The following is a 144,179-nucleotide window of genomic DNA, read 5'->3' as shown; positions in this document are numbered from 1 at the left end:
ATCTTCTTAAAAAATAGTTGAGCATCCAACCAAATTGAGGGGCAACCAATACAATCACCCACTTCAAAAGGCTAAAAGCAATGACTTTTTCTTATGATGCATAATTAAGTTGTGGAACTCCTTGCGACAGGAGGACATGGAGGTAATGACTAAACAGGCTCAAAGAAGAAATGTCTGGATATATAGTGGATAAGTCCCTAGAAGTATCCATGATTTACTCAAAAGTCTCTAACTGTCAGGGTATGCAACTGTATTGCAGGGAAAGCTCCTTACATACACACACATATGTGGCTTTTCGTTGAACATCTTACACCTCATTCTATGCCATTGTTTCAGAGATGCTTCCAGAGATAGTTGAAACTGTGGTTTGACCTCTTCTAGTCATCTTTTTTCTAACAATACAGGCTGTATGAAAATCTCAGTAATGTGCTACAGCAAAGATGCCAAACTTGGATTTTTTCCCTACATATTCAGGTCAAAATTCAGCTCATATACAAATCTGTGCAACTCAGTTGAAATCAATGAAGGTTGAATTATTTGCATAGACAGATAATACCCTGCATATTTTGCTTCAGGTTTTTTTGTTATTACTAGTAGATAGGTAGAGACAACTGGACCCACCGAAAACACTGGGAGCTTGCTAACCAGAAGGGACATCTTCTCCAGCACCTGTGTAATTCCAGGGATTCCAGTGGAATTCTTCCCAATTTTATAGGTGTAAGTGAGAGGATAATAAGGCTTGGGGAATTTATGTAATCTTCTGTAATCAGTGTGGCATCTGTAGCTGGCACCAAACCAAGAGCAGTTTTTAAACAGTTCTTTAAAGCTCCTCCATGTTTTAAAAATATTTTAAAATGCGATTTGCTCCTGCGCATACTAACCAGCAAAGCCATGTTAGAGACAAGTAATCTGTCTCATCAACTGTAGTTTTTTACCTTATTTTTAATAAAAAACCTCAACACAGATGGAGTCAGAAAGCAGCAACAAAAACGTTCTCTGAGATCAGTGTGATTTTCCCAAAGAAGACAGAGTGAGGTAGGAGAGAGAGACTAAACTCTGGAGTCCAAGCTTTTAGTTAAGGCAATAAAGGCAGAAGGATCAGTTACAAGAGTAAAGATCCCAGTCAGGCATGTTTTGACTGTACCCAGCACACTAGGCTCAGTAGTTCTGTGACTTCCATGCAATATTACAGTGATGGAAAACAACTAATGAAAATGAGAATGGAAAATACATACTGTTTCTGAGGAGCTATCTGTTGTTTAAGGTAATATTATTGATGATCATAACTTCTGTGAATTTCAATGAAAATATTTTCATATACATCAGCTGAGGAACTAAACTCTATAGTCTCATAAAGAATTAGCCTCTCATGGGTTGTTTAAGTATCTGCATCAAAGGGGGCAATTCTCCAAGTTTCTGTCTCTAAGCCATAGGCACTCAGTGCCTAGAGAGAGTTAAATTTTAGCTGGAAAAAACCTGTGCATGTCTAGATTGCTGTTTGTATCATGTTAAGAAGAATATTTCTGCTGTCAATGATAAGCAGAGATGGTAAACTAAGCTTCACAGTGGCCCATGAGCCATATCCTGCCTGCATCCTCTGTGGGGCAGAGTGCAGCACAGGAGAGGGTGATTTTAACTCTGTTAGTCAGGGCTGATGAAAGTTCACAAACTTACATTTCACCTTCACTCACAAAAGAAGGACTTACATTAAGATACTGAGTGATATGTTGGGTAGCTGAGGCATTGATATGCACTTATTTTTGCTACTTCTGATACCAAAATAGAAGACTGTGTCACAACTATTTTTCTGCCCGGTACAATTTTTTCCAGTCTGGTTCACTAGGAGATATGTGTCAGAGACAAAGAATTTTGAATAGGTTCTGGCCTTTGAATTTGATTTCCATAGGTAAAAGTCCGTTGTTTGTACATTTTCACAGGTGCTTCTAAAGATTAGGAAACTTAAATAACTAGAAAAGAGAAGACTCTTAGTTCTTCAACGAATTGTATCTCTTGGATAAACTACAGAAGTACAGGGAGAAGGAACTCAGGGCTTCTTCAACCTGTGCAATTATCCTAAGTACTAGCCTCAGCTGTCATGAGCTGTCACCTCACCTTCCTTCTCTCTATCCCAGCACATTTTCAATTCTTTTCCATAAAGTGGAACTCTCTCCACGGGGACATTGGCACTACTTCTTTTGTTGGGCTCATTGCCTTCCCTGGGTGCATGGAAATTTGAGCACGTGCAGCTGTCTCTTGTACAGAGCCCTCCTTATGGTCAGAAGGGAGGTGTAGCCTTTGGCAAGTTCTTTGCTGGGTGCTGAGAGGCCAGAATCCTGGATGACCCTGCAGCATATACAGCTTTGTGCACCTAAGCATAAAACTTGACTATTTGAACCCAAGAGAATAAGATTTAGAAAGTTTAGGAAGTGGAGTTTCCTCTGTAAGTCCCCCAACTAAGCAGAGAAAAAAGATTTCACTGGATTGCACTAGCTTACTGACAACAACATGTTGGATCTTGAACTCATTAGAGAGGTATCTGTTAGTTGTGATGCATCCCATAGGAACTAAAGGGGAAAACTAGAATCACTTCTGATCATTTTTTCATTGTCATGTTCCACATAATTTTGTTGAGAATTAAATGCCCTATCTCAGTCTTGGTGGGAACAAAGGAGAGGAAATGAAAAGCTTAAGCTTGCATAGCAATAATGCACATACATAGCACTAAGAAGATTTCCCTGAACTGGGGAAAGTTCATAATTTTAACACAGCAATCTACCTCTATGTGTATACTTCATTGAAAGAGATTACTAAATCATTGCCATTAAAGCCATCTCGAGTTTCTTCAATAGAACACAGTGGTCCAAATGATAGGCAGGAACATGCTATTTAGGAAGGTTCAAGTCATATCATGTTGGGATACTTGCTTCTATACCACTCACATCTAGTCTAAACTCCAATCTATTATAAAGGTTGTAACTGGGGTATGCTTGGACTTTAATCTTAGTTCTCAGTAGTTACTGATGTATTTTCCTGTGAGCATTACTGCTTGAAAATGTTCCTTTTGAGTTTTATTTTCCTAAATCAAAGGCCAAGGGAAGTAAGTCATGTTAGTGTCTCAACTCTCTTGAATTATCTGTGCAAGATCCTCAAATCGCTAACCTCAAGCCTGTTGTCTACCATAACTGTTGAATGATCGCACCATCTTCCTCACATCCAGACTTCCCCCAACACGCATAAGGCTTAAAATTCAAACACAGTGGAATGAAAATGTTATGGTTTCCCTTACTTTACAATTACTTTAGGTAACCCATATGGTATAAACTTTATTCAATAATCAATATAATAAATACTAAAGTATGACTTGGGCGTGATGATCTCTTAGGATCCTAGAATATAGAAGGAAACAGATTATGATCTGCTAAGTTATAAGAATTATTTTTGTATACACCTGGTATTTAGTATATACATTCAGTGTACCATGGTTCATCATTTTTGAATGGAGTAGCAAAAATTAATTCCACTGGGCCCAAAACAGCAGTGACAATTTTAGAGCACTATATTCTGTACCTGGTGTATACCAAAATGGTTATCAAACATGATACCAAAATATTTTTGTGGATGCTGTTATTTTGCTTCCATTATGGAGATGATTTCTTAAGTTTTTGTCTGTAAAACCAAGAACTTAATGGAATTCAGTCTAACAGGGATTTGAAAGTGTGGAACTGATTCAGTTAAGACATTTGGGGTGACCTGAATTCATTCAGGATGAATTAAAGACAAGTCACAGCTGTTCTATATCCCATTGCAAAACATCTGAAGTCAGCAACTTCTAGATCATCGAAGATTATGAGCTACCAAGTTTTAAATTGATCTTTGTATTAAACTGAACATGACCGATGTTGTATAATAGTCCTTGTTAGGGAAAAAAAATCATTGTGTACAGGCAATTCACTGATAATTACTGATAATAATCTTTAAAATAAGTCAGAAAAAAATACCAACACAGCATTAGAAATTTCAAATCCTAGTACATGGGACAAAGTATAGATTTTTGAGATCACTTGGTGCCACTGGTGCTATGTGAAGGTTTAAGGCACTTTGAGCACTACATGGTGGCTCACCTGGCAGTGAAACTTTTGTTTCTTGTTGAAATGATGTATACGTTCTCAAGAGATGAATCAAGAAAGCTGATGGACTCAAAAGCAAAAGCTTCTGAAAATCAATAAGAGGTTTACTGTTGACTTCAACAGGCTTTGGATCAGGCTTAGGTAGAGATCTTCAGTTACAGAAATGGTACGTGGTTGATCCCTCTGAGAGAGAAAGACACATAGTAAGGACACAAAATAATTATTCCTTAGACCCTGCAAGTAATCTAAATGGCTGTATTTAATGTCATTTGTACCAGGTCTCAACACAGGAGCACAAAATACAAAGCTAAATAATCTCCAGGATCAAGATCAATTATAGTACAATGAAGCCTATTTTATTTTACTATCATATCTGTTAATGTGCTAAGGATAACATGTTTTAGCCAGGAATGTTAAGAACTTTGAAATTAATTACACTTTAATATACATCCACTATAAGAAGTTTCCCTATGAAAGGAATGAAGCCTTTAATTAAATGGACTCACTTTTTTGCAAACCAAGATATATTTAAAATGTATAATGGCATGCTTTCCAGAATATGTACGCTATGGAGTAAATCTCTTGCAGCAAATGGATAAATATATTGTAAGCTTCCTTATTTAACATGCTGCTATATGTAAACCGAGGCATATAAAACTATACTATGTTTCCTTATATAGAGACGCATAATCAAGCAAGAGCAAATCTACCACCAACCACTTCATACTGTGTTATGCTCTGATAGTGAAGGAAAGCCAAGTTTTTTAGCCTGGGTCTAGCCTGACTCAGGCCGTAACTTGTGAGTCCTGCTATTCTAACCCTTTCTCTTGATCTGCTTTTCAGCATGTCTTAGAGTACACAGCTCAAAGCAGCAGGGGAGTTTCTTAGCAAAGGGCCACCCACTTGCATATTATTCCTTCCTTGCCTGTGACATGACACAAGAACAAAGTAGACATTAACCGCTACATTAAACCCAGAAGGAAAGTAATCAGTAACCTGTTATTCCCTTAATAAAGGGAAACACATGCAGTGTGAAATCCAGAAGACTAATCAATAGCCCCAGACAATGCAATGTGCCAAACAAATTGCAAATCAATTAGAATCCTTGTTTTCTTTGAAATGGTTCACTATACCTAAAGCAATTACTCGTTCATTAGACCTAATTTAACAGCATGACTGCCCTAGCAACAACTGGCAGCGTCTGGCTATCAAATGGAAGAATGGCAGCTTATTTCTGTCTGTCTGTGAGTCTAACGTCAATCAAAAAAAATTGAATTCCTTTATATAAGACACTTTTCATTAATAGATAAAATATTTTCTGTGAAGTAAGAATCAAGTATCCTATTTGATTTGATTGAGTTTGGGTTTATTAATTGAGTAAGGGAATAGATGTAGAATTTGTATGAAGAAATTCTGAAATTCTTCATATGTTTCAGTAGGTTTCATTACTAAGAAATACAAGAAGGAGGGGAAGTTTTAGATCTCCTTCAATAAATCCTTTGGGATTTGGAAAAAAAGTAAGTCCTATATATGTTTGCTTCAGCTGAATGTTTACCACAATTGCAATGACACAATAAGATTAGCATAGTCCGGCACAGGATGACACAGATTCATCAAATGGTCCATAATCCCTTTGATGGGCTCAGAGGGCATTCAGCATTTGATACAAACCCTCCCTATTGTCTTCCCTTGGCATTGGATCAGGCCCCTAATACCCTAACTACAGGTTTAAAGTGACGTTTTTATATTTTGTTTCCTGCTCTATCCAGTGATATGATAGCAGCATAGACATATGGGCCTTTTTAAAAACCTTTATGTTTTTGATATCTGTTCCTTTCCCTCCCTATGAATCTGAAACTCATGAAAACAATTTCTTCCTCTTTCTCTGTTGTGGTGCACAAAAATCTTGGAATGGGGTCAGTTGGCAGGAAAGCACCTCCAGGAGAGGGAACTAGATGTTTGCCATGCTTGTAGCATGGATATTTCTAGCCCTTAAAGTGAATAAAGGCAAATAGGAATGTTATATACCTTTAGCAGTTGGTATCGGGGCTGTTTTCAGGACCTAAAGAAAGGTCTTGAGTTAGCTGAGACTTTCTCCTTTTTACTATTATTGGGGCAAGGTGCTGCACTGTCAGGTACTCCAGGGTTAAGATAGTGCACTGGCAACCTGCCTGGGATTAAACCCACTACAATTTTAGCCTGTAAACTTTAACCACTGTGGAAGAAAAAAATGCTTACCTAGAGGGTGTTCTTAATGTTCACAATTTGAAACCCTTGTATTTTTTATTGACCTTTAAAGATATGACATTCTTCTATAAAAATCCTTGTAAACTCTTCCGTGCGTATATATAAATATACATAGCCTAAATATATATAGCCTATACACACATAGCCTAAATATACATGTATATATTTATAGCTTCAGTTGGAGTATATTTTTGTATTAATTGAAGTAATTTCTAATTTCCTGTGGATAAAAAAAACCCTTCAAAATTATTTTAGAAAGCCTTTAAACATTTTGGGGCTATATTTAGTGTCAAGTTGATTTAATTACTTTTAGAACAGCTGCTGTTACAGAGAGCTCTAGCTGTTAAAGCTGACCGTAAGTATTGATCTAAAGATATTCAACCTTATTGTTCAGTCTTGTCAGGCCTGCTAGACTTTATACTTCTGGGTCTTGCCATCCCTTTTGGTACTGTAATACTCTCCCCCACTGCAGAGAGGATTAGTGAGATGATATTTTAAGAGGATAATATTTTTCTGGAAGTTTGTCTCTTATTTTTGAGGCAATCAAGGGCTGCTCAGGAGATGGGAGTGTAAGAGGTTAAGTGCAATAATCTTAAAAGCATAATAAATAATTACAATTTGATGTTTTTCCATATATACTTAGTCTGCATCTGCATGTATATGCATATTGGACATTTTGCTGTAAATTCAGAGGTGGCTCATCATTTCTCACATCTTACATGAACCCAAAATAGTTGAGCTTTGTCTACTGGAGTTTAATCTGGTATTACAGACGCATGCAATGCTCAGGGTTGCAACTTGGCTAGCAAGCACAGATATTGAGGTCCTATCTTAATAGGCTTGGGACTACTGAATCCAAGTATTCCTGAATGTTCTGGGATTTTTGCAGGCCATACTTTTCCTTGAAGCACAGGCTAAGGAGCCATGAAAGGCACCATAAAATCAACAAAACATGTCATTAAAATGTTTCGGGATGTTTTAATATAGACCTTGCAGTTCACATATGCTATCCAGTACCGAGCAGATGATTTTTCGTAAGGTAAGAAATCTCAAATCACTTTATAACTCAAATGATCTCAGATTGAAGTTCATGGTGATCTCTTGCAATGGTTTTGCCGACATTTACAGTTCGCTAGGAATTATTTTTAGCACTTTTCCACACTTATATCCAGAGTGGAACTTTGTTAATAAGTGTGACTGAAAAATTGGTTAAAATAAAACATTTAGCTAGAAATCTGGAAACATTTAGCTAGAAATATTACCTTTTGACTGTTAGAGCACATGCCATGAAGCACCTTGAATTTAAGGAACATGAAATTAACTACAAATTACCTATTAACTTTTTTACTTAACATTTTCAATAAAGTAGGACAGTTGTTCATGCCCTCACTTTGATGGAAACCTTGAAAAATATGTTCATGTACATTTTTTTTCAAAACAAAAGTAGCCACTGAGCAATGGACCTGTTATTCGTATGCTTAGAGCCTATGTGACTTAAGACTGTACCAGCACTCTACTGTGCAGGTATGGCAACCTGAAACATATCTTAAACTGGGTATAGTTTCTTCTTGTTTTGCCAGCATTTGAAACACAAGAGAATCCAAAATTAGCCAAAGGACATCTTAATACTTGTAACTGAGATATAATCGTTATGTGGCTGTTGCGAAATAACTGACCTTGACTTATAGCAGATTGTGCCTTTTCATTTTGCAAGATCCCTTGCAGGTGATTAGATTTTAGCACTGATCCGATTCAGAATCATAGTCATCTGTAGGTAGCTCTATCACTTTCTTAATTTCACACAGCTCTTGAGGTAAAGCATCAGAATATCTGCAAACTGTCTCCATGCCATGGCATCAGTGAGGAACCTGTTTGTTGCCAGGTCTAGTCCTGAGTTCCTTTACCAGCCAGGCCAAAACATAGTTAGTGGGAAACTCCACACAAATGAAGTGTAGATCAGTGAAGCCCACAGTGTATTTGATCTTGTGATCATGCTTCTGTGTGCAGTGCCCTGACACCTAGTGGATTACATCTAGACCTTTCAAAAACCGCTGAGCAGATGACACTTTGGAGTCTCTGTATGATACATAACAGGGCAGAGGCACGTATTAAAAATGGTGATGAACATCCTGTACATGGAAAGCACCTCCACACAAGCATTAAGGGTCATTATTGCTGTTTCTTATTCTTTTAATAGCATGTTACAGCAATTTTACAAACTTGAGTAGAAACCAATACTTTTTACTTTGCAATTACATGAGTGTCATTTAGGGCTGTGACAGACAAGCTGAAATAACTGCAGTATTTTTAGAGTTGTTTCAAGCTGTCTGGGTTATTACGTATAACAAGGTTTACTACTGCAGTTCCCATGTCAAAGGTAGCTGACAGAATATGTATTTGTGCCTCAGTTCATCTTACCTTACTGCTCAGCATCTCAGCTTAGAACTACACACTGTTTCTAAAGACAAGATTCATTTCACTACACTTCAGCTGCCTAAAAGTGAGACACCTGACCTGCCAGTCATTTAGAGTCCTTTTGCAGCTATGGAAGAGAGACAGGGAATTCCAGAGACTGTAAAACAAATGAGCCCCACATTGTGCAAACTGTGCATTTACTATTTAGATTAGTAGCAGATAATGCTCATGATATTCAGACATTATCCATACATTTCCAATACGTAATGTCTAGTTAGACTCAAACATTTGATATTAGACTACAGCTTCCCTTGAAAAATAATACAACCCTGCTTGTGTGGGTGTGTGTGTTGTTTGTTGTTGCTGTTGTTGTTGTGGGGTTTTTTTGTATGAACGTAGCTGAGGAGGATATGACTGGAATATCATTTCCTCTTTCAAAATAAACATTTTCTCTAGAGGACTTCAGAGTAACTAAGGACATTACTTTCAAATAGCAAAGCATTTGTCATCTTTATCTGACTCTTACTTGTATAGTTAAAGACAATTCCTCAGTAGTCACAGCTAAGTATCGCTTTTCTCATTCATGGTTGGCAACGCACACATAGGTGGCAATTGGATTTCTTTGTTGTCTGTTTATTACCAGGGTGATAGAGCTAGAAGGGACCTCAAGATGTCCTCACACTGATCTTCCAGCCCCAAGGCAGAATCGACTGTATCTTAAAGTTGATTAGGGAAGGAAATGTAATCTGTGTTTTGTGTTCTGGTAATTAAGCATTTTACAAAGATGTGGCTGTGGCTAATCTGAAGAATGACTATGCATATACATATGTATGCCGTGATGAGGCATCTCTCAATGCAAGAAAGAACTGGTACTAATAGAGCTGCACATGTCCCAGTCAATGCATAGCTAACAGTTATATTGATAATGTATGAGTCAAAAGGGGATGGGATTCATCCTCTCATAGTGGCACTGGTTCAATAGTGAAAAAAACTTACTTCAGTGTCTCAATGAACATATGTAAAGAAGAATCCAGAGGGACAGAATAAAGAGCATTCAGAAAGAGACTTTAACACTTTCCATATAATTCCACTCTTTATAAAAGGCTGTTTTCAGGCTATTGAAAGGGCTTCTTCCAGGCTATTGACAGGGCAATGACAATCACCCTGTTGAATTAATTCCCTACACTGAAACGATTTATTATTTCCTAGTATGTAATTGGGGCTTGAATAGCAAAAAAGTTCATATTTTTTCAAAGCTTTTAGGGCATGATTCCTCTTATCTCTGTTGGAATCTTTATTATAGTCAGTATGATACTGAGGCCACTCTGTCATGTTTGAAAGGTCATAGAGATCAGGGGGATGACCAAGATCACCGGAGAAGGGCAAATACGGCATCCATCTCCAAAACAGGCTGAAGAGGCCATTTGGGAAAGTATGGGCCTTATTTTGGTCTCCAGGACAATCACAGAATGAGTCCTCCCTGAATGCATATATGGGTGTAGAAAGTTGATGGTCATTGGAGAGTCAGTAGTTAAAATCGTGCTTTTCCAAATTGCTTTCTATGACGAAATGACTGGCTCTGTAGATGAGGGAAGTGCAGCGGATGTAATTCATCTTGCCTTTAGCAAGGCTTTGGACAACTCCTCCGGTATTCTTGTATCTGAGGTGGAACGTTAGGGTCTAGACTGTTGGACAAATAGACAAATAACTGGTTGGGTGACCAGGGTCAGCAGGTAGTGATTATGAGTCATATTCTATCAGAAGGCTGGTAACAAATGGAGTATTACAGGACCTGTCCCATTAACCACTTTTATCAATTCTCTGAAGCAGATGGCAGAGTGCTCTCTCATCAGATGTGAGGAGACACCAAGCCAGCAGGACCACTTGATGCACTTGAGAGCAGGGCTGCCACCTGAAGGGACCAAGACGGGCTGGAAGAAGAAGCCAACGAGAATGTTATGAAATTTAACAAGGACAAACGCGAAGTCCTGCCCCTGGGAATAAAGATCTCCTTGAAGCAGTACAGGCCGGGGGCTGCCAGGCCGGGGAACAATATCTGCTCTCCAGAGATGCTGGAGAGCAGTGAACTGGTGGACAGAACTGCTTGGTGGGCAGTGAACTGAACACAGGCCCTGAATGTGTGCCCCTGGCAAGAACATCCAGGGCAATAGTCACAGGATCACAGCCAGTAGACTGAGGAGAGTGATTATCCCACTCTAATCAGCCCCAGAGGCCACGTCTAGATACTTCATCCAGTTTTGGGAGCACCAGTAACAAGAAAGGTAATGGTCAGCCAGAGGGAGTTCAGCAAAGTGCCACAGAGATGGTCAGTGGTTGGAGCACTTGCCCTGTAAGGAAAGACTGTAGGACTGGGGCTGGAAAAGAGACAGCTTTAGAGGGATCTAAGAGCAGCCCCCCCACCTTCCGTTACCTATAGGGTGGGCATTGCTTCTGTGGACTGACCTACCAGCCTTATCTCAAAAGCCTCTGGTATCAGCTTTGGGAAGGACAGTTGTCAGTCATGATGGTGGCACTGGAAGGGTCATTCAGCTCTGTATAGAGGAGGTGGAGTTTGGGTAGTGCTGCCACTCAATCAAAATAACATCCTGTAGCAAAAGCAATCAATTAAACAGATATAATTGGAAAAAAAAAGGTCAGAAAAAAGACAAAGTATTGATCAATGACTAGACTAAAACAGCATTTTAGAATAAAAAATATGTATTTGGAATTAACAAGCAATGAAGAAAATTTTAAACTAGTACACTGGGAAAAAGTACTTCCAGAAACATCAAGGTAAATTAACTTGTAGCAAATCCAGAGTACTCACCAATTTAGGGCATTGCAAACCCTCACTTTGAAAGACTTGCCATGCATTCTTAAGTCTTCAGTTTTATTTGTTTTTAATTTTCCCCTGTTCGCTGCAATCAATAGAAATTAAGCATACTTAGTAATCCACTGAAGCTCCCCAGCACTTTGAAGGATTGACACAACCACAAACTCTCTGAGAGATTTTGGGCATCTGGGCAAAGATTCTCAATTGATCATCTCTCAAAGGTGTGGTCTCTTGCCCAGGGCAAGAGTAATTTAAAAGCTCTGGAAGTTTATAATCCATAGTCTGAGGATACATGATATGGCCATCCACCGTAAAAAAATACTACACCTGTCCTAGTTACAGGGACCAATTTATCGCTATGTGGGTATGTAATTTCTGATGGACTGTTAATAATGGATCATTTGCAGCAATGCCCAGGGCACACCTGACACTGCAGGCTACAAGGTGGGTGTTAAAGAAACCCTGTGAGGCAGGGGAGTGTTTCATTGTCTTCACACCAATGACTCGCTGTGATAACTCCCCTCTGGGGAGGTATTAGCACCTTCACACCCAGCCTGAGGGGTAATCTTTGCTAATGGGCCCTACTGGACTGGCATAATAGGCAGCTGAAAGGAACGACCTAGACCATCAGAGACTCCAAACAAATCCCATGACTCACAGAATTAAATCACCCATTGTGAAATTCCCTGCCCTGGGGGATGTATTGGGCATTTCCACCTTAACCTGAACATGTATAATATTCAGGTTTGGGAACCACTCATTGGATCTAGAAGAGAACCAGAACTTCAACAGGACTGCATCTCTTGACAAGACTGCAATCCTTATTTCAGCAGAACTGCGACTGTCATTCGGGCCAACAGATTTCCTTTCCACCCAGGGGGGCCACATGGTGCTCAGCACAGGTTCTTGTCCCGGGGTGCCAGGTTATACACCTGTCTTTTGGGGTTAAAACCAGTTTTCTCTATATCATTGTATTTACTGTAATCTCTTTAGTAAATTGTAACTCTGACTTGTAATCTCTTGAGTTGGGTTCATTTCTCCCTCTGGTTTACTTTTAAACCAACATGACACTAGAAAAAAAGGTAAAATATTTACCTCAGACAAGAGCAAGATCATATTTTGTTCTGTGTTTGTGATGTTTCCAGAGTATCTGGGCCCTAAATACCTATTTGGTGTCTTCATTGTTATTGCAATAAAAATTATGACAATATAAGGACATTAACTCCAGATACTTGAATAAGAAGTGAACAATAACTTCAAAATAATTAAAACAATTCAAAGTAATGCAGATTACATCTGAGAATGACAGATAAAAATAATTGACAAGAGTCTACTCAAGTAAATAAAAATCAGTTTAGAACAGCCATTACATCTTATATGCTTACCAGTAAAGAATTTTACTATTTTCATAAAAATGTGTCTATACATAGGTGTATGAAAAAATGATCTGTATAACGAGGAACCTCAATGCAACTGAAAAGATTACAACAATTTTCTATTTCTAAGATTACACATTTGCATATACTCTTTTGTAATCTATGCATGCTTGTATTAACAAATTACTCATTTTCTTTATAATTTTTTTTAAAATAGATGTTCTGGCTTTTGAATGCACCTAACATTTTTGCAAAATGGTCCATAGAGAAATTCAGATAAGCAACTTCTCTGCCACTGTTTTTAAAAAAGTTGTTCTATAATTGAGCAAATTTATTATTAGTTTTTAACTTGGTTTTGTGAATTTTCATGTGCCAGTAACGTTACATGACCTAAAATCAGTGAAAAATTCATGGTGAATTAAGACAGCTGTCTTGTAGCCGGCTTTGGCTTTTGAGGATCTCTCTATTCATTAAAAGGCAGGAAAAGTTCAGCTTGAGCATTATAGTGAAAACTAAGAAGTAGGGAGGTTGTAACTTTTCAATGAAGATGGAAGCAATAAGGTTTTATGTATATGAACGACTTTTTGTTTCCCTCTTGAGGGAATTATTCAAATTGTCCCCTAGTTTCCAAAAAACCCACAGACTATTGTAATAGCAAACTTAGAGATCTTCTCACATTATAATTTTCCCATACCAGTCAATATTTATGACTGATAGCCTTTATGGCACCTATCACAATGCTTTAAATGGCTTTTTCTAGAAAGACACTCATTAAAAATGATTAAGGAGATTTTCTACATGTGATATATTTCCCTTTACCGCAGCACATGCTTCAGAGACCTGATTACTAGTAAAGCACAGATAAAAGCTATAACAGAATGGTGGTCAAACAAGTGGAGCCTATAAAGTATGCACTCCTCTTTTGTTTGCTGCTATACAAAAACTGAATAGACAAGCCCTTTTGCAAACTTGCAGAGGACCAACTTTTTCCCTACCCCCCACTCCTGGGAATAAGTCATTTTAATTATTGAAGTTTTTTTGTTTAATCTTCTACCAACAAGTAATATGAATATTTTATACAACACTGATGAATGCTTAACTAATACAGTTCTTCATACAAATGCAAACTTCCTTTTTACTGGCCTCTGGTGACTATGCTTCTAGTGCCAGAGTGGCATCATTCAGCTCCAGTTGCTATAGCATTTTCAAGAACCTCTCTGTTCTTGTCATAAATTATCTTTAAGTGAAAAAAGCTCCAAGGAGGTCTGCAGCAAACTGTATCATATAATGGATTTCTAAGCTGTGGTAGAAAACACTCATCCTACTTATATTCTTCTACCATCGATTGTTTAGTGACCCTTCTTTGGGATACAGATGAGCATAACCCTGAAAAATGTTTGTGTTGTCTTTCTCTTGTTGGCAGCCTGCAGCCTGCATGATCTAATAAATATTGGCAGGACCAAATGAAATAATATAGAAGAGCTTCTCTTCTTTAAAGTCCATAGACCAAGAGACTCTTGTCACTTGTTAATATCTCCATCAAACAGTGAAGTGTTAACATATGTGATACGACCATGCAATCAAGTAAGGACCGATTTGTTGACTAATTAAACCAACACAACAAGCTCTTTAGCACCTACAAGTGACAAGTTTAGAGCAGGCAAGTGGAAACTCTCAATTGAGTCCCCTTTTATGAGACTATCATGCCAAATTCAATTCTGACTGAGTAGTATTTGAATGTACTTGACTTCCACTATGTGCTGACATGCTTACAATAATTCATCATGTGTGACAATAGCCCAATATTAGAGATTTATGATATATACAAAACAGTTAGAAATGAAATGTAGCCCTAACATGTGTCTGCTTTACTTATCCACAGCCTATTGATATTATAATTAATGGTCAATTACTTAGGGATAGAGAATAGAAAATAGTCATTACCAGTTTCAGTCATCATCTGTTTTTGGCAAATTCTGGAAGTAAATGAAACCATTTTCATAGTGTTTGGCGGTGGCTGTAAAGTACACTGTTGCTCACTGTTGCAAGAAGGAATGGGTTTGCTATCTATTCTACAGTTGAACAGTTATTTTAGGATCATAGTATTTATTTTATTATTACCATAATGTAGGTAAGTTTTAAAAAGTGTATCTGGGAAGAGGAAAATATAGTGAACACTGCATGTGAATATTTTACAAATATTGCTAGCACTGGCCAATTTTACACAAAGACTCAAACTCAAAGCCAACCCCCAAAGCAATTTAAAAATGTAAATTCAAATGTAAATTCAAATGAAAATTGGAAAAGAAAGGCACGCAAGTGAGCACTTTCTGTCTATCTTTCACAGTTTTAGGTCCTGCCTTAATACTGACAAGATTACTATGAGTCTAATAGTCTAGTTTATGGGGGAGTTCAAGCTACTGGGAAAAAGGGATCTGAATCACTTTGAGGGCCACTGATTGTGCAAATGATTATGAATACCTTCCCTTTAAACTTTAATAGTTCCCCTGAAATCAATGGGACTATTGATACACTGTAAATTATGAATATATACATGTGTGTTGCAGTATCTGGACCCTTGTCTTTAACAAGCAGCAACCAAAAGCCCAGATCCTTTCAGGTTCTTGGAGTGCTCATTCCAAGGTTCAACCTACTTCTCACTAAACTTTCAAGCCTGAGGGAAAATTGGCGCTTTCCATGATTAGGAGACACTCAGATACCAAGGAAAGTATTTTCAGGGATCAACCATCTGGTAGTCATCTTCCTAACCTCCTAAGGAGACAAACATAAAGAAGAGACACTTTCCTGGCTCACCTGTTGAATCCAGTTGGTGGGCCAGAGAAAAAGTCTCCCTCATCTATAAGCCTTCTCTGGAGTACACTCAAAAATGAAGTACACTTAAGGGTCTGGTTTAGAGGAAACCCCATCTTCTCCAATACAAACTTTTTATAATCGCTCAAGCACAGAAATGAAGCCAGGAATATAAAAAAGGAACTCAGATCAAGCAAAAGTAACCTGACTAATGTCACCATTTTAAAGACATATTTAACCACTGACATGGTGTGGGGTGGACCTTTTAAACAGATGGTTGTAGCAACAAAAGAATGATATAGGCAGTATGGGTGTAGGCATGCCTTTGCCTTCACTTGAAAGAAAAAGGGAAGAATGAGAAATAATCCTGGGTTTATATCCAGCAAATTGCTCTAACTGTTAATTTCAGCACTGATATTTGCACAGTGCTTTGATATCATCAATTGGAAGAACTGCAAAATAATTTTTTTCTGCCTAAGAAGCTGGCAGTGACAAAAGCACTTCTTTCCAACCCCAAGGATAATAATTTTAGTGATCCCACTTATACATTACTGCTAAGCATCTATTACCAACTAAACTCCTAATATGAGTTTTTTTAATGTCTTTAGGAGTGTAAGGTTTGTCCCTAGATTTAAGTGTATTATTTCTCAGTATTCCCAATTTCCTTTAAAATTATATCCAAATAAATAACCCTAATTCATCAAACATATAAAAATAAATTCTCAGAATTTTATATAATAATGATCTGGAATCTAGTTAAGTATACTTTATTTCAGAAACACAATCATTCATAGTTCAAAGAGATTTGATTCAGGTCTTGTTGATATTAATGCAAACAGAGCAATAATAAAACATGGAATTCATACAATTTAACTCCAAGTTTAACATACAAATTAATTTAGATATTACCTAAAAGCCTAAAAGTATTAAATGAAAATGTAATTATTTTAGTAACCTTAAAGGAGACAAGATCTTATAGACTTGTGTTGATATCTGCATCTCCAGAGAAATCAATGCAATTTCTGCAAAAGAATTGTATCACATTGAGCTATTTCATATAATACTATTGAAATGAAAGAGGTTCACAAAGTGTTGATTAAATTTAAGTGGAAGAAACACAATGAGCAAAATTCATCACTGGTGTAATTCCGTTGTCTCCTGTAGTTCCACCATGAATGGATAGGGTTCATGACAGTCTGAGCTTTCTCTGCACTCTGGCAACTGAATTAGCTGAATTAAAATTTAAATTATAAAAATCCCAACAACCAAAAATCCAATCCCTGCCTCCATATTATACAAACTGAATTAAAGAAAAATACACTGAAAGAATGTTAACAATTTGCTAAGACAAGAATGTATAGAGAGAAACCTCTATCACTAACATACACTGAAGTCAATATTTATCTTATAGGTCACATCAAAAGTTTTTCAAATTAGTCTAAAGATACCACGTGTATGACAAAGCTATTGATATTATTGAGACAAACCTACCTTCTCTTTTTCTTTCTTTTTCTTGTATTTAGGGAAGAAGGGGACAGGGGTCCATGACAGCTTTTTAACAGAAGTCTTAAAACTCTCCTTAAAGATTATTTGTAAAAGAGAAGTCAACAGGAACTACAGATGGTCATTATTTCACAGGGCTAAGTATTTAATTTTTTTTCATGATTTATTATGTGTAAGATCCAGCAGTTGCAGTAGCAATTGAACAGATGCATCAGTAAAGAGTATCTAACTACACTCTATAGGATTTATGTTTACAGTTGCACATATGTTTAATAAGTGAAGCTATTTTGAAATGCAGCTAACATGAGAGCTTCTTGCACCCAGCCTATATTTATTATGAAAACGAATATGCATTCCCTCTCCCAGGTACCTCAGAGTTGTTCAAAGTTATATTTCTAAAGGGACTTACCCACTACTGAAATTAATCTAACTACATCTTTCTTTGTCATACAAAAGGCATAACCTATTTTATTGCACTTGCATACTAGCTCCATAAGCATGGTTTATGCATGGTTTAAGCAGGCACAAATAGCTGCATTCAGTTACTTATTCATTTAAACACTATTAATTGGGAGACAAGAAAAGCTTCCAAAAGGAGAGATAAGATACTAGGATTTCTTTTAAAGTGAAGTCAACAGATCTCTTAGTTTGTAAATAAATTATTGCATTTGAATGTAAAAGCCTCAGAGAAAAATAATTCTGTGAGTATCAGAACTAGGAAACTTGGTTCTGTGGTCTCTCTCTTGAGTTAGCCTTGATGTCTTATGGCTTGATGGCTGATGTTGTCCCACAGTCTTACTTGTAATGAGGACACTTATTTTGCACCCCCGCCCAGCTGCCTACTTTTATGTATCTCCTGCTCAGCTTGAATCTGAAATCGCTCTTTTAAGAATTCCAAACTTTCTGTATGATTTCATTGAAATTAGACTATATATTGAGGAATTACTAAGGGGAGTGGGGAGAAGCAGGAGGAGAGGCAGAGCAATTACACAAACCTTTTTCCCCTATAGAAAAAAAGTTAAAAATCCCCCATATTATTTGGTCTTCCATGACCTCAAAAAGCTCACTTCTTTCACTGTTAATCAATACAGTTTAGAAAGAACTAAACATTGGAGAAATTATTTAACCCATTTTCAGTATGCTTTACAAACCTATCCTGTGGAGTGGAAAAGTTGCAAGACTAGAGCTCATACAGGATGTCTTCTAGTTTTTGGTCTGGGATTTTTATGTCAAGACTTCTTGAATTCTCAGGATAATCCTGGGACATACAAGGAATGAAAAACTGTATCAATAGTATCATGGCTGAAAGGGTATACTGGGCTATAGTTTTGCAAGCGCAATGATCTTGCAAGCGCAATGATCTTTACTTTTAAGAGGCAGAATTGTAGAGTGTGATGAAATTTGAGTAAGCTCGTGTTAGATCTGGACCAGATTTTGTTTTTCTACTCCCAACTTGACTCAAAAATATTGCATAACCTGTTTTATTTAATGTCTGTATAAAAACAAAGAATATGTCAAATACTAGATTTTTCACACTATTTTAGATACATAGTGCCTTGTGGAATTTTCTTATTCCATTTACACCAGTTTTGTACTTGGACAGTGTATCAGTTTCAAGGAACTTATACCTAGTTTCTATTAATAAAGATCAATTTCTGACTGACTATGTTGGCAAATGGTACCAAGAGCACCCACAAGTCAATGGTAAAACTTAAGGCATCAGATCAAACTATTCATAGTTGCTGTTATCTATAACACACCAGTCTGAGGATGTAAACTTTTCACTGGCAGATTTATGATCATATTCGACAGCTCTGCCTTGGAGAGGGGCAAGACTCGCTAGAGGAGTGTTAGCTGTCTAACTTTAATGTGTCATCAACATCTCTGTCACAGCCCTAAATATCTTGGATATCTGCCTGCGTTCCCACCTTGCTCTCTGTCTTCCCTTCACATTTTTATTTTCTTTTATTATACTCCCACACAGCAGCACTGGACTTTGATCAATGTGAAGCAGCTTTAAAACTCAGCTTGCAGTTGTGTCAAGGAAAGGAAGAAGTAGGAGATATGGTAACTCAGAATGACACCATTGAATGGCTCCAGTAAATTAACCATCTCTTGATAAACCTGAATAGTGTTGCTATGAACTGATTGAAATAGGTCCATACATACATAGGCCGTTCCAGCAGTATAGTGAAACTTGGGCGTTCAGACCACGTGTTTGCTGTGCTCTTGGGTAGTCTTATGGACCATTAATGCCACTGGCACTACAGGGGAGTGCTGTAGTGTGAAGTCTTGTCTGCCTTGAAGTCAAAAGAAGAAACACGATTGACCTAAATTGTGACTATAGTCTCTCATTGGCTTAGCTCCACTCATGAAGATCATAATCCACCACAAGTCATGAGAGTCCTGTTGATTGGAATGGAGTTCATATAAGCTATGAATCTGGCCTAGTCACAGAATCACAGAATATACTGAGTTGGAAGGGATCCATCAGGATCACTGAGTCCAACTCTTAGCCTTGCACAGGACCATCCCCAAGAGTCACACCATGTGCCTGAGCGTGTTGTCCAAATGCTTCTTGAACTCAGGCTTGGTGCTGTGATCACTTCCCTGGGGAGCCTGTTCCAGTGCTCAGCCACCCTCTGGGTGAAGAGCCTTTTTCTAATATCTAACCTAAACCTCCTCTGACACAACTTCAGGCCATTCCTTCAGGTTCTGTCACTGGTCACCACAGAGAAGTGATCAATGTCTGTCCCTTCTCTTCCCCTTGTGAGGAAGTTGTAGACTGCAGTGAGGTCTCCCCTCAGTCTCCTCTTCTCTGGGATGAACAAACCGAATGACGTCAGCTGCTCCTAACATGGCTTTCCCTCCATACCCTTCACCGTCCTCATGGCCCTCCTTTGAACGCTCTCCAATAGCTTAATAGCTTTTTTATACTGTGATGCCCAAAACTGCACACAATATTCAAGGTGAGGCCACACCAGTGCAGAGCAGAGCAGGACAATCCCCTCCCTCAACCAGCTGGAGATGCTTTGCTTGATGCCCCCCCGGACACGGTTGGCCCTCCTGGCTGCCAGGGCACTGCTGACTCATTCAACTTGCCGTCGACCAGGACCCCCAGGTCCCTTTTCCGGTGCACTGCTTTCCAGCATCTCATTCCCCAGTCTGTACAAACATCTGGTGCAGAATCTGATGCTTTCCCTTGTTGAACTTCATATGGTTGGGGATTTCCCAGTCCTCTAATTTGTTGAGGTCTCTCTGCAGGGCCTCCCTGCCTTTGAGGGAGTCAACAGCTCCCCCCAGTTTTGTGTCATCTGCAAACTTGCTTAGTATCCCTTCCAGTCCTGCATCCAAGTAATTTATGCATACGTTGAAGAGCATAAGGCCTAAGAGCCCTGTGGAACCCCACTAGTGACAGGTCACCAGTCTGATGTTACCCCATTCACTATTACCGTCTGTGCTCGACCCGTGAGTCAATTGTCCACCCATCACATGACGTGTTTATCCATCTGTGTCCTGGACACTTTGTCCAGGATACAGCGAGAGACAGTAAAAGTTTTACTGAAATCCAAAAAGATTACATCAACTGGCTTCCCTTGATCAATTAGGTGGGTTGCCTCATCATATGAGGAAATCAGGTTTCATAAGCAGGACTTTCCTCCCATGAAGCCGTGCTGGCTGTGACCAATGTCTGTGTTGTCTTTCAGGTGTTTTTCAATACTTCCCAGAGTAATCTTCTCCATAACTTTACCGGGCATTGAAGTGAGACTGACAGGTCTGTAGTTTCTGTGGTCCTTCTTCTTCCCCTTCTTGAAAATTGGGACAATGAAGTCATGTCAGTAGGCTACCAGCAATGCTTTAAGCTCTGTGCAGAAGCTTTGAAGGAGTAGCACCAGGGAAGAAATGTTTTGCAGATACTAGAATTGGTCTTGATCTGCTTTAGTTCTTATCTATAAATGAAACTGTAGTTTTATTTATGTAAATAAAGCGACCAAAGTAACTGTGGCTTCGAAATACCATGTCTGTGACAATCTCAGCTCCTGAGGTGTTATTGCTCTGTTTGGGCTTATCACCTGCGCATAAAAGGAGGACAAAGATAGCATTTCAGACAGTGAACTTAAGATTTAGGGACATGATCTCTCTGCTTCATTATTACAGCAGCAGTAACCCTTGTCAGCAAGACTCAGGAATATCTGTGTGTGATTACACCTGAGAACAGATTACTAAGATTTGCCAAATACCTGCAGAGATGCTTCCTTAACTGAGCCTCAGCTCAATCTTGCATCTGAAGAATAAATAATGCTCATGTAAATAACAACAAGAATGATATTTTATGGGCCGCGGTTTTGTGCTTGTTTGTTTTGGTTGATTGAACCTTGAAACTGAATAACAGAATTCCAGCAACCAGGTATTTTTTTAGTAGAGCCAAGCTCTAGTTTAAAATTCTTCATCTCTGGAATCTTGAGCTGAAATAGCGTTTATGTCACAAGTGAAAATGAGTATAGTGACATGAACCTACTAGCGTGAGCTTCCATCTCTTCAGTAGGATTGTTGGTTTCTTTTTGAGTGAAGGCCAGGGACTTGAAAGTAGGGATATTCAAACCCAGGACTCAGGTGTATTAGAATAACCAGAGGATACTCAACAGTTTCCATTTCTAAAAATTATATTAGATTTTGTGAGACAAAGAAAACAATGTAGGACTCTAATCTACAAAACAATTAACATTCATACAAAAAACCACTTAAATATATGCTACTACTGAGTGAAGAAATCTAAGATATTAATGTGGACTTAATTGCTCCTATCCTTTTTAATGTATCCAGCACTATCTCCTCATTTTGTAAATGGAAAGTGAGACAGAGGCAGAGAGATCCACTTCTGCACACAACACTAAGCAACTATGGTAGTTTAAGACATTGCTTGTCCCATCTGTTCTCCTTTTTCTTTTGCCAGAGGTTGCTGCTACCATTGCAGGAAGAGAGAGATTGGAATTAAATGTGTGCTCATTCCCCAGCTGCTGCACTTCATATTCCAGTCTCAGTGCAAACTTCAACAGCCATGAAGTTAATAGACAAAGTTGGAAATTAGAATGGCTGAGGTACAGTTGCATATTCTTTCTGCCATTCCCGTGATAGGGTTAGTTACCTGCAGGAGAGGGGTGAGGCAAGGGAGCTACAATGCTGATGTGCTAAATTATCCCAGCAATATTAACCGACTTACTCTCCGAGCTTGACAATCTAACTCTACAAAGTGACAACTATGACTTCCTCAAAGCCCAAGATTAAAAGCTTCAAAATCCTTGTTTGTTCATGGAGGCTCCTGGGTTTATAAGTGCTGGGATGCCCAGTATGTCCATCTGGATAGTGGTAAACTATGCCATTATCCTAAGACTTATCGAGATCTAAAAAGTGATCCCCTATCTGTCATGCCTGGGTCTCATTCATGTATATCTAACAGAGAACACTTATTAGATTAAGGTCTGCAAACAGAGGCAGGAAAGAACATAGTACCTTTCATAATACAGAGGAGTAGGTAGAGGATTTTGATAAATTATGAGAGATTTTTATTCATGTTCTTTCCAAGATGAAGACTTGAAAAGTCCATCTCAAAGTACCAGAAAGCCGTAGTTTTGTTCTGGGCTTGGTGATCTCTCTCTGTCCTACAGAGCTGTGTTGGACAGCCACCAGATGAAAGCAGCACATAAAAAGACGGGATGCAATTCTTCAACTCAGTTGACAAGGCAACACGAATGGGGGAGGGAAGCAAGTAGCTGGTGTTTACTGCCTCTTCTGTTGGCCATTTATGTATTTTGTACTAGGAATTCACTGAAAATAAGTGCATTTTTTGAATAGAGTTCTGGGGAAGTTACAAGGGTGGACCTCAATAGGAAGTTTGCCAGCTCAGCTAATGTCCCAACCACTGGGTTGTGTTTTCTTTCTGGGCAAGATTTTTATACCAAAACTGCTCAGTAACCTCAGTATTTCCCCAGATCATGGCCAGCATCTTCCATTATAAAACTCTTAATTCCTAAAGTGTATCTGGAAAAAAAGAAGAAACCTAGCATGTTGTTTGTCTTTATTGAAGTTATTTGTCCATCTATAATATTAGGGATTAAATTCCCATTTGTTGAGAATCAGTCTGTCCTAAGAGAAAAAAAAAAGAAGTAGGATTTCTTACCATAAGGAGAAAATTATACAGCAAGCTGAAATGAAGGGGTGCAAGTTTGAGAGAGACAAGGGGAACCAACCAACACAGTTTGTTTCATTCAAGGAATTAATACCACGACTATTTTTGGTATTTTGAGACCCTGCCTAAACCCATGTGGGAAGACTGCTGTATGCCTATGCATATGCATATTCTATTTGGCAATACACTCAATACGGCACTTAGCCACCTACTAAATAATAGAACTTAAAAATGGAAAATCAAATGACAGAAAAAGCTATTTCCAGGTATTTAATCAAAGGGAGGATCAGAGTACAAAGCTCAAGACAGGCCCAGCACACAACTCTGGCTGAACTGTCGCTCTACAGCAGGCTTCAAACATCTGCATTACTTTGACTGAAATACCATGAATAATTTATAATAGAATGCAGAATTTAAGAAAAATATATTTTAAAAAAAATTAATACACCACAGTAATCACCTGGCTTCATGTTTACTAGTGAGGTGCTCTGGGGTAGAAAACATAATTGATTTTATGAACCTTTGGGGATGTTTCTTTTTAAAAATTAACATTTCAGCTTGATATTATTTTAGTATTTACCACTCGGTATTGTCTTAGATGTCATCTTGGCAAAGGGCTCCTAAACAACTGCCACTTTTAGCACTGCTGCCAAAAGGCCCCCTTTCACAATAAAGCATGCTGTGCTTTGGCAGGAAATCAATAAAGTGAAAATCTGTTCTCATCATCCATACATTTACCATCACAATCAACAATCAAAGGCAAGACCTGGGTTCTTTATCCACAGGCTCCAGCCTCCCAATTTTCTGCTATGAAAGGCAGCATAAATTAGAACCCTTGGTTCCTGTTAGCTGGGCTTAATGGGTATGATTTATGAACCATTAAATGAGGTTATGTAAATTGATCCTTAGCAGAATGCTAGCACACAGGTGACAGGTGCAGTACATTTGAATGATGAGTCCACAAGGGTTCTGTACAAATCAGATTCCAGTGACATTCAGTTTTAGGAAGGAGAAATATGTTGTCAACAAGGAAGTGATTTAAATAGTGCCCTGGGTTTGTCAGCAATTATGCTTTTCTTCTTAATTGCTGCAAACTATATAAATTCTAATAGGAAATAAATTACTGATTTACCAGTTAATGACAAGGGGGTATAGACAAGATTGGTTTAAACATTAAAAAAAATAAATTTCCTTGCGAGGCCATATTCAGTAATGATTTCATTTAGGGTATTAAAGTTAACAGATGCTTTAAAGTCACACTGTAAACTTTGACATGAGCTAAATTATATTGTTTTTATTGCTAAGCTAAGCTAAACTGGTTTTGTGCTGCAGCGATGAATGTTCTTAAAAGAATGAAATCATATATTTACATAGAATTAAGGATAAATTTTACTTGTTATTTTTGCTTGGGTTTTTTTTGTCTTAATTATCTCGTCAAAAATCAGATCCCATTAACTACATTTAAAGTATTTTGTCTTACCCTGACAAGATTTTTATATTAATGATGAAAATAATCAAGACTAATTATCTGATATTTGACTCATTTCCTTCTCATTGCTACCCAAAGTGACCATAAGAATTGACTGACTGCCTTACAATAAAGTTTTGAGAGGAAAAAATGGGCTTGCTGTTGTACTACATTTAAATCAGTGCTCAGGCTGCTTTGGTCTGGGTAGTTGTGCTCTTGGAGAACAACTTTTTGTGTGATTTTTAAGTTCCGCTTTTCCCTAGTCTGGTTAATAGCATATTCCAATTAGTGGCCTGGCACACCTCTGCTTAATGAGAGTTTGCATATTTGCAATGAAATGACATAGTGATAGGAAAGAAATAGCATGGATAAGTCTGTATGTAACTCAAGGCTTTGAGGCCAGTGGGTCTGGAGGAAAGATTGTGTAGGCAGGTACTCAAAACACATAAATTGTGCTAAAATATTCTCAGAGGCTTAGCCGTGTTATATTATTTTCATCCGTGAAAGAAAATATGCAAGATGAGAGTGAACCAATTAAAAACCAAAACATCGGTTCCGAGGGAAGCCTACTAAGATCTAAGACAAAGTGAGTAAACCCAAAATATTACTTCGTGTGCGTCTATTTTTGTCAGCATGTTCATTGGCTATTTCCTGCTTTTTTTTCAAAACTCAGTGAAGTTTGTTCAAGTAACAAACATCAGTTGCTAATTGAATTAGCCTCTCCTATTGTGTTTTACTTCAATGGAGATTCCCTTCAAGGTTCAGCTGCTTACTCATTGCATTATTCTACTCAGTGTTCCTATGTTGCTCGCTGCAATACTTCCCCTTTCACAGAAGCTGTCACTTTTATTTCTGTGAAGAGGATCATCAGAAGTGAGTCCAGAGTGCGTAGTGCTTTTGGGGGAGTGGAATGCAAATTAAAAGAATCACAAGGTTGCAAAATGGAAAAAGCATTATGCACTTTCAACTGTGAGGAGATGAAGTACTGGGTTTTATTCTAGGTATTAAGGAAGAATTCCATAGCCTTCCTATCAATAATATACAACAAATCTACATCTAAAGAATGCAAAAGACAAGCCCTCAAAAGCTGTGGAAAACCACAATTTACTTGTCTATATTAACCTCTTTCAGTATCTTCTGTGACTACACTGCAAAACTGCCTTCATCATGCAGGATCTGCTGGTGCTTTAGAAGGTCCTACTTCTATTTCACAGCTGCAGAAAGGACTGTGTATACAAAGACAAGCCAGTTCTTTTTAAAGGTATTAGCCTGATCTAATCAAAGTTATCCTCCCCCACCACACAGATTGCAGTAGGTTGTCATCTTTAAATCAGCACTGCAACCACAACCCTATAACTCCAATCACAAATAAAACTCTTGGATTTTTTCTCTCATGTGGCCGTGCCTCATTCAGTGTATGAGGCAGCTGATCTTCATGGAATGGGTTACTGCTGAGTTTTCCTCTCTGATCACCCTTCCTTCTGCATATGCCATTTTTTCTGACAGTTCCCTTGTTCACTGACAGGGACAAAGAGCAAATCCAGCAGAAAGAGTACAAGTTGTATAGTACTTTTGAGCTGTCCTCCAGCCTCCAGTCATTGTCTACTTTGATAATTCCGAAGTTGCATGTGATTTTTCTGTTTATTAAATTCTCATGTGTTTGTTTTGCATGTAGTTGTCTGGTGTTCTCTTGGAGCCACATAAACTCTAGCAAGACATTTCAGATGTCAGCTCCTCTCCTTTTGCTTGTTTTGAACCTGAACCTGTCTGCAGAAAATCAAGTCTTAGGAAGGAGCGTGATTAATGGTGAAGTCCTGGACTAGAATGAGGATTTTAGTTTCTGGCATCTTGGGTTTTACATTTTAATACAAAACAGTTTTTCCATATCGTACAAAGACAGTCCAACTATATGCTGAATATATCTATCAAGACATGAGTAAATGACTGAATATCAGAAATCCTGATATCTCCTTCTATGAAACGTCCTGTGGGGATTCCAACTATATTCACTCTGGGTTTCACTGACTGAAGTAGCATAGCTCCAATAACTGGCTATTGTAAGAAAGGGGGCAGCATCTCCATTTTCCTGCTGAAAATGGAAAGAAAATGGAGCCCTGAACTGTATTTTGTAGAGATCTCTAGTCAGTTTTGGGCAGGACGGAGCTCTTGATATTTCCTGGAGGCATGTTTTATACTGGAGTGGATCTCAAGGCAAAGATCACTGAGCTAGCCAATATTGGCCTGAACTAGTACATCCACACAAAGCAGGACTCCTTCATGTAGAGTCAGCAGGTCAGGTTTGAAAGTAGTCTGTTTGTGCTCGTACAACACGGTGATGCAGAGAAGGCAAAACCCATAATTTAATATTACCACAGAAACCAAATCCTGCAAACTCAGCCTAGAGGTTTTTGCATCACGATAGTGGAAAAAGCACATGATATAAGTCCATTTTAGATCTGTGCTGCTCCTTCCTTGAGTGGTGATATTATCCTTCCTGTATTCTAGGTGGCCAAGCAAAAGTCAGGGAAAGTGTATCCCATGGGTACAGCCTGATTGCCCAGAAAAGAGAATGTGGCAATGACTCTGCTTACTGAAGTTGCTTTTTGCACCAGATTTATGGGTTTATTTTGAATGTAACAATTTTAGGGAAAAGGGATTGATGCACACCCCTTCCTCATGCCCTTCTGCAAAGAGTTCTCCAGTATAAAGGCACTTTGAAATTCCACAACGCATATTTAGGCACTGCCATTAAAGCCCGAATTGATAGTGACAAGTAAATATGTGTATCCGATTTGCAGGAACAAGGACCTAATTTCATTGTATATTAACTTTTCAAGGCACTTCATTTTCACAGTCAAATTTCCAAGGGCTCTAAGATGTAGAGGTCAGAGCTTGGTATAACAGTGAAGCACAAACATGATATTTGAAAAAGTGACAAAATAAAAATAGCGTCCTTCTGTGAAAATCATGGCTTGTTATTTCTCAGCAACATACAGGAACTCCATGGCAGAATTTGGGATAAGAAGCAATTCATTAGGACAACATTTCATTGCCTTAGTCATCAAGGCTCTAAGTCCCTTCCTACAACTCCCTTTCTCATTGAGGGCATGTGTTCTCAGGTTCCAGCAATAATGAGATAGAGTTACTGAGGCATATCCTGAAGCATATAGTATGAATTTATCCTCAGAGTAGCCCTTATGTACAGGGAATTGAGATTAAAGTTTCTCATACTGGAAAAGCTTACCAAAGCATGGAATTAAAGAGTATATTACTATACTCTGAATAATAAAGGCATTCTTAATTCATGTAATCCTTAATTTGAGTGTTTGATTATATGACTTTTATACAACTCTTTATATGTAGATTTTTTTAATTTTTTTTTTTAATAATTTCCCAGGTTATAAAATCTTAGACTTTGGAAAAACAAGCTTTTCATGTTGTGTCATCACACAGCTCCACAGGGGTTCTTTAGCTGGACTGAAATATTTAGGGTCACAGAACCTTTTGCAGCTGATTGAAAGGTGGATGAAAAGATCATCTGAAGTTCTGGTCCCTCAGGGTCCCATCTCATGCAGACAGCTTCTTCCATTGCTCTTTCTCATGTCCCCAAAGTCTTGTCTTTTTGCTGTCCTCACTGTCTCATTTACACTGTTTGACCATGACTACTCCCATCCTTCCATCTCCAGTTTCTGTCCGGCTCCTAATTTCTTTCTGTCCTCCAGTTCCTCTCCCTTTACTCATCCTACTTCATTCTTCACATCATAACTGCTCTGCAACACTGTGCTCCATCCCTGGGGTTTCCTGCCCTCAGCTGAAGTGCCAACCATTGCAACAGACACCTCTCCCGGCCTCCACCGTCTCTGCCCCAGGTTTACTGCAGAGAATATCTAGATCAGTATATCTTATAAAGGCTCCAAAAGTCACAGAGCACTATCACTATGAGGTAGCAGATTACAGAAGTCCTAACGCCAGATGCTCAACTCCATCTTTCAAAGTATAGAAGATTACTGTCAAAGGGTTGGTGTTCTAGACCCTGGGCATTTCTGCTGGAGCCAGGACTCCAAGATCTCACCAGACAAGCCCCATTTCGTTGGTTAGAGACACTGCAGGAGGGTTCCTTCTCCAGAAGAAAGCTTGGAAAACTGACACAGTTTGTCAAAATTGCTAAATGAATGCATAAAAGAAAAAATAATCTCAACAAATTTAATTGCCTAAGATGCCTTCAGCTTTGTCTTCTGAACTATTTCATTTCCATGTACTCTGCCCCAGTCACATCATCATCTCCCATAGTGAGACCCACAGACTGCATTCCCACAAAGGATGAAAGACTGATGCAGAAACCAGGCTGCTATGAAACCATTCCAGTGGGAGCATTTCAGTGTGGTTATGGAAGAGCAGGAGATCAGGCCCATTGTCTCAAGTATCATTAACTGGCTTTTCTTGAGGAGTGATTGTAGTCTGGAGTGAGTATCCATTTAGCTTGTCACTGACTTTTGTCTCCCCATATCTCTTTCTTTTCTTATTCCAAATGACTTATGGAAGAATCTATTTGGAGACAAGAGGTTCAGATAGGAAGGGATAAAACTCTTCAAAAATCACTTTCTCAACTGTTTTCCGCCTTCTTGGCTTTTTCAATAGATTTTGTTCTCTTCTGCTCAATGAAGTAGTAGAGGATGAGGAATTATATTCATATTGGTTATTGGCATGTGTTTACCAACTGCTAGCATTCATTGAAAGAATTTCAGGCCCAATCCCATGACTTTTCTCATTGTTATCTCATGATAACAATCATGTTATCTAGACATATTCCTGTTACAAATGTTGTAGCAACATGATTCATGCAGGATAAATCCTTACATGAGAAAATGGTTGCAGACTTTAGAGTGATTTGCTGAACTTTCACTTTTCATCCCACTAAAAATCACTATAAGGTCATAAGAATTTCCTTTAGGTATTGATTTATTTATTTATGTTATCAAGTTTTCTCAGTTTCCTGATTTTTGTATCTAATGCCAAGTATTACATAAAGCAACACAATTATGCTACTTCGTTTCCTTATGAATAAAAGGGCTAAAAAGGCAAAGTTACTTTTTTCTCATATGCTAAGACTTCCTGGTAATTACTTCCTTGAATTGAGCTTACTCAATTATTATAAATAAACCCCCAGAACTCTCACAAAAGAAACAGCCAGAGCAACAACAACAAAACTTTGCCATGAAAAGTGATGTTTTTCAGATATTTTAGGTAGCCTGTTAGCACTATAGATTTGCACAATACACACAAGGTATTCCCAGCAGTGTGCATTGTACCAAAGTTGTGATTTCTATACTTGCATGCTTCACAATCAGTTGTTTTCCTTCTCTTTTGGAGACCACAGAAAGTGGATGATACACTCTGCTCTGGTTCTCTTTACTCCTTACCCCATGACTCAGCAAAAAATCCTTCAGAATTGCTCAAATTTTTCTTTTGACATGAAACACAAGTTGTGTCAGCTATTAATGCTGTGCATCCCACCCTCTTCTTCAGTAAAGACTACAGCAGAAGAAAACAATAGCTGCAATGGAGACTGCAAGCATGGCCTTCTGCTATTCATATCCTCCTTGACACAGTACCAAATAACAATCCTTCATTACTAGTGAAATTAGGATGAGTAGAAAGCAAAGGGCAAATTCAGGGGGAAGAACTGTCTTCATCTTCAGCACGGTGAGGAAGTCTTTGTTTCCTAGAAGAGGTTCAGTAACCGATTTGAAGTCACATTCCTTTCAACTTTTCTGCAAATACAGTGGAAGGGTTCAAGCTGAAATGCAGATTTCACTTCTATTTGGATTTTGTCTGACAAGTTCAGAAAAGACCAGAAAGTCAAACTTAGAATAATTTATTGTAAAGCCTGTGTTATGAGTTTAATTTTATAAAATAAAAATAGCGACCTCAAAAATCTGGAAGCACTTTTGATGAAAGAGCTTTTTCCTTCTGCACTTTTAGCCAGACTCTTTTTCTAATTTCTGCTCAGATTTAATACTGTATGTGCTTAATTTCTTTCTCCATCTAAGATTAGTTTTAGAGTAATTTCTCATCTGTATCTGGCTTGATACTTTCTACTTTGGCGAATTTTGTAGCAATTTAATTGCATTAATATTAGTAGAATAACTCCTGCCTAGTGCTTGTCTCAGTAAAGGTTCTGGCTTTATATTCCAGGACTTTTGTTAGTAACAACTCTTTGTGCTGTTTGCTTGAAACTCTAGCATGGATGATACTGAAGGAAAATTACGCTTTTACAGCCCTATATTAGAAAACAATGGCCTCTGTGAGTGGAATAAAGTTGCTCAGTAACTTCCACCTAGTGGCTTTCCAGAAAACTGCCACAGTAGTGAATTACTTGAGAAACTCAAATTTTTGTTTTTACATAACTTGGGGGTAATTCTGCCACCACAACCCATATTCAGTTTTCAGTGAACTCAAATACATTACCTACACACATAGAGTGCTTAGTATGTAGTTAGTTCACAGTAATTTTAGCATCACCATGTTTGTGGATTTATCATATCAACATCATTCTGCAAAACTTTGGACTAAAACTTCATATGATTTCTCATGGCAAACTGATTTTATTACAGGTTTTTTATTTCATATTGATAACATATTTATACACCAACTGTACTAATATCCCCATACCCACTTCAAAAAAAGCTCTGTCTATTATCTCTGTATTGAACTACCAGCTCATCAAAATTGTATACATAACCATTTGGGTAGTGTGGCTTAGCAGAATATAAATGACTCATAAATCTGGTAAGATATGAATCCACAGTTTAATTTAAAAAGGAATTATTCAAGAGTTTAGTAATATACATCTATCAGAGCTGAATAAGGAAAAACTCCTGGAAACGAAAACTCAATAAATTTTTTCTCATGCCATTGAAACAATAACTATTCTGAATCAGTGATTTTAATATTAATTTACATGAGCTGAGAATCTGCCATTAGACTACTCTGAACATTTTTCTTTCCCTCTGGAATACAAGTATTAAGAAATTATTTTTAAATTTAGGCAGACAGGTGAGTTTCTGTACTATGCAATTACTGTTATATAACATTCATGTTGAGTACCAAGGATAGGTGTATTGGTTGAAAAAGAACTCTGATGAATGGCATTGCCTGATAAATAATTTTAATTCAACTCAATAAATTTCTAGGTTTGGGCTAAATTCCAAAACATAATCCAAGCTTGTGATTTTGTAACAGTAAATTTTTCCAAACAAAATAATCAGTAGAAATAGTTAAAATAGCAAATGTATTTGCTAAAATCTAACTGAACAGAGAAGCTTATAATAAGTTGCAGTGAAATTAATATTATAATTCTTAAATGTCTAAACTGAGATAAATACAAAAACTAAACAAGTAGAGAAAAATCATAACAATTACAATTAATTTCAGATTTTTTCCTTTCCAGTAATCTAAATTAGACTTAAATTAGTATTTAGAGATATAAACAAGGGAAGTAACCATTTTCCTGCTGCTGTTTTGTCCTTTATATAGCTTTGTGCATTTTATATTGTCACATATCTTTTTGCAAAATTATTAGAAGGTGAATGTGGCATATTATTTGCATACATGTGGAAAATTACGCAAGATGTAGAAAAATGAGACTGCGCTTTCTAATTTAACAGCAGTTCTCTAAACTATTAATACTCATATTCGACCATAGTTGCCCTGACAAGTAAACGCAGAAATGTTAATCCCTTAATTTTATCAATATGGGCAATTATATTTGCAACATTATCTTTAGCTAACTGGTCACCCTTTACATATCTACTGTAAACCCTGATTACGTACACTGTACCTTGGGGTTTGCCAAAAGAAGAAAGAAGGAGCAGAGGCAGAGCAGTCAAATTCGGTTAAAATTTTTCAACTGCCATTTCAGAAGTCCTATTGTATTTTGTGCTCACAATTATTATCCTAGATAGAAAAGTTAAGTTTACATTTGTTTTTGTGTGAAATGGTTAAAAAAGGAGTTCAGAATCAACCAGCTGTGTGCACAGTTAACTTTGATTAACTAATCCAATCTGTTGCTTGGGAGTCAGGGGGACAGAAATATTTTAAACTAGTAAATAATGCTACATGAACATTATTTGGAATCAGGTGATTAGTATATTGCAATTTTCATTAGTATGGGACTTACCAATGGAATTTTTAGTAATTCTTTCTTGTATCATGATGTATAATATCTACCATTATCTGTCAAGCTGTGCACTATGTGAACTAATATGTATATATGTATATAAGTATATACGTATGTATGTATATAAGTATAACAGCATGATGTGATGAGAATAAGGCTTTCAGTGTATGATGGAAGATCCACAAAGCCAGGCACCTTCCTGAATCCTGACAGTGGCTTCTTTGAAGCTCAGTGACCTCTAAATGTAGTAGAAATTCTTCTTGCTTTAAAGGATTGTGAGATCCTATTACTCTCTTTCAAACCAGCAAGAAACAGGTGGTTGTCCCAGTAGATCCAGGAGTGATGGCAGAAGAGATGCAGGCCTCTAAATTGGTGTCCTTCTTGCCTTCTGGGTGTAAGCCTATGAAATAATATTTTCAAAATCTTCCTTTTTTGTTCTAATGTTGTGTAGTAGGTGTCGGGAAAAATTTGAGGATTGCACTGCATCACTTTTTTGTCAAAGTGTTCATTATAGCTCAGAAGTAGAATGTCAGTACTTATTTACTATAATGGTTATATATTTATTCAGGCTAGCGAGTTGCAATTAATCTTGTTTATGGAAGGTAAAATTAAACAATTAAGCAATCAAACATACTGTACAAATTAATCAGAAAACATTACAAGAAAAAAAAGGCATATGACTCCTTGACTTTGTTCCCAAGACTTATATTTCTATTTTGGAATAAGGGAAATCCGAACAACCAGAGCACATAAAAGTTTTTAGACAAATAATTTTATAATGGCGGGAGATTTTTAACATCATAAGACAGAATTAAATATCTTTTATTTATAAGCAATTTTCAGTACTGTGAACTGACAGATTACATATCACAATTCTGGAGGACTTCAGTGAAAATAAAACCTGCATCTTCCCACATCCTCCAAACTAGACAAATAAAACACTGTATAATCCACAAAAGCTCTATTAAAGCTGTTAAAAAACGCATCTGAAAACATCTGGCTATAAAGCAGGAAATGATGAAGGTTGAATACAAACAATATCAGCAGTGAGAGAAATACAGAACTGTGACAGAGTCTGACATCCAGGTGAGTCCTGCTGCAAAGCACTAATTCTTAGCCAAGTCCTTCATCTGGTCCAGGAAGACAGGCGATATATAAAGAGCCAGGAGGAGAATATTTTTAGATATTTCTGTGAGGGTTATTTGCACAATAGATATTGAAGGAAGATGATTTTTGCTCGTATGGGAAAAGTGCTGGAACTTAAAAGGTTCCTGTTGCTCTAAAAATGAATATATTTTGATAAGGGTTTGCATTTTATCAAGATCCAGATGCATCCATCACCTTTATTTTCTCTTTTCTGACAATAAAATACCAACATTTTTTGAGTTTGGGTAAAAAGAAATAATTTTATTACTAACTGCCTAAAAAGAATATTAAGAATTTTATTTCTTAAAAAAAAAAATCACTGCTACTTATATTTTTCAAAAAGGCTACATTCTGACAACAAGTAACCTGCAGAATAATTTCAAGTGAAAAAAGTTGATGTGAGAACTAAAAATGCTTTTTTCACTACTTTTCATATGATGTAAATAAATATCAACATCTCTGCCCACCCAAAGTCTGAACTTTGCTGGTCCAGTTTCTGAGTGTTTACTGGTGTAAAGGAGTATGAAAAGAAGGTGACCACCTCAAAGGAGGGGGGGGGGATGTGTGTGCATGGGTGGTGCATGAATGTGTGTGTGTACATGTGCATGTGCGTGTGTGTACATGTGCGTGTGTGTGTGTGCATGTGCACGTGTCTGGTGGGACTGATCCATGCATATAGGGGTGAATAGAAATGTTTTACAGTATATTTTAGAAAGGGGAGATGAAGATGTTTTCTAATTTATTACCAAAAATATTTAACAACCACTACAGCACTCCACTATGTTGCATCACCAGCCAGACTATAGGATGGATTTACAAATCCACAGGAGAAAGTATACCAATGGAGACAGATGGCCTTCAAGAACCATGTAATAGGAACATCAACTATAATGCCTGGTCTTTTCTTCAAAACCCAGTTTCTCATCTTGTCACCAGTCAGGTTGAAGGACTTTGTATTTACAACTTAAAGCTCTAAAATGATTTATTTTATCACAGCACAATATCATGACACTGGGATACGAAGGCTAGAAGATTTATTCACTTTGATGCAAGTAAGGAAAGCTTTTATTTTCAAATTTCTATCACTCGGTGCAGTGCATCAAACAATCAGTTTTAATCTTTAGGGTTAAGTGCACTCTTGTAATTTAGAATTAAATTATTTTTATTAAGCACTTTTGCTGAATATCTACAAGCTTTACAACTCTACTGATTAAGGATCTGACAGTGACTGGTAAAGCAGCCACCTCCATGAATTAGGGAAGCATTAGAGAATGCATTCTCTCTATGTTTTAGTGCCTAAGGATTATTTCAAAATAAGTGCCATTTCTGTAAAATGTAGCCATAAAACTGCAAGTGAACCAGTGTATGTGAAACCTACTTCTTGCATTGCACAGTGACATCTTTTAAGAGATTAAAGGCTTTTTTTTCTAGAATGAGGACAGACAAAATACCCCAGGAGTGAAACTTCAAGTACAGAGTTTCTGAAATATTCCCCTGTGACACTGAAACATCTAAATAAAAATCTAGCTGTGAATATCCAAGGTCTAATGGCTGGTGCGTCAGTGACAACCCAGATTTGCAGGAAGCCTGGCCCAATAGCTTGAGTCTGGGACCAAGGAATGCCCACTGCATTCTGATAGTAACCTCCTCTGCAAGCTTGCACAAGCTCCTTTATTTTCAGAGATGTTGTTCTCTCTGCACTCTCATTAACTTCAATGGGAACCAAGAATGTACAGCACCGTTGAAAAATCAAGCGGCTAAACTCACAGCTTCATTTTCCCCATCTATAAAATGAGGCTAAACCTTTCTTACCAGTCTCATAGAGCTGCTGTGAAGATTAATTAGATAATGACTGCAAAGCCTTTTGAACATGAAAAGTGCTAAGAATTGTTGTTACCAAATGATGGCAAAGATTGGGCTATTCTTCATTGCTGTCAAATAATAATAAAGAGACACGCTAGTCTAAGGAAAGGAGAGGTGGGAAATAAAGGGCAATAATGGCTGCTGTTGTTTGCGCATATGGTACTGAATAATCTTTGCAAGAAGAAGCCAATCTTGTGAAAAGCTATCTACTGTAATGGTGCTAGGGTTATTGACAGGTCTGGCTATAAGTGCAGGTTCCATTAGATACATCAGCCACAATGTATTCGCGGCAAATCTCACTGATGATTGCCCTCCTGCAGAGGGAGAGATAAGACAAACTATGATTGAAGTAAAAATGTAAACAGTTAAAAAAAGAAATAGAAGTCAACCACCGCTCTCCCACAGGGGCAAGGACCAAGAATTGTTGCACCTGTGAAGCAGTAATAACATCAAATGTTAATGTGATATATGATTGTAGCACAGATACTGCTTCAAGCTCTAGCTGAAGAATGTATGTTGTTTAGTATTTTTATATGTATATTAAGTGAAGTGCACTTTTCTAGTCTGGGGCAGTGCAGGGCACAATACTGGGAAACTGAAGGGGTTTCACATGAGTCAAGTTAACAAGAGCATTCTTCGGCAGCACAAGTTGTAGCTTGTGCTTTTTACAGGTCTCCAGCTAAAGCCTCTGAACTAGTACTGACCCTCTTAATCTCAGGGTTGTGTTATTAAGTAGATGTGCTATGTTTTTCTTTTTTTGTATTTTAAGATGATATTAGACCCATTACTGTAAAAACATACGATTAATTCATATCAATGCTTTATATAAATTCTTCTCTTTGGCAACTGGAAGGAAATGGTGTGTAATACCTCAGTGCTAAAAAAATACCTCCTATTTTCCCAATGATAGGGAATGTTTACAGTAAACACTGACATTAAATAATTTTCAGATCTGAAGAATGGCATAGTATGAACTCCAGAGTTTTAAAGCAATTGGCCAAAGAGGCATTCTAAGCTTGATTTGTATATGCACTTAAGAAATAATGCGGTTTGTGTGGCTGCCCCTCCAGCTGGCCAACAGTTTTCCTTTCCTTCCCCATGTTTTTCCCCACCCCCAAATAATTTGTACCCTTTGAGTTAGTTGCTGTCACATTCAGTAGAGGCACAGAAGTAGCAAAGAGAATTAATTTTCTCTATATTTAATTAAAAAAATACTGTCTGGGTAAAAGAGAAAGCCTATTCATGGCACAGAGGAGAATTCATTGTCTGTTACACTTAGGAGCAGCCAGCTTATTTAGTGATCACACATGTACTGGCCAGCCAGCCAGCCAGCCAGCCAGCATGTCTGTGCCAGATGTGCTGGCTTTTCCCCAGCTGGCAGGACAAAATACAGAGGTAGAGAACATGGAAAGAAGAATATAAAGAGCATGGAGTACATGGAGCTTTTTACAAGGACAACTGTATCAGAGATCAAAGACACAGGAAGGAGCACACAGCGGTGGTGTAGGATGTAGGGAGCTAGGTGATGTGATGGAGGATAGCTAGAAACAAGGAGGGGATGACATGGCAGAACTGTTGGAAAGGATTTAGAGGATGTGGAGAGAGCTGGGATGACCGCAGCGAGTGGTGGAAGATATAACTCCAAAGAAAATAAGGTTAAGTCTTTCTACTCCTCATGAAACAATCTTCTAAAAATACTGTAATGCTGTCAAAGTTTCAGTGGACTGGGAAACATCTAACACATTAGCATTTTTAAAAAACGCCTACACAACATTACCAAAGTAAGTAAAAATCCAGCAACCTTATTTCATTCCAGACAAAAATACTGAGATATAGAATAGAATGGGATCTAATCAGTAAATTTATAAAGACAGTAGCATAATCCATTTCAGTGAATGAGTTTTCATGGAAAATTAGTGATAGAACTGATTACATCTTTTGATGAAATGAAAAGGTTCTGTTGCTAAAGGAAGTTGCTCAATATAACTGAGCTATTTTACCTTGTAATCTGACCTTCTGCTTAAATGTGACACAACATAAAATCTGTGTAGCAAATTTTAACTCATGTGAAAAGGCTGATACAGCTAAAAAGTAATTGCACAGAGGGCATCATTATATAATGGGGTTCCACATAGATCTATTCTTAGTTCAGTGCTATTCAATATCCTTATCAATGAGATGGAAGAAAATAGAAACTTGTTGTTGGTAAAGGCTGCAGATGCCATATTCATATATAAGAAGTTAGTACGTGACCTGATTTTTAGAGGCACTAAACATATTTAGGCAATAAACAAGGAGGATTTGGCTTAGAAGCTAAACCCACAAAATATATGGCTATGGCAGTGTCAAGCTTTTAAACATACTTTGGGCTAAACTCATCTCAAAATGGGCTTTATAACAGAATGGTAAGAGAGAGATGCCCAAACTAGCTGGTACAGAATGACTCTGTTTTTCAAAGCTTACCCACCTATTTCTGAACTGTCAGATCAGAAGAAAACTGCTTTATCTTAAGACCCTTACACAGAATAAAGCACTTAATTGCTATTTCATACAGACAAGCTGTTTAGCAGTGAGAGTGCTCACTGTGCCACGTGAGTAACCAGGGCTGAACATCCCCCTTTCATGTCAGCGAGTTGACAGATGCACTTCTCAAGTTCTGGGAAGTTGTCTTCGCCTACAAGTTAATTTGGATGGAGGCACTTTCCAAACCTTCTGTTTAAGCTTGGGCATTACATAGAAGAGCTGGAAAAACACCACATATGCTCAGATAAGCATTAGATAATGTAACAGCTACTGCCTCTTCTGCCCTTATCAGTTGATGATGAGAAACAGATGATCACAGTCTTAAAATCATTGCACTTGTTTTTGAAAAAAAATCTGGTGCAAGAGCAAAAACATGAATAGAAGATGCTGGAAGGTTCTCTCTTTCTATGCATGTATAAATATAAAAAAATTAAAAGCATCAGGATTCTGTACCTTTGTGGTCTGCGTAGGAACCTGACCAGAGTATGCCACCAGCACTGTTGCTTTTCACATTAAGGTTCGTTTTCCATGGAGACCAACATAAAGCACAGGACAAAGAAGTCATGTCTCCACCTCAGAGACATTCCATACCTGGATCAGAAGATGAGAAGTATCCCCAGATCTTGCAGTTAAAACCTAGCCTCAGTGAACAGAAGTTCCTCCTCAACCTTCACTGCCTCTCACTGCTCTATCTTACATATATGTCCCCTTTTATTTTTTCTCTCTCAGGTAATGAATCCCAGACTTTTCTATCTCGCTTCATAAAACTTTCTCTAAGCCTAGAAGTAAAGTAAAGGTCTAGCATAGCCATTGTTGCAGACAACAGATATAAATGTACTGGAGGAAGAGAGTTAAAAAAAATCCTAGAGCATTTTTATTAATTCTGATAATTAAGTTGGTGATCATAGAAAAGGACAAGATCTCCTTTGTCCAAACTACAGGTAGCTAGGGACAAAGGCTTTGCAGACCTTCTTGAACCACAGATTTATTATAGTGACGCTAGGCAGCTTGCTCTCCAGACACACTCCTTTTTCACTCTACTGGAAGTACTAACAAGAGTGCCATATGTAGGTGTAGTTTCTATAAAGTAGACCATTAGCAGCAAAAAGTAAAGCAGAACTATCAATTCACTTAATGTTGAATACCTGTGAGCATTCAGATGCTGCCACTTCTGGGCACTGATGGCTACATTTGAGTATCTGCAGATGCTTATGACCTGCATTCCAGGTTGTGACTACCTGAATAGCTGGACACCAAAGAGCTGGATGAGCTCCTCTGAGAGGGGTTGCTGCAGTGCAGAACAGGGTCCTACTGTGCTCTTAAAGTGAGCAGGCCAAGTGCTGCATCTTATCTTGCCTCAAGGTGGCTTGTGTAGAAGTTTTGGGGTATCTAAAGTGATTTTGGCTGTTGTTTTCAGAACCATTTTACAGTCCCGTTGTACAGCAAGAGCAAAAAGACCCTGTCCATGTTCAGAATATATTCCTTTATTTATACTTGTCTTTATTTTTATTAACTTCTAAACCCAACTGTCTTAATGTCCTTCTGACAAAAGGCAGGAAATCTCAAAGTAACTGTTTAGTTAAAATGTGCCTTTGCATAGGAGCTGCTCTATGCTATGTCTGGGCTGCAGCACAGGGCGAGATACCAGAACTGGCCTTAAACGACTTAACTGCAGTCTAGCCATTCCAGCACAGCTGTCAGCTTGGATCAATTTTCCCTTCCAAAAAAATGCTGCCATCAGTCGGAATGCTTTATGGCTGAGCTATCTTGATGCCCCATTACATTTGCAGCAGGAATCTAGCCTATTTATATTTTCAGCAAACAGCAAGGAAAGAGTGCTCCTGAACTGGGAACTAGTGCGCACTGCATTCCTGTTGTACCTCTAAGAAGTCAGGTAGTTGTACCTCAGAAGAAGTCAGGTAGTCCTCTGAAAAATTTCCTCAGCTAGATGACTGGGGTGGATGCACTGTGGCAAACATCTAGTTTGGTGACCTGTACAGCTCCAACAAAAGTCAGATATTTTATTAAAAATTGTGGAGTTTGAAATAAAATTTAAATAATTTTACCTAACATGATTTTCTGCCAGTTTATCTATTTAAATACTTCTTCAGCCTGGAGTTCTCCCCAGCAAAGATAATTAGTAGCTATCAGCAGTACGAAAATGTTTTTCTCATTTTTCTCCTACAAAGAGAGCACCACTGTGAATCGTATTAACACTGTCTGATAGCAACAGATGACAGCCATAAAAAATTCAACAAGAAAATTAACAATTATGCTTAAAAAATCATCACTAAGGACCTGAACGTGCTAATTGATGTTTAGGATGAGTCATCCAATTAGTTCTTTGAAATAGGACTGGCTGCTGTTCTTACATTATTGAGATTGCTATGTTGTAGACCTGTGATAGTATCAAGCAGTCAATAAATGCAAATTAATGACCACTGACACACAGATGCAGAAACAATTAAATCTATGTTATCTTGCATCAGCATCCCAGGGAGTGTCCTTACCATCTACACCACCTGGTTACTATCCACCCCTCAGGGTGCACTTTGAGCTCATCAACAGACAGCAAGTGGGGAACCTCAGAACACTCAACCTTCAGAGTATTATAGATACCTGGATGGTCTAAAGAAGCTTAACTTCGCCCTGTCTTCACACTCTACCCCAGACATCCTGTGCCAATACACAAAACAACACAGCAAAGTTTAATCTTAATAGTGTCAAATGGCTGAGATAGAGACAGGCAACTTCTCATCCCAGTAGGAAGCCCATATGCTTCTTTTCAAATGGAAAATGGATGGAAGAGACTATTCACTTGAAAACGCTACATCAGTGCAGAGATCATTGCCTGTTCTGGCAAGGCAGTGTGCAGGTGAGCCAGGGAAAAAATGCTGAGACATGCTTCAAGAAAGGTTTAAAGATGGACAGTTTGTAATTACGTACAAGAAGAAGGTACAGTGTCACCCATTGACGAAAGAGGAAAACATCAAAGACTCTGAACACAGGCATACTCTCAAAATGGCTTCAAATGAAATTCAACCTATTCAGCCAGTGCAGGCTTCATTACAAACGGACCCACAGAAAGAGTCACCACACAGCTACAGTAGGGCATGCCAGGGACAGAGTGTAAGACCACTGCCAGCAAAGGGTAACTATCCAGCACTGGACAGCCACAGGCCAAGAGCCTCTCTGCCCCTGAAAAAAGAGGGAAGAAGGATGTTGAGTGGGGCCACGAGACCAAATTTAGGGGAGAAAGATGGGAGTAGACAGGAAACTAAGTAGAAATTGTTTTCTAGAGAGATTCTGGAAGCTGGCAGGTGTGGGGGGCAGGCAGTTCTCTATGTATTTTCTTTGTGCTCATGTGAAGTGAATGACTGTTGCTTTAAATCCTATTTGCTGTCTGTCTTCAAAAAAAGAATTGAGAAGAAATGTGTATAATTATACACAGAATATTAATCTTCTTCCTGGTGATCTACAACTCTAGCATATTCATCACACTGGAAATTATTAAAACTGCCGATTCATCAATGCATGTAATCCTTTGTTAATCGTATGTATATAAATGTCTCAACAATTTTCACATCAATTATTACTCATTTTTCATTGTTATGTGATTTTTCTTAAACAGTGAGTGTAATGCTGAACTTCTATGTTTTGATTGAGCTTGTTGGAGAAGTAAAGTGCAGTGACCTGGGCTACAGACGGAAGAAGCTAGAAAATCTAACATCTGATTTTAGCTCTGGTTCCAAATCCCCTCTGTAGCTTTAGATAATTTGCTCCAGTCATGCCTGTACTGGGGTCAATTTTACAGTCACCTTCAGTCCTGAACCCACAATTTTTTAGGAATTGTGAACATGTAAACATGATCATCGGCCGTCTACTGCAGTACTGCAAGCTCTGCCACACTTCAGCATATGAAGCTTGCTCTGACAATACTCATGCCTCTGACAATACTATGCCATGCCTTTCTACATTTCCTCAGAAATTCACATCAGAAGATACTTGTACACTCTCACCATGAATGTGTCCATTGTTTGCTTTTGACTCTTTCTGTACTTCCTTGCTTTCTTTACTATTTATAAATGGCAGCTCGCCTAGAAGAAAAAACAAGGCTGCTAAATGATTCACAGCACTGTCCCACAAGGATATTTGGGATAAATCTTACCTCTATGCTCACGAAATAAAAATGAATGCAAACAAATTTGGTTTACACCAAACAGCCCATAGATATATGATGCAAACAAGAAATAATGGCTCATGGGACTCAAAATATTTGAGAATAACTATCACTATAGACATACCCTTAGGGTGTATAATTGTGACAGTCTCAACACCACTCTTGTCAAACTCTTCAAAGCTGAAACTCAGTTCCAAAGGCCAGAGATACTACCAGTTAAAATTCTCACTACTTCAGTATTTCTCTCCATATGTGTTCGCAAACGCTCAGCAGCAGAACACCCGCCTCATGCACACTTTCTCTTGTTCACAGCGAGAAACTGGGTGCATCCCATCCATGCCTTTTGAGAATCCTGAAAGAGTAGCTGTGCTCAGAGCATGTGAAGTGTGTATCTTGGACACTGCTTTTGTGTGAAACTCAGTGTTAGATATTTATTTTATTTAAAATAAAGTCACATACTGACCTGCTTTTTGTACCATACTCTGGTGATCACAGTATTTCTCCCAGGTTCAGTTTTCTCCTCAGAATGAAAGAAAAAGCAAGGTCAAAACCAAAAGCAAGGTCAAAACCACAGCTCTCAACGGCTTCATTGTTAAGCTGAAATCTCTTCTTGGGACACAAATCCTACATTGGTTGTTGGAGCTGTTAAATAGCAGTCCTAAAATTTGCCTGGTTTTGTGAGGAAATAGATCATACAATCCCCAGTTCTCTCAATCTCCTTTTTCTTCAGAAATGACTTAAGCAGTTCATGCCAGAAAAGGATGTGGAGTTCTTCAGACCACATGGAGGGAAGTTTGTAAAGGGTTATTTATACAGCTGGAATTGTGAGAATCTGGAAATCAGTCTTTCTTTTATGTTAGTTTAGGCAGCTTCTTGCTCACCTGCTGTAAACATTCTGAGTTAATGAACTCCTCCCATATCTTGATCTTGAGTAGTTACAAACTTGTAATGCTCAGTAATATGGTATCCAAGATTCTTTATGAATTTAGCTATTAGGACAAAAGTTTCCATTCTGAATATGCAAATGTCTTCAGTGCCTCTGAAAATTAGATCATGTCTCTATCTAGTCAGTGCCTAATTTTACAGTTGATGCTCTGAAATGTTTGCCCAACCTCTGTATTTTCTGGTTTTTGTTTGTAAAAATGGAACATTAATACTTAATTGCTTCTCAAAACTTTATGGGAATTAATGCTTCTAAAGCATTTCAAGAATGAAAAGGACCACACAAACTGACAACTACTGTAATTAAGTATGAATTATTTAAAATGAAAAATTTGTATTGCAAATGAAGTGCTGGAGGAATGTATTGAACAAACCACCAAAAACTTCACAAAAATTACTAATCAAAACACAAGGCTTAAACAACTTGCAGTACCACCTCTTACCAAAGTGCTGAGCATCGACTGAGCTGTAGCAATTGACCATATATGCACATAGCCTTATTTTGATGAAAAGCAGTTTTCACATAACATATTTTACCTTGCACTTGGTTCAGACAGGAGGATGTATGTGGTCAGTCAGTTAGCACTGACTTAATGAGGAGCCCTCAAAAGTAGTTCCATAGCGACTGCTAGTGATTGACAGCAGTGATTAACTCTTGTCCTGTGTCCTCTTTTTGCAATAACCAGATTTTTCTCCCTTCCGATATTTCAAACGTGGGTTCTGTGGGGCAGTAACCACTGTTCTGTTATATGGACGTAGAACAGTTAGGCTTAAACTCCTGTGCGATGACCATTCAGGGCCTGTGTTAGCAAGCTATTGGCTTTTGCCCTGTGTACATAGAGAATACAGGCTGTGACATCTACAAGTGTACTAGAAGCATTTCTAATATCCACCTTTTTAAGCAGCATTGTTGTACATGTCCTACATCTAATTTTTCTCCTATTTATTTTGTATCTTAGTTTTGAAGCACTTAAAAAGAAATTAATATATATTAAATAGCAAGGATAGCTCTAACTTTCTGCTAATTTTCCTTTCAAATCTGTTCCATGAACACTGTCTTTCAGTTTAAAAGATAATGCATTAAACAAAATGATTTAGCTCTTTTGTATTATTGTTAATTTTCTTGTTGGATTTTTTATAGCTCTTCTGCTATTTATAAAACAATACCTCACTTTAAGGACATTTACTATAGGCAAATTAAATACCTCAAATGAGTATTTTCTAGATTAAGTGGTTTTGGGAAAGAAAAACAAATAATTCATCTATAATATGTTATAATAATACATTGACATTTAATAACAGCATACCACTAATAAACAGCTAACAATATTTAATATTTCTTTTTTAAAAAGGGAAAAAAAGCAGAGGTGTTATTATTTCAAGTTTTGCAGACATTTTACAAAGTTGTTCTATTCAGAAAAAGACCTGATGGCTGGAAAATAGCCAACATAATGTCATTATTGAAGATGGACTCCAGGAACACTTCAGGAAATTACAGACCATTTAGTTTTGATGCCTTTTGGGAGGAGGGAATCTTAAAAAGCATTTTTGGACATTAAATGGGTACCATTTAGAAAAGCACAGCTTGATGAAGGATAGACAATATTGCCTCAGGAATGAAAGGTCATGCTTCACTACCTTCTGAATTTCTTTCAGGTTACACATAATCAGGGAACAAATAGATAGCATATATTTGGTTTTCATTTTCAGAAAGTATTCAGGAATACTTTAAATCAAGGACTAATATAATGTACTATGATGCTGGTAAGGGAATAAAATAAATAATTTTTCAAAGAGGAAAACTTTATTATTCTGAAACAAACGGGAGTAGAGCAACACAGATATTATTGATAGGGTTTTGTACTTTCACTTTATGTATATTTAGTGACAACAGAAATAACAATATCAGGCTATCCAAACCCACATCGCTTAATTCCCAACAGAGTACTTAAGCATGTATATAAATCTAAGCAGATGCTGAAAAAGTATTGTTAATGTAAGTGGAATTACTCATGTGCTTCAATGATTTAGAGAGGTTCAGCCCCTTCTAACATAAGCTCACAGAATAGAGATTTTTTAAAAAAAATAATCATATGCAAAAATAAAATAATTTCTGCAACATATTCACCAGGAAAGTAATCTGATAATTACAGGACACAGTTTTTTATCCTTTATCCTCTCAACACTTCCAAAATACTGAGAATTCACTTACAAGTTCCTGATCTATCCAGCTTCATGATGCCCCTCTCTACAATTTGTTGTACGTCAGCTCAGAAAATTTTGTGTGCTTTAAAATATGAACACGTGGTATCATCAAGATTTTTCAAAAACAAATGAAAATTTTGAGCATCTCTGTGCTTGAACACCAGAAAAAGAAACCTTTGAAATATGTGCCCTACAGAAAGCAGGTGAGTACTTCCACCTCCGAAAATCAATCCCATTTTAAAGAAGTCCCAAAATTAACATGAAAAAACAGGAGACGCCCAAGACTGCAAGAAGTAACCCTTCTTGAAATTCTTAACTAAGACAAACTGTAGTTAAAGTATCTAAGATTAATTGTGCAACACAATTGATACAAATATATTTTATTATGTGAAATTATGGAATTTAGATAGGGATATATAGATATCAATGAAATTCATAGTACTATAATATCTGTTCAGCAAAGTTCATTATTGTGTCAATTTGCATTAAACATATCACTACCACAAGACCCAAGTACATAATATAATCCAGAATAGATTTAGTGAAAAAATTCTCTACTATTTCTTCTTCTAATCCTTTTCTGTTTCCTCTCCAATATCAGTAGCAGTTTGAGATTTCAATTTGAATGTCAAGCTTCGTGTTGAAAGCTTCATGACAGCAATTCTGGAAATATTACGACAAAACGAAGAATTAGCTTGCACAGCACCATTTTGCTTTTTATTTCTTCCAAGACCTATGCAGACATTTGTTTGAGGCCCAAATGCTATAGGTAATAGATTATAAGTGTGTTAACACCACATTACCCTTCAATCTCTTACTTTTTGTTTGAGTGTCAAATAAGAGAAATCCTAATCAGGATAAACATGGGGAAGACTGATGGGATTAAAAGAATGTCAATATGTAGGAACATTTTAAAGAATTACTCTTGATATAGCCTTAATCTGAGAATTCAAACATTCTCCAAATCATGAAAATAAAGCACAAGAAGAATACAAGATAGACCTCTGTCTCAAGAGATCTTAGACATCCAAAATTGTTCACTCAAGGTTCTGTATAAAGAAGGTCAGGACAAAACTTTTCAATTAATTAAAGCAAACAACATCATCTTATTTGGATTAAAGATACACACAGCCTGTACAGAAAGAGAATATCTTCTGTAAGATATTGGGGGTTTGCAGCCAGGTTTTGGTAGCAGAGGGGCTACTGGGGTGGATTTTGTGAGAAGCTGCTGGAAGCTTCCCCCATGTCCTGCAGAGCCAATTCCAGCCAGGTCCAGGACAGACATGCTGCTGGAGAAGGCTGAGCTAATCAGGACTGATAGTAACACCTCTGTGATAACATATTTAAGAAGGGAAAAAAAGTTATTGGGCAGATGAAAATGGCAGCCAGAGAAGAGCAGAGTGAGAACATGTGGACAACTCTGCAGACACCAAGGCTGGTGGAGAAGGAGGCGCAGGAGGTGCTCCAGGTGGCAGAGCTGAGGTTCCCCTGAAGCCCATGGTGCAGACCATGGTGAGGAGCTGTTCTCCTCCAGTCCATGGAGGTCCATGGGCGTGCAAGGATCCACCTGCAGCCCATTGAGAAGACTCACACCAGAGCAGGTGGATGCCCAAAGGAGGCTGTGACCCCACGGGAAGCCCATGCTGGAGCAAGGTCCTGGCAGGGACCAGCTGACCCATGGAGAGAGGAGCCCACACTGGAGCAGGTTTTCCTGCTAGGATTTGTGGCCTTGTCAGGGGGCCACACTGGAACAGGTTGTACCTGAAGGGACTGCACCGTGTGGAAAAGTGACCCACGTCGCAGCAGTTTGTGGAGATTTTTGTGGAGCAGTTTGTTGCCTGTGGGATGGACTCACGCTGGAGAAGTTCATGAAGGACTGTCTCTCTGGGAGGGACCCCATGGATAGCAGGGGAAGGACTCTGAGCAGCAGCCAAAACAATCTGTGATGGACTGAGTGTAACCGCCATTCCCTGTCTCCCTGTGCTGCTGGGGGGAGGAGGTAGAACTTGGGAAGGAGGGAGGGGTGGGGGAAAGTGTTTTTAAGATTTCTTTTACTTCTCATTATACTCCTCTGATTCAGTTAGTAATAAAGTTAATTAATATCCCCACTTCGAGTCTGTTTTGCCTATGACAGTAATTGGTGAGTGATGTCTCCCGGTCCTCATCTCAACTCACAAATCCCACATTATATTTTCTCTCCTCTGTCCAGCTACAGAAGGGAGTGATAGAGTGGCTTTAGTGGGTACCTGGTGTCCAGCCAGGGTCAGCCCACTACAATCAGTTGTCCTTATCAGCTCTGCTCTTTAGCAACAGAATACAGATTTTCAATGTGGAACCACGAGCTCTGCTTATCTTGCATTCAGTCACAAGCCTGTCAGTGGTTCTACAGTCCAAATCCATAACTAGGCTACTAATTCTGTGTAACATGTCCCAGGAGACAAAATAATAGCAAGATTCCCTTGACATTCTGCTGTACCTGTATCTCTTTAATCTTTTTCCAGCCTCTAATTGTGATTTTCTTGAAAGTGAGGATTCCATTGATGTCTTTCTATTAATAATGAACGGAAAAAGATGTTGGCATCAACTGTTTTCCTTCCCTGACAACTTTTTTATCCACTGTAATTCATTTAAAGTCAACACATGAGCATTAGGAACAATCCTAACTACAGCTATCACCTATGTGCAATGCAGACTGTAACTCAAATAATGTAATTCTGCTCCCTTACCAGACCAGCAGAATAAAGCCTAAACATGTTGAATACCTCCGAGAATATAAAGTTTAGCCTGCCCTGATGCATATATGACAATTATAACTGCAGCCTCATGTGATCTGCATGTACATGTATATAAGAGTATTGAATAAAAGGAGAGGGTTTTTTCCGTTGCTGGTGGCTCAACCTTTTTTAGAGGCAGTTTGTTTCATATCAAAGTTAAATTTAGAAATCTCATGTATATGGCATTAAAACTGTCTTTAACGTGAGGCAGTTTGTGTCTTACCTACTTAGCATTGATCAGATGGGTGTGCCTGGCAAGCCAGAGCTGATGAGCTCAAGCACTGTAAATTCATATGCTTTCTGCACACTACGTTCTGTCAGTAGAGAAGCTCAGAAAGCAAGTTAAGTAATGATTTTTCCAAGTTCTATAAGGTCTTTACTAAAGAAAGATGAAGTTTCATCCATGTCTCCATTTTGGACAAATCAATGTGTAATAAGACTCAGTGGTTTAAATTAAAGGTTACACAAATCTAAACTAGAGGACTCTTTTTTTTTCATTGTTATGATACTAATTGAAACATCATATTCAGCACTGTGGTAGATTTTTTATCTCTGTAAATGTCATAATCAAGACTAGCATGTTTTCTCAAACATACTCTAATTCCTGAAGGAATTAGTTCCAGGAAAATCTTAGATATATGTTATGTGGGAGGTCCAGTTAGAGATTCGAAATGGTTTCCACTGGCTTTATACTATACAAACAACCTAAGAACCTGTGACTGAATAGTTGTAGCTATACCACTCCTGTTTGGGGAACAACCATTATGGTCACAATGCTCTTTCAGTGGCAAAGCTCTTTTCAGCTCCAGGCTAAAGTATCCGCCCTTAGAAAGAGACTTGTAATTTGTCAGTTCTGGCTCTTTGTATGTCTTTAATAATTTCACATTTCTTTCTAGTTTTACTAAATCACTGTCATTGAATTCACAAAGAATTATCAATACTTTGGTAAATTAAATCATTTATTTATGATAGAACATACTGATCTGTCATGTATAAATCTACCACTAAGGTCTAGTAATTCAGTGACTAATGCATGGCTCACATGTATGTTTGTTCCAGTAATGAAACTGTAAAATAAGCATTCAGTAATATATCTTGCCCAGTATTATAGTTTGAAATAATAGTGATTGAAGCCCACACATGTGAAGAAGATTGACTATTACCTAAGACATAAATCAGGTGTCTTAGGTGTCTTTGATCACAAAGAAATCAGCCAAGTTTCAGTAGTTAAAAACTGGAAAATAAGGCAATTACAGCATTTTCTGGTTATACTATAAGAAAGAGTGCTCAAGCACATCACTGTATGTAGTTTAAGTATCTGTCTTCTTCCACTTTTTATTCCAAGACTGGCGCAATTTCACCTTGGAGACAGCTTTACTATAGGGTTTATGCATTAAATCAGCTTTTCCACTTTTCAAAAGCACAAATGTGTCAGGATCTGTCACCCTTTTATCTTTGTGAACAATGCTAGGCTAAACTGAATCTGATTCTTGGGCAAATGTAAAAACTGATGAGGATGCAAAGGATCCCAACCTTTGTAAACACTGGCATAATCTGCAGAGGGACAAAGAGAGTGAGAAAGAGAATGTGAGACACTGGTGAAAGAATTCACAGTGCTTAGGAGCCCCAATTATGGGCCAAGATCCCATTTGTATTGTTTAATAACAAAAGAAGGTTCTTGCCCCAAAGCACTTACAATAAATGTGTATTTGAAATTAATTTTCAAGGAATGCTAGGGTAATTGTGTGTGCACTGCGTTTAACATATAAGGCAACACACTTTTGCAAACAGCATGTATTACTGGAATAAAGCCAGCCAGAGTCTGTGTATTGTTAAATTCCATTCAGAAGATAAAAATTATTGTATGATATTGGGCAAAGACATAATCTCTTCATTAATAAATTCCAATTTTTAAATGTGTTTCTATATTAGCTATAGAATTTATGCACCTGACAGTATCTGAATGAGAAAAAGAAAAGATTTTGCATTCTATCACTGAATGACCTTGATAACCATAATAGAAATTAGAAAATATGTTCTATATTTGTTATGGAAAATGTATTCTCCAAAGTATTACAGTAATCATTTTTTAAGATCATAGTAATTTAACAGTTCCTCAGTTCTTCAAGTACTCTGGCCTTGGATGATTGCTTGAACCTTCACATAGACATTACCTGCAAAGTCTTTTAAAATATTTTTAATATTACAAACTCTTTACTTGCCTTGATATATGTTTAAAGATAATGTAGTTTAATGAAAGGCCAGATGAAGATATTTCATGGTCTTTCATGGCACAGCCAAGGTAAAATGAAACTGTGTCCACAGATATATTGTCAAATGTTTACTCCTCATTTTTATGAAAATCTTTTTATTTTCTCCTTCAACGAAAGCAAAGAAGTGAGCTCTCAAAGAAGATACATCTTTCACATTGGGCAACAAGAACCATTTTTTCACTCCCAGAGGCTTGGATCTAGGAATTAAATTCTCCACCATTAGACTGCATAACTCAGTTCTTCACAGTGCCAGTAATGGATGAACTTGTCCCTGTATAATGTACAGCACTGCTGACACCCTTGGGATCTTGCCATTCCCTTATGCAAAAATGATCTTCCTGATAGCTATACTGTTTGGTGAAATGCTCTGGGAATTTTCAGTTCTTGTTTCTCATGTGGTTTTTTTCCTCCCACTCCCCATCCCTTTCTGTAAGCTGATCTTGCGAAGTTACTCTAGAGAACAACATTCCTCCCCAAATCTCCCCAGTTTATTGAACCTACAGCATTGTAGTCAGTTCTAATGTTTCATGAAGACAGTGAAATAATGTTGCCTAGAAAACTATTCGAGAAGCACAAGGCCTTCTCAGACATAAGGCTTTGGCTCCATTTGTGGTCCCTGAAAGTGTCAGTCACAGTAGGCACCATGCTCAGAACTTCCTCTCTCGCATTCCTATCTTCCTTTGCTCCCTGACCTATTTCAAGGTCTTGGTCCTACGAGGTGCAAATCTCTTCTTTCCCAACCTGCTTCCTATGTAAGCCATCACCTGATTTCTTTCTTCCTCAGATTTCTTTCCCCCTTCAGTCAAAGGTTCCCAGTCTCCCACCTCTTGCATTTGTTTGCACATGGGGACTAGCAGCATTAGGCTGGAATAACTTGTAATCTGCATTGTCTACTGGTGTGTAACTGCAGTATCTACAGCAAAGTTCATCTATCTCCCTGTGGTACCATCACAGGATGGTGCATATATTGGATCACACCACTTCTCTCCTCAGGAGACCCAATTTGTGAAGCTCAGCTTTCAGAAAGGAGGTGTTGGATGCTTTTGAGCCCTATCAAGTGGAAGACAGTTCCACAGAGATCAGAATGACACAATCCTGCGCTCCCAAACTACAGAAATCAGTTATTCGCTCCTAGTTATTACAGGACTACATGACTTCCTTGTTGGCTTTAAAGATTCATCTTCCTCTCTCTACTGGAGTCTGTCAGTAAACCCAAGTGATCTCCCACCACTTTTCTTTGAGTATAGGTGATTATTTATATATGTTTATATTTATAGGTGACATATTCATATAAAGCCTATACTTTCCCAATGTTTTACATCATTAAGCCCATCCTTTGCAACCACAGCAGCAAATGCAGGAAGTACTTCTTTTTTCTGAGCATTCACAATGAATTCAGAGCAAGACTTCCTCTGACTTCTGCCTGCCAAAGTATTGTGTTTTGAGTACATTCTAAAATTTCCCAGAGGTACTTCCAAAGGTTATGCAAGGCTATGATTCAGAGAAATGGTGCTGAACACCTATGTGAGAAAGTGAGCTGTGCTCAGCTGCATACATTGGCTCAGCTCTTATGCAGACACCTGGCAGATACAGACCTTCAGCTGACATCTGTGCTGCTTGTACTGTGAAATCACATCTCTGTAATCCAAAAGCAAAAATGGAGGGGAAGAAGTAGCAGTAACCATGGAGAAAGGAGAGTGCAGTAAGTTTCATGTAAGCCCTAATATCAAGAAGTGTAGGACACAGAGTAGTGGATTTTGCTTGCCACCAAAACAATTTTCACAGTAGGTGACATACAAAATTATCCTAGACACATTCATTTTTTTATAATAATCGAGGAAAATTACACACACATAAAACTCTTGTCATATATAGGGCAGTAACAGTCATTACCACAGGAACTGTTAGATGCCTTCTTCCAAAGAATCCTTCGGAGACATCACAAGGGGAAGTTACTACGTTTTTGTAATCTGCAAAGGGTAATACATTTTGAGTGACACTACTGGTAGTTACTTTTTACAACAGCACCTCTACTTGCAGATAAACATTTTGAGTGACACTACTGGTAGTTACTTTTTACAGTAGGACCTCTACTTGCTGATAACTATCCCTTACCTTCTCCCCTAAAATGAAAAAAAATTAGAATGTCTACCAGCAAGAGGAGGTTTTATTCTTTAATACCTAGCTCTGTATCACATGGACAGGAGCACATCCCAAGATCAGAAATTTAAGACACGGGAAAACAATATTGCAGAAGCAATGTAGTACAGTGGTGGTCTCCTCATGCCTTTTGTGCTAAAAGAGAGACAACTAAAGGATGACTAGGTTGACAGTTCTTGCAGTTAACTTAACCTTTTGTTTACCTTCCCAGCCTTTCACAGAACTCCTAAGAGCTTTCCAAGTTGAGCTGGGCTGCTTTCATATTAAAAGGTTTCAGAAAGAGGCTATGTGGAATAAATGGGGTAAATTAGTAAATTCATTTATACAATGGCAATCATGCCTTCAGCTTTTGTAATTGGGCTTTTGTTATCAGGCCTTTTCATAGGTCTTTTCCTTAGAGGTAACCTGATGTGTGAGAGCTAAAGCAGTTCTCTCATAGACAGCCCTCTGCTCCCCAGATGCCAGGCACAGATTAGCCAAGAAATTATTTCTCCTTCATTTTTATTTCTGTACATCTATTTGGTTTCTGTAACTGTTTTTGACCAGGTTTAGAGGTTAATATGGATTATATATGTTTAGTATTGTATTTAGAAACTTCTTCTTGAACAATATGTGCATGTTAAACCAGAAATGCATGTATTCTTAATGTGAATATATTACTCTAATTTACTTACATTTATTTTTTACAAGTCACTTATTGCATCTAGACTTCAGACCAAAATCCGGCTCCTCCTACCTGTTAGTATATTCAGTATGTAATATGATAAGATTATACTTTATTCTGCAGTTCTACAAAACATTAAATAATACTTCATAATCTGTGATTGCCTTTTTCTTACAGAGTTGCTAAGGTAACATGCTGGAACTTGTGGTTCAGTTTTATTCAGCTGACTGGTTTTTACATTTTAAAAATAAAATATTTATAACATTAAGTTGTGTTTATTATTTATATAACCTCTGCAATTCTCCTTAGACTTCTGTGTAAAAGACAAAGGCAGCCTGGTGTTTAGGACTACCTTTTCTCAGGGGAGATGATGTGAGGGAAAGGTATATGGCACTAGACAGTAGTTCATTAAGTAGCTTGTTGCTCTTGCAGGAGACTCAGATGTTGGAAGATTTGATCATCTGTCACATTTTCTTTGTTTTGCTAGTACATGCTTGTCTCTCCTGCATCATTCACTGTTGAAGCCCTTCTCTGTGTTTGGAACAGGTACCTCCTATCCCCTTCAGGAGAAGCAGCAAGCCCCCCATGACCTGACCCCGCTATTCTGAACTGAAGCATCTCCTATCTTATTGCTTCTCAGGGTATATGGCAATCTTGGGAAACATCTCTGTTGCATGTTAGGCCAAGCACAACCAGCTGGGCAGGTTTTCCTGCCTCTGCTTTTCACCCTATCCATTGTGTCTGCAACTCCACTTCAATGTCATCACAATTCCTTGTATTCAAGGGCTTCTGTGCATGCTTCCCACTTAAGCATTTATTTTAATGATTCATCAATATTTTAAAACACAATCCTCTTGGAATCATAGAATTCCGTCTTTTATTTAGGAAGTCAGATGACCATCAAATGTCTATAGATTGTAGTTTCACCACATGCAGGCTATTCTGAAGATATAATCTTTAGAGAACCTCAGTTTCAAGGCTTAGGAAACACCTTTCTCATCAATCATTTCAGTAACTCAAACTTGCTGCTTCCATTGAATTGGAAAATAGTACGAATGCATGAAGTGCTTATCAAGTTTAATATTTTTATTCACCTAGTTTACTGCCTTCCCATATGCCCTTTACTTGCAGAGGACTTAAGACAGAAGTTAAAGGAAGTGCAGTTATTCTGCTGTTGTCTATTCAGCTTTCATTAAGTAAGTCGACGCATGGCTCACACTCATTCTCAAAACCAGCCCATCATCTAAAAGTATTTACATAAGACTCTTTGCATTATATACCAACCTCTGCAACACTAGTATTAACTACTGACATCTGCCAAGGCTGACTAGTAAGTGCTTTACAGTATCAATTCATCCTAAGCAAAAAGCATGTTTGAGTGCTGCAGTGCTCTTGTTAACGCCAATAAGAAGTATCAGAGCTCATATGACACCTAGCAGAAATTAGTACCCACATTCAAAGAAAAGCTTTTGTTATTTTTCAGAGTATTATGTGGACTTTATTGAGATGACTGCATCTGACACCTGCTGTAATATAAAATGCAGCTATAATTAGCCAACTGATGCTCTCCACAGTTTAGGTCGAATCCCTTCTGTGGGAATTATGCTTTAAAATATTCAGAACTCCAAGTGGCTCTCATTACATTTAATTTTTACTTAGAATTAGGTGGTCTAGAAAAAAAATTTAGGATTGTAATAGCCCCCCGCTGAATGCCACACAGCAACGTGAAAACCCATAGATTTTTTTCCAAATAAAAAATGAGAACAAGCAGACTACACTACAGCCTTCAATTGAAGTCTGGCTTTGCTTAATTGTACTTTTTGCACTCATCAGTCTCTCCTCTTCAGAGCAAGCTACAAAAATTGCCTGAATAGCCAAAGAAAAGTTTCCCACAGTCACTGGTCACAGAAAAACACCATTGTCCTTCCTCACAGTTTGATGGACAACATTTCTATAAATGGGTAGCCAGTCTGTCAATGGTACCCTTGCTGAAAAGGCAAAAGAAGAGAACAGATTCTGCCAATATCTGACAAAGCATGTTAACACATAATCAGGCATTCACTAGTCAGGCAGCTGCCCCTGGGACCTTCATAACACAGGTGCCTTTAAGCCATTTCCTATTCACAGATAAAGGAAACAAGCAGGAGATACCTGGGAAAGGAGCAGTCTATTGTGGCCTGTCAAATGTCCATCTTCTAGGCTGCCTGTATAAAGCCAGAAAGAACATAAAGGAAACTTCAGCCTGAACTGCTAAATTATAAAACAGCAAAATACTCTCCAACTCCATAACTCCAATCTTCACTTAAATAATAATTTAAAAGGTTAGTAAAGGAGAACCATGCCTTATAAGATGTACCTTGTTCCTTCTTTTTCCTGTATCAAACAGCAAAAGATCTGTCATGTCCCCAAGGCCAACAACTAGAATAAAGTCAGCAGTGGTGGTCTCTGGGCTATCACCTTCACCCACTGCAGCTTTGGTATGGTTTGTCTATGCCTAACCTGCTCTCTTCACCCAGCTGAGCTATTAAATTCATCCTTTAACTGAGGAAACTGAAATTTTTTTGATATTTAGTGTGAATAAAAGTGATTAAGCTGCAGGACAAAGACACTTTCCCTCTTTTTTTATCAAGTTTAACTTAGTGAGCCTAACAAACAAGTGTCATTTCATAGCCAGCGTTACCTAAAGGCCACTGAGTAGAGTGACTATTTTACCAGTGAACAGATTGTGTTAAGACAACAGTTAGCTATATGCAAAGGAAAACATTTCTTGTGCATAAAGATGCCTATTTCATACACTCACTCAAATGCCAAACACCATAGGCCCAAGCAGGAACTCAGTTTATATTTAAGTAATTTCATTTATTTTTCATGGTACTTTCAGTAGCACTGCCTGTGTGTTTAATATTAAACACATGAAAGGTCTTTACCAAATTCTATGGAAGTTCCTGATGGAAGCAACTCATGGAAGGAATATCTAGAAAATGGTTTCAGGAGATGCGTCACAATGACTGGAATTCCCCTGATGTTGTTCGGAGGCTCCTGCAGGTGTTGTGCTGTCTCTGAGAACATAAACTGCTGCAGTGCAGCACAAAATGCAGCAGAAGGCAGAATATTGCATGGTACAAACAAATAAGTGCACAAAGCTCTTCTGTACACTTCTTTCTGAAACAGTGTTGATGTCGTGACTTCTCCTTAAGCAAAAATTTCCTGAAGAGTTCTAGTTATGATTTCTCACAACTACCATTCTCTAAGTGGATCTACTCTTCCACACAGGCTATATATATACATGAAATTAAAACAGGAAATGTCTAAGCTCCTGGCATAAAGTTATTCAAATGGAATTCATAGCCATAATGAAAATAAAATGCAGCCAAGAATTAATAAGATTAAGGTAAAATGCAGTATTATAAAATATAAATAAAAAAAAGATTTATATCTCTTGCCATTTTTTCTTGATCAGTTTTTAGAGTTTTGTCTTTTAGCACTGCCCATACCTGTTCAGCTGAGCTGGAGTTACACTCCTCAACTTTTTAAAAGGACTGTTTTTTCTCTGCTGAATCAGTCTCAGGTCATTATCAAACTTACAACCTAGGCCCAGTCTTGCAAAGGCTTTTACACACAGGCTTAGCTTTATGCACATGAATAGTCCTTTAGAATTCATTAGAATGATTTGTGCACAAATAAGCAGGTGCATGACTAGCTTCACTGAAGGATTGGGACCCAAAATGTCAAAGACTCCATATTCCCTATTAACAAATGCCTCTTCTGCATTAGAAAAATACTGACAGTGTAAAGATGAGTGTAATCCTTTGTTCATTTACTATAATACAAACGAGATCATTCAAATAACTTTGTAGTTACTTTATATCCAAAAAGGGCATTATTTGTACATTACTTGTACAGATTCATAAGTTTAAGCTTAAAGGATTCAGCTACCTATCTTACTTTGCCATATGGATATATGAACTCCTTATGGCTATTTTGAGAGGCTCAACTCAACCACATAATACAGGTCCCTAATTTCAACTATCAGTCCATGAATCTCATATCTAAAGCAGATACAGATCTGGTTCCTCAAGTCAATATTGGGGGGAGCCTACTAGGACACAGAAGGACTGATCAGACCAATAATGACAGAAAAGGGTAGGAAAACGGTAATATTTCGAAAAAGACCTGGCTCACACCTATGTGAAAAGCTTGTACATAGCATAGTTGAAGAACCCTTTTTAAAATATTCCAAAGCAACTATTACTATTATTCATTTTAAAATAATAGTCAAGTTATACTAATAAAGATGCAAGCTACATCTTTTAAAATCAAGTACTCAGTAATCAAGGAATCCCGAAAGTTAAATTTTCTCTGAAATAAATATGCTATATTCCTGTTTCCCTGTTAAATATAGATTTTCAAGTGTCCTGTTAAACCTGAGTTAAATATATAATATGTGAGGCCCGTACATATTAATGCAATGGAAAGTTATTACATTTTAGACTGTCTTCAGGTGTGAGTGCTTAATTTCACATTGCGTGCATCAAATTATTGACAGTTTACAGACAGGGGAAACACTGTGAGCATGGACACCTACTCTGCAAGATACCTTCTACATTTTCATGTGATAGTCTCACAAAGAATGATAGGAAGGAGGTTTATATTCAAATCTTTCAAAGTGGCTATAGAAGTCTGGAATTTGTGAACACAGAATAATTATAATAACAGTTTGCTGACTTCTAAGAAGAGCTGTTGAGCTGGGACTTGCAGCAGGGGTCAGTTCTCGATCCCAAATTATATAACTGAACTGAAGACTTTTGTGCAGAGAGAATCAATCTTATTTGCATATGGCACCAAGAAAGGGGGGGCAGGCAGGTAGATAAAATTTAAATATGGTGTAAAATTACTAAACAAAGACATGAAAAATAAAGTATGGCAAAGCATGGAACAGTATTAGAAAATCTCAAGGGTAAAAGAATTCAGAAAGGAAGGGCCATGGGTCTATGTTCATGTCAGGATAAGGACACTAAACAGAATTTGGGCAACAGCAACATGGATGTTAGGAAGAAATAAATTATTGAAGTTTGTATGTATATATATATATATATATATATATATATATATATGATACTTATGGGTTCAGGGTTTTTTCCTTTAACATCATAGCTGTATTTCCCACAGGACATTTCATACAAATCCCATTCCAATCCCGTCTGAACAGGGCTTTCTAAATTTTGATAGAGTGAGAGAAACACCAAAATTCAGCAAAGACATTTGCTTTGAAAAAATGCAGCTCCTATTGGAGAATTAGATTTGCAAATCAGAGCCTTATCTGATGAAGTTAATAAGCACACGAGTACATTTTAAGGAAGCAGGTTGAGTTTTTTACAGCTGGCTAGTACCTAAAATTAGGCACCAGCTTAAGTATCGTGTTGAACCAGGATCCATAAATTCGGTGGGAGCAATACCTTTTCCTGGGTACCTGGGAAGCAACAGAAGTGCTCTTAATTCTGAAATTAATGCTTGGAAAAATAAATAAAAGCTTTTATTTTGGAGGGACCTGGTCATGTCCCATTTTAAACCAATGAGTAGGATACCACCAATTTTCTGTTTATAAACTGAGATAATTTAAAGCAGCATTGATAATCTGAATATTAAGGACAAATACATTTACAGCAGTTGGTGTCAAGCTGCACCACTTGCCTGGGGCTCTGGGCAGAATTCAGGGTATTGTCTTTAACTTTGAAGCTCCAAATTATTTCAGTTAAAGTTTTTTTTCCTGAAGCATTGCCTTTTTACCTTTCTCTGTGCTACAGCTGACGTAAGCAGAAGTACACAGCACAAGTTTTTCAATTCAGGAGAAAAATCTGCTTATACATTATGCAGCCTCCTCAGCTTAGCACTTCACTCTTGAGCACAACAAGCTTCAACCACTGATATATTCTGCAAAGCACCTGCCTTTATTTGAGTGTTAGGAACAATTAAAGTATGAGTTCAGAAATTATGGTAATGTAATATTCATCAGAAGAAATAGTGCTAGCAGTTATGACAGTGGTGACCAGCAAACAGAACTTGTGTCAATTTACTGAAGTTTTCTGTGATTTTAAAGTGTTTAAAGGCACCTAGAGTTGGAAAGAGGTGTATGTGCTTATCATTCTACAAACCAAATAAAAAGAAGTAATAGTCCAAAATCAAATCATTTCAATTCAACAACAATATTTGCTATTTCAGAACTTAATGGTTTCCTGCTTATATTTTTCACGGTGGTTTCAGTGGGAGAAGCTTTTATAGGCCTCACAGATCCATTTCAGGGATCAAAGCTGCAGAAGATTTAATGTTATCATGATAACTCTATCCTTGAATGTTGAAAGCAATTGCAGATTATTCCCTCCTTTGGTAGTCACATTATTAAAATAGCTGGACATTACTGCCAAGTTAGACATATTTAAATCTTCTGATTCCTTCTAAACAAGTATCTCTATCTCTGGCAATCCACTTCTTGCCAGTTTCCTATAAATTCATTCCAAATTGCCAGTGTCTTTCCAGCAATGAGAGCTTCCAATGTTTTATTGTTTCACCAGCTTTAGTAAGCATGCCATATAATTTCCTCTGTCTTTATAGGAGGCCTGGATTTACTGTGGCCAGCTTTACTGCCAGAAGCAATTGCAAGTGCATTCATTTTTACCATGCACTACATGCAGTGAGCATACAATCATCTTTTGGAACCATTCTGCTCTGGCCTGTCTCTTCCATTAGATATGAACATTTAACATATTCTGTCTTAGCTGTATTTCCACGTTTTTTCCCTATTCTCATTTTCTCACATGCTCTCATTTTCCTAATCTCTTATATTACTTTGGATTACTTCTGTTCATGTTTGCATAATGCATTGCATAATTTAACCTGTGACATTTCAGATGATACTGAATTTATCCAGTCAGCAGCCACAACGCAGATCAAGGTCTTCTGAGACAGTGAAAGTAGGAAGGAAATCTTTACCCATGGGAATTGTTACTCTTTCTCTAGGAGAAGGTATTTGTTATCAACAGGAAGAGCCTGAGATCTAGTTTTTGCTTGGTAAATAATAGGAGGACATCAACAACTCTACAGACTATTTCACGGTCTTTTGCTTACTCTTGTAATTATCACTGAATAAATAACCATGTATTGCCTCCATGGTCTCTTGGTATCGTCCACATTCACTCAATCTCCCTCGTATTTCTGAGTATATGGCAACATAACCTCCAGTATCTTTCTGACATTTATATGCTTATCTATGTATTTTTCACTTGAAATGTTTTGTACCCCAAAACAACTTCTTGTAGATGTAAAGATAATGCGCTCAAAAGCAAAGGAAAGATCTTAGGTCACTCAACTAAGAAAGCTACACATGCTCGCTGCTAAAGTAGGCACACACCTGCTTATCACTCCAGGAAAGCTGCATTTTCCAAAAGTGGAATTTATCAGGTAGCTGAGCATTCATCACTTGAAGTTAAAATTCGATTCAAATGCCTGGACTTGCTCCATCTTTGCAGGTCATGGGGAAATCAGCCAGGGCAAACTGTCTCCTCTGACACAGAAGCAACAAACAATGCCAGGTTGTTACATCTATGCTCCATATTCTGTTCTGTCCAGCAAATTACTTACACCTTTATTCATTGTTGTAGTGCTGGTGGGGGAAGGACAGTGTATTTTCCCTTTTTCTGAAAGCTTCATAATTTGATCCAAATGAGATGATTACATTTTGCGGAGTTGTTTCAGCTGCCTGTCCAGAGCCAAAACTGCAAGAGGTAGGGCAGGCTGAGGCAGTCACGGCTTGACCATGAGCTGGAGTTAACACTGTTGCACAGAAACGTGAAACAAAATTTCACAATTTATCTTAATTGACTAACATATTCTGTGTATGTTTTCAAGATGTTGTCATTTGACAAAAACAGTATCTTTGCAGGAATTAAGTAAATTGCTATATATTTCCGAGCTTCCAACTCATGAACACATTCTGCTGTAAGCATTTCTGAACCCAAAGAATGGTTCTCATCAACTGAATCCAGCTAAATGCCATCTAGCTCACCTTAGGGAAAATATTCTTGGTAACTGCAGCTCTCCATGAAATATATTTGTAATCATTAACACTGAAGTCCTCTTTGGAACTTATTTTCCTCTGGAATTGAGCAGGGTTGGATCTACTCAAGTCTTCTGAAATATTGTGCCAACTGCTGTTGCTGAATGCCTTCAGTTTAGTGGGATTTATTTTCATTAAATTTAGGTAAGTCTTATCTGGATACTTTATAGGGAAATGCCTTTAAAGTAACACCTAAAATAACTGCCAAAAAAAATTATCTGCCTTTCTAACATTTTTATTTAAGAATGTTTTAACACTCGTATATACAACAGCTCTTACCATTTTCCAATGGAATAAAAGATATTGGGGGTGGGGGGGTGTGTCAGAACAGGAATTAGTATGAAGGTTAAAGGAGCAAAATTAGGGTATCAAAAGAAGCATCAGGTAGAAAATCTTTGTCAGCACTACATTGTTTTAGGAAAGAATTAAGACCATCTTACAGGGAACGCAATTTTGCAATCCCCATAATCAGAGTACTCTGACAAACCTTGTAGCCTGATTTAAAAACAGCCCTGCTGTAACCAGAAGAGTCAGATCTTTGAAGAACAAAAAATAGCGAAGGTGTATCCAGAAAAACACAGCTGAAGCAAGGGCAGCAATCTGACGCACTTAAATAAACACTTGTTGTCCTCCTATGAGCGTGCCCGACAAGGGCCCGCGCTGACCGCTCCGGTGAGCCTGCTGCAGGGCAGGATGAAGCCCGGGGGCAAAGCGGGAGGTGCGGGACCAAGGTGCCCGGCACGGCCGGGCACGGCGCAGGCAGGACTCCAGCCCGCGCCCTGCGCCGCTCCGCCGGAGAGCCCTCCCGATTGGCTGCCGCGCCTGTCCATCAGCGCTCGGGGCGGGGCCAGCGGCAGGGTTCGTCATCGCGGCGCGACGGCGACCGAGCCCGGCCCGGCGTTATGGCGGCGGCGGCGCCCGGCCCGTTCCCGCCCGGCAGCAGCGCTCCGGACACGGACCTCGCGGCCTCCGAGGTAGCGAGCAGCGCTCTGCGCTGCCTGGCCGGGCTGGCGGGGCAGGTGAGTGCGGACCGGGCGGAGGGGGAGGCTCGAGGCGGGGCTGGCGCCGCGCCCAGCTCACCTCACCTCGTTTCGGGGGCCCGAGCTCTTGCTTGTGTCCGGCCTGCGGGGCCCTCCCGGGCTCCAGGAACAGACTGCGGCGCTGTAGAGGACACAAGTCTACAAACCAGGGAGCGGCCTCGCTCCTGGCTGTTGTTCGCGCCCGCCCGCAGGAGCGTGGCTGCCGCGGAGGCGGTGCCGGCGGCCACCCCCTCTCCTTCCGTCCCGGCCCGGGCAGCCTAAGGCGGAAGGGTACTGCTGCTGCTCTCTCACAGTCGGGGCCGTGCCTTTGCCTCGTAGTGACGGGACGTTTCGTGTCAATTAGTAGTTTGGCGGATGATCTCTGCCGTGGGATACTGCAGTCTACCTAATTGCTGTATCTTCACATTCAGCGATTCTGAATTGAAACGCTACTGAAAGCTTACTGTGTATAAGGGATCAGGAGGTTGAAGTTAGCCCTGCCTTGGTAATAACATACTGTGACACAAACAGTGCATTTCAGTGGGTCAGAATTTTTAAAGGAGCTTTGCTCTATGGTACTTAAGAACACCTACTTTAGGTTGAGTAATGGCTATGAATTATTTAACAGATGTTACAGTAGTGGTGGGAGGCCCTTATCAGGAGAAGGTTTTAGTAACAACTATTGCTATAAATAACTTACAGATTAATGTATTTTCCACTGTGGAAACATATATGTAGTTCTCTGAAGGCCGTAGAAGTACACTCTTGCTTCAAAAATTAGCACTCTAGAAGTCTGGGACCAGATGATGAGCTATATCTGCAGGAGCTAGTGTAACTTAATGTATGTTTATGTAACAGAACTACTCAGAAATGGACTCTTAGATACAGAGGCAGTTTGGTAGTAGCTGCTGGCTGACCTGAAATTAATTTTTAGAGTATTTCACCTCGTCTGTGTAGAACTCTGTATTATATTTGCTTCTCACCTCCAAATCTGCTAGTAATTGTCTCAGTTTTCAAACAAACAGCATCCCAAATTACGGGCTTGAAAATTCAGGCACTGAGTAGTAAGAGTCTCAGTTTTCCTATCTCTGAAGTGGTTAAAAACTACCCTAGCTTTTGAATAGGAGTGCAGTGCTAAACAACTTGATAATCATACACAGAGACATGAAAACTAGTTATGTAGTGAGGATGAAATGCCCCATAATTCTTCTTGGTGAAAATTCTAAATGTGATCAGTGAAGAACTAGTGAATGTCAGTTTATCTAAATGTAATACTGTTATTCATAGTGTTGTACTTACAACAATAATGTTAGTGAAAAGATGGAACTCTTGTATTTATGAAAACCACAAAGAAGACTAACGAGAAAGTTTCCTAAGCTCTTAACCGGGGTACTCATCACAAGTTTAATTGATTGTTTTCAAAACTACATTAAATGCTCTTACTTTCTCTCTTTTCTTCAGTAGCTTACTTGTTCTCCAAAATTTGCTGTACAGGTAGCATGTCACTGGAGAGAGCTTAGTGATTTTTAAAAATAACTGGGTGTGCATCCCCTCAGTAGAGTTCCAGTAGTTACAGTCTTCATTGGTGTTTGGAGTGTCTTATTTCCATGACAGCAGACCCATTTTACTGTCCATTGCACTGAACTATAAGGGGTTGGTTGCTCCATCTTAGGTGGGAAAGTCACTTTAATTGCTCAGTCAAGATCCTTTCCAGCTGTTAAGCTACACGCTTTCTGCCAGCACCTGAGTTAGATTTAACTGTGGTGTTTTACCCACTTACTGACTCTAGCAATCTGTCTTGCATTTTTAACTGAAAGTACGGAGTCCCCATTTTTCTTTTATAGAGATGAGTGAGCATGTGCCAGATTCTTAGCAGTCACAGTTTGTGGTCTGTCATAGTAGTTAAGGTTGGATTTATGCTAGCAGGTTGGATTGTAAACAGGAATATTTCTGGTGCAGTAATTTTTTTACTAGGGCAATCAATTGCAGCACAGTGACTGGGAGGACTTCTGAGAATAACAACTCATAAAACCAATATGGCTGATCCTGAAAAGTTCTTTAAAACTCTAGTGACAGTGTTTTTCGTAAAACAGATTTCAAAGAGCTGGAATGATTTACAGTCCTGTAAATGGCTGCAGAATAGGCTGTGGAGTTATAAACAGACAAAGGCCTTAAAGTTATCAAAACACTGAATTTATAAACCTGTTTGTCACAGTTCTAATAGGTATAAGGACGTGAAACACCGAGAACTTACGCTGTTGTACTGGAAACTTGTTTGAATGGAGGAGGGGTTTATTCTTTAATTGTACTTAAAAACAGTGTCTGTGAGTTGAAAATGTTACTGGCCTCTAAATTATTTGAAGTCAGAAGTTCTGAAGGTTTTGTTCATTGAACCACCTGGACAGTAGTGGCACACTGTGATATGAAGGCACACATCAGCTGATTCTTTTCGAAAAAGGGGGCCTATTAGGAAATTGCAGTAGGACTTCTGTTTTGTTTCATTACGACAACTTACAGCTGCACCTTTTTTACCCTGACAGTGGTCTGTAATAGAGCATATAGGGGATGTTACTGTAGAAACTCTGTGGAGAAATACATGTTTCAGATGATGACATACACACAATGGCTTAATTCTTAAAGTAAATTTTGTTTCTTCTAAATTCTAAATACATTCTTGATTTTGAAAGGTATTCAAAACTATTATTTCCTAAAACATTACTTTTTTTACATCCTATGTAGCTTAAGTACTAAACAGGAATAATAATTTGTGTGAAAATTGTCTAAAATACATTATATATCTAGTCAGACTGTTTTGCTTGCTATGTAATTTGGGAACTACTGCTGGATTTAAAAAGGCTGATCTTTGACTAAAGAAGGAAGGCTCAGGCTTATGGTTCTTTGCATACAAAATTGTGATAACTCATGTGGAACAACTTATCATCCACAGCTTTTCCTTCAGAATGATGGAGGCAGTCTTGTATTCATTTCCCATTGTTTCCTTGTACTCTGTACAGTGGATTCAGGAAACAAATGCATATGCATTCTGTGTTCTCATCCGTAATATTTGATGCTGTTAGAGGGTAGATGTCTTTAGACTATAAGTTCAAGGTCACTTTTGTCATCTTCCTGAGGTACCTTTTTCTATTTCACCCACAACCCCTTTTTTAATGGAAGGAGGAGTGAGGGATAGACATACAAATATGCATATAAATTGGGAATTCAGTGTGGCAAGCAGAGTACCTCTACGCCCTCTTGATTTTAAACAAGAATTTTATCTGTATTTAGAATTTGGGGATCACTTGCAGAATGTTTGTTTGAAGAAAAACCTGCTTGGCTTTAAGAAATGAAAGTGCTCATTACTTCAAGATCTTGAAGAGTTTTAGTATAACAAAAATGGTGAAGGTGGGTGTGAATGAATGTGTGTAGTTAATTAGTGATCACTGACAATTGGCTCTGTATTAGAAAGCGAAAGTTTATTTTTAGCTTATAGAAGACATGTAGTTCTTTTAAATAAAACTTCAGATTCACTATATGTGTTTATTGCTTTGGGAATTAAACATTGCAATTCCTTGGTAAAGAGAATAGACTGTGGCAATTGTTATTTTGATCCAAATGCATATACAGGAAAATAGTGTGGTTTGGAAATGGATTTGGTAGTGGTACTGTGTAGTCTAGAGTTTGTTTAACCTTGAGATTTTTTAAATATTTATTTTTATACACATATTTTTAATGCAAAGCTTCCTTTGGATTTGCAGCAAGTAAAAAATTCAAGAATGTGACATAGTGCCACATCAAGACATTGGTCATGCAGGCATAGATAGTCTTACAAATCTCTGAAGAAAATACATGAACATACAGGAGATTGCCATCCTGGATACATGTTTCTTCCTACTGGTGGTGCTAGCGTCTGTTAGAAGTAGGTACAAGTGATCAACATAAATGGTATGCTTTTGTACAATAATTAATTGAATAAAGCTAAGGACCAGATTAATACAATGACTATATGATGAGTTAGTAAGGAATTTTTAATTTTTGAATATGCTCTACAAATACCACGACAACTGCTTGGACTATAATTAATATCAAACCTTTCCAATGTCCTCATATAAAAAGGGTGTGGGTCTGTATGAGACTGAGCATAATTGTTGTCTTGTAGTAGTCTTGTATAGTTCTGTGATGTTGATACAGATAACATAATTTTTTATTGTGTTTGTTTTGCCCTGTTGAAGTTTAACCTCGGAGACGATATTGTGAAAGTTGTAATCGATTGGAGCAAGCTTCAGAGCACATCAGCACTTCAGCCAGCATTGCTCTTTAGTGCACTTCAGCAGCATATTTTATGTTTACAGGTAAATATTTCATGGGACGCATTTGACTTGACAAAAGTGATCAACAACTGAAAGTAGTTATATATCTAAACTGTAAAATTTTAGTAATTTTGATCTTACATTGTTCTGTTCAACAAAAAAGGAATGCAAAAGTATTAGATGCTCGGGATTCCACTATACTCCATAGGTACTCACGCTTACGGATTTTTCAGATTAGTGTTGAGAATAGCCACTGTAGGTGAGCAGGCTGAATAAATGCAGCCTCATTGATTTCTAGACTTGCATTATAAATGTGATACATTTCCATCTATGGTGGGTTATAATTAAGCAATAAGACACGGCAGGTGTGTGTCATGCTATGATAATGATTCCATGCGTTGGGTGAGTTTTGAGGCTCATAGAGTGCTTTCAGTGGTTCAAGAAGTGGCATTATCCCAGCATGACACATCCTGGAGTGTCTTACTGCAATTAAATATATTTTCAGTGTAGTTTTTTTTTTTTAAAAGAGTAATTTCTTTGACATTAATGTCTCATCTTGCCAAGTAGCCAGTCACCATTACTGTCATTTCTTTTAACTATTTGAAACTTTCCTACCCTGCGAAAAGTACATGTAATTTAGTTGCATGGCAGGGAGTGTTAGCGGTTTGTCACCTAGTAACTGAACAGTGTTTGACTTTGATAGTTCATATGTAAAAGATGGGGATTTGAATACTGGTATTTTACTTCAGCTAGTCAATGAATTACTTCAGGTGAGTAGTACTGAGAGGATGAGAAAGGAAGTTTCTGTATTTGCTTGTCTGTAGGTAAAAGAAAGGCCCTTTTTTTTCCAGACATCCACCAAATCTTTGGTGTGATGAACAGAAAGAGAAAATATGCAAGATAAAAGCAAGTAAAATTTACATCCAGCTGTCAAAACACTGCAAGTAGGAATTTGATTCCATGTAAGAAAACATGACTGGTAAAAATCATGTTGTCTTTAAAAAAGTAAAATAATTACTGGAGAGAAGATAAAACTATGGTATTCAGATTAGGTGAAACTGATAAAAATTAAAAAAGAGGCAGTGGCATATATATGTACTGAGGTTTTGTTATTACATCATGTGTAAGAGTTAGTGCAGTAGAATAAGCATTTTTGCCACTACAAATGTCAGTGCATTCTCTCATTTAATTTCATGACCTAAGTAGATAATCAACCGTGTCAAGCAAAGCATGTGTTCGGGATAATGCCTACATATTTCATGTCTGTGTTCTCTCATTCAGTTGGGCAACTGTGGTTTCAAGTGGAGAACCTAGTGCTGTGGTGATAAAGTAAAGGCTTTACAGTGTAAAAGCACTGGCTTTCATGTTAAGGAGGAAAAAATACTAAGCCTTACTGTTCTGAGTAAGCATTTGAATGACATGTTAATTAAGTGGCAATGATGCCAGCGATTGAAGCTTTGATTCAGCTAGTAACAGGGGAGTACAGACTGATTGTCACAGAAATTTGGGAGTTTTCCTCTACAAATCTCTAAAAGACACAGGTCAAAAAGGTCAGAATCATGGTGTGCACAGTATTTGGAAGGCTTTTTTCTAATCTTATTACTGTACTCCATTAGAGGAAGATGTTGTAATTCCCAAAAATTATTTCTGTTGGTTTGGTTTGGAAATTGTGGTAGTACTCAGCTTTTTGTTTTTATAGGATCTTTTGGCTTTTATTTTTTTTAACCCTAACATACAGTTTTCTTTGTTCAGCCTCTTTTAGAAAAACTCCAGGCTTTGATTAAAGAGGAAAATATAGGCCATGTTGAACCCGCAGGTAAACCAGAAAGCCAAACCTGTGAAACAAGTTCAGATATTTATGATGGTAACTGTCAGACTGAAGAAAAGTATCCAAGTTATGACTTGGGAGATCTGAAAGATACTCGTGTTCATTTTGATCCAGAGGTGGTCCAAATAAAAGCTGGAAAAGCAGAAGTAAGTGATTTACCTAAATTTAAAAACAAACAAGCAAAAAAAAATCTTTCTAAATTTTAAATTTAAAGAATGAAGTAGATATATGCCATCATGTTTATTACCTGCAGATTGACAGGCGGATATCAGCCTTCATCGAGAGGAAACAAGCTGAGATCAATGAAAATAATGTCAGGGAATTTTGCAATGTTATTGATTGTAATCAAGGTAACTGGCTAGCCAGACTTTAATCTTCATAGCAATTTAAGTTGTGTGGGTTTTTTCTTTAATAATTTTTTTTATTTTCAAAAGCACTGGTCTATATTTAAAACTGAACTTTCTTTTATGAGTAACTTTGTTTTAAAATTAGGAACTTGCATGTGCACTGCAGTTGTCAGAAAAACAAAGGAAGTAGTCACTGGATGACAATATTTAATGCGTCTCATACAGAAAGAGTATAGCTATTATTGTGTTCATTTTAACAATTTCTATCTTAGATCAGATGATTTTGTAGCAATTGTTCCCGGTGCTTAACTAGGTGTTCCTCCAAAGTAAATGGAATTGCAATTCAGAAATGTCTTGTGAATTGCGTATTCCAACTGAAGTTAATTTGATGCTAGTTAAATTACAAAGAACTATTTTTACAATCCATCTGAGTTACTAGCTACTTAAAAAAACTTTTCTTTTAACATTGCTCATGCTGTTGTTGTTTTACATACACCAACTGGTACAATTGGCTGTATCTGTAACCAAACAATCTTAAATCCATCTAGCAGGCTGGATTCCATTTACACAATCAGTAACCCTGTAGGCAAATGCATCTTAAAAGTGAAGACACTTTCAGATACATAAGTGGTATGGAGACATTTTCTAAGTACCTGTGAACCCAGATGTGCATTGTCTCTGTAATGTACTTATGCTCTTGGAGATCAATGTGTATTGTTCCATAAGCTTCTAGGAGAGTAATTCCTTGAATGTTAGTTGGAATTCAAATGACATCTGAAGTCTAGTAGAATATGCTAGATAGTAAAATACTGATTCTTAAAATTGTTAATTACGTACAGAAGAAATTGTAAGATCTTTCTTGGTATGTTCAGACATAATAAATAAAATACATGTAAAACTTTAGTGTATATGAACAGAGTTTAAAATGTAAACATTAGAATAAACTGAGATGGTCTCTACTGTAGGTTCTTATGGCTAAACAAATGCAATAAATCGCAGGCATCAGAATAAATACAGGAAGACTTAAAAAAATGCTGATGAGTACACTATATCAGTCTAAAAATACGAGAACAGTTTCAGAAAAGGGCATAAAACCAAAATAGCACTGGTAAGCAGGAAAAAGGCTTCTACAGGAAGAAAGAAATAAGTTACAGAGAAACAAAGTGAGAAGTAAGAACCAAGTAAATTTAGTCCTGATCCAATAAACTACTATGTACATGTGTGCATACATTTATATGAGAGACTTATCCAATTAAAACCAGTAGGTCCATGCAAGTGTATGAAACTATTAATGGGCAAGTGTTTATAGAATGAATGAAGTATTTCTAATGTTTTTATTGTCTGAAACATTTTAATTAGATTTGTAAAATACAAAATAAATAAATAATTAATACATAATTAAGACCTCATTTTCTATATTATTATTTATTTAGAGAATAGCTGTGCCAGAACAGATGCAATTTTCACACCCTACCCTGGATTTAAAAGCCATATAAAGGGTAAGCAGCTCTTCTAATACCCATTTTATTAATTGTCCAGATATAATAGCATTGATGAATTTTTGACTTCAGAACTTTTTGTACAATGCAAACGTATTGATTTTTGACTCTAGTGAATAATTTTACATCTTCAGTTGTGCCTCCAAGGTTTTCAATCCCATATCTGCTTCACTAAACTAATGCTTAGGCGCTAAAGACCAAAACAAAATAGCCTATTTTCATTGTCTGAAAGGAAATGTGCAAAAGATAGAGCAGGACAGAGAAGCTGAACAATTCTTAGCTTTTCTTCAAAGATGAAACCAGCAGTTCAATTAAGGAATGGAAATTAAATAGAGTTATCTTCTATTCTTCATTAGTTGGTATAATGTATTGAAATAGAAAATAGTTTTGGGACACAGTGAAAGTTCCAAGACATAGTTTTATGGGAAGTGACAGACTGGGGAACAAGTTTACCACTGCACTAACTTTTTGAAAGGAGTAGATAGTATAGAAATGGTTGTCCAACAGAAGTTATGTATAAAATATTGCTTGTCCATCTGCTGCTCTCTAGGTGTACACAAGTTACCCTGTCTAAAAACAAAAAAAAAATTCCCAAAATGAGAATGAAAGTAACTCTTGTCTCTCTTTTGAGAGAGGTAGTATTCAGTTATCCACTTGATATTGGTTCTAAAAACCAGTTAATTATTCTGAATTATATAATTCAGAATAATACTGTGAAGCACAATGATAGGTATTGAAAGGTCTGGTGAGTTAAGAGGGAGGAGATGGGAAAGTGAGTTTGATTTTAGAATCTTTCACTAAGAAGCTCACTAGTCAGTTTTTTAAACTGAGTGCTAGTTTGCGCTTCAAGGAACAGTTCATAACTGAAACATGAATAGACATAGAATAGAAAGGAATTGGAAGTAAAACCAGCATAAACTAAAGCAAGAATGTAGCATGTGGCCTTCATGAAATACTGAGTAAGAAGGGGTGTGTGTGTGTGTGCGTGCTTCAGTGTCTGGAACTGCCAACAAAGCCTTTAAGTCTACAGTACACTGCAGTAGTTGTATCAGGAAGGACTTAAGAAATGACTGCGACTTAAAGAGAAGTGATCAAAATCATCTGATGAAGACATGGCTCAGCGTGGGTAAAAGAATCGGCTGTAGAGTCACTAAAGCTTTTACTCAAATAACAAAGATTAGAAGTGAACTTCCTTGTTGAGGTTCATACTGGTTCTTCTGGTTGTTTACCTCTCCGTGTCTTCATGTATTTATGATGCTTCCTGTAATATTTGGTCTGGCCTCTTCTTTGCATTCATAACAGCTCACATGTACAACTGCTGACATAGATATCAAGGTTTCTGCTATTTATCAGCAGCTGATGACAAATTCTTGGTACTGCTATTCTACATGAATGTATGAGTAAATCTTTTAGTTTGCGTATGTGAAGTCCTAGATTTTTGTCTTCTTTAGTTGCTCATGCAAAAAATAGGAAAATACTTTTACTTCAACTTTTGATCTTAATGCATGTGGGACCTTTCGTATGAGAGATTTGTGTGAAATTGATTTAACACAGGTTTTTATGTTTGAATATTTTGATTCTTTTAGTGATATATATGTTTCATATGTGAAATTTGTGTTCTCTTGACCTAGTTTCTAGGGTAGTAAATACATACGGACCTCAGACTCGGTCTGAAGGAGCGCTTAGGTCTAGTCACAAAGCCAGCCTACCCATGCATGATTGTGGAAACCAAGCTGTTGAGGAGAGATTGCAAAACATTGAAGCACACTTACGGTTACAAACAGGTTTGTATCGTGTTTTAATTTTGACATTGGTATGCCAGTTTATACTACAGTTATCATTACTATGGTAAAACTGGGCATGTCTATAAAAATTGTTACTGTAAAACAGTGGGTAGATCCACTGAAGGGTTTAGTCACCCCAAGTGCAACAATCCTATGCCCAAAAGGGAACCCAGGTTTAAGCCCAAATTGGGATGCTGAGTTAGTGAATGTACACTTTATGTGGTGGCAAATGAGAGAGGCACTTCAGAACAGGATTTAAAACAATGTGGAATATTTGGTGGTAGGGGTTCTTCATAGCCACTAGAGTTGTCCTGACTTGACCCACTGAACAGGAAAAGCTGAGGTTAGGTCTCAGTGCTGCTTCATGGACAACATGTCCTGGGGACAGAATCAACCCAGAGGACAACTGAAAACCTTTCCCAACAGTGGATGATTCTTAAAATAATTAAATGTAAAGCTTATTTCCCAGAATCTGGGAAGCTTGTTGTCAATACTTCCCTTTAGCCATGCAAACATGAGTCCACAGTTTTCACTAAAATAAATCCCATAGCCACCAGGCTACTGACGTGTTTTAGGTAGTTGCTTTCCTCACCACAGCCCCAGTTTTTTATATTATAAATCAATGAGGCATTTATCAAGAAGGAATTTGTATTTTACTTGAAAATTGTTTACAAAACAGGACAAAAGCCCAGATCTTCATCTAGTAAAGTGAAATTTCTACACATCACACTGCAGGCATACTTGACTTTTTTTGTCTTTTGAATACTGAATAGATGCCAATCCATTCTCTAGGAATATGGTGAACATTCACTAGATTACTAGATTCCTCTGAATATGTACTGTATTAAAAGTCCTCTGGCAGCAAGGAGAGTAGGATATGCCTAGATACAGTTGAGGCAACAGTGAGAGCTTCATGCTTAGCTGTATAGCTGTGTGAAAAATAAGCTGGCTTTTGTGAATGGAAATAGAATTTGAAAGTGGCTGACCAGTATTAGGGTGGCAATGTGTGGTAGCTTTGCAGTTCATGTGCATTGGGGATAACGACTGGAGGTAGTTAAGGAGGGGTCATTGTTTCCACATTGTGCCTATAAAAGATGATAGATAATTTTGTTTGAAGGAAGAGGTCAGCTTAACTACAGTATAGGGTAAGAAAGTGAAAGCGTGCAATACCAACTCAACTCCTGTCCAAATCAGCATTCATGGGGAAGGTCTCAAGATTATTTGATGCTTATCCCAGCAGCTGTGGAAAAAGTATTAATCTGAGCAGGTAACGTGCCTCACCTACCTGCTCACCAATTTTCGTTTCTGGCGACAGAAGAGTTAATCTTGACTCACCTGCTGTTTTTCAGAACAGCTTCTTCTAGTGCTAGCAGTGCTCTTTTCCCTTTACACTAAGAGAAAGCAATATTAAGAGTGAGAGGTTAGCCAATTTAATTAGTAGCTGCTGAGTGTTGAGAGCAGAACTGAAGGAGGGAAGCTACCTGAAAAATTGTTTCTCTGAAGGGACAAAATAGGTGAATGACTAAAACCCCACAAACATTAATGCTTATTTCAGTAGTTTGTGGAATAGAATTGTCTTGTCTAAAAGACCCAGAAAGAGAGGAAAATGGGCAACAAGAAGTAAAAGTTTGCTATGGCTTTGGTTGTCAGTGTTCAGAACCAGACTGTCATTTTAATTGGAATAGCCAGCACTTGTAATAAACAGTTATTTCAGTTTATAAAATACTGTGTAGTGTAAGTAAGATGCTTGCAAAGACTGATCTTTTTGATAAGCCCAGGCTGCTGTAGCATAGATGAAAACAGCAAATGGGTTGAGGTGGGTTTTTTGTTGCTGTTGTCTTTGTGGTGTTGTGGGTTTTGTTGTGGGTTGGGGTTTTTTTTGGTTGGTTGGGTTTTGGGGGGGGGGGGGGTTGGGGTTTTTTGTGGGTTTTTTTTTTTGGTCCCCCAAGGCTCTTTTATTCCACTTGACATACACATTCCCCACCTCTGTTCTCCCACCTATAGCCAGGCAAATGCTGTTTTTTGTCAAGCACAACTCGTACCTGTCCTCTGACCTCTAATGTCCAGTGGAGATAGGTTTCTTTCAGAACAATCTTAGATATCAGCGCTGAATTCATGTGTGCTCTGCCATCCCATCTGCCCTCTCTAATGCTGCTGTCAGTTTTGAAGTGGTAACATTTCATGTATGACCAATGCATTGTAAGACTGATTATTAGTTGTTCAAGGGACCTTTTCAGACATACTTCAGCCAAATGCTGAAGTTGTCTTATTGCCTTCAGTGGCTGCCACTGGCTTATCAATTAGGTTTTACCCTGAATTATACTAATTATCCTTTCTTTTTATTATCCCATCCATTTATTTTGTTTCAGCTACTGGTTGATAGCTGGTCTTGAAGAATTCACATGTCAAATTTGTAATTTTCAGTTTAAAAAGTTACTCAAGAGTTTTTCCTGATTTCTTTGCATTTGTACTGATGCATTTAGGTGGCCCGGTACCAAGAGACATTTATCAGAGAATTAAGAAGCTTGAAGATAAAATCCTTGAGCTGGAAGGACTGTCTCCTGAATATTTTCAATCTGTAGTAAGAAATTCTCTCACCTTTTGGCGTACCTAAATGCATTTGGGCCTTTTCTGCTTAAATCTTTGATGTACAGAGAAAAACTTAGAGTCAGAGGGCAGACACTTTTGATAGACAACTCTGGCTTGATGTAGTGGCTATGTTACATGTGGACCATCTAGTCAAGTTCATATTCATGTCTACCTAATTTCTCATTCCAAAGAAAATATTATCTGTTGGGGGAAAAAATTGCAGCCACTCAAGCTGAAATAATTTGTGAGAAATATATCTCAGAGGTTGGATTTCTCCCCTCTGCCCTAAAATCTGAAGTGTTTCTTATGCCAAGAAAATTGACTGAAGTTTTGATTTTGATACAAATCATTAATGGCTTAAATCAGCTGAAATCTTCTGGGCTTCTCTATGTGATCTAATTATTAACAATCAGCTATGTGAATAACTTCCAAAAGGATTCATGCGATTCTATGACTTAGATTTCTTTGTTTCTGGTGTTCAGGCAGAGTTCTGAATAGTACACCTTAACCTTCGCTCACCAAAGTATATTAGGACAAAGAGAACGTTAGTCGTTACTACGTTAGGCTCTACTTGACTGTAGAAATTTCTTGTCAGTTGTCTTGCTCTTCTTTCCACATGTAACAGTAGGAATATCTCTCTTACTGTTGATCATATTTTAATTTATATCTTCTCCCTTGAGACCTGCCAAAGAAGAGTTGACAATAAAAATAAATGGCAATATTATAAATTTGTTTCATTTTTTAATCTGTATTGGAGGTCAATGAAGTTCTTTATTTGTGAGGCTATTCCTTCAAGTTGTTGAAAACCATAAGCTAAAACATACACTTTCATAAGCTGAAATTTCTATGGAAAGTACTTTGAGTCTTTTCTAGAATGAGGTTTGGAGAAAAATTGGTGATGGTGTCACTAGTAGTGTTGCACAGTAATTAGTATATTTTATATAAAGTTTTGCATAAATATTTCAAAAGCTCAATTCTGTCTGAAGGAAGCTTCAGTTAAATTGATAGCTCTTGACTGCCAAGCATGGAGAAGCTTGAACAGGTTCTGACTTTTCTCCAGTAGTATTTCTCACGATCCAAAGTACTTAATTATAAAAAATTTCTTTAATCCATGGAATGGCAGTCAGTGTTTTTTCTTTACTTTAAAGACTCTTGTCAATGTTGTTACAGAATTATTTGTGGTCCTCTGTTAGTGCAACATTAAGTATGTTTTGATTATGTCTTTTCTTCAGAGCTGTTCTGGCAAGAGGAGAAAGGTTCAACCTCCCCATGTAAGTGCTGTTAACTTTTGTTTATCTTAAGATGTTTGGAGCGAAAAGTAAGCAGAAGTTCTACCAAGCAAATATCTGAGTTCTCAGAAATAGCTACATCAGTATTGGATAGTTTGCTGGCAAAGAAGGAGAGAAAGAATCAGAAAGGTAATAGGTGTTACAATGAAATGAGTCTTCTAAGAATCTGTATTAGGGTAAGTTGGTGTTTTCACCGGTTAGAAGGATGACAATAAAACAAATCTGTAATGATGTGAATCAAGCTGGGAGTAACAAGCAGTTTCTGTATTCTGATCAGTAATGCCTTCTGGTTTTGTTTTGTGGCTTAATGGTTTATGTTGATTTTAAAAATTATTTTTCAATTTGCTTTATTGGTTTATGAAGAGACAAAAGTAGAAATGGCTGGCTCAGCAAAAGTATTGCAGAAGGACCCAGCATTGTAGCAGATACTAACCTAAGTCAGTAAGACTTGCCATTTTCACAACACCATCACATAAGAGAATGCATTAACTGTGTACCTTAGACCACAAGAGAGAAGTTGTCCTTGGTGCAAGTGGGACCATGGCTGGAATGCTGTCTGTCACTCTTGGAGACGGAGAGACTGGGGACAATGCTTAGAATGGGATGTGGGCCATCTGAGAATTGAGGAACTAGGCTTGTTTATATAAGGAAAAAAATCCTGCATAGGATGAAATATTTTTATAAAAAGGATGATGACCAGTTTGTGTAAGAAGACATCGAAAGATTGTCAGGTTAAGTGGGCACAGAGGAGCTTGATGTTGGACAATAGGAAAAAACCCTTCAGCTGTAAAACCCAAGTTCCATGAGATCTATAGTCTCATCTGGTGCTTTAACATCAAAGGATTTCTTGTTCTTTTTATGAGCAGATTAAACAAACGTCTAACAGAAATAACGTGGCTATATCAATCAATCTCTGATTAGGACTGTCTGTTTCTTCTAAGTTTACATTCTTTTTTTTCAGGTTTAAATAGCCAAAGACTAGATTCAGACAATTCTGCAAAAGTATTTCTGTCGCTTAATGCAATATGCAGTGACCTCAAGTATCAAGTGCTAGGCCACTTCTCTAGCAAGTAAAAGATGTAAATGATTGTGATTTTTATTTTGTTCTTTTAGCAGAACTATTCATTGGCTGAACTTGATGAAAAGATTAATGCTATAAAACAGGCATTACTGAGGAAAACAAAAGAAAGCAAGTCCAAGGAGGCTGAGCAGCTTCTTCGATAAAAAAAGTCTTTTCAGAATCTTCACCGTGCTTTACACATAAACCATAGACCTGGGTAGTGTGCTTTGGGGATGATTTTAGCAATGAAGACAAAGTATGCATATAAGCTCCATTTGGATGATCTTGAAAGCTTTCTTTCATAATAACTCATTTAAAAGCATTCTTATTAATGAAATAGTTACTTTAAAATGAAGAATGTTTCAGGAATATCATTCTAATAATCCATTCCCTTCTGTTATAAAGGAGGATTGCAGCATTGTTTGTGTGTGGAACGTCTCAACCTGCATACAAAAGCTATATCTCTCGTGTAATTCTTTATGACTAAGTGTTTAAAAGGGCTGTCTTTTGAGTACTTTTCACCTAAGTAGTTTGCATAGAGTTGTGAAATAAAATTAAGTATTTCCTCAGAAATAAACTGTCTTGGGGAAAAAAAATTACAAAAAATCTTGCAGCATGCATGCTTACCCTCATTTTTTTTCCTGAATTTGTCACCATTTTCACAACTGTTAGAAATGCAGCAAATTGCATTTGTTTGACAGGTGGTTATGGAAATCCTATATGTGTAAATAAAAACAAGTGTTCTTCACTTCCTCAGTGTTCTGTGTGAATTCAAACTTCATACCCTGCTAACAAACTCAATATGTTCTAAAGATGGGAGATTTTGAGGAGCATGCCAGCAAGGCATCAACTTCCCTTCCATTTGCATGCTCACATGACTTTTGAATCATGGATGCTGGCTATGTAGTTTAAAGTCAGACCTTTGCCCACACACTGCAGTGTGATTTTGTTGTGACACTTTATTTTTGTTTGTTTTAATAAACCATTTTTTATTTATACAAGTTCTTTATTTACTGTCTTTATTCCAGTTTAGAAGAGAAGTAGCTGTTGCAAAGGGAGTGTTATGTTAACTACTCTGCTTACAGCAGTCATATCATTGATGTCCTTGTATCACTGTGACAGGTGTTATGAACAGTACTGACTGGACACAGTCTTTGAAGAAGAGTAGGCGTTTTCTGTGACTCCATGTTCTTATCTAGACTAACATTTGTTGTAGCAACTGCAGCTAATGCGTCTCTGAAGGTGATTTCCTCAAGAGAGACTGGTTACAAAGACTGCATTAGCAGTTTCAAAGTGGCTTTTTCAGTAGTGAATTGCCTGCTACTTGAAAGATCTCTTGCCATGGAACTCTCCTTCTCCTCTATTGACATGGCAGCAACATAGCAGTTAAGGGTTAAAAGCGTAATAAAGATACATTGTAGCATGACAATAGCTAAGGAGATGATGATGGATGTACTCTGGATTGTAATTTATTAACCCTATATAATTTATCAAATAACTTGCTATGGATAAGCTTGAAAAATGTCATGGTATTCGTCTTGCTTTGTTACTAGTCCTTTGCCGTTCTTTGGTTTCAGGTTCTCAATTTCTTGAATGCTTAATGCCAATGTTCCTGTACTATAAAAATTCATTGGAAAGATATCTTCTGCTCTGAGCCAAATGTTAAAAGTACTTGCGTATTTCAGAGGGCTGCCAAGCTGTTAGAAGTTTTCCTTCCTCTGCTAGGTGACCTGTATGCACAAAGGGACAGGGGAACAAGACTCTTCTGGTGTTCAGTACTAATGGTCTTACTAGTTTATCCTTGCTTGCTTTTTGTCTCTTTGGGCTTGACCTCCTACAGTTAACTTCTACTGTAAGGACTGTTTCTTCAGAAAAAAGTGAAATACCCAATCCACCACAGCCTCATAATGAAGTGGATGCAGGATAGACCTCTTACACCATCTGTTTTTAAGATCTACCAATTATGCTTTTCTTCCTCTGTACCTGAAGCACTACAGCACTTGCTGAGAAGTGGGGCTGCAGTAGCTGAAGTAGTCTGAAAGGTAGCTGCAGATGAAGTAAAAGCAGAGGAAGTGTTTACTATCTTGTTGACATGTCTCAACAGCTTGACCAATACCTTTTTACTGAAGTTGGGCCGATCTACACTCTTGCCTTCAAAAGGATGCATGGAAGTGTTCTTAAGAAGGGAGCTTTATATCTTTGTTACACATCATCTTTTCCTTCCCCGTTTCCACCTAGAGCTATTTAACACTGAGGATAACTTCCCTTATATAATGTTTTCTTCTCGGGCTGCTCCTGGCATCCAGAGGCCTGTCTTCTGAGAAGCACTGCTGTGGCTGCTGCTTGCTACAGCAACATCTCTTACTTGGCAAAAGGCCAGGTTTGAATCTGAACTGTATGAAGAAGTGATTTAGATGTACATAGATAAAACTGTACAGATGCATTTTTGTACATCACTTATGTGGTCCATTTCACCCTCCTCCAGCATACATAATCCCAGGAATGTTAAAGGCCTAGAATCATTAAGGTCAGAAAAGATTTCCAAGGTCATCGAGTCCAACCTTTGAGTAAACACCACCCTGCCAAGTAAACTGTTTCTTGAACAATTCCAGGGATGGTGACTCCACCACCTCCCTGGGCAGCCCATTCCAATGCTTAACTACCCTTTCAGTGAAAAAATTCTTCTATGTTCAACCTGAACCTCCCCTGGTGCAGCTTAAGCCATTGCCTCTGTTGTGTTGCTAGTTGCCTGAGAGAAGAGGCTTGCTCTTTAGACTTACTCTTTAGACCCTTCACCAGCTCCATTGCCCTTCTCTGGACACTCCAACACCTCAATGTCTTTCTTGTAGTGAAGGGCCCAGAACTGAACTCAAGGTATGGCCTCACCAGTGCCAAGTACAGAGGGACAATCACTTCCCCCGGTTTAAAGGTAAACCAGCAGGAGAAATTAACCCAACCCAAAAGAGATTATTAGTCAGAGCTACAATTTAATAAAAATAATACAATAAATACAATTATACAGACGAACAATTGGTTTTAGCCCACAAAACCCCAGATATATAACCTGGCACCTTGGGGCATGAACAGAATGGTGTTCATTGGCCCCCGTACTGAGCCCCACATGGTCCCCTGAGTCCAAAAGTAAAAGGAGAGGAAAAACCTGTTGATGCAAGTGATGGTCTCAGGCTGGTTGAGAGTGGTGGTCGCAGTCTGGTTGAGGTTCTGGTCCTCCTCTGGATCCCACGAGTGGTACCAGAAGTCCCAAGACCCCAAAATTATATACCCTCAGGTTCAGGCAGGAATGCCCAGTACCTCTCCCAGGGGGGGAAGTTCCACAATTGTTCGTAGTGGGTGTGAGGACAGGAACATTCTCCTATTTCTCAGGCCTCTTAACACCCAGCTTATAGCCTGAAGGGTCAGGTGTGCTCTGGGCAGCTGCTGCAAATGGTCTGTTGTTAACAGTTCCTGGGAAATGACATGGAAGGTGTAGAATACACAGTTTGGGTTACATCTACACACTGATGAACTGGTCTCAGGTGTTCTAACTAGGACACCTGGTCCTGCTGGTCATACTATTTTTGATAGTGTGCCATTGATAGGATGCCACTGACCCTGTTGGCCACTGGGCACACTGCTTGCTCACATTCAGCCACTGTTGACCAGCACCCCCAGGTCCCTTTCTGCTGGGCTGCTTTCCAGCTGCTCTTCTCCAAGACTACCGCTGCCTGAGGGTGTTGTGACCCAAGTGCAGGACTTGACACTTAACCTTATTGAACCTCATACAGTTGGCCTTGGCCCATGAATCTAGCTTTTCCAAATACCTCTGCGGCACCCTCCTACCTTCCAGCCCATCAGTACTTCCGCTCAACTTAGTGTTGTCTGTGAACTTGCTGAGGGTGCACTTGATCCCCTCATCCAGATCATCAGTGAAGGTATTAAACAGGACTGGCCCCAATACTGAGCCCTGGGGAACCCTGATAGTGACTGGTCACCAACTGGATGTAGCACCATTTACCACCACTCTCTGAGCCTGACCATTTAGACGGTTTTTTACCCAGCAAACAATGCACCTGTCCAAGCTTCTCCAGGAAAATGCTGTGGGAGACAGTATCAAAGGCTTTGCTGAAGACCAGGTAGACCATATCCACAGCCTTTGCCTCATCCGCTATGTGGGTCACCTGGTCTTAAAAGGAGATGAGGCTGGTCAAGCAGGACCTGCCTTTCATAAACTTCTACTGGCTGGGCCTGATCCCCTGGTTGTCTTGTACATGTCACATGATGGCACTCAGGACAATCTGGTCCATAACCTTCCCCGGCACCAAGGTCAGGTTGACAGGCTTGTAGTTCCCCAGACCCTTCTTCCAGTCCTTCTTGTAGATGTACATCACATTGGCCAACCTCCAGTCATCTAGTACCTCCCTGGTTAACTGGGACTGATGATAAATGATGGATTGGCTTGGAGAGCTCCTCCACCAGCTCCTTTAGCACCGTCAGGTAAATCCCATTGGGCCTCATAGACTTGAGTGTGTCCGAGTGGAACAGCACATCAGTAACTACTTCCTCCTGGATACCATGGCACCTACTCTGCTCCCAGTCCCTGTTTACCAGCTTGGGGGGACCAGTTCAGCTGAGGATAACTGGTCTTTCTGTTGAAGACGAAGGGAAAGGCAGCATTAAGTACCTCAGCCCTTTCTTCATCCTTGGTTACAATGGTCCCCTCCGCATCCAATAAAGGATGGAAATTTTCCTTGGCCCTCTTTTTGTTGTTAATGTATTTATAAAAACACTTTCAGTTATCTTTCACAGCAGTGGCTGTTCTAGCCACTCAGATTGAGTTCTAGCTGAGCTTTCGCCTCTCTAATTTTTACTCTATGTGACCTAACAACATTCTTGTATTCTTCCTGAGTTGCCTATCCCTTCTTCCAAAGGTTATAAACTCTTTTTTGTCCCTGTATTCCAGCAAAGCTCCCTGTTCATCCGGGCTGGTGGTCTTCCCTGCCAAGGGAAGCACATAGGGATAGTCTGCCCCTGCACCCTTTAGATTTCCTTTTTAAAGTATGTCCAGCCTTCCTGGACCCTTTTGTTTTTAAGGGCTATTTCCCAAAGGACTCTCTGAACCAGTGTCCTGGACAAGCTGAAGTCCCCCCTCCAGAAGTCCAAGGCAGAAGTTTTGTTGACCCCCTTCCGTACTTCACTGAGGATTGAAAAACCTTATCATTTCGTTGTCGCTACCCAGTACAGCCTGCAACCACCACATCTACCACCAGCCCTTCTCTGTTCAGAAACAGCAGGTCTGTCGGGGCACTGCCAACATTTAAGAGGATGTCCCAGCATCACTACCCACCACCCCCCCTCCACTCAGTAGTGGAAATCCTATTGACATCAATCAATGCACAAATACCATTTGTTTCTGAAGTCACACAGGAGTAAGAAAAGCAATTCTCTTAGGACAATGTGAACCCCTAATTTGGCAATAAATAAAACCCACCCAGATTTGGGTTACACAATATTAGTTCTGTATAGAAGGTTTCCCCATCGAGGAACTCTTGCACTGAACACAACTGAAACCCATTGCAGGATCATATATCACAAGGTTCAGAGGAAATTTTGTGAACCTTTCCCACACATTTCCAATCTATACATATTAAAATTCCAGTCAATTAGGAATTGCACTGCTTAATTACCCAGCACAGGTTTACCATTGTTCTAGTGTACAGCTATTCCACGCTATCAACAACAGCAAGCTTACTGTGCTGTAAACTAGCTGGGAAAGAGAGATTGACCATGTTATGTCCTGCTCTACAGAGATTGCAAAGCGTTCAAGGCTGCCAAAGCACTTACCTGAGCTGCCTCTCTTCTGCTCTTTAAGGTGCATGCTATAAAGGAAATGCTAAAATCCCCGTAGCTAACCAAGAACTGAAAGGTTAGCTTTGTTTCCACTGCAAGAACTCAAGACAGACTTTAATCCCAGCTTCAATATGTAAAATTCACAGACAAAATGAGACATTCCGTCTCCTTATTTATGCTTACCTGAAAGCTGATCTAGTGATCTTTCCAGGTTTTGTCAGAGTCCAATAGCCTGTGTTTCACACTTCACCTCAGTTATTAAGGGCTTCCAGTTACAAGATAAAAAGGATAATAGTACAGCATTATAAATTTGGCATTAATTATTTGAGGAAAATATCTAAGAGCATCACTTTTAAGCTAAGAACATTTGTCTCCCTCTAGGAACACTTCACATTGCTGTTTAGCACCCTGTGTGAGAGATGTAATAAAACATTGGAGCTTGTGTTACTGTGCAGTTCTGCAGTGTGTGCATGATTGGTTTTGTTGCTTCAGGCTCCTCTGAATAGGGAGCGATTCATCTCTAGGAGGCTAATTTCTTGCAGTTGAGTGCAGGATTTTAATAAATAAACCCAAAAGTGAAGTGCCCTTTTGAACAGCCCTCATATCAGCAGGTAATATCAGTAATTTAGGAAACTCAAACCATTCACCATTCCATCCAATGTATTGTGATCTGTACTGGATTATTTATTTATTTTTAATACATTATAAGTTATCTCTTTTGTTGTAATTAAGATCTTTCAACACCACTGAGAAATTTTAACCCCAGAATGCTGAAGATGAATTATTTGAAGGACAAGTAGTTAAAATACTGAATAAAAATACATTTTTGATTGACCAGTTTACAAGTCATTTGCACCGGTGAGAACAAAGAACGTGTTTTCTACAGTAACAGATGCTGAGCCATCCTCTCCTGAATGAAGACCTGGAGAAAGAGCTTTGAAGAGGTAAAAAAAAGTCTACAGAAAGATTCCCTTACAGATAACTTTCTCCCTTCCCCCATAAAAGCAACTGTTTCCCCTAACCCTTCCAGTTGAAGACTTACTGAGTACTCCAGGCTTCTGTAGCAGTAGAGATCTCTCTTCATTCATGCTATAGCATGAAACTGTATAATCCTCTCACAATTCCTTGCTACCTCAAAGTATGGCAAAAAGTGTATGAAACTATCCCCAGCCCTATGAGTTGCTAAGGATCCAGGCAACCTGTCCAAAAGTGTTGGGCTACACGTTGCCTTTGCTGCCAGAATTGCCCTAACCCAGATAAGATGCTCCTGTGGCTAGGAATAGGATTTGATGACCTGTCAGATAATCTATCCCACCCAAGAGCAGTGAGACCCAACTCAAGTGGTCTCTAGGAGCCAAGTTTTCTTGACATTGCTTCCTAGGATATATGAATTTGATTTCTTCTGACTTCAAGTCCTATCTGATGGGGGCGAAGTGGGACTATGTACTGTAGAAAGTCTAATGATTGAGAAATAAGAAAAAAGAAAGCACAACTACAAAACAACTACCTCTGTAGATCTTGTAGTGAAACTGCCTTGTCATGGGCAAAACACTTAAAATTAACAATGAAAAGAATAGGCATTGTTTGAAGCTATTATTTGGAAATCATCTAAATTTTTAAAGGTTAATTACTGTAATTTACCCATCTTGATTATTAAAAAGGGTTCTACATGAACAATAAACATAAGAGTTCAATCTGTTTTATTTCCACAGTTGATTCATCCACATCTGATTAGCTTTTTTATGACCATCTAATTGATTTATAGAATTCTGTCCAGTACAGATGGGCTACTGTTCATGACTACTTTCATACCATTTATATTATTGTTGCTCTGATTTTTATTCAAGGCCAAACAGAGGGGAATATAAGAGCGTGATGTTCACCTAAACATAACAATGACATTAAATTTCTATTTGGCTCTGAGACAAGAATAGATTTGTGGAGACAATCTACTATGAATACAAATAAGTTGTTTATACATAAATATAATAAAATTTCTTACTTAATTATGACCCAGTTTACATGTTCTACAATATGCTCTGTTATGCAGTTTTGTAGCAACAGCCAGGATAAATCAATTGTCACAAACTCATTTGGCTCAAAACTCGAACTATACACCTACTAACACTTGTGAGAGAATAAAAGCTATGCCTCTGTAGCCTGTTCTATGATAATTCTAGTAAGTTTATAATACGTAGTCTTTTATGCACATGTACATGCATATGCTACATTATTTTATACTCAATTTATACAGAATTTTGCATTTGGTGGAAACCATCACTCCCCTTTGAGTTGTCAAGACCAATGGAGTCTGGCTAGATGCTTCCTAGAAAAGACACATAGCACAAGCAAGTCTTTACCAAGCACTGGTCTGCAAACCTAGCTCTTGCTCTCTTTTATTTCTGAGTTATCTGGGTATATGAGGAGTAGTTTGAAGAACCTGCATTGTAGTTGTCTTTATACAGAAGAATTGTTGTCAACACCAGACCCTGAATCATCCAAATCATTCAAAGAATGAAGTGCCATCAATTACCTAGTGCTCCAGCCTCTGCTTTATGTAGCTGGAGCTTCGTGAATGTAACTTGTATGTATATTAGCAAGAAAGCAAGATGTCAGCAGTTATTACAGTAATGAGAGGTACAATTTCATGCCAGCAATTCTGTACACATCGTACTATAGATATTTGCTTAAGTGTGCCAACTGTTTTGCTTGACCACCTTGCAGGGGATTAATTTTGTGATCAGTCGCAGGAGCCACCACTAATAAATCTGAAGAAAACTAACAAGGAGTTTCACTAACCAGACACTTCTCAGGCCAAGAAGGTGTGTAGTATCAAACAAGCTCAAATCCTGAACAATAGCCTTTGCACAAAACTCATGAAAGAAAGAAAATATATGGATTGTTGCCTTCATGTACACATTAATTTTTCAGAATTTGTTGCCACCAAGTATAGCATCGTAAAATGGGATAGGAGGGCAGAAAGAGCCTTCTGTTTAATACAGACTAAACTACCATTGTGGGAAAGCAGCCTGTTCAGATTACACAGCTAAGCAGATTGTACTGCTTGTAACTTCAGCTGCAGGGCACAACATCACACTTGCTGAATTATTGTAATGGGTTTGTTACCCTCCCTGGGAGGGAAGAGGAACTAGATAGATCACCTGATTCGTATTGTGCCAATAAGGTATTCCATACTATGTTACGTCAGCTCAGATATAAAGGAGACGAGAAGGAAGCAAGGGCTTTCTCTTCCGGGTAGCTGCACAGAATAGTCGGGCCGTTTCTTCAGAGGAGAAGAGCGTTCTTGTGGGGAAGGAGTCTTTACTGTTAGTTCTTCTCTGTGTGTATAGTTTTTACAATTTGTTTTCCTCTCTACGTAAATATTAAACTGCCTTTCTTAGCAGGTTCGGTTTCGCGGTTTTTCTTTTCCTTTTTCCTCTTTCCTCCTCCCCTCTCCTCAGAGGGGAGGCTGCATGCAGGCCCGGTGGATACCTGGCATTCAGCCAAGGTAAACAATAAAAATTATCTACCACAGTTTAACATGACACAGTACAGGAATTCTCCAGTGCAGTGGAAAACCTTCACTGACATTGCAATGGCTTATGATAAAAACATTTCTTACGTTGTGGAGATGAGAAACATTGTCCTCTCACACTCACAGTTCTTCATTAATACATGTTGCAAACAGCAAAGGAGGAAAAACACTGCAAAATGGAGAGCATTTAAAAATCAGTATGTTAAAAGTTGATAATGCTAATTGCAACATGGAGACACAGTTTTGATATACCCTCCAGCACAGGTTGAGGGAAGCATCAGTTCTGAACTCGCACTTACAGGGAGTGCTTCATCTCTGCTTTGCTTTTACAATACCACATATCAAGTAACAAACTGTTCTGGCCTGTGAATTCCAGTTTAATACAGAACATGTGTATATGGACTTGTATTTTAGCTGTGCCAAAGTGCTTCACTGAGTGCCTCTAACAAGTCCAACAAGCAGCAAAGAGGAAAAATAGATATAGCAAAGGTGAAAAGCTATTTCAAATGCAATTTGAAACAAGACAGAGGGTCAACAGGAGATAAAGTAAGGTTGTTCCAGGTGTTGGAGCCGCAGAAAAGACACTTACCCAGCACAGATAGCTGTACAGGTAGAGAAGAGACCAGGATGACACAAGATGTGCCAAAGGAGAATGCCAGAGATTGACCTTGCAGGATGCTACACAGAAGGGTCGTTAGCACAGAGGAGATGAAAACAAAGAAGCAGGAGTCTGACAGGAGAGGAAGGAACAAATTTTGGTTACATGACACTGACAGGCTGCTGCTGCTGCAGGTTGCACAGACACCAAGAAGTCTAAGGGTTATCAGGTCATTAAATGCATAGAGAAGAGCTGTTTCTGTGCAGAAGAAAACCAGACTATTAGTCCCTCAGAATGTCTCAGAAAAAGGTGTTTCTGACTCCTAGCAACACAGAGCTCCATGATTCTGCCTGCAATGACTACAGGCTTCAGGAACCAATTTTCTCTCAAGTAATATCAATGTTGCAGCTTATAATGAGGGTTCAGGGCTCTTGTAGGATTAACTGAGAAAGAAATCAGCTTCAGAATCTAGTTTTTTATGGAGATTGTTATATATAGTCATTTTTGTAACTCCACAGATTTTATTACTTACAAAATATTTGTTATATCTTTTCACTTTGTCAGTCATTCAAAGACTGCTGTGTGGCAACAGCGAATGTTGCCTGTTTGCGTCCTTCTGAGGGAAAAAAATTTACTACAGCAAGATTTAGAAAAAGAGGTTTAGCAGGTACTACTCATCAAGAACATGGCATACCTTCATGGCAAGAAAGAAACCCTGCCTTCCTTCTCACCCTATCCTAGAATGTTCCCTGTGACTCCAGCTGCTTTGTATTTATTTTAGTCACTCCCATTCTTGACAAGCACTTGCAAGCACTGCTCCCTTTCTCACCTGCTCTCCCTTGCTCAGATAACTGCCTTCATCCTCCCTTTTTCTGCCATGCTTTTGGTGTTCTTCTCATTATTGGAACATAAGAAAAATCCCACTGGCATAAGGGAAGTCTTTGGACTTCAGCAGTGGGTCTATATAGAGATGACATGCTAGTCTCTGTTTCAAAGCAACGCACTCTGGCTTCATGTGGGGTTCTACAGCTGAACAAAAGTCAGCAAAGGTCTGAAATACAAGCAGGCAGAAACACTGAAAAGCAAAGAATTCAATTAGACTAAATACAAACTTCTGTGTTCAGGGAGAAAAGATGGTTGCAATTCTCTGTTGAGATTTAGCAGTGCTTTCCACATCCACAAGTTACTGGTGAAGCTTTGTGCAAACCATTTGATTTTTCCATGCTTTATCCATCAATTCCCTGTAAGTAAATGGGCATCATAAAGATTGTCTTTCAAGGTTGCTGTCATGATAGATCAAGAAATATTAGGGATTTGTCTGGGTCCTGCACTTAAAATAATGTTTTCATATAATGTATCTGGGACAAGAATAAGCAGACTTTTTAATACAATCTTTTTTTAGTAATCCTACAGAATAGATGCCTGATTTATACTGTAATCTGCTGCAGCAAGACTTTAGGTAAGCTGGTGCTGCAGCTGAATCCAAACAAACACAGTTTTACAGCTGCTGGAACCAAAGAAGTGCAGGCAGAGCTATGCTGCAGGCAGTTTCACCATGAAATGTTGTCACGAGCTCCTTGAACCATCAGTGCACTCTGCTTTCCGTTGCAGGTCACTGCCTGTCACAGGCTTCTTGTCCTGCTTGGCTCTGCTCCTGGGCTAATCCTACCACTTGGCATCACTGTTTGCTCACTGCCCTTCATCCAGGTGAGTCCAAAAGCGGGAGCCAGACTTCAAATGGGAAATCCTCTCAAGCAGCATAGCAAAACTTTTGCTGTGATTTGAACCATTCTGTGTGGCTGCTTAAGAATTTATAGTTATTCTGTTCCCTTTTTTCCCTCAGGAAAATCAGTAAAAAATTTGAAAAAACCTCATTCCCCAAGGAAGACATAACTTCTGAAAGCATTTTTTTAAAGGAAAATGAACTACTATGGCAGTATCTCATCTTAATACTTTGATGTCTCAAAAAAAGAAATAAATACAAAACCCAGAAACATATGCTGTTTCTATCTGTGCTTGTTTCACTGAAATAGTGTTTTCAAACTGAAAGTGATGAAGGAGTGTGGGAAATATTGAAAAGTAATGAATCAATTTCAATCAATTTTAATTCTAGTATAAGAGGAAGTAATGCCACTTGTTGAAAACAAAGCAATCATTTCTGACAGCTAAATTTGCAAGAGACCTATTGCTGTCTGGAGGGAGGTAAAGCTGGATGCTTCCCTGCTTCTGCCTCCCCATTACTTGACTTTCAGTGCTGTTTGATATGTTCTAGTGAAGTTTCTCTGTATCCTGTGACTCTTATTTTTCTTCCCTTAAATCAGCACTCCCACACAAACAGAATTATTTTTTTCCCAGTTTTAACTTGGAACTTGGACTTTAGTATGGAAAAATGTATGTATCTGTTTTATAAAAATACTTTTCTTAATGAAAGACATCTTGATTTAAAGTAGTTGTTAGGGAAATTTGGAATGATAGTATTGCTAGAATAAAATTAAAAATAAAGATAAGAGTGGAAAGATCATCGAGTCTCTCTTTTGTGTCATTTTACTGTGTTTTTTTACAAGCTAACCATTCTGGTCTGTGTGTACTTTGTGGTTGAAATAAGCCAAAATCCTCTTACAGTGCTTATTCATCATTTAGCACCCAATAATCATTTTGACTGGTTGTTGCCTAAACATTTTACTAACTGGTTTCCCTTGAAGTCCATGAGGGTTATGGATTTTACATGGCTTTATTAAAAAGTTGAAAAATTTTGCTTCTGTACTACAAAGAAAGGCAGAAGCCTCCTCCTTTGGAAGAACACCATGAGGACTCACAGCCCTCCATGAAGGTTTGCAAGGAAAACACCCTAGTGGATGTTTTCCCTCGAAGGGGAGACTCGCAATGAAGAGGTTTGCCCAAGTATTTTCAGGTTGTCAACAGCAGGTCTTGGCTTTCACCCTTTCATTCATTTATAAACTGGTTTCTCCACATACAGTGGGCTCAGGTAAACCATGAAACAAACATCCGGATGACAAACAGCACTGAACATTGGCTTCATTCATTAACCTATTTAACATTGAATTTTTCCATTGCTGACTTCAGGCTTTTGAACTGAAGAGCAAAAATTCACTGCTCAACATAGCTGCTACCTTACTAACATAGGCAAGACTGTGTCTTTACCTACAGGTTTTTTCCTTCTAGACTGTGCTGTTGCCTTTGGCAGCAGTAGGGCTTGAGAGACACATGTTTCCTTGTGCCTGTGCTGGAATTGTTATCAGCAGTGATCCAATATAATTTTAAACTTTTATAAACAATTCTTCATGTAGATGTTTTAAAATTAAAATGCATTATTCTTTTATTTGTATCTGCATCATAGCTTTTCATAAGACAGTTTGAAGCAAGTCACGTTTTCCACCAAAAATTTAATGCAGAAAGTAAGATATTAACAGGGTCTAATTTCAATCTAACAGGTTAACAAGGGTCTAGTATCAGACCTTCATCCCACACACTAGAGCTATTACAAATACAGGTCTCATCCACATCCCAGCAGGGGTCAGAAAGCCTGGACTTGGATGAGCATTGGAAAATCTCCAAGGTAATAGCAGCGGGAGGTCCTGGAATTTTTGAACTTGTCAGGAGATGTCAAAAAATTTATAAAACAGACAAAAACCAAAACCAAAACTGAAAATAAAAAAACCCCACTGTGTGTACTCCATTTAAAATACACAGTAGCAGAAGAGGATTAGACATGGCAATTTAAAAATTAGAAGATAAAGTCATTTACTATTCTTGAACAGTTAGACACCATTATAGATAGCTCTGCTTTTTTTACAAGATGTGTTTTACACACTTATTCATACACATGAAGGAAAAAGCTTGATCTGTGCTTCTACACCCATTATTTGTGAGAGTAATTCCTTGCAGCACAGTGAAGGCAGCTGTAAGGGCTGCTTGCATCATTAAAGAACCACAGGACTGGGCCTATCTTTTGTTATGGATGTTGAGACTGAGATCACTGTAATAAGAAACCTTCACAACTTTTAAAATACAGAGAAACAAGTATTTCAACTTAGATTTCACCCCTGAAGTCTGTCATTACCAGTTAGCTAACAGTTCCCTCTGAAGAGGGCCCACAATGCAAAAGTATATTTTCAGAGTTTCAAGAGGCTGTCAATGTCACCCAGTCTTCCAGGCAAATTCATTAGGCCAGAATTAAATACTTACTGTGGAGGAAAATATAGGAAGAGAAACTTCAGCCTTTGTCACCCATACTTTTGTTAACCTAGACTTTGCCAGATTTGCCGCATGTCACAACCGGTGCTTGCCGGGGCCATTGAGTCACCAAGAATGCATTTGCTTTGTGAAGTAGTTTCCGCTTGCATGTGACAAAGCAGCTAGCTGGCTAGTCAGCCCCAGTCAGTGTCTATTTATGGCAAAATGTCAAAAAAGAATGTCCTGCATTTGTGGCTCAACAATAACGAACATGGCTAAATCTGAAAATGAACAAAGGGAAGTGAACAGCTTTTTAAATCCTGAAGAACATTCGATTCTTGGTGTCCTTTTTGTCCTGATTGTTTGGGCTGAAGGCTATGAAAGGGCCACCTGTTGGGCTGCCATTTTGGGATTGTGCTAAATGCAGGGATTGCATGAAAGAACTCTTTCCAAAACAACCTGGTATTATTATTCATTTATTTTATAGTAAATCTGCATTCAGAACCTGCAGGAAAGTGTAAGGCTTTTTTTCTAAGTGAAATTTAAAGCTGTAAGTTCTCTGTAAACACACTTACTGTGGATGCATGATTTTATAGTGACAATCATGATTTTTTAAAAGGAGCTCAATTAAGCCTTTGATACAGCAATAAGTTCCTCTGTAATAGAAAACTAACCATTTGAAGTAATAAATACAAGATGAAGGAGTGATTAAGTTATAAAGGACTGAGTATCTCTGAGGATGAAATTAGCAAGGACTACTTGCACAAAATGTAACTTAAATATTTATTTTGCTTCTGGCAGGAACTTGAAAATTTTAGTGAAGGCAATTATTTTTATTATCTATGAGAATGTTCTTGAGTGTAATTTGTTTTTGCTTAAAAGACTGCATTGAATTGTGCTAAAATCTTACTGAATTTTGAAAAAGTTTATTGTAAACCAGTATAAACATTTCATTTAAAAATATGAAAGATGTATTCATTTACTATGGATTTTTCTTTTTATATTTTGTACAGTCAAGTGATAATGATTAGTTACACAATAAAATCAGGAGAAATGTTGCCTAAATTAAAAAAAAAAGAGTCATTTGTGTTTTATAAACATCAAATCATCCAACTTTAAGTTTTGAAGTTGAGACATTCACGCATGGAAACTTCCACCTGATTCCAATAAATACACCCATTAATGTATTAACACAGCATTGTATTAACTTTCTATGGTTCTTGAATAACCTCTATTTAGAGGCAATGCTAATAACATATAGAATAGCAAGGAACAAATGTGTTTTCCAAAGAGGTTCTCTTTATGCAACCATGATGAATTCTAAGTTATTTATATAGTCTCCCTGTATTTACATATCTCCCTTAATTTTTCTTAAATATAGATGCCTATGTGATACAGGTATTTTATTTACCAGTATGAGCAATGAGCTTTCTCTATGTGTATCTGAACTTACATGCTCACCTCATGCTACACAACACACATATCCAAAGACTTTATATGAATTTTATCTGACTTCATGATTGGAGATGGGTTACACAATTAATTGGAGGGATAGTAGATAGGGATGTCTACATAAATAGCTGGATGTACTTCCAGCTGCTTTCACCTGTTTCAATCACAAAAGTTATAGCTAAAACTCAAGTGGTAAACCTCTTGGGTTTTGCTTATTTTTCATCCTCAGAAAAGTGAAGGTAGTTATACATCTGAAAACAAGCTATAAATACATTAGTGTAGGTAAAAGAGTGCTTATTTCCTAGAAACATCCTGTATGTCTTATAGTAGCAGAAACTGAGCTTAATGTATCACAACCACTACTTCTGAAAGTTAAAACGTGATTTTAAATATACTGCAATGGGTTAAAGTGACTCCTAGAAAATATTAATTTTGTTGGTCAAACAAAACTACTAGTCAAGCAGATTTTTACATGTGGATAGAACTATATTTCTTACATTAAAAAGAATTAGATTTTCGCTGACTATCGGTTCAGAGGGGGAAAAGGTGAAGTGGAACAGTGTACAATGCACAAGTATAAATTAATGTCTTGGTTTATTGTTCACCGTACCATAAGGAGTATGTACTACACACAGCTATTCTATTAGGGAATTACGGAAACTGAAGCTAGCAAGCAAAAATGACTTACGTCTGAATAAAAATATGTATCTTTGGGAGAGATACAATATGTTTGGAACCCTGAGGGTTAATGAGAGGTAAGCTGGTGAAGGGGGGAGGTGAGATAAGGGAAATAACAGAAGCTGAATAGATGAAAGAAGTGATTCAGTGGAGAAGCATTGTTGATCACAGCTAGGTGTCAGAAACAAACTAGAAAAATGGGAACTGCTTTAACATTGGCAGGAAAATAATATTTTAAAAAAGAACTTATACCACATACTAAAAAGTAGAAGAAAATAAGAAATAATAAAAAGCTTTCAGGCTTTCTTTGGTATGCATCAATGAAAAATAGTGCAAGCAAGCAAGCAAGAAAGAGCTGAAATGGAATCCCTTCCAAAGGTATCTTGGGGAGAGGGGCTCATTGTCCCATTCTTTTCACATCAAGAATTTAATTTCGCATTCTCTTTGTCTGTCTTGAGATATACTTGCAGATATTCTACAGTGGGTACTTTTTTGTTCTTTTTATCTACTTAGGTAGTCTACACTGGCAGAGAGAGAGCCAGAATGGGAGAAATCTAGCTGTGAATTAAATCTTCTGGCTGTCCATTGCCAATGTGATTCTTGAATAAAGTTTGAACTGTACTCAAATGCAGAGTGGTATCCTCTTTCCCAAATACTAGAGAGAACTGCAGTTCTTCAATTTCCCTAATTTTCTGTTCCCATTTTTATCTGTTTTTACAGGGAAATTATATCTATCTGTAGCATCCAGATTTCGTTATGCTTCTGCTACACAGGATGCAGATGTACCTTAGAGAACTTGATCATCTATTTACCTATATTTCACTTCAAACATCTTGAAAAAAAGGTACCAACTTATACTGTTCCTCTGGAAAGACCTACCCTAAAATGTTATTAACAGAACATTAAAAACCCAAAAACGCTATTTGCTTTTTAGTGCTAGGGACATTCCGGTTCCTATGTACACATACTGTTTACACCCATCCCCCATGAATTCCTAAGACAGTTTCTCTTATATTAAGCTTCCCTTTGGTGCCCATAGCAACACCATCTAGTACTGAAATGTTCCTGCAGGGTTTGCAGGAGTCCTTTCAAAACAAGATGCTGATTCTGCAGTTATGGCACACCCAGCTACTTACATCAGATTCATAGTCTGAGCCCCCAGTAGCACGCAGAAGGTTATTCATCTGACCACTGACTGTTCTCATCATTGTTAGGGATGAAACACCTTGTGTATGTTTTGGTTTGAGTTTTCTTCCTACCAAAACCAACTTGGGTATTTTGCAGTTTACTTAACTGTTTGAAGAAATGGAAGAAGGTGGTGGGGTTTGCAATTTGAGATTCTGCTGTTTTATTTTAATTTCTCTATCTCCAACTGCATTGATGGGCAAATTAACCTTTGCCCTCTTGTAGGCAGCTTGGGAGCCACCATTGATCTTGAGGGCAATAGTGTGAACGCAGAAAAGGTACATTTGGTTAAAAACCAAACTGGGAGAAATTTATGGGAAGTCCCAATGGCTGTCTCCCGCAGCTCAGGAACTTTTACCAGAGCTTGTTGTACTGGGAGGCCAGAACCCTCAGGGTACCTGGTAGGGGTGAGAGACACCCACACCGAGCTGGAGCCACAGATGCACATGTTCAGGCAAAAGGGAAAGGCCCATGCCATTGCCACTGCCCCTGTCTACCTGTGTACACTGGGATTGAGGAAGCTGTAAAACAGCTATGTGAGCCTGTTGCCTCTGTGTCTCGTCACTGCATTCTGGAGATGCCAGCAGGTCTCCAGTGGAGTGGAAAAGGCGGAGGAGGTGCCCCAAAGGCATGCTCAGAGCCTCTTAGCACCCTATTCCAGATCTTCAGGCTGAAAAAAAATGATGTTTCTTCCAACCACCAGGGCCATGCCCATTGTCAGTACCAGTCATTTACATGATTTTGGCTCTACAAGGAAGGAAAGGATGAGGGTAGTGACAATATACACTTTGTTCATTCATTTTTAATACAGTATTTCATTTAAATTCCGTGCTGTGCCATTCTGCATGCTAGAAAATGTACCCTAGGATATTTTTAAAGCTATAAAAGTTCAGTAATGGAGACTTCCCCGCAGGACTCAGCTATTAAATTTTTGCTGGAAAGTGGGAGCCATGTCCATTAAAAAATCTAATCACATCTTTGTACTACTAAAGTATGCTTGAATTCAGATGTTAATCGTGTAAATATTTGCTAGTTATACATCATGTAGAACAAATGCCACAATTTGGCAGAGTCAAATAACCCCTTATCTCTGAAGTTATCTTGAGAACATGGAAATATTTGGGACATGTGTTCAGAGTGAAGGCAGAACATTTGCCACAGTGAGGCAAAAATAATCCCTTCCCTTGCCATCATTTAGAAAGAGAAAAGTTCACCTGGAGTGCAGCTGCACACTGTGTGCTGTGCACCGTGGTGCAGGCTGAGCTCTGCTCCCTGCTCTGAGCACAGTGTGCCTGGCCAGGTGCAGCCCCTGCCTGGGGACCATGCCAGCAGCACTCCGAGAAGGAGATGGATGTTGCTGGTGTATATAATATAAACATAATATTTGGGGGTTTGTACAGAAGGTGGGCAAGGGTTCATAAGAGCCCCCTCAGCCCTGCTGGTGTTCTGAGAGATGCCTTATGTGGTGGTGGCAAGGAGTCAGATGCAGGTGTGCAGCAGGCTCTGCTCTGAACAGAAAAACAAGGCCTGGTAAAAAGGAGAGCTTGAAACTCCTTTGGAGAAGATGGGCCACAAATCACCCTCCTCTGTGCTGGCTTTAGCAGAGTCATTCCAGAGCAGGAATACAGCTGTACCAATGGTGCCTGGGGGTGCAGCATGCACACATTTCTTCCTTGCAACCTTCAAATATACTGTGAAAAAGATGTAATTCTGAATAACTAAGAATTTAATTCCAAATTTAATTCTGAACTTACTGTTTGTTAAAAAAAAATAAGAAGTTTTTTGTAAATCAAATATCCTTTTCAACTTGCAAAGAGATGTGAATGATTTCTAACGTTACTATTGGACAATCGTATTTTTATCTTCTTACCCAGCGTTAAATTCCCCATTATCAACAATTAACTCTTTATATGGTCATTGCTGTGCTGACTTGAGAAAGATCAAATCCCAGGAAATTTCTTTTGTTTCAAGACTGCTGAGCATATCTTGCCCATAGGACAGTTTCTTGCACCCTTCTGGTAATATAGCTTGAGCAGAGGAAAACAAAATTGGGGGTAGTATCATGTTTGTTGCAGGAATGGAGGGTTATAGCAGGGAGGGAAGGATGAATTTGCAGCCCAGCTTAGATCTGGCAGGATTTATTTGATAATTTATCAACAAGTGCTCCATTACCATATCTATACCAGACAGGCTCAGAACACTGGGTTGGAGTTAGAAGTGGCATCCAAACCCACCAAGTTGGTTGATCCCAACTGGCACAGACAGGACTAGATAGGAGATCTAGAAGATACAGAACAAGAATCTGGACCACTGCATTTTTTCATGAACACAAGAGCTAGAAATATGATTTTTACAATGGATTTATGCTGAATCTTAGATTTTCATCGTGGGTGGGGGTTTTTTGTTTGTTTATTTTTTTAATACTCTCTATCTTATTATTAGGGAGTATTTCTTTTTTGCAAAGGAATCCTGATGCTACAAAAACTTTCCAGGATAAAAAAACACACCTGTTTTTGTTGTGATGTGTTTCAAGTAGAAACTGCAATCTGTAAGAATTGTTTATCCTCCATCTCTTAAGAAAACTTTTCTTGTGAAGATCCATTAATCCTGTAAAGTTAAAAAAATATCCAGTTCATAACAAACCACATCTTCCTTGTATTTGTTTGTTATTTAGGATTCAGAAAGGTCCAAGATGTGGGCCCCAATTCATCATTGCATTAATTTTGGTTTATGTTTGCATAAAGCTGTTGCTTTTGGATTAATTTAGGTTAGTATAAGAAATTTTTAAGACACATGCTGCCCCTTTCTGAAGGTATAGAAAGTTCCTGGAAAAACTCATAATGAAATTTTTCTCAAGATAGTTTCTAATTATAATAATAAATCACATCAAAACTGTCTGTATGCATGTGAGGCAATGCATATTTTATTAAAAAAAAAAAAAAATAAGAAAAATTACCAAATTCAAGAATTACTGTGTAACTTGGGTCTGTCAGGTTGCTCTCACTGCTAAATCTTGTCCCGGTTCTTAATCCAAACTGGTAATCTGTGTTTCTTGCAATGGAGATCCTAGAATCCCTTCTGAAAAACTGTTTTGCTACCTGTAGGTGCTACTGAGAGGAAGTCTGGGCCTGTGCCCAGCTATCGTTAGCTTTAAAAAATTCTCTTTCCTGATAGTCAGAATCAATATTTACCAAGTCAAGCAATGCCATTCCTCATCTGAACACTCTGTATGCTTGTCCCCAGTTATAACCCATCCCTTTGTTATCATTTTGCTCCTCTGAACAGTTTCTTTTCTTACAATTATGAAAAATCAAAATTGTTGATAGTAGAAGTTATTCTTTAATAAGTAAAGCAGTAATCAGATATCTGATACACAAGCTTGAAGAATGAAGCATAGTTAATTTAAGAGGAATTATGGGTTTCATCCCTTGAAACTATAAAAGCCACGCAGATTAGTTGCTTTTAATCCCATTTAACTAAAGCTCCCCATTTCATTCTCCTAATCTTTCCTCGTAAAAAAATCCTTCCAACTTCTCAGTCATGTTTTCTATCCTCCTTGGAATTTCTCTCTATTAGTCTACATATTTTGAGCATAAAGAGAGGCCCGGGGTGATTGCCGGATTCTAGGAGGGACTCAGTCACCATTGTGCTAAATCCGTAATTAAAAAGGGTTAAAGTTAATATATTTAAGCTACAACAGCGAAACCACTTGATCACACATGACAACAGAAGTATTTATAATTATAGTGATTGTCTTACCTCTCAAATGGTCAGACTTAGAGTGTTTAATCTGTACAGATTTCTTCTCTATAATGAAGATTTTAAGGACATTTCCAAGACAGTGCAAATTTCACTTGAATTGTAGAAAGAGAATTATTTTTAAAGGGTTTAAAAACTCTTATGCCCTGGTGATTTTGGTCTGCAAATAACAATCTCTTATCCACCTTCACTTTAACACTGATCTTTCTATCTCGGTGTAGCAGGACCCGTACCTTCCAGCAGTACTCTCCGTATGCAGCCAAAGAGCAGGCAGGACGATGCACAGTAGCAACAACAGCTGCAAATAACATTTTCAAGACCTTTTTTTGCACTTTTACTGAAATGCTTAAATAACACAGTGGAGATGAGGAAAACCCACATGTTCAATCCATCAAGCATTAACTGAATGCAAATAGAATTTTCCTGTTTAAATTTATTATTTAAATGTTCCCCAAACTATGCTAAAAAAAACTAGCTACATACAGGAACTCCAAAGCAAAGGTGTATCTGAGACACCAGATACAATTATACAACCATAATCTGTTTGGTTTGTTACTTTTCTGACCTATTACCAAAGCTGATAATAATTTTAAATTCAGCAACAACATCCATGCCACAGATGGGCATGAATACACTGCCTTGGAGCCCCTCTCATGCATTGGGACCCCAACAGAGTAATGACAGTTCCCACCTTACAAAAGGTCTCTGATCTGAAAGGCTTCCCCCTGGCATAAATTCTCAGTACTTTGTATGGTCAGACGTAACAGGCATAGAGGTCAGAAGCTTAAGGTTTGGGTTTTTTTCTTTTTCTCTCCAGCCAGTGCTGCAACAGAATTAATCCAAACCAGTTAACTTGTGAAAATAAATTGTGTTCTCTCCAAAGACTAATTTAGTGCTACAAAGTATATATGCATGTGTACCTTACCCCCCCCAGACACACCTGCACAATTATACACACACATACACACACACATACACACACATTTACATGAGGAGATTAACTGCATCTAAAAATTAATTACTTATCTGTATGCACACACGTGTTATTAAGATGCATGAAGATTATGCATAGATTTAGCTACAGGTTCTCCTTAGGTTTCTAAAAATTTGACTCTAAGTATGATCCTGATGCTTTTCATCCCTCTGCTCTTTACCTACAGACCATGAGCATGTGATGTTCGTTTGTACACAGTATAGACAGGGGTCAGGGGAAGATGTATATAAACACATCTACTTATTTATCTGTATATGACCATCATACATTATTTATAAAATGAGTTTATTGCATATACAAACAATAATTATTCTAAACATGCAATTATATATCCATATTTGTATGTCTATATAGATTTTTTTGTCCTTAATGGAAAACTTGAACTGCAAGCAGCCATGTCAGAACTCAGATGGTTAACATTCACTTCTTGCTGTTTTATTGCATATTACTGTGCGCTCCTGAGCAGCAGGAGCAGATTCAGGCAATTACAATCAAGTCAGGGCACACGCCGTGGCTGAGCAACACGATCATGATGAGGATACTGATGAGGCACTTATCGAAAACCCCACATCATCCACACTCATCAGCCACAACATGTCACCCCAAATGAGGCATCAGCTGCCTTCAAATGGCTCATTGCACACTGTTTACAGCTTTCTTTGGACCCACTTTTGATTTTGCGGTCAGGACTTAGTTCAAACAGCAGCTGACTGGCACTGGCAAACCCCAGGATTCAGCAGAGCTGACTTCCCAGGAGTCAGGAGTGCTTTGACACGGGGCCTGACCAACGGAGAGGAAAGGTCCCAGTTGAGACCCCCAAACATCAGCCCCTCTGAGAGCGGGAGGATGAGTTATTTTAGAAGAGTTTGAAATCAGGAGAGGAGGGGCAGCACGAGAGAGGGGAAAAGCAAACAAATAAACGAACAGTCCCACAGCACTTTCTGGTATTTTTTATTCCCTACTTCCACCTTAACAAGCAGCCAACAAAAGGAAATATGGCAGAAACACTTTGGACCAGAGCCCTGTCATTTCTGGAACTTCTTGCGTCACTTTGAAGGTGTAAAAGGGTCCTTAAAGTGCAGGCACAAGTCATTGGTTCTTTATTCAAAACTGTCTTTGTGTGGGACTTGCACTAAGCTGCACAGAAAACTTTTCCTGAGCTGCAAACCTTTCCCCATTACTTACTGCAATTCATCAAGACCTTTCTTTTTTAGTTATTTCTCCATAAAGCAAGCAAGAAAGAATGAGCAAGGAAGGATGAGAGCACATGAACGGTTCCTGGGTATCAGCCCTCTGCCTGAGTGAGGGTCAGGGATGACACAAAAAGGAACAACTCCAAAACAGACAGACAGACTCCCTCCAGCACAGCTGATGGGCACTCAAAAAAAGGGATTTAGAGACTCACCGGAATAGCAAAGACTATGTCCAGACTCTTGCCTAAATCAAATGGAGCGAGAGCTCTGAGCCAGAGATTGGTTGCTCCCACAGAGCATAACCCTGGGCTGAAATGGAGCTGAGATGCTTTCTCCTGCCACCACTGCCTAGAAACAGATATTTCCGTAACACAGATTAGAACTAATTTGTTTTGACAAATAGAGATTTTTTCTGATGAGAAAGTGCTGTGTCATGCAGTCCCTGACACTCTGCCAAAGAGAGGTGAAAGGACCATAGGTTGAATAGAAATCTAGTCCTTGAACTTAAGATGTTAGCTAATGAAAACATATACTAATCAATTATTGCCAGTTCATATCTGTTTATGTGAGAGACTCGAAAAAATTAAACTATTTTACTTTATTCCTCTTTCTTTTTTTATCTCATAATATCTCATTAATTTACTATATTCATTTAAGGTGATGACAAAGATCAAAATCTCTAGATAATTACCAATATACCAATTAAAAATCTTATTTTACTAATAGATAAGTTTATTAACTGAAAGATGAAGTTATTCACCTAATCTTCCAGGTCATTTTAGGCCTGTAAAGTAAATAATTAGACAATAATATTCTGATTTTTCAATTAAGGTGTAAGAATATATATTTGTAGTTACCTTTATGGTTACTGTCTGCACTGTCTACCTCAATAGTTCTCAAATTCTAGAAGGCAACACACTCCCTCTGGATACTAAATTGTAACAGCATGTTGCATCATGAAAACATTTGAAGGAAAAAAAAAAAAAGGATCCATGAAGGTTTTCCTACACTGGTACATATATTTGAGGACTATTTTTTTGCTGCCTCCGATTCTACCCTCTGTTGCACAATGCTTTTTCTCTTAGGGGCAATTCTTCCTGCTGCTTACAAAGATTTTATTTACTGTTAAATAGAGGAAAAATATTTCCAAAAAGGCAGAATAGGTGGTCTCAGGAGAGATGGAGAATAATCTGTACAATCCGTTTATTAGTCTTATTTACTGAAACCATTCCCCTTCCCTTCCTCCCCCCTCCCCCGGGTTAGCAAATGTCTTATACAAGTCCTAAATCTATTAATATCTTCAGAAAAGCTTTAACTTATTCTTAGGACTCCTATCATGCTGTCTTCTCTGTGGTGCTCAGCAACATGAGCAGGAGGAGGAGGAGGAGGTAAGGAGTGTGCATGCGTTGAGATTGCACAGCATAAAATCCCTGAAAACTGCTTGACCGAAATAAAATTGAGCTGCTCGGCACAGCGCTGCAAAGACACGAAACTCTGTGAATGATGCTAGATAAGAACTGAAGCACCGGTGGTAAAGCATCCTAATTACAAACCTGCGGTGCAGGCAGAATAATGGACAGAGTGGCAGCTCTTGTAGCTTTGTAAAAAGGAGTGGAAGTTTGCATTTTTGTGGCTGTATCTTGAATTGAAGGGGGGGGTGGGGGGAGGGGTGAGAGAGACTGTGTGTGTGTGTAAAGAACTGTTTTTGGGTCATCATCTTACGCTCTTTGTGATGCACATTCTAATTTAGGCAAAAGGGATGCATCTTTCAAATGCAGATCATGTTTGCATTAGAAGAGCAATGAGAACACTTGTCACTTTCAGAACATTTATGTGCTAGAAGTACTGTTAGCAGAAGAGCAGTTTAGATAAATTCAAGACTTTTTTTTGCTGATCACAAACATTAAGCTTCACACCTGAAACCCTCAACCCCCTGCTGTGCTCTAATCCTAGCACCATTCACCCTTAGAGACTCAAAGTGCTGTGCCACTGCTCTCAAACATTTGATTGCCCTTACTTTGAATGCCACCACCTGCAAAAATGCCTTTTTATTCCCTTTGAGCCTCTTGAGAAGGAAGTAAAAATGATAATTCATGACAAACATTAATTAATTGTTTACAAGATGATCTTTTCTTTTTCTAACTTCTGTTCAGCAGACATGTTGAGCTGCAAGACTCCGCGCTTGATGCCAGAGCTTGTCAAGAGGTCTGCATTGTTGTTTATCACTCAGGCATAGGATAGACTGCAGGTCATTGTTTCTGCAGTTCAAGTAGGACTGTCTAGCTCTTGTTTGAAGAATGGAAGTGCCATGCATGAGTTACCCAGCATAAAAGAACTACCGGTTTTAAGAAGGAACAGGGATTTAGCTTCTAATGCAGAGTAAATAAACATTTTTCACCATCTCTTGCTCCATGTGATTTTGGAAAGGTCAAGAGGTGCCATTACAGTATTTTAAAAGCTTCAAATTATGTTTAAATAACGTATCGCTAAGCTCCGAGAAATCTTATCAGAATTTGGGAACCTATTGTTGTTGTTTTAGTTCTCGAATTCATCATCAAAGGAAGACATATTTTGAACGGAATGTGCTGTTGTTATGAAGACTGAGATTACTGAAGGCTTGGACATAGTTTTCCCACAAGCTAAAGCATAAACCCTCCCCCCCCCCCAGCATTGCAGATTGGAGTCCTTAAATTCAAGAATTAAATCTACTGAATTTGTTACACAATTCTAATAACTGACATGTGTATTCCAATGACAGACTAAAAGAGAAAAATGCAGTCAAATTTAAAACAATGCCACCAAAACACTGAAACCTGGGCAGCAAAATTTCTCTCCTTAAATTACGCTTATGCTGCTAAAGGTGAGCAAACAGGTTTGCAGAGGAACCGAGCTGCCACAACCTGGCTGAATTCATTAGAAACTGTGGTGACCTGCACCTTTACAGATCAGACTTTTTATTTACTCTTATTTTTTTTAATAGATATAAACATATGTTTATTTACACAGGGAAGCAGACATGTCTTGGAAATGTTGCTCTCTCTATTCCTCTTGCAACAAAAGGATTCCAAGAACTTTAAACCACATAAAAAGTCTGCTAAAAAGGTAAAGAAAGTGAAAGGTCTTACTTGTAGGAAGTGTACAGTAATATAGCTTCTTACTGAACTCTGGTTTCCACATTCCAAATTAGGAGCCCTTAGATCACGGCTGCAAGGCTAAAAATCAATGTTATATTTTCTGAGTCAATACTAAGGGTTGCACTTAACAGAGTTGGAGACTAATAAGGTATGCAGAAGGAGTAAAAGCAGTGCACAAAAAATTCAGGCCTTCGTCTTGGCGACGATCCAACACAATGATGTTTCAACCAGATTTGAAAAAAAATAAAAAAAAAATCAATAACATCTGTGGTATAATGGTTAATTAAAGAAGCTCTTCAGCAAAGCTCAAGATGAGAGGCTCGGCCTGAAATTCAGACAGCTGAAGCTTGATTATCAGGAAAGAATGCTTTTTTAGCTATGAGTGGATAGGCCAAAAGCTGCAATGTGTGGAAATGGGGGGAAAACTGCTTTTATTTTAACTTTCTTTAAGTGATCCATACATGGATCTTACCTGCATTAGGAGCTGTTCAGTGCAGAAGCCTCTTTCTATACATCTATATAAATATAATGCACTCCCTTTTGAATCTATAGATTTAAAAAATCGTCAAAGATAAGCAGTTTGACTGCCTGTTCTTAATTCACAAATCCTTCACTTTTTCATCCCCACCCCCAGCCCCTGCGGATGTGCCTTACTACAAAACGCATCGCATGGCAGATCCCTTCAGCTACATTCTCTTCTGATTTAGTTTAATGTTAATGACCTGAGCCTTTTCAAGATCAATCTTGAAAGAAATTAATCAAAGTTTGAATATTAAACCATGATATCTGCAGTAACCAGATAATTCTACTGTCAACTTCTACATCTTTCTATCCTCCTCTTTTATTTGTCATCTCTATCTAAAATACATATGCACAGATTTACAGCCAGAAGGGACTATCTTAATCCATCCCTTGTATGACACCAAACAGAGGTTTCCAGCTAGTAATTCCTGTGCATTGTCTTAGAGAATCTCTTGTTTAAGAGATTTCAAATGACAGAAAATCTATTCCATCTCTTGGCAAGTTTTTCTGAAAGTTAATTAGCATTATCATAAAACCACTTTATTTTTAGTCTGAATTATTTCTACCTACTTGTGTCTTGGTCTGCAAAGTTCAAGAGCTCTGGGCTATCAGAAATAATCTCTCTGTAGAAATTACAGAACATGGTCATGCCTGGTCTTCATCTTCTTGTAAACTGGAAGTAATGGCACCACAGTCTGTCTCTTACAGTAGACAGACTTTCTTAGTGTAGACAGATTTCCCAGATTTTTTCTTGTAATTTCTTCCTATGTCAGGGTCCTTTTCAAGGGCAGATAGACAAACCCTCTCTTCTTCCAGTAGCAATCTCACTAACACTTAAAATCAGGGCTCTGCCTTCTACTTAGTTTTTCCCCATTGATCAATCCAAATACTTCCCAGTTGCCAATTCCCACACTAAGAACTCAATTATTTTAGCGCTAATCGTATCAACCCTTTTCTCCAAAATGCATGTCCCTTTCTTAAAAATAAGAGCAACATTCCTTCTTTTAGAAGGTGAAAATACCTGGGTTTTGACCATGTTGTAACAAATTTTGTTAAAGTATAGCTCTGCAAATATAACAATTTTTTCATTCTGCAATGCTAAGAAAAACATCTGTATATTACAACTATTAGGAGTGGCATTTTCTATTTCCCAGGAGACTGCAAAATGCAATTCAAAAAGATGGCAAATATTTTTTAAGTTAGCCAGCAAGTTAAGTTTCGGGCAGAAAAAAGTTTCTGGTTAAAAATTATTTATTTAAATAACTTAAACATTTAATTCAAATTTTTATTTTAAACTGACATTGTATCTATTTACATATTGCTTCTTAAAATGCACATAAAATTCATCATCAAAACCTAATCCGAAAAATTAAAACAAGTTGTTTCAACACTACCACAGTGTTGCCTTTCTTTTTCCTGGGTGCAATTTCTTGAAAGCATTACTTTTTCCAGACTTTATAAATCTATGGGAAACAATGCTGCTCATTAAAAAAGATTATAATTAATGAATTCAACTCACACTAATGAAAATCTAAGTAGGTAGATCTTTTTTTTTTTTTTAACTTTAAGGCACAATGTAACATTAGAAATAAAATCAGAAGTTTTGAGAACTCAGAATTTTCAGGACAGGGCTTCCCAAAGCAGTTGGGTTTGATTTACTTACATATCCATTTAAATCAGTGTTAGCTTTATGGCTGTTTTCAAAGGGAGCAGACCTAAGTCAAGACAGCGCAAATTAAAATCCTGCCCCCTCGAACCTTCTGTTAGAATTCTTCAGATTCCTCTGGAGTTCAAATGGAATTTTCCTCAGCAAACAGCATACTCAGTGCAAAGATCTTTTATGTCAACAGCACTGAAGAAATGAAACATCAGCAAGTATATATTTGGAAATACAACTATATTCACAGTCAAGACCAAAGAAGACAAATATCATTAAAAAGTAGCTGCACCTGATTTACTCCATGTCAGGTGATGTCCATCAGTGCATTTTGTTGTATGTGCCAAACATATTTTAGCATGTAAACTTTTCCTGAATTAAGTTTTATTTTATATACGTCTATGACATCCAAGAAACACATAATGATATTCTCTTTTAGGACAAGAAGTGCCCCAATCCCTCGAGAGATATTGCAAAGCATCACGTTGACTGTCCTCTGCCACGATTACAAACTCCCGCAGGCACTGGACCAATTCTAGTTGCCCTGTCTCACACAAGGTGAAAAGAGGGCTGACAAAGCCTCCTTGTTCTCACACAGCATCCAAAAGAGCCAAACACTCCATTAATAAAATAGTTCTGCCTTGTAGACCTCCTCACATGAATTGACAGCTCTCCACTCTCCAGCATCCCCCAGTGAGATCCCTTGCAAGGGTCCTCTGAACAGGCAGTCTGCCAAGAGATGGCACACTGAAATGGTGTCACTTTTAAACCCAGCTTTAATAACAATCTGGCATTCAGTTAGGTCCGTCAGCCCTACTTCCCACAGTTCCATTTAGGTAATCAAGTAGTTCATTACTATTTGGCATGTGTTGTGCATATTCATTGTTCTTCCCAAAGAGGACCAGAGCCCTCAGCCAGATGAATGGTGGCTGTTAGGGCTGCAAAAGCAGGCAATGGGTCTGGCACTGGGCTAAGGATTTAAGGCAGTTGTATTAGCATTAGTCTTGCCAGTAGTGCTCTCAAGATCATCTAGATACCCAGGAGCCAGATATCCAGCTGAGAAGCTGAGCTGTCATGAAGTTTGTATGTCATCCACACTTACTGATGTGTGTCAAGAGATAACTTGAACTTCCCTGAATTTTGTAGACTCTCTAACAGGACCTCAAAACCAAACTGCCTTTTCATTCCTTTCCCTCAAAAGGTGTCAGTAGATTGTGGCATGGTGATCTACTAGGAGTACTCAGACAGCTTCATCTCTCTGGTACCTTGTAGGAGCTTCTGTGAACCCTAGAGTCCCATAAATGACTTTCCTATGATTTTCTCAATTTGATATCTATGTCTAGCCCAAAAGTTAATAAAACATAATGTTTGTAAATCTTGGCCCATATGATCAGAATCTTTTTCTATTTTCCCCAAAAGTTGTTCCCTCATGAAAGTTCCTGAAATCCACTGGGTGTGTGGACACCAGGGGTAGGATGTGCAAAACCTTGGACATGAGACGGGTGTCTAAATTGTTGTGTCTGTCCTGTTGGTTTAAACACAGGACTGATATGATTTGGATCTGGGCACAGCACCAGGTTAAACATATGCAGACTTCTCATGGCATTGCTTCCAAATTGAGCTTGAGCAATCAGACTGTAACCGTGCTTCAAATCTGCTCATTTGCAATGCCCAGTAGTACAGAGGAAAGTTGAACTGTAGCTAAACCCTAACTTCTATAGTTACTTCAGACAACTGAGACCAAACTCAGAATGCTCCTGCAACCTTAAGAAAGACCAATGATATTCTTAATATATATCTAGGATGATATTTCTGGAAAAGATACTGATAGAAGAAAAGTTACGTAAGTACCAGCTTTGATGTGTCTTGTCATAAGATTTCTAGTAATTTGTTTTCTTTTGGTTTGGTTTGGTTTGGTTTGGTTTTTTTCCCATCCCCATCTCTCCTAGAAAGTTGGTTTATAATGTGAAGTGGCAATCTTTGAAACATGGAAAACATACACACTAGAAAACAAGTAGACAACCAATATAGTTCACATACTTAAGCCCACAAAAGAGACACCAAAGGTATTTTTGAGTTGCTGCAGAATTGGGGTGGCCATGTAGAAATATGAAGCTCCGTATTTAATGCCTAACTTCTCTGAGACTTAAAAATGTGTGTTGCAGTAGTTAGCCCAGCCTGCAGGCAGAGACAATTCTTCTCTACTTGCCTTGGTCTGAGCCCAGACAGGCTTGTGTTTTCTCTCCTTTTTTAAGCAGAAGATACCACGATAGATATTTGTATCAAAAGAGGAAATAACTGGCATGGGATGATCACGAAATTCCAACATCTTATTTGTTTGATACTTTTCCTCTGTATGCTTAGGGCAGATTTGCCAAAGGAACATTTCTGACTGGAATTAATGAAAGAGGTGAATTTCAGATTTTTTTTCTGAAGTTCAGCCTCTGAACTCTAACCAGCAAAACATGACTCAGTGTGAGATCCTCCCACATTGCTTCAAAAATGCACACATGGATATGACCACAACTTCTGCAAAGTCTGAAGCAACATAGCAGCTGGCAAAATCAAGAATTAACAGACAAACTGCATTCCAAAAGAGCTCTTACTCAGCAGCCTCTCCTTAAAAGTACCAAGAGCCACATACCTCATTGATAAAAGATACCTATTTCTGCTTGTTGTTTCTGTACCTCTGTCTTGAATTCTGCAAGTTTTCATGCTTTGATGTTTTGGAGAACATTGTACAGACTGCAGTGAAAAAATGACAGGGAAGGTCTGATAGAGGCGATAGAGCTTAAGTAAGATCTGCTTGAGTCAGAGAAGCAGTCAAATAATGGATCTCTTTATACAAATGAATCCAAAAAGCAGAGGTTTCAGTTTAGAGAATGTCTGATTCATCTATGCACTGATTCACATATCCAGATTGATAACATAACTCCCCCCACCATAGAATAAACACAGCAAGAGGCAGACCCCTGCTATCTTTGCAGAAATTCAGAGTAAGTCCCTTGACTTCTCAGAGTTACCCTGGGTTTACAATGAAATAAGAGAGCAGAATCTAGCCCATGAAACCATAAACTCAGCTGTTATCAGGCAGCATCTTAGAATTCACTATTAATATCAGCACTGAGAGCTATTCTGATTACAATTGCAAAAGAATATTTTATATCCACTTTTACTATCTTGTTCAAATACAGGAAATGAGTCAATCTCCAGAGAACAGAAAGACCAGTCAGAAGAATTGGAGAGTTGTATAATTCAGCATCTAACTTTGAAGTGAAGGAAAGGAAAACTGATTCCTGCAAATAGTCTGCAAGTGGGACTGTTAACATATTGCTAAAGGTCATATCCATAGACTCGATACAGTGTTTTCAGTTGTTCTCTTCTAAGCGTATCATGTGGATACCCCACTTCACTAAATGCCAAATGAGCACAAAAACTGCTGAACAAAGTCTCCTGAAGTAATTCACTGTGAAGCAGCTTGGGATTCTCTGGATGAAGAAAAGTGAGGATAGTACCTGCAGTTTGCATCACTTACACATTACTATGCTAACTATACAATTACAATGCTAACTATAGTTCTCTCAAATTTGGGAATTTTGAGTTTGTTTTGTATAGTTCCCACCTAAAGATGCTTTTTCTGTAATATGAGCTAGACCCAACACACTTGTTTTTCACTATAAACAAAACTTTAAAAACAGAAACCAATACACTTGTCCTTCCCTAGTGCGAAGGCTTGAACTGGCTTTGCTCTCAAAGCTCAGACTCTCTTTTCCTTTAATGGAGTATTACAGACGTGGCTCAAAAAAAGAGGCAGCAGCTAGTTCTGTTTTGTCCCTTATTTTTCATTGAGAGCACATGCCTTCTAATGCTCTTAAGAAATCCAGTTCTTCATATTTACATCATGTGCTAGCTTTCACTAAGGGGGGGAGTAAAGACATGGAGGTAAAAATTGGCTTGAGGGCTGGCTGTACAAGACTATCCAGGACTTTAGATATGAATATGGATGCTAGTCCACTACACGCTGGTAGTACCATCCATGACAGAGTTTAAACTACCTGAAATACTTTTATAGAACAACCACAGCGTTAAAAGGAAGGGATACAGGAACCAGGAAATGACAAAGGAAGTCCGAGGAATCATCAGGAAATAACCTTACAGAGGTTCTAGCTGAGGAACCAGGAGGTGTGAAGAGAAGCTCTTGCTCTGGGTCTGCATTTAGAAACTGCCACAGCAGGGAAAAAAACAGATTGCCTTGGCTGATCATTTGCCATTTTATTCACCATCAATTACTGCCCTGGAGATCACCCAGGGAGTCAAGTATCATGCCTGTCCTCTAAAAGAGCAGTGCTCTTGCTCACTGAACTAAGAGCCATGCTGTCGTCTCCCCTCCAGCCAGGATTCGTAAGAGTGATGGTGCAGCAGAGCTTGGGGGTCTAGAGCAAGGGCAGGCACAAAGTTGTGAGCTTCCCATTGGAAAGAGGAGACAAGTGTTAAAGGGTGGCCTTTATGAGAGAGAATTTAAGTTATAGATATTACATAATGGTTAGGAATACTACTTCTAACATATAATTTCATATATTTTAAGGTACTGTCATAGGCTACTTTAACATGAGACACTTCCGAAATCCTTTGAAGAAGAAAAATTGTGAATTATGTACTTGGATGATCCCTCCTAAATGTCAGTGTTGCAGCTACCGTGGTATAGGTGTGTCTGAGTCCCTTCTCCTGCAGCTCTCACAAATATTTTACATTTAACATGAGGAAGATTTGAAAATTACTGACAAATCAAATGGATAGAAATGATCAGCTATGTGTACGAACACCCCTAGTAGACATACCATAAAATCATTTAGTATGTTAATTTTTTTTTTTTAAATTACATCAAACTCCAGTTTTGGAAGTCTGCTTTGCCTCAACAAACCCAGGTCACCAAGGTCTTCTGGTGCCTGAAGTCATTGTATGGTAGATGAGACATAGGTCTCCGTTCCTTGGGTTTTTTTCCTTTACATTTTCTTGATCAATCTGGTTTGGGTATTTTTAACCTCATGGACAATAAAAGCAGACTGTGCTTTCCTGATCCCTGGGCAGAGAGAAGCCCAACAGGTTTAGGGCAGTTGTAGTTGTCCATCAGAATTAGAATCCCGATTCACCAGGAGAGGGGAAAGGGAGACAAGGCACAGCACACACTACAGCAGAGAGCATATACATCCTCCTTGCCCTCAGGTACCACAAGGCACACCATGGCTGTGGGATAGAGATGGTGGGGTGCCTTACCCTTTCAAAGGTGTGATACCACAGAAGGACTGAGACACAAATACGTTCATCTGGGGACTGGGTGGGAGCTGAGCACTCCCAACACTTCGTAGTTCTGTACTCAGAAGCCTGAGGGTTAGTCTATGCAGAGACACTCAGGAAAGCTGAATTAACTAAAGAGAGAGATTTAAAGAAAATGCATTAAGCTACATTAAACTCTTCTCTGCTCTCATCTGTTTCAGTCATAAAGAAGTATTAACTGTTCTTTTTCCATTAAAGTTAGATTGTCCAATAAAAGATATTGCTTCTTCCTAAAAACCTTCCCTGCCTTTTTCACTTCAATCCCCAGACTCCTTTGTTTGTTAATGAATTAGCTCCTGTGTACCCATATCAAGGTAATGATGCAAAAATTCACTTTGTAACAATAGGAATATATAACAATAGAGAAATGTATCATTGTCCTAATAGATAAGGATTTTGAATTGTATGTCTTTTTGGCTAAATTAAACCTCAGTTTGCAATAGAATTTAATACCATATTGATTAGCTATTGCATAAAGCTGAACTCACAAGCTGTTGCAGCTGAATTAAGACAAATACCCACACAAACTTGATCTGATGCACAGGGTGTTTTGTCAGTGCTGTCTGGTTCTGGAGGAGGGGGTTACTTTCGCACAGCACATCATCTCTCTATGTGTGTGAGAGGGATCCTCAGTGCAGCACGTGTTCACCCACATAGCTGGAGGGGTTCAGATCTTTTGCAGCAAACAACTGACGTGTTGCACATGTGCTCTCATCACAGTTCAGCTCCCCGAGTTTCCTGCCTTTCATCTGTTTACAACACAGTCTATTATCAAAGACTTTTTGTTTATTGATTATTAGTTTGAGTGGGGAGGAGAAGAAAATGGATCTCTGGTTTAATAAAATTTTTGAGTCTCGTTTAAGCATGTCCCCTACAGTTACGTCTTCCCTTTGAATATAAATGATATATTTTCCAATTTAATTAACAGTTCACAAGTGAATAAGCTAAATAGCCATTTATAACTATGGAAATGTAATTGCTCCACCATCTGGTCAGCTGTAATATTTTATGATGATTGTGCGAAGAAATAATACTGTATTTTTACTGCCACTGTAAACCACCATGATGCTTCCAGAGCACAGTTGTGCTGGTCTGGATCCTGCTTCAAGGCCATCCTTGAAACAGAAGATAAACTTCCTAGGTGTCATGGCTGATGGCTAGGTAAAGTTTTATGTATATTTCCATTCTCTTAATTTGAAGTTAATGCTTACAGATGCTTTGGTTTAGTTTTGACCTTTGTTAAGCTAGCAGAAACAAAGAATGAACCATATAGTGGTTTAATTTTTTCACATGCAATTCTGATTACTGCACAGTTATGCAGAATGGAGGCAAAGGAGTTATCATTCCAAGACCAACATGATATTCTTTGTATTTACTCTGCTACTTCAAAGCAAAGAAAGAAAAATGTCATTACCATAACAATGTGCAGTTCATGCATCACAACTGTAATAGAACTCTACTAACTTACTTGCCACTGAGTCTTGGAAATTTAAATGTAGCAACACAGTTTTGCTGCAAATGTCTGGTCACAGAGGCCACTTCTTAGATGGTGTTGTGGAAAGGCTCTATGGCACTGGAAATGTATTTATTCTTTCCGAAAGGAAGGACAACGGTGGGAAAAATAGCAAAATGATCTGCAAAACCTGACTTTTTTCTTTTAAGTTGATGACTAGAAAACATGTAGATCTTATTATTAAGGATGTAAACTCTCAGATACAGCTTTGCAGATTTAAAACTTTGATGAGGTCTTATACAAAAACAAACAGTGAAGAGATGCCATATACTGAGATCAATATGGCCGAAATTCTGTGCAAGTCAGTAGGAATTTCACCATTGACTTAAAAGGAACCCAGACTTTATCCCATACTGGAAAGACCTTAAGAAGTTTCAACAACTTGAACCCAGCTTGTTATAGGGAAGTGCAGTGAGGGACATTACCTAGAACACCAGACACAGTAACAGGACCAACAGAGGGTTCATATTTGTGAACAAACTACTAGTGAGACATGCATGTGAACTAGACAAGTTGACAAATAATTAATTCCCATCAAGAGTCAAGATATTTTGCTGTGCAATATCATTACATCTCATGTAGTAAGCAGTAACAAAAAAAAAAATCCAATGTGGAGTCGGGGGACTTTCATTCAAGGTTTTCTTACTAGCACAGTGAGGATTTTGCTTGTGCTTTACATGTGAAATGCAGGGCTCATTCTCTTGTACACCTGGGGAAAGAATTAGCACCTTCAGAACATTTCATTTTTTGTCAGCACTAACAGAAATAATAGGTTTACTGAAAGGCTATGGAACTGCACCCTGAGCCTCCTGTGAAACATGACCCTGTGCAAACAACTGGAAGTGATGCAGAACAAGAGGCCTATGGTTATTTAGGCTCCTAATGGCCATGTCTGTGTTAGCATTTGGGTTAGGAGGAGCCCTGAGATTTTGAAGCAAATCCCCCAGTCATCCCCACTTACTGTGTGTTGGTTCAGATGACAGGATGGTTTTGCTGCATACTGGATTCCCTTCCTGATCACATCCATGTCTTCTCAGAGCCTCCTGATGCCACTAGGGTTTGGTTTTGTCTTAAGTAATTTCAAACTTTTTTTCAGGATCTTTTTCCTTTCTTGAGCAGTGTAGTCCTATGTCCCAGCTGGGATCAGTTCCAGGGCTATGCACTAGAGGGCAATTACATTCGTACATGTGCATCATTTCACTACAATAACATGCTTGCAGTAGTGCAGAATATGCCAATGCAGATATCCTCAATTACCTGCAGGATCCTGATGACTACAAATCATTCTCTGCAGGCTAGCAAATGGTATTTTTTAGCTGTCTCCATTGTATAAGATAGCTTTGCATTTTGAAAATTACCTGAATATCTTATTTTTATCCACCTAGGAGATGAGTCCCCTCAAATAATCCTATTTTCCACTGATATCCATTTAGATATTAGTTCTTTATTCATCTTTTTTAACTTCAATGTAAGAATGCAACACCAATGACTATATGTCTCTATAGCCAGATAGTGGAAAACAATTCACAGTTCAAATTGCTGTTTTGTTGCATGAGGTTTTATTGAAGGTTTTATGTTTTTTGGAGAGAAATATTCCCAGTCCTGCATTAAGTAAAAAGATATCTTCTGTAAGAGCCTGAGCAACTGTTTCTGTTGGTGATATTCTGTCAGCTGAATATCATCCATCTTTTGCCTTTATACTTGGGGGGGGAGGGGGGAGAGGGAAGAAAAAAAAAAGTAAAGACTGTATCAAGTTTCCAGCCTTTTCATATTGTTTCATTTCAACCACTTCTCAGATTCAGGGTTGGTTTGCTTGCCAGCTTCCTCATGCTATGTAAGACTATTGTCTTGCCTTTCCTCTAGAAAGCTTGTACACTGAACGTAAAGGGCATTTCTTCTGGATACAGTGAGTGGAAACTTTGTTGTTGCACATTCAGAAACAGGAACCACTTTTCTGGTAGCCCTTGATAACAAAGATCTCTCAGCTGTTTACACAGAACACACTCCTTAAGTAAGGCTGGCTTAGGTTTTATCTCAGCTAGACTGTCCGGGTCAGGCTGCAAGGGGCACAACTTTATTTATGGGTATGTTAGTTACAAGAGGCTCATGGAAAGAAAAGTGAGGGGCCTTGGACAAGGAGGAGAAGATGAGTGATCAGGACAGGACAGGGTGAATACATAAGAAGGGCAGAAAGTTAAAAAAACCCCAAACAACCCAACCCTGAAAATGCAATGCAATATTCAGCCAATTATCAATTGATGAATGGAGACTCATATTGTGCTCCAGATGTCTGCAAATACCCCTGTCAACTGCAGTTCGGTGAGTTCTCCCCTCATTTTGTCCTAAGGGTGGAAATGGAGTGGGACACTACAAAGAAGGAAAATCCTGCCTGGGTGATCGTTCTGTCAGTGGGGGACAGCAAACAGAGAGGAGCAGAGTGGGGAGAAGAAAAAGTTTTGCTGTACTCCAAGTAGCTCTGAGTGCAGACTGTTCCCTTGCTAACAGTGTACTAGGGCATAAAAATAGCCTTGAACAACTCATAGTGAAGGGTAGTATACTGAGTCATTCCTAAAGATTATTAGAGTAATATTAATTATGGATGATAAAACATCATGAGCCTAAAAAAGCAACTCAGATCAGAATATGGCTACTATATGGAAAGAATAAACATAAAAAGCAAGAAGGAAAACTTGAAGTGAAAGAATAAGTATACTGTGTAAGCATTACCATTTGTTTCCTTAACGTGCTAATCAACCTATTTCTAACTCAAACCCAATGTTTCTTCTCAAGTTCACGAAAGTTATCAGTTATCATAATTTTTAAATACCAGGGAAAGAGAAATTAAAAAGAAATGAGATGTTTGAACCCCACAAGCCCCCACAGCAATTTAAAGATTATACCATGATAAAAAATACACACCTTGTTAAAAATGCTCAGTAAAATCATGCATAATCAAGCAGCATGTTTTGAAAATCTCTTATTTACAGTACATTAAAGAGAAAGCAAATATTTTCATGATGTTGAAGTCATGGGAAGACCAAACTCAGGGTTTTACCCAAAATGTTTTTACAAAGGAAGTGGAAACTGTCTATCAAAATGTTCTCTGTTCTCAACAATAAAAAGAGAAGAAAGAACAAAGAAAAGAAGATGATGTTAAAAATAACATCTGTATGGTCCCCAAACTAAATGACTATTTTACATTAGGTTTCATTTACAATAACAAAGTAGAAGCTGGGAACAAAAGCAGATTGGGTAATGAGAAAAGTGTCTAGAAATGGTTAGAATATAATTTTCTATGTCAGCTGGGAAAAGATTTCAAAGAGCTCAATGTGTTCAGGAAAGGTACAGTAGACAATCTTCATCCCAGACTATTGAAAGGACTGACATATGAAATTGTGAGCACTATAAAAATCTGACAAGTCAGAGAGGGATTGTGAGACTGAAAAAGAGCGAGTATAACACTTGTATCTAAAACAGAAAAAAAAGTGCCCTGAGCTAGAACAGACCAGTAGCCTGATCTCAGTAGCGTGTAAAGCTTTCCAGTGCACTTTAAGGAAAGCAAATACCACATTTCAAAGTGTATAAATGATATACCTTTTTTTTTTTTTTGTGCTATGGAGCATCCTCTTGGGTTGCTAACATGTGCAAGCAATAAAAATGTTTGTTTACTTGAAGTAAATAGGCAACTCAGGTCTGAAAGAGAGCCTTCTGGAATAAATGTCCTCTTCAGATCCTTCTGAGGATATTCCTTCCCCATTCCTTATTCCTGTCTTTGTCAGGCTTTCGATCCCCCTTGCTGTATTGTTTTCTTCTACCCAGCACTTTATCCTGGTGCCCTCTTCTCTCCCCTTCCCTCCCCCTTCCCGCCCCCTCCCCTCCCCTTCCCTCCCTCCCCCTCCCCTCCCCTCCGCTTCCTCCCCCCTCCCCTCCCCTCCCCTCCCCTCCCCTCCCCTTCCCTTCCCTGCCTTTTGCATACAAAAGCAGCTGATACTGTATTTGCATGTATATTAACTAACACATTACTCAATGAGATTGGGTTACCTGGGCACCTACTGTTGGAGTACTGTAATTTTAAATGTTGATGGTTGTCTGATATATGGGTTATACCCAAGAAAAAAAAAAATATATAAAGTTTGAAAACATTTGAAAATGCAACTTGGGGCTAGCTGCATGTTATTGACAGAATTCCTCCAGAATTAGCCTTTCAAATTATTACATGTAATTTTTCCTTTAATGATATGTAAAGTCTGAAGTATAAGTAATACCCTGCAGAGCTAATAAAGACAATTTTTTGCATGAGTGGCACACCAAACCAACATGGCACACCTCCATAGCTCACTGTCTCCCCGCTCCCTTCTTCACTGGGAGAGTCAGGGAAACAGGAGGCCAGACCAGTGAGTGGCTCTACCTTGAGTGTTGATGTATTACAGTGTTAGCCCCTCACACTCAGCATCAGCATGGCTGTGGCTACCTCTATCAGCTCCTGATTTGTCCTCTGCTTTCTCAGGGATTTGCAAGGGGACCATAAGTCTTTTTGACTTGTAATTTCCTCCTTCTGCATGCCTTCAATTCCTACACTTGTGATACACTTATTCTTTTGACGTGATGTAACAGCACATGTTGTAGTGTTCCCTTGAGATATTATTACCACCCAACCCACCCTGGGATCTTCTCAGGGTCGCCCATCTCCTGAGTAGGCACTTGTCTCTACCTTTACAGTTCTCTTACAGAGTTAGATTTTAAAGTAAATAGCCCACCCTACAGATATACCAGTCTGTTCAAGTTACCTCAGAGGCCATGCACAGGCAGGTGGAGGATTTGCTGTCCCACTTCTAGTAGAAAGAAGGCCCACTTCCCTATGATGTATCTTCTTTCTGTGCCTCCCCTCATGGATGCCTGAGGATATTTAATGTGTTGTACAGTCAGAAGTAGAGCAAGGAGGCATGCCCTTATGTGGAAAGAATAAAAAACTGAAAGTAGAAAAGACGAAAAAAACCAGGTCCTCTAATGTTTAGCATTCAATAGGCAAGCAGGAGAAGGCCAAGTGCAGCAACAACAGTACAGGTGTAAGAGGACGGGACAGATCCAAGGTCAACAGAATGCCAGGGTAAGCATGATATTTTGCTATATAACCCTGATGATGGCCCTAGCCTTCTTCTAACATCCTCTGGATTAATGTGTCCTCTATGCCCAATCCCCAGCCTAGGTATGGCTGACCTGAAGTTGTCTTCAATGTAATCTCTAGTCTCTTAATCTCTCCATTTTCTCCCCTTTCTACCTTATTCCTAAGGTTTCTGCTAAGTTTTACCATTATCACCCAGAGTTATTCTAATCTGTCCACCACCTCATTCAATTTAATCTAAATGGTGTCCAGCAAACAATCTAACCTGACTTGCCTGTATCCCTCTTTGTAGTACTGATATTTACAGCTCCAAGACGAGAGATGTTTGAGAGATGAGCTCATTGCTGATCTGGGAACTTTACTTCCAAGAAGCCTGAGACCAGCTAGGCTGAAGGTATTTTCAGTGCTGATGGTAGTCTGGGGATGATCAGCATCAGTGTCTGAATGAAATGCAGTCATCTCAGAGGGCAAGAGGGAAAGAATTTTGTACGTGTACAAAACAAGAAGCATAAGGGGTAAGGATCTCTATGGAACTATCTCTAGCTGAGTACTGAATTCAGATATGAAGTTGGTGCTAGGAATCTGGTGGGAGAGTGGGAGAGTAGAATTTAATGGGAAAGTGGTAGAGAAGTAGAAGTTAGCAGCCTAAAATCTCTTGTACAGCTACCATAAGGAGATGATGCCAGTGTGTGATGATGGCTGCCTGGCTTTGCTGTCAGCTTATATTCCACCCTCAGTTTGATGAGCTGTGCATGGGCCATGCCTGGCATGCAGCAATCTCTCTGTCTTATGTGGTGGAAGATCAACAATGAATGCTGATGGCTGTGCCAAGCAAAGATTTGCAGCTGGTAGGAGAATGCCTGGCCTTTCTCTTTGCAATGGCTGAGGCTCCTTTATACAATCAGTCAAGTTAAAAGGGCTTCAAACATAGGCAAAGGTTTTCCTGAGCATTTTTTTAGACAATTATTTTAATTATACAATAAAATAATTAATAAATCCGCCTGATATCTTATCTAAGGCTGGCTGCAAGATTTGCCCAGGAGCCAGCAAGGGCATGAAAGGGGGCAGGATGGAGAATAGAAGCAGTTTTGGCTAAGGCAGTGGGTAATATGGAAAGGACTGGCGGGATGACTCCACAATGCCATTATCAGATAAAACACAAAGAAATGTCCAGAGTTTTGTGCTCACTGCTGTCTTCAAACTGCTATAACACCTCCGGGCTATCCCTAAATACCTCAGCATTCTAAAATTGCAGGTTCCCTTGTCCATTCCCTTCCCTAAAATGTATAAATTGTTTTCAGCAGTAGAAATCACAGACTCATTTGTCAGTAATACAGCACAAATTTCCTTCACCCCTTTCCTATAAGGAAAATACCAGAACTTCTACCATACAATTGGGAGCTTATAATAGAATGCTATTAACACAACACTAAATTCGAGGTGTTTCAGAGAAGTACATCATTATGTCTGTTGCTTATTTGTGGCACATGTACAGTTCCGGTTCAAGTTTCCCTGGAGCTGGAAGAGAGATCTGCACAAAATGGCATGATAAATTTTAGGATGAATACTAATATGCAGTAGTCTAAAAACAAAAAACCATGACTTCCAATCAATGCTTGCTTGACATGTGTCCAGTTTTCTGAAACTCCAGTGAAAGGTGAGGCTAATTATTCATTACACAATGTGGTCATATTTATTTGCATCCACACATTTGAAAATCCAAGTTTACATTTTTAAAGCTAAATAAAGTTACCTTGTGACACTCATATTGTATCTATTACATATTTCACTTCAAAACCTCATCTCTCCTAAAGCCTCTTCAGTGTGCTTGAAGTAGCACAGCAAAAGAAAAGGAATTTTCAGTTTAACTAGAGCACTGACATTCTGTTACACAATTCCATCTTGTCTATTTACCAGCTCTTAAAAAACAGAAGACACTAAACAAAACAAAACAAAAAAATAATGCTGAATGCATCCAGCCAACAGTGCCATAGGTGTCTGAATGCATCGGTAGCTTCCCTCTCACTCATCAGTGTAATTGTTGTCATGTTATTCCATTTTTTGATTAGGCTGGTCCGCCAAGCTCCCAGCTTTTCCTGGCCAAACGTTCTTCTGCTGGTTGTCATGGTGACTGCATTGTTAGTGGGGAGAAAGGCTCTGTTGTCTGCCATTGTTCTGTTGTGCTTTAGGTAATGCACGAGGCATCACAAGTGAAGTGGATGGACCTTTTTTGCTCGGCATCATTGCCGAGTATTGAAAATCTCACATAAAAAAGGAGCAAATAGGCCCTGACCAAAGAAATAACCAAGTTCTTTTTTTTTCCTTCTTTATTTTTTTTTAAAAAAGAAAGCACACATTACTATAAAGAGGTAAAACAGCACTGGCGGTTAACTGAATAATCAAAGAAAATGCTATAGAAATTATATTTATTAGAAGAACAATTGCCATGATTTGGATGTTACTATACAAGGGTAACCATCTGGCAATTTAGCTTGAATATAGTTTTTAAATATTCATTTCTCCAGCTTGCAATGTCATTTAACCTCAGATTCTATTTAGTTTAAAACACTACACTGTAGGAGTGGAATGCAATTATTTTGTTTCTAAAATTTAATCTGGGAATGGTGAGCTTTGAAGTAAGCTACCACAGTTTATTACATTTTATACCATCATCACAGTATGTAATCACTGGTTTTCTTTTTTTTTCCCCCACAAAATGAGGTTTTACTCTAATATTAATTCAATTGTCTGAAAAAAAATTTAAAACAACAGGCACTATTCACAGGTCTGACTTTGACATTCAGATAATTTCTTTAAAAGCCATCTCAGAAAAATTAGGGGAGAAACCCTGAGAAAGTTCTTCAAAAAGCCTTAGCTTACTTAAATGGATTGCCAGACAGAATATTGGCTTTAAACTGTGATTAATTAACACTTTTCCAACAGCAACTTACACATTAAATATTGAAAGCGAACCAAATGTAAATCCCAACTGCCTTAAAAAAATAGCATATGGTTTGAGAGTCTAATTTTCAACCTATGCTCAAATTTATCTGCTGATCCCATTAAGGGAAACAAGGAGGGTACCAATATTTCTCTCCCATCATTCCAGGGAGAAAAAACACCTTTCAGAAGAACCTGTCACTGGATGTCACCAAAGTTCCATGAATTTGCAGGCAAAACAGCACTATTTTATCAATAAAACTCAAGAGTCTTAAAAAAGGTAAGCAAAAATGAGTATTACAGGTAACCCAGCTTTCCTATAAAGCTGGCAAGGCCAGAACGTGCACTGTGGTTGCCACTGAGGTTCACATGCTGTGGCTTTCAGCTGCCCAATATCTCACACACCTGGAGCGAGGAGAGGTTTACAACTGCTAGCATAGGCAGTCGAAAAAGTGCACAGAGTGGCTTAGTTCGGGTTGTAATACACGTTGACATATATTTCCCCCCTTAAGCCTGTAAAATGAGAATGACATTTTCTATTTTCTTCTTTATTTAGTGAGGTTTTTTTCTAGACTGTTTATTGAACCCAGCAGACTGGGACCTTCCCATACCCCATGTGCCTCCTGCACTCAGGACTGCTGGTGGTACACACAACACCTGAAAGAAGTTTTTGCTTCTCAGGTGCTTAGCTCCTCCATGTGTCAGATTGGGAATCTAAAAAGAAACTGTAGGAGGTGCAGATTTCCTTGCAGAGGAATCTATACAAACACATAATCCTAGGAGTAGCTCTTTGAATAATGTCAGGATAATTTGGGTGAAGAAGAAAAAAATTTGCCATGAATATAAAACTTTTTAATAGATAGCTATTATGTGTAACAGAAAAATGGGTTGTCCTTTGGGAAAAAAAATGTTATAGCATGAAGTTTGTGTTTTTAAACCTTGAGATTGGGGATTTCACAATAACAAAATCGCTCGGGCATCTTGGGCATGATTTCCCACGGGTATTACCTCCACAAATCCCTTGTCATTTCTGGTTTTCTCAGAAATTACTTTTGAAAGCTAGAGAAATTGGTAGCCTTCATACAATTTGCCAAAGAACATTGAAGTACAGTGACTCTTTTACTTAGAGTTTGCCTTGGACTCCAGCTGGCCCTGCATTTCACAAGCACTTGCTGAACACAGCAGCAATCCTGCCTTTCTGTGCTCCTCTACTCTGAGGTGTTCTGGACACATGCCCAGCATCTCCAAGAATGTGCATGCAAGCACCTCTGAGACTGGGTAGTAAAACAGGATTTATCAAGCTCACATACATGGACATGGATTATTTACTCACAAAGCAGAGGCAGGTCTGCACACAGCCTCGTGTCAACTACTGCCAGCCTCATCTATGGCAGAGGTATAATTCATGCTAAATTCCTAATTCTCTTTTAATTCTATGAAATTACTATATAGCCCAGTTCATTTTACCCTTATTAAATTCAGGAGAGCTTTTCCATAAGGGATAGCTTCAGAAACACTAATATAGGACAATTGCTGTTTTTTGGAGAGCTCTATTGCAAGTGTATTGCCTTCTCAGCTGGAAAGGATGATTACTGATGTCTGAAAAAGGTACTTACAGCTTAGTACACAGTAAACATGTATTCTGTTTTTCTTTTGCTCTGTTAAACAATATAATACATAGCAAAAATCTACAGAAAAAGCAATCAAAACAGACACACTTTAAGAAGAATCCCGATGCTTCTTAATTTGTACTTAATTCTTCCCGTCAGCATTTCCACTCGCATTCATCACTGAATATTCATTCCTGCTTCTGTCTTTGGGTTGCATGTGGCAGCAGCCCAGCTATGCAGGTATTTCGGTGAAGGGGGTGACAAGACATCGCTCCCCCCATTCCTGCTGCATCGCAGGAGGATCCCCAGCACTCGTGGTTTGGGACGGCTGAGCTCCCCACCAACCCCTTTCTCCTGCCTGATGCGCTGAGAGCTCCCCCTCCTGTTACAGCCAATATTAACTGCAGTCGACAGATTAATATTATTACCTCATTTTAATTAATTCCTCTCCTCAATTCAAAAAAGCACATCTGGTGCTTTTCAGAGCCAGACAAAGCTTTTTTCCTCCCATCCTCTCCTGAACATCAATTAATAACTTGGCAACAAAAAGAAAAGCAGCGTTTGTTCTCCGTACCTAACAGTCACAAGTGACAGAGAGAAAGAAAGAGGACTTGCTCCAGACAGAGGTCAACAAAAATAACAGAACTGCCAAATCTGTGTTTCCGTAACTCAGTAGAGCTTATTAGGTCTGAGCACAGTGACACAGCTATTCTGGCTGTGCAGTTTCCAGGCCAGAGTTGTTTCACTTCTCTGTAACTTGAAGTGCAGGACAAATGATGTGTAACTTGCCCCACCAATTCAGGCAGGTGGTTAACCATTGTCTGCCATGCAGCTACTCAAGCCCAAAAGGTGATTTCAGACCTTACTGACAATATTTCAACTCTCAAACCCACAATTCAACTTCTAAATAGAAGTGACTCCCCTTCCAGAATTTCTCAAACCTCTAAAATCTCCTAACACAAGCAGAAGACACACATGAACCCCTCGTCCTACATGGCTCTGTGCCTTGCAAAAACAATACAGAGACCAGTGGCACTGAAGACAGTGAGGATGAAAAACACTTGACAGTTCTCCAGAGCAGGTGGAGTTCTCTTTGACTAGAGAGATTAAAATAAAGTTCAAAGGAAATTTTATTCTAAAAGAAAAAAAAATGAAGAGGGAGGTTGGTACAAAAGGACAAGAGTTTGTTACAACCATTTGTGCAACACTGAGATGCAGGACTAAACTCTGAGTCACTGGCCCATAGTCTCCCATAAGGCCAGGTCTGCAGGCCAGGGAGACATCAAGCCCATAGGAATGGGCACGGTTGAGCACAGGATGTGCCCATCTGGGTGGCAGGATGGGTTGACCAGCATGGGCCATGCACTGAGCTGAAAGCCACTGGTGCTCTGTAGGCAGAAGGTGTGGTGGCCATCAAAGCCTGCTCACCTCAAATCCACCCCTGGACACACATTCAAACAAGGCTCAATATTTGACATTGAATTTTGTGCTGGAGTGCTTCCTGTTTTCCAGCCTGACCTCAAGAAAGTTACTGATGCCAGAAAAAATACATGAAACTTTTCAGGATGATAAACATTCATGATAAATAAGGAGAAATGTCACTGAGTCAAAAACAAATGTAAGATAGAAATTAAAGAAACAATTTATTAGTTTTTCAAAAGGGAACTGGTGTCATATTGTTCTGTTGTTGTCTACTCGCAGCTCCGGGACATCAGCTCTTCAGCTCTCATTGGAGAGACAGGCTTTGAAGTTACTGTCCAAGCTGGTTTTCTTCTTTTAAACTCAACATTATTGCAAACTCAGTAGTTGAGGCTTGTGACTTGCTTGGGAGCTTGGCTTTCCCTTAGAATTTCCTTTTGTTGGTGCCTTTATTCCAGCTTTGTAGCAGCTGCTTTTTTCCTTTCTGCCTCTATTTTATTTTGTTTCTTTTCCCCACCCTCCCACCCCTGAAGAAATTTGGTTTGGATCCCTCTCACGTGATTTCAGTCCCAATTCAAAACTGAGTTCTTCTTGGGAACCCATTTTTTTAATGTCCAATTACTTTGTGGTTACTATTTAATGTATTAGTACCTGAACATTTATATAAAAAATTAAAAATCAAAATAGGCATGAGAACAACATGAAAACTGTATTTATGCATATTTTATATCAAACACAAACATACATTTTTACATCAGATGGGAAAATGTCTTCTCACAGGTTTGACTTTTACTAGACATGAGGTGAATTTCATTACAACTAAACCAGATCCAGAAAAAAATGGGGAAGGGAAACTAGGTAGCTGTTGATAAACACAGATTAAAAAAATGCAAAATTTAATTCAACTGTACCACAATGCAAGATTCAGCATATTAGCAGTATGCCTACTCTTAAAACTTCCTTCAAAATTTCTACTTTATTTTTATTATAGAACTGACTGTCACACAGAACAATATAGGGAAAAGACTGTGTTAGCTAATCTGCTGTAATCCTTTCAAATCTTTGAAAGAACAACAAATGCTTGATAAGCAGGGTCAGGCTGGGTCAGGATTTCGATGGGAGACATATAAGGAATGCCTAGGTGCTTCAGAAAGGGGATGTGGGTGATTTAGCAAGCTGGCTAAATCAGCAAGCTTGCTCTCCCCTCCACTTCAGTAAGGAGTAAAGGGAGCAGACCATGTGATGCGGCAGGGTAACCTTTCAGAAGACATACATGTAATGCAAGAAATTCCATTCAAGGTGTTTTTTTACCCTTTTATCTGGGGGTGGCTTTAACTGACATCAGTTAAGGTAAGTACATTTTGCCTTATTGACTGATGGATAACCTGTTTCCCACATCCAGCCCTAAAATTTGCAGGGTGTTGTCAGGTGCTGTTAAGCCATGCCATAAACCATGCTATTCACCCATTGTCTCAAGCCACTTCTCTTCTACGCACTTTGTATATATTAAAAATGTATTTCTGCAAAGTACTTATAAACTGCAGGAATGCCAGCTGCACCCACTATAGCTATCACCTGTATCAATTCTAGCATTGGTTTTAACAACTGATCATATGTATAAACACCAAAAAATGGATCATATGAAATATCAGTAAATATTTTTAATTAACTCCCCACAAAGTTCTCATCTGAACCAGAAAAATCAAGAATGTAAAATTATTTTGGAGGTACATACCTTGCCCTTCTGAAGTATTACACAGGCTGTGCTGGCAAAAACAACCTCTCTCCAAGAACATATTTTAATGAAAAGTCAGTATTTGTGGCTTACTGAAAGAAAAACAGCAGTTTCAATGAAAAGAGTACAAACCTCTCTCTCAGACCTCATTTTATGCTTTTTTTGTTTCCACTGAGCATATTTTAAGACTAATCAGCTCTATAAAAGGTACCACTGTTAATTTACTGTTTATCTTCGTCTTCACTGCAACTGCTTAGTAGACAAAGAGCAAACAAAACCAGAATTAAGGTCATTCCATTTAAATCCTTCAGAATGGAAGACAAGGACTAAATTATTGCTGAGAATTACATGAAGGAAAGCCCAGGATAAGATGTGTATTGTTTATTATTTGCCAGACCCATAGTGGTACTGCATTTACATATTTGTGAAGGGATTACATTAACGTTTTATGAGATTAATTGGTAGCATGGGGAGATTCTCTGATGTAGTGTCCACACAACTTAAAATTATGCTCCTCTGCTTTCACAGACAGTACGCAGTACATAGGGGTTGTGAGAAATAACCCAAACCTCCCAGCTACCCAGCTGTAATGCATGAAAAAAAATGATATTTTTTCACATAAATGAAATGTAAAGAACATTATTACATTTCATCATACAGCACAGGTCTGAATCCCACAGGATCATTAAGGTAAAGGTCTTAATGGATGATATGGTTTTCCTTCACAGGACACCTTAAACTTCTACTTTCACATTTTTAGGCAAAAGGAGCAATAGCACAAAAGATCGCTTTTATGCTAATTGTAGGAAATCATTTTAAAGTAGTCAAATATGAGTAGAAAACGAGTGGTCAGATGAGTAGAAAATCTTTTGGACGTCAAAAATCCACAATCCACAATCTTCAAATTAGGAAATATTCCCTGGGAACTACTCTATAAATAAAACATAGTAGGGCTTAGTGTAATCTTCAGTGTGAGAACATTCTTTCTTTAGAGCTAACAGTAATACCACTTCAAGAAGGAAATGCTGTGTGAAGAGAGGATCTTGCAGCTCTCTCCCACTTTAAAATCAAGTACACAGGCTCCAGAGTATCTGCAGCCCCCAGGAGCCTGATGGCTACAAGGTATGAGTCAGCTCGACCACTCCGACCTCTTAAGTGGAGGAGAGGTATGTCCCGGTTTAGTACCCTGTGCTGGCTCAGGCTTCCCACACTCGGCCTCTGTGAAGCTCACTCGACACTGAGGCTGGACAGAAATCAAATATTGGCATTAGGTATCCACAAAGAAAACAAAAAGGGGGGGGGGGGGCATTTCAGGTGGTTGAAAAGGACCTCTGCCCATGCCTGATGCAGGTGGGCAATGAGATGCTCACAGTGTTGTGATCTGAGCTGGGGAATGCGGTGTGCTCTATTGAGAAGAGTAACCACTCACACCAACACAAAGTTTGTAACCTTTTTCCAAGCAACAATTTTGATAGGAGATAAGTCTCAAACACCAAATCACTGCAGATTTACAGACAATCTCAAAATAATCCTTCTTTCCCCTATGCCCTCCTCCCTCCTCTTTCCTTTCTTACCCCTCACTATACACAAGATTTTTTTGCCCATCCTATTTCATTTAGTCTCACAAACTTCCTTCACCCAGTCTGATTTCACCCTTACAAGCTGAGTAGGGAGCAAAGAGCCTTTAACCATATCGATGCATTGCCTGCTGTGTCTGGGGTCTGTGAGTGGTGACAGCAGGCTGGTGGAGGGGGGACCCAGACCAGAGACATGACCTCCTGAGGGACGAGGGTAGGACTCACTATGCTTGCAGGTCACACAAGTGATCCTTTCAGCTTGCTAGGAACCAGTAAACCTTTGTGAGGGAGGTTTGCCTCAGGTCTTCAGATATCTCAGGAGCATGCCAAGTCAATTGGACCATGCTCTTTTGGTTACATTCTTCCTTCTGACAATTCACCTGCATATGTTTAGTTTTATGCTTCTTTCCTGGGTTTCTATTTCAGTAAGCGGATAAATTGCAAACGAAAATGAAAAGTAGGTGGGTCATAAATCTTTCAAGTGTTGATAAATCACTAGCAACAGTGGAATTTCTAGGAATATTCACAAACAGAAGATTCAGGATGAGGCAAGACTAACAATATTTTTCTCTCCTTTTTTTAAGGGGCACAAAATGGAAAATACTGCTTTATATTCTACTCTACTCTGTAGAGTATGTCTGTTTGCATTGGGAAACCTAATCTGTGTCTGCATTTCCCATACAAAACACTTTTCATGTATCCATTTAGGACATATACAGCATTATTGTCATAGTGCTAAGGACTTTCACTAAGGAAATAATAGCTATATACAATAAGCTATTGGGTACAATAATACTCAAGATAACAGTCATTACTAGAGCCACTGAAGAAACACATAAAAATTCTAAAACTGTCAGAGGTGACATCTGCAAATAATGTCACTTGCATTCTTACATCTCTGAAATGTCTTGAAACACTACACAAAAATGTCACTAACATAATTCACCACAGAAGTGTTACAAGGATGACAGGACTATATAAAAAATTGCTAGAAATACTTAATATCAGGAAAATATTTTTCTTTATGTGCATATACAAAAAGAAAAAAAAAAGATTCTTAGTCACACAATGAAAGCAGTCTGAATTTACTTCAATGCAAAAAACACCCCGACCCCCAAACCCACACTATTTTTTTAGAATGTTGGAAACCTAACTAGAGCTCAGGATTTAACACCCTCTGTATCAGGAAACATGATGAACACCCGCCTGTATTTTCTTGTGTACACTTAAGGTCAGAAATCCTTTCCCCCTCATTCCCTGTTCTTTCTGAGAGATGCTGCTACTGTCTTGTTTATTGTCATAATCATCTGCAATCACGACATTTATGTGTCATCTCAAGTACTAAAATAATAAGAAGACACAGAGCTCTGTAGAGATCAACAAGAAGTCCTTACAGAAAGTGAGGCACAAATGGAGAAAGGCACTGTTGCTTCTAGCTCTAATATGTTGGAAAGCATTAATCAAGAAACAAGAGTCATAACCAAGCCATTAAGCAAGAGTCATATGTCATGTAATGCATCAATATGCATTTCTATCAGCATGACACATGCTGGTAATGGCAGTAGCTACCAAGTCTTATAGGCTTGAACTTTAATTCTTGGATGATAGTATACTAAGACTACAGCACATAGCACTAACAGCAAACTTGGAAAATATATGCAACACAGCACAGAAGCTGGCTAACCAGCTTGATGACATTTTCAAAAAAATACATTGTATGGCAACACATCATAAATGGCTTTCTGTATCATTTCTAAAGCACTCCTTACTGTTTTGTCAAAGCTGACCAAGTAGTTGGGATAAAAAAGAGAGGAAGGAAAGGATCGTATTTAACCTATGATTATATTTGAGGAACTAAAAAGTTATTTATTTGCAAATGTTAGTCTCTTGAAAGGAAGTTTCGTAGAGGTTGAATTAAATAATTTATCTAACATAAAGAAGGCATTATATTTGTAACATGTAAATATTGACTGACTTAGCTAACGAGTGGCTGTGTATAAACAGACTCCTTTATAACCTCAACTGGAGTCTAAAGCAGACAGCTTTGTATATTTTACAGTCTCTTGTACCTGAGCCAACAATTGATAGTGCCATAGATCAAAGCCTTGATACAGAGATACCAAGCAATTTGTGTATAAATGTGCTCCTTAAAAAATGGTAAGAGCACAAAAGAAGTTTTAAGATACTTTTGTCATGGTTTAAATGGTAAATAGCAAATTACTCTGATGAGTTGTGTTAAAGTTGTACCTGATGTACCAACAGGATAGAAGTTCAAAAAAATATTTTCTATTTTTTTCCCAGAAGATTTATAAATGTGAAGATATTTTATATTAAAACCAGACAAGACTCTTCCTATTTTCAACAGGAGTATTTAATTCGACTCCTTAATTATTTCTTCAGAGTTTATGCAGAGGGCTGGTATCTAATTTTGTCTGCATAATTTAACCAAGATATTTAAGGAGACAAGTAAGAAAAAATGCCTTCAGTGGCCATTAGATGCTTACTAATACTGCACGCTCAATTACAGTAATTTTTAAAACATGAGTGAGAACATTCAGTTCAAGCCTCTTCATGGTTTCTATTAAAGTTATACTGCCTAACTTATGAACAGGCTGAGCATGCTATGCTTCTATAAATTGTTGAGTAAAGAAAAGTTAGTTAAATGTATAAAGCAGTAAGATATATTTGAAAAACAGCTTGCTGGGGACACAGAACTGTAGGAAGTACTACAGTGTACTTAAGTTGTACTACAATGGCTTCAATAATTTGAAAAACTACATGTATTATGCTTTAATTCCTATATATTGTTTGAAGAGTTAAATTGTGGGCACAAGTATTTTCTACTCATACAACAAAGTACTTGGCTTCTTCACTTTTTATTATGCAATAGAAGACAACAAGTCAGAAGTACAAATGTAACACTTAACTATGGCTCTTAAAAACGAACATTATAACCCTATCTCTCGAGTTGTTTTCTCACACTGTATCAACAAAATTGTCTAGAACAAAAGGGAAAGGTGAATAATATCTGAACAACAGACACTTATTTATTGCTGTGTAGTACCAGGAGGCCCACAAACTGGAGAGGAAGTGAGAGAGAAAGACACCTCTCCATGTATTAAAAAGAAAAACAATAAAACAAAATGAAAAAGTTGCATCTTGCATTAATTCTGCTCTGTTACAAATGATGCAAGACAACAGACTACCAAACCCACAACTGATTTCACTGTAGAATTGTGTCTGAATGAGTTCTCTGATGATTTTTAATACAAGAGCAGCTTTAAACAATACACTCCATATTGTATAGATAACTGGTTTTGCACAGTAAGGTCAGCGTGGGTATAAGAGGCAGGAGGGGTATGACTCCTCAGCCTGTTTGTGCAATGCTGTTAGCAAAACTGATGAGCACTGGCTGCAGGCAGGGGTAGGTAAATTGCAGCTCTGCCTGTATATGTGTGCATGTGTGTGTGCATGTGTGTGCACACGTGTGCTTATGTCTGTGAGCAACATGAGTGTTGTAGTGTACAGAAACACACCCACTCCAGCTTTAAAATAGCTGGCTCTGGCGACAAAGACATCATGAGTATCCAGTCCAGGAACAAGAGTATATCCCAGCCCCTTGCAATCTGAGCAGCAACTTGGAGCTCCTGCTGCCATTACACCTTTGACTCCAACACAGACATATCTCCCGCAGCAGCAGTTTCCCACGCATAGGAAGAAATCTACAACATTGCACCTGCTTCCTCTCACTTGTCCCATGCCTTTTTACTTTCTCTGTGTTTTGAGGGAAATCTGAAGATAGACTTTTCTCTCCAACCATGGCTTATTTTGCCTAGATATAATGACAGAGGCCTAGAAAACTAATTTTACTATTTTTTGTCTCCTAATTATTTTTGCTCTCTAATTATTTTCTCTAATTAAAAATATTACAGTGATTGGAAATAAATACTGAGTAGGTACAAATCCCTTTCCTGCTATATCCATAAGTAGCTGTGCTTATACTTACTGCATTGCAATACAATCCCAGGTGAACAATAGAGGAGACATTAAATAATCATCAGTCAGAACTAACAGTAAGGTAGGACCGGGGTTTTGCTGCCAGTTAAATCTAGGTTTAACCTGTGAAGGTGACCCTGGTAAGGGACCCTGAGATTTCCAGATGGAAAGCACTATAACAGTCGGGCATGATCCTGAACTGTTTTTTCCATGCTCATTGAAGGAAGAGAAAGCCCTAATGTAACAGTGGGAATGGCATAGGGAATGGCATACAACAGTGCAGGTACCCAAAACAGGGATGCAGGATGCTTTCCACAGCCAGGGGCACGTTTGCCTGCTGAGAGGACGGTTTTACACAGCAGCCTGAGCTCAAAGCAGCATGCAGCCTCCATCTCCAGCACATCAAAAGCAAACCTGACACTGAGTGCAGATCCAGGGCAATGATTTTGTTCTTCCTTACCACTGTTGCAGGGAGAGGCTTTTCCCCTCCTCTGTCATCAGCTCCTATCCCTCATTCCTCTGCCTCCAGAAGGATCTGGGAGCATGAGTGGTGCCAGCACTGCTGCAGGAGTGACGTGCATGATTCAGGAGGGCACAGCTGCACACACAAACACACTGAGCCTCTCCTGTTGCTGCAAGGTGAGGATGTTTTATTTTGCATCGTCTATCTCTTTGTTTCCTTTGGAAGCCCTTGATTTCTTAGGGAGAGTTGGAATGACCTTTGTTTCTCTTGAAAAGAAGACCAAATAAATTTAAAGTAATGACAGTTATATAAAAAAGAAAATAAAATCAATCTGTTAACATCTCAAATTCAGGGTGTATTCAGTCCTTGGCCTCCACAGTGTCTGTACATTCAGGTGCACTTAGAAAATCCCCCAGTAAAATAGAAGTGAATAATAGATGCAGGTCTATAATTCCTTATTGGATTTTTTAGTCAAACTAGAAGGAATGTACACAAGACCTGAGACTTAAAGAAAAGATTTTCATAAATAAAGGGTGATAAATATGTTCTAGAGCAAAAGACTAAATATGCTGTACATCTCCCAGGGTTTAAAAACGTGGGAATTCCCTCTCTTTCCTTCTCTGTACCCTAGCAGAATGACATTTAGCTAACTGCAGATAACTGTAGATATTAAGGAGTACCTTCATCACTATCTACAAGTGTCTGTATAGGAATCAAAAATGTAATAAAGACCTCTGGAGTCTGCCAAGGAAAGGTACAACAACCTCCAACTGCTGGCAGTTGAACCAAGGCAAATTCAAGCTTAAAATGATGTATGGCTCTTCTATAATGATGTTAATTAGTCACTGAAAGACTTTGCTGAGGATAGTGGCGGCTCTCTGGGAATTATAAAAGCAAGCTTGACTGTGCTTTCTTGGGAACATGCTCAGATTCCATCTAGGTGTCGTTCAGAGGAACCCTGCAGCAGTTCTGTACTCTGTAGGCAGGATTTCACATTGTAGGTCTGCTACAACAACCTAGCCTACACTCATCACAGACCTTCTTTTCACTTGGCACATTACAGGACTCAGGAGCATGATGCAGTTGCCCACACACTGTCTTCTTCACTCCATGTCTTCTAAATTCATGGATTATAAACTAGAAGGAACTATGTCTCTGGTTCAGTGTTCCTTCTACATGGGAAAGAACACCTGAAAGATACTGCCTCCTTAAAACCTATTCTGTAGTACTGTGCCATGTGGTGAGTACAGTCATTCAAATAACTTGCAAACAAGCATAAATGGTGACATACCATGCTTATTACTGTTGATAGGAATGTGATTATCTCCATACTGCAGCTATCCTGGTGGGAGTCTTTTACAGACTATGCAAACAGGGCAAAGAGACAAGCAAAATCTTCTATAAGCGGCTGGGATAAGTCTCGTGGGGGACTTCATGGAACCAAACCTGGCAAGGAATGCAAAGAATAACAGAAGGGGCTCCTACAGGTATATTAATCCAAAAAGGAAGGTTAAAGAAGGCATACCCCCTCTGATAAACAATGCTTATGAACAGGCAACAAGGGATGAGAAGACGGCTGAGGTACTTAACTTTTCCGCCTCAGTCTTCAATGACAGCTTCTCTTTCCACATCTCTTGAGTGGATGGGCAACAGGAAGGGGATTGGGAGAGCTAAGTCCCTCCCACTGTAAGGGAAAATCATGTCCATGACCACCTGAGGAACCTGAATGTGCACAAGCCTATGGCACTCAATGAGAGGCATCCAATGAGATGCATCCCAGAGTCCTGAAGGAATTGGCTGATGTAGTTGCCAAGCCACTGTCCACAATATTCAAAAAGTCATGGCAGTCCAGAGAAGTCCTGGGTGACTGGAAAAAGAGAAAAAAGTGAAAGAAAGGGTGACCCTGGCAATTACTGACCTGTCAGCCTCACCTCTGTGCCCGGGAAGATCATGGAAAAGATCCTCCTAGAAGCTATGCTAAGGCACAGAGAGAAGAGGGAGGTGATTTGAGACAGCCAGTATGGTTTCACTAGGGGGGAAAATCCTGTCTGACCAACCTAGTGGCTTTCTACAATGGAGTAACCGCCTCAGTGGATAAGTGAAGAGCTACAGATGTTATTTATCTGGACTTCTGTAAGACATGGCCCCCCACAATATTCTTCTCTCCAAATTAGAGAGTGATGGATCGAGCAGTGGACTGTTAGATGATTAGGAATTGGTTGGATGGTCACATCCAGACAGTAATGGTCAATGGCTCAGAGTCCCAGTAGGCATCAGTGAAGAGTGGTGTTTCTCAAGGGTCTGTACTGAAGCAAGTCTTACTTAATATCTTCATTAATAACATAGAGGGATTGAGTGCACTCTCAGCAAATTTGCAGATGACACTAAGATGAGTGGTGCTGTTGACACACTTGAAGGATGGAATGCCATCCAGCGGGACCTAGACAGGCTCCAGAAGTGCATCCTTGGGAATCTCATGCAGTTTAACAAGACAGAATGAAAGGTGTTGCACATTTCTCAGGGCAACTCCTGGCATCAATAGAGGCTGGAGGACGAATAGGTCAAGAGCAGCCTGCTGAGAAGGACTTGAGAGTGCTGGTAGACAAGAGACTGGATATGAGCAGGCAATGTGCACTTGCAACCCTAAAAGCCAAATGTATCCTGGGCTACATAAAAAAGAAGTGTGGCCAGCAGGTCAAGGGAGGTGATTCTGCCCCACTGTTCAGCTCTGGTGAGACCTCACGTGGAATGGTGTGTCCGGCTCTGGGGTCCTCAACACAGGAAATGCATTGGCCTGTTGGAGCAAGTCCAGAAGAGGACCACCAAGCTTATCAGAGGGACAGAGCACCTCTCCTTTGAGAAGACTTCCGGGTGAGCAAATTGCAGCCTTTCAGTACCTGAAGGGAACTTACAGGAAAGAAGGGGCAAGACCATTTATGAGAGCATATAGGGACAGAACAAAGGGGAATGGGTTCAAATTGAGAGTTGGTTTCCCACAACATTCTCCTGGAGAAATTGGCTGCTCATGGCTCGGATGGGTGTACTGCTCACTGGGTAAAAAACTGGCTAGATGGCCAGGCACAGAGAGTGGTGGTGAATGGAGATAAATCCAGCTGATGACCAGTCACTAGAGGTGTTCCCCAAGGCTAAGTATTGGGGCCAGTTCTGTTTAGTATCTTTATGAATGACCTGGACAAGGGGATTGAGTGCATCTCAGTCAGTTTGCAGATGATACCAAGCTGGGTGGAAGTGTTGATCCGCTGGAGGGCAGGAAGGCTCTACAGAAAGATCTGGACAGGCTGGATCCATGGACTGAGGGCTATTGTATGAGGTTCAACAAGACTAAGTGCCGCGTCCTGCCCTTGGCTCACAATAATCCCAGGCAGTACTACAGTCTTGGATAGAGAGGTTGGAAAGCTGCCTGGTGGAAAAGGATCTAGGGCAGCTGATCGACAACTGACTGAACATAAACCAGCAGTGTGACCAGGTGGCCAAGAAGACCAATGCCATTCTGGCTTGTATCAGAAATCCTGTGGCCTACAGGACTAGGGAAGTGATTGTCCCTCCATACTCAGCATGGAGGCATGCTTGGTGGCATACTCAGCATGGTGGCACCTTGAATCCTGTGTTCAGTTTTGGGCCCCTCACAACAAAGAAGACATTGACATGCTGGAGCATGTCCAGAGAAGGACAACAGAGCCAGTGAAGGGTCAGGAGCAGCTGAAAGAGCTTGAGTTGTTTAGCCTGAAGAAAAAGAGAATCAGGGGGACCTTATTGCTCTCTACAACTATCTGAAAGGAGGGGGTTGGTCTCTTGTCCTAAGTAATAAGTGATTGGACAAAAGGAAATGGCCTCAAGTTGTGCCAGGGGAGGTTTAGATTGGATATTAGTAAAAATTTCTTCATCAAAAGAGTTGTCAAGCTTTGGAACAGGCTGCTCAGGGAAGTGGTTGAGTTACCATCCCTGAAGGTATTCAAAAGACGTGTAGATGTGGCACTTAGGGACATGGTTTAGTGGTGGACTTGGCAGTGATCCATTAGTGGTTGCACTCGATGGTTTTAAAGGTCTCTTCCAACCTAAATGATTCTGTGATTCTATTTTTAAGAGCACATTTGGAAAAATGCTGGTGCTTGAGTAGTGAATTTTATAGTGTTTCTAGAAAAAACCCAAACTGCGGTTTTCATGGCATTATTTTCCCATTGTCAATATTCTCACATTTGGAATGTAAAACCTCTTTTTTAGCTTGTTCCACAACCTTTAAGACAGGATGGCAAAATGTAGGGTTATAGAGCAGTTCACATATATGTTCAACACCACAGAGCACAAAAAGTAGTTAAAACATCTGTAGTGAGGAAGGTAAGTGAGGTATTTGGTTTGTGGTCTTTCCCTCTCCTCTCCTGCTCACAATGGGACCTGAACACTGTGTCTGTGCTGAATGTAACCCTACTCCCTGTGTCCCTCCTGTGCCCCCCAGCTAACCACATGCAGCCACCCTCACTTGCTCATGGACCCCTCTTCAGCACAACCTCACAGGTCACTCCAAGAAGAAATTCAAGCAGTGCTCATGGCACAGGTCACTCCATGGTTTGTGCCCTGCACAGACCAAGCTCCCAGTGGGAGGCAGAGAAGGCAGAATGGGTGCAAGTATTTCTGCATGGCTCGCTGAAGGGTCAGGGGCTGTCCCTGTACTTGAGTGGACCTTCACATCCAAATAAGTCTGTAATTCTCGAAAATCTGCTCTTTCACTGTGAAAAAGACTGAAATTATTTATTGCTTGCAGACAATTACAGTTTATGCAGATTGAAGGCCAGAAGGTGTTTCTGCTAGGATTTCACCATTATCTGACATTATCCAGTGTCTGTAGATTTGATGATGTGGTTGAGTTACATTAGCTTTGAAATTATTGACCTATTCATTACACAGGTAGTAATTTACATCCCATGCTAATTCACAGAGGCCAAGCTTTCTCTTACTTTCAATTTCTCAAAAATATGGAATCAAACCAAAGCTAACTGTGAAGTCTGATCCTGATCTTACATCTTATTAGTCTTAGACAGAGTTATTCCAAAAACTATCATGCACTTATTTTGGAGGCTAATATCCCATTTTCCTTTAACAATTTTTCTATTGAAAAGCCTATGCATACTTTTGGACATTGTACATTCAAACAACAGGATATAGTTGCATCTGTGTTAGATGTTGCAGGATAATGTGGTTTCTTTCTGATTACCTGAACAGCTGATCTGTTTCTGCATTTATATATATACAAATTTTCATATGTCCATCGCAATCTTAACAATTTTACTTCAAATACCTATGTTGTTCCCACAGAAATGATGAAGTGTCATATTAGACCACTTTAGATCCCACATTATTCTGTAACAGCAGATCCACAACTCTTAATTCTTTTGTTAATTTAATATTTACACATTACTGCAAGAAATCTCCCTAATTTAGGGATCAGATGTTGAGGTCAGCTATTATAAGCACACTACTCTAAACAGTTTCCAACTAGTGATTCAGAAACTGCCCAGGTGACACAAAGGGTGAGTGGAGATGAAATCAACAGTTAGCTCCTATCCCTTGTCATAGCCAATCAGTTGGCTATAGATCACCAGCTAACTAGACCCTCCAAAGAGTTACTTTAAAAAGAGCTTGAAGATTTTTTTTCATATCATTACTCTTGCTATCTATAAATTAGGTATTTGAAGTGTACACATTCTTCCAGCATATTCAAGTATTCCTTTAATTATATTTCAAACAAAGGAAAGTACAATCTCTCTTTCATCATCCAACCTAAGACTGCAGATATCAAGAGTCAGAAGAAAAAAAAATACACCTTCAGTTGCTGCAATGCCTTCAGTTGCTGCATCTACTAAGTATTATTACTTCAGCATCAAATATGGAATATGAAAATAAGGTCAAAAAAGCACACTTTAAAATATAAGAATGCTAAATTAACCCTACAGATTTGCAAAATGTGAATTTCCATGTTATTATGGAATTCTATAGGTTGTCAATAGTCCTAGCAATCAGATTACTTACATAACTGCCTGGTAAGGGAATGTCTCTTTTCTAATTTTCCTTCAAAATTAAAGGAAGAAATAATCAAAGATCACCAGAAAATTCAAACTAAACACTGAAACTAATTTTAAAATTTCTAACCACAAGGAACTAGGTTCTACTTTACTGTGTAAAGCATAGAAGCAACATACCACGGTTTGACATTTTAAAATAAATATTTTCAAAGAAAAATGCTAAAAATGTCTCTTTTCTGTATTTAAAGGTCCAATTCAACACTAGATAACCACTAAAACATAAATTCCAATTGCAATCTGGTTACAATGCACACCAAGCACAAAAGCCCTCTAATGATCTTTGATTAGTTCTTTATTAAATTCATCAAGGGAGCAAAGAAAATTTAATAGTCTTCACCATTTGTCATCTTTCTGATTACAGTTTTGATTAGAACTTCCAGCTTTTATTTTCTTCTTTTCTAGTCATGGCTATTACTGTGATAGTGCTCCTTTCCTCTAGTTTAAGAAGTACAAGATAGGACAAATGAAACACATTTGTAATTAAATTTTAAGAAAGAAAATATGTATTTAACTAGGTGTGTTCATCCCCTGAAAAAGGCTAGTTAAGAATATGAGATCTTAAAAATGCAAAATAGCCCTTAGTGGAATGTCTCCACATTCATACCATAAAAATTTTCAGAGTTCCAGGTAAATAGCATCTTGCTTAACTAATTGAATATCTTAAAAAACTTAAAAATACTCTGGGCTTGAATTCCCTTAGGCAGAGGACAGACCTGAGTCCAGGCTGTGACTTGATGCCTATCTGTAGGACGCTTTATCTGATAATAAAGAAACAAGGGAGGAAAAAGGACACGAGCCTTGTTCCAAGGTTATTGCAACAGAGCCTGTGATGTTGCATGGACTTTACAATAAAACATGGCATAGATTCAGAATTTCACACAAGGGGTTGTTGGAGTGGTAGTTTCTTGAATGCAAGGTAGAGAAAAATAAATTGTTGGTGCTGCAAAATCTTTGTCACTAAAGTCCTCTTACCCAGATTAAAGCAAAGCTGAAACCATTACAGAGGGATATCTCAAGTCCTCAAGGTTCACAAATATACACCATGACCTCTTTCGGTCAGGACACCTTCTCCTGACTCTTCACAGTGACGAGAAGATTGTCCCTTTAGTACTGCTGCTGACTTGTAGGTGAAGGAAGGTATCTTCAATTGCACAGTATATTGCTTGGAACAATGTGCTTCAGAGTTACCTCAGGACCACAGATTTAAGGTACACCACAAGTAGAAATGGGTCACTTTGAAATCACTGCTAGTACAAGCAAATGCAATTATTTATTCCTAAACTCAAAAACAGACAACAAAAAGATTAGTACAGATGCCCACAATAGGCAAGGAAGATAAAAATTAAGTTATTCCACTTTTCCCGTTCCCACTAGCCCACCACCAAGATAATTCTCTCTCTAGCTGGTTGATAAGCGGTGTAGACTTATTTATCCACAGTGGTCCAAGGACATGTTTCCTATAATTACACTGCACATATGAGAAAAGGCCCATCTCTGCAAGAAGGACATCTTTTATGGCTACACCTTTGAATACTACTCGGGCTTCTTTAAAGTTCATCTCCCCTTTCTACACTTGTTTTCCCCACATACGCAACAGGCAGTTGCAATGGTGTCATCCACACTGCTCTCTGATAGACTACTGTCCCTTTGGAAGGCAAGGCAAAAACGCTTTCTGTGCTTGGGGAAAATTAAAAGGTGAAAATAACCCACTAGGGGATGAAACTCTCATTTCTACCAAGAGAAGGGCCTTGCATAAGTACCTGAAGCCTTTGCACCTATGAAACCTCAATTTCCAGATGAACTGAACTGTCCCAGCCTGACTGGCCACTCATCTCTTCACCCTCCAACCTCCCTCCTTGATACATGGGCTGACACCTCACTTGTGAATAAGAAGTGTGGCATAACCAGAATATCCATGAGAGGTTTTTTCAAGGGTTCACAACTACTGTAAGCTAAAGGACCCCTCTTTTAGTGCAGGCAAATGATTCCATCTGAAAGTTAAAGAAAGAACATCTCCACTTCCCAACTCCCAGGGATATATTTGATTTATATAGTTTTATCAGTTATGTACAATATAGGGATTTCAACCTTTCTGATTGTTACTGATATACCCTTTTCTCTCTGATATGCTACTTATTAATTTTGTCTGGGTTTATATCTTCTAAGTTATTAGGCTAACAACTCCAAATTACAAAATAGCCATGCCCCGAAGAGCAATTTGTATTTAAATGTACATGAAATTCTGGACTTATATTATTAAAAATAGAGATTTGTCTTTTTCTTTGCATTATTTTTCATGGGTTTCAGGATGGTTTTAAAGGTTATGTCATTATAGGAACTGTGCTACAAAAACAAAATGCTTATTGTGATGTTTATAATTTGCCTTATTGCAATTCCACTGTATTTTCCAAATCTTTGCATTTCTGAGTGCATAAATGAGAACTTTCCCTAGCTAACTGAAGCCTCTTTTCTTCCTCACTGGCTGTCTACATGGTCCAAACAATTAGGTGATGTTGCAAATGCAAAACATTCTGTTTGAACTTTCCCTTGTGCATTGTGATATTTGTCATATGGTCTCAGAGGCAGCGGTCATTTGTTTGTATCACATTTGGCTTAATAATAGTAGCAAGGGGAAAAATGAGGAGAAAGAATAGAAATAATGGAGTCATTTAACATTGGTGTTTACAGTAAAATTGGTATGTTTTCACCACAGAAGATTCATAATGTGACTTTGTCACTAGGATATTAAAGACTTTATTTTTAAAATTAAGCTTTTCAGTCAGTGTGAAAAAACATCATCTTCAGCACACAGAACTTGCAGAGAGCCAGAAATGGTAAAATTTGCAGAGGAGCTGATAGCGTCATTGAGAAGAAGTCAAAGTTTTACATCTCCTAAATGCTCTTTATTAGAATATGATTTATTAAATATAAAATGGGTTTTCAAAATGATGATGGGATTAATCAACTTGTAAGCAGAGAAAGTATTGAAATAACTTCATGGTTGGCATAGCTAGTTGTCGGATCAGCTCTCCCTTTCAGAAGCACTTGTTATAACAGGCAGGGGGTTAACCCTCTCAGACACAGAGCTAATCAGTCCTTGAAAGTCACTTCATCCAGTGGAGGGGAATAATGTACTCTAGCATCATTTGTCCACCTCTACCATTTGGAGTGATGTTATTTAGACTGTCCGTTTTTGCTTCATCAGCTTCTATTTTAAAGAATTATAATTTTTTCAATGTTATCTTTTATCAGAACATCTGGTTAAACCTATTGTTTCCTATTCTCCCCTTTGTAGCGCACATTGTTAAGACCAGCCTGTGAATATAAAGTAAGATAAAGCAGCTGCATAGTTGGAATGGCTATTCTTTAAGATTGATTAAGTTTTCACAGAAAAAAATAAATCTGAACAAAAAGTAAGATCACAATTAATGACCAAGAGCAATATTTCCAGCAAAGAGTTAACTTAATCAACCTGCTGGACTGCAGAGTCTGTTTACAATTACCATGCAGATGCTGGTAGCCTTCTGGGTGCCTGCCCACCCTGTGCAAACAGATGTTCTTTGTCTCATTTTGCAATATTTGTTGCTGCCCTCCTCACCATGACTGGCTGCCTGCCCCGCCTGCAAGAATTGGTTCTTTTCCTGAGCCTGGGCTGGGCCTAATTGAACATGAATAGGTTCCCTGGACCCAAATAGGATCACTGAACTTGAAGAAGACAAAAGCTGATGGACAAGGACAACATAATAAACTTTTATTTGCTACCAGCTTTTCCTCACTGTCACTCAGTGATATCAGCAAATTAAATGTTCACAAGGAATAATCTTCTATAAAAGAGACACCTCTTTCTCCTAGACCTTGGATATTCCTCTTTGGGAAATTCCCCAGGTTTCTATTTCTTGTGTAATTTGTATAAAAGGAATCTCATTGACACTTTGATACTAGGTGTTACCAAGCCCTTTAAAGTAACTTCAGAGTTTAAGCACCACTCACTCATAAATACCAGTTTTCTTCTGATAGTCTTTCAGACTTTTTACTAATGTTTTGAATCTAATGTAATCTGTATTAACAAATACAAGTGGAAATTGTGTCTAGAAAATTTTTATTCCAGTTGAACTTTCCTGAATGTTTCATTACTCAATTAACAATGATTTAAATTATTCAGAACATCCAGGAAATTAATAAAAGTAGGACTAGACTAAACAATGTTGACAATTTGATTATGTTATATACACAGAATTCACCTGTTCACTGAAATGCTCTTAGTGTGATAATTCCACTCTTTGATTACAATTATTTCATTTATGGGGCAAATTTGTTTTACTCTTGTTATTACTGTCATTTTAAGAAAATCTTTTCTTCTGTCTCGAGGAGGCTGATATCAACAGAAGAATAGAAAATTTTAAAATTTGTTTATCCAAATGCATTAATAAAATTAGTACTCAGATGTATTCCTCCTTGTAATGCAGTAATAACATGCAAGTAACTACTTTAAACATTTCTTACTGGCCACGGGGGCATCCTTTGTGTCCGTGCAGACATGATGTTCAATGTTCAATGGCCACTATAGGGCTTCTGGTGTCTCTAGCTGTCTTTCTCTCTCTTCCAGTGATTCCCATTATCAATCTATAAAAGATCATGAAAATCAATTTTATTTTGCATAAATTACTATTATTTAAATATCAATAGAACAAAGAATGGTGCATGGGTTTAAGAGAGAGCATCACTTTCCTTGAGTTGGGAAGAGTGTGAGTGTTGCTGTCACGCAGAAGGGAATACTGATGCCAGCAGGATGTTTTCAGGGGTTCTTTGTTTTCACTGTTTGAGCCATAGTGTAAAAAATCACCTTGCTAATTAGCTATTTATTTTTTCAATGTCACTGTTCTTGTCTGTAATCATAGTGCATAATATACTTGTTCCCAACTAAATAGTTGAAATAGAAAGGAAGCTAATCTGAAAGAGATGTCAATTCACTATGCACATTTTTCTCTTTTGATTAAAGAAGGGTTTCTTCTGCAAAATTTGAAAATTTTGGTCTTGCATTAAAAACCAGTAAGCTGAGCTTTAAGAAAAGAAGTAAAATTTCTTAAAAAATCCCCTCTCAACTTTTCCTGTAAAAGCAGAAACTTTCCACAGGCTTTTATAACCGAAACTAATTTGTTTAGTTTTATGTTATTTAATTCATTTATTTCATTACAGTGCATATAACATGTCTGATAGAGCTTCCTGTGGGGCTTGGTTTCCTCCTGCTCTCCTAGCCAGTTAAGGAAAAGTCATTGCATTGCAGTGAAAAGCAAATGGGAAGGAGGAAAAGGAAGGAAGGTAACCATATCAGGTCACATTGGCTGCTTCCTTCCAGGAATGGTTCCTGCTACCACTGTGAATAGTGAGCTGAGTTTGAATAGTGAGCTGAGTTTTTTTCCTGACCTTCTCTATATGGTGTTACTTGAAAGGCTAACTCAAGTCTTTTGCAGTATAAGAGTAGTAATGAATAATGGCACTTATGTGTAGTAAATTAAGTCCTTGCTGATAAACACCCTTTTTACCCAGATACTTACATTCTTGAATTTCACAATAAATCAGAAGTAATATATGTGGAACAGGAAATAAGCTATGTGGAACAGCAAAGTTAAGCGAAAGAGTAACTGTGGTGTTCAGCAGAAGTTATTGGGTAGTAACCAGCTTAATTCAACATACCTCAATAAATCAGAACTATGAAAACAGAGTAAATTAATTTAAATAGTTATCTCAGAGTCTTCACGCCGCAAACTGCAATGATGAAAAAGACAGATAGCTGCAGATAATGAAAGATGTTGCTAGATGTTGCTCTCAAATATGCCACATGATCACAGACTTATTTATATACAGTTAATATTCTTTGTTTATCCCTTTGTTATGATCTCTCCAGATTTTATATCT

The 144,179-nt window shown here is 38.5% G+C and overlaps 1 protein-coding gene and 3 long non-coding RNA genes across 6 annotated transcripts; 2 read left to right on the top strand and 2 right to left on the bottom strand.

Annotated features, from left to right (window-relative positions):
* Window positions 1-46,364: 46,364 nt before the first annotated feature.
* Window positions 46,365-56,058, bottom strand: LOC120324360. The gene is made up of 4 exons (XR_005565623.1): window positions 56,028-56,058; window positions 52,946-53,022; window positions 48,482-48,553; window positions 46,365-46,668 (listed from the first exon to the last, which is right to left on the bottom strand). It is a non-coding gene; the product is annotated as an uncharacterized LOC120324360 (long non-coding RNA).
* Window positions 56,059-62,866: 6,808 nt separating this feature from the next.
* On the top strand, window positions 62,867-78,709 carry LOC113990930 (MAP3K12 binding inhibitory protein 1). 2 transcript variants are annotated; one of them, XM_027726805.2, is made up of 9 exons: window positions 62,867-63,005; window positions 67,235-67,354; window positions 69,065-69,286; window positions 69,394-69,490; window positions 70,921-70,986; window positions 72,618-72,770; window positions 75,254-75,351; window positions 76,592-76,630; window positions 77,762-78,709. In XM_027726805.2, exons 1-9 carry the CDS (start codon window positions 62,889-62,891, stop codon window positions 77,870-77,872), a joined length of 1,023 nt encoding a protein of 340 aa, XP_027582606.1. In that variant the 5' UTR covers window positions 62,867-62,888; the 3' UTR covers window positions 77,873-78,709. The 2 variants fall into 2 exon arrangements, with proteins under 2 accessions (XP_027582606.1, XP_039242661.1); XM_039386727.1 differs by lacking the exon at window positions 62,867-63,005 and adding an exon at window positions 63,040-66,407.
* LOC120324363 lies at window positions 74,649-97,859 on the bottom strand. Of its 2 annotated transcripts, XR_005565627.1 has the most exons (4): window positions 97,705-97,859; window positions 87,178-87,259; window positions 83,739-83,820; window positions 74,649-76,041 (listed from the first exon to the last, which is right to left on the bottom strand). It is a non-coding gene; the product is annotated as an uncharacterized LOC120324363 (long non-coding RNA). The 2 variants fall into 2 exon arrangements; XR_005565628.1 differs by lacking the exon at window positions 87,178-87,259.
* Window positions 81,221-90,209, top strand: LOC120324356. Its single transcript, XR_005565618.1, has 2 exons — window positions 81,221-84,499; window positions 89,300-90,209. It is a non-coding gene; the product is annotated as an uncharacterized LOC120324356 (long non-coding RNA).
* Window positions 97,860-144,179: the final 46,320 nt, after the last annotated feature.

The sequence above is a fragment of the Pipra filicauda genome, unplaced genomic scaffold, assembly GCF_003945595.2.
Source record: "Pipra filicauda isolate LSUMZ 115617 unplaced genomic scaffold, ASM394559v2 scaffold11_size5308982_pilon, whole genome shotgun sequence".
NCBI classification, from domain to species: domain Eukaryota; kingdom Metazoa; phylum Chordata; class Aves; order Passeriformes; family Pipridae; genus Pipra; species Pipra filicauda.
Note: the sequence above shows the minus strand (reverse complement) of the source record. Positions and strands in the feature narration are given on the sequence as shown.

Excerpts from the sequence above, each read along its gene's own strand:
- LOC113990930 (XM_027726805.2), top strand. The coding sequence starts at position 62,889 with ATGGCGGCGGCGGCGCCCGGCCCGTTCCCGCCCGGCAGCAGCGCTCCG. Across the intron at positions 63,006-67,234 it reads TGGCCGGGCTGGCGGGGCAG|TTTAACCTCGGAGACGATAT; the intron begins GTGAGTGCGGAC and ends GCCCTGTTGAAG. Across the intron at positions 75,352-76,591 it reads CTGAATATTTTCAATCTGTA|AGCTGTTCTGGCAAGAGGAG; the intron begins GTAAGAAATTCT and ends TCTTTTCTTCAG.